We start from the raw sequence: 117338 nt of genomic DNA, 5'->3' as shown, positions 1-117338 counted from the left end.
GGTCTGTCGAGGAGACAGAGTCTACTTGCGTTGTGGCCGAAAGGTCGTGAGAATTATTTTATTATGTTTAATTTTTATTATTTTATTATTTCAATTCTACGTGACTTTACCGAAAGAACCAAGAAGATGAATCCCTGCAGTCACGAAAGCTTTAAATCGAAATTTACGTTTTAATTGTAAAGAATAGAGTCAATGGTGTGTCCTGCTAAAGTGAGCTATGAGGCAGTGCGCATCTCTCGTTTATAGCCCTGAGCCAGCTGTTGGAATTTCCACATTCCTAGGCCGGGGGCAAGGACAACCGCGGTTGGCCTTCCCACAAAGTGGTATGCATAAACCTTGCAAGTTTTCACAGCACAGCAATCCATAGATCTAAATTAATCTTACACTCAATGATGTGTTTGTGTTCAAGGATTAATGTTGTAAAATTCCTGCAAATAGTTTATATATTATATGCCAAGGTCACATTTAGGCTATAACGGCATCACAAAGACTGCACACACGAGGGATAGGAAAGAGAAACGATGCAAATAAGATGGTGGTCAAAGGGAAATTATTGTTGGGGAGACAACTGGGAAAAAATACATCAGTATGCTGTATGTTGAACTTCTTTCACACCGTACGTAGCCAATCGTGTTAATCGGAGGTGCGGGGGACGGACAACTAACTAAAGCACAAAAAGGGAAATTTATGTTTACCAAGGGCAATTTATTGACGAGTGTGTTCCAGGGCTGGGTCAGATATCACCCGCTAATTGTATTAGTCATGCCCAGGAATTAAAACTCAGGACTCACAGAGCAGTGCGCTAAACAATGTGCCATGACCCCATTCAGGCATGGAAGTGAGTAGTTTATTTAGACTGGCAGCATCGTTTTTTTTTACAAATACTGTACTGATTAAAATACCACCCTCTACCCAAAGATCACCCGTATAGCAGCCGGAACGGACTGTTGTGGCAAGTGATGTTAGCCAGCACCTATTCAGGCTGGCACGGCACAGGAGGGGGTAGGTGGCCAACACCACGCCCGGCCGCCTTTGTCTCCCCAGTGGCAATGTTTACACACCACACCAGGTACTGGTTTGAGGCCGAGCCAATCTAGGGGAGGCCCAGGACCGATTCAGATAATCGTCACCGGCGTTGGTCGTGAGCGGGAATCAAACTCAGGTCGCCGGATTCGTCGCGCAGCGTAGCGCTAACCACCACACGAACCGCTCCCCACTGCTACCACCACCACTCTCACCTCCACAATCCACCCAGAAAGAGGCGGCAGCATTTTACGACCGATCCCCTGTCAGAAATACCAAAGGGCAATGAAAAAAATGAACAACAGGCATCCCTGACGTTATGAAAGGTTTCCCAGTGTCACCGCCGGCATTCCATCCTGCAAAATCGCGAGCCACGGTGTGCGATCGGGCCGTGAAGCCCGCTTGCTCTATGTCCGTGGAGACGGAGCGTGTTCCTAGTAGGAGTGTGTTCTTAGGAACGTGTTCCTAGTAGGAGCGTGACAGCAACTCGTGAGGATCCATATGAATAAAAAGTGTGCCGTACTTGGCCCTTCCCCCCTCTCCAACCATTATATAAACGGAGTGGTAGCTCCTGCAATCTCTCATTTACTTGATACAGCTGTCGTGGCTGTGACGGTTCCACCTGAAGACGGAAGCTTGTGTTGCCTCCGAAACGTCGTGATTTTTATTTTATTTTACTTTTATTAATTTTAATGTTTTACCTACGTGACTTTACCGAAAAAACCTAAGAATATGAATAGGGGGGGGGGGATTCACCGTTGTGTGAAATTAAATGTGGCCGCTCATTGGTGTGTTTTTTGCCGTGCTCTTTTCTCAGCTGTGCCTTCAACACCCCCCCCCCCATTCGCAGAGATCGAGGAAGGTGAATCCACTTCAGACCGTTCAAAACAGCTGTGTGGCAAACAGAGCGTTCAATATGAGTCCGTCACTGGCTTTATTTCATCTGCAAGACCTTTTAAATCTGCTTCAATCAATTTGTTAAAGCTGGACTCTGCACACACACACACTTAAAACACATTTTAGTCGCTTAAAATAACGTGCGTTTCCCTGCTATCTTTTGGATTGGTTGTTGCGTCTTATGCTAGACATGAAAATATTCCTATTTTGTAACTCAAAATATTGTCTGTGCTGCAATTAGGGCACTCTTTATTATCTTTGCACTGCGCGGGTCAAGTTCAACCGGACCGCATCTGAGCTACGGATTCTACTGCGCATTTCAAACCGCAAAGATTTGTTTGTAGCAACGGTCACATGCCCCGTTCTATTTAAAAATTACAAAATTATCATTAAACAACCGCTCATTTATACTTGTTTTGTTCCAGCTGTATTCTTTCTTCATTTTGTAAACGACCCGTTGACCTAAGAAGGGCAGTAACTCCGACCGAGTGTGAGTGACACGTTTGCTGGGCAGATACGCCGAAGTTGGCTCGAATTTCAAGAAACAAATACAATCCTAACATGGTTTATATAGGAGTATTATTTAAAATATCACATGGATTAAAACATGTTCACTTGTTCAATTACATGAATGGTGTCATTCATTTACCGTACTTTTTCCGACGTTGAATCTAGTTGTTTAAAACTAACGCAGCCAACTCAAATTGAGTACCTGGTTGCGGCGTGTAAGCATCGCCACTGGGGAGACAAAGGCGGCTGAACGTGGTGCTAATCACCCCACCCCCTCGTGTGGCGTGCCGGCCTTCGTGGGTGCTCGCTAACAGCACTTGCCCCAATAGTCAGTTAAGGCTATACGGGGGATCTTTGTGTGTGTGTGGCATTGTTTTTGCGTGCGTGCACGCGTGCCCCGCGTGTGTGTGCAATTGTGTTGATGCATTGCACCCCTTCCGACAAGCGAGCCAGCACCAGAACTCAAGGTAATTGAAAATAAAAATGATGTTCTTTTTCTTCTATTTATCTTACTTTATTTTACGTTGTGTTTACTCTACAGTATATTTGTTTACAGTGTTACATGTAAATGTACAATATTTATTCTTATTTAAGAGTTTAGAAATGTTGAATCGAAACACATTTCAAAACACCGTATGGGCATTGTATTTACATACAGTGCATTGTAGTGTTCCGACTTACGTACCGTTCGACTTACGAACGGGTCAGAGGAACAACATTTGTTCGTTGGTCGAGGACCACCCGCAGATTACACACTACCTTTAAACATCATATACAAATATTTGTTATATCTTACAAATCACCCTTCCAGGATTGTATATTTACATGGAGAAGTTTCGTCCAATACGTACGGCACTTTCAAGTCCATCGAGTGAACAAAGCGCTCACGTGCACCGATATGCCGCTAACAAATAGTCAAAGACTGTCCCAGTAATCGCAACGAAGCAAGCAAACGGTAGCACAGTCATATCGAAGGTTAACGCCTGCATAGGTTGCTCTCAGCGTATACGCACTGGGCTTTGTCATCTATCCCGCAGCCATGGCAACGGAAGACGGATGATGAAGGGAACTGCAGAGGGTAGGAGGAGATTCCATGCGTGGGGAGGGAGAGTGGGAAGAGCCCTGCCGTGGCCTCGGGGTGGCGTGATGGCAATGGCTTCCAAGATGCCTTTATCCAGCAGTGGATGGATCATGGCTGATGATGATGATGATGATAATAACGATGACTATGTACTCAAAGAGTTATAAATACAGGAATTTTAATGCGTAAATTTAATTTCCCCCAAGACCTGTAACCACGGTGGCGAGATGTTAACTACCTCGCCTGGTATACAGGAGTTCGTGGGTTCGATCCCGACCCTGATGCCTGCTGTATACTTTGAGTTTGCGTGTTCTCCCCATGGCCGCGTGGATTTTTCTCCGGGTTTTCCCTCCGCATTTAGAGATATGCGTTGAGAGAATTTGGTTGCTATAAATGTCCACGTGATAAGCCACTTTGTTGAGCGATCGTGTGTGGCCAGGTCGTTTCTGAAAAAAGAGCTGTAAAGCTCAGTGGGCCTTTAATGTTACGCAAATAATTTGAGCCATTGCGGTCGAATGAAAGTGTTACTGAGTCGTGATTTTTTATTTAAAGCTTTCGTGACTGCAGGGATTCATATTCTTGGTTCTTTCGGTAAAGTCACGTAGAAGGGAAATAATAAAATAATAAAAATATAAAACAATAACATTCTCACACCTGATGATGGATTGCTTGTGTTGCAGTCGAAACGTCGTGAGAATTGTATTGTTTTATATTTTATTATTTTATTATTTCCCTTCTACGTGACTTTACCAAAAGAACCAAGAATAAGTCGTGATTGTTGTGGGATTTTTTTCCCCATAAGTGTCCTTACATTGGAACTTCAGGAAAATTCCTTACCGTGCATTTTTTGTTCAATGCAAGAGTAAACACATATACCTGAAGAAAACCCCGCGCTTGTGAGGAGACAACCGAGGTACCCGACGATGCTATAGAAGCATAAAAATGTCCTTACATATCAATGAAGCTACGTATTTAAAGCCTATTGCCAAATCACCCAGATTGGGCTCGGTCTTGGGGTGAAGCCTGGGCAGTGTTCGGTTGGGTGACCACAATGAAACACGATCTTGCTGTCGGCTGCGGGGTTACAATTTGAGCAGAAGATGACAGTGCATTCTCCAACGCGCACTGATCGGCGTGGTGAAGTATGGTCAAATACTCCCCACGATCCGCACGGCATTGAGAATGTATGCATGTTGAATTTCTTTCGCGCCGTACGTAGCCAACAGTTCTAATCGGAGGTTTTGGGGATGGACAACAAAATAAACACAAAGAGCGGTTCTAAGGAAGTGAGTTTTTAATCGAGATTAAAAAGTGCATAGCTTCAGTGGCTTCCTAATATTGGAAGAATTCTATCCAGCAGTGAAATAACACAAGTGCTCGACAGATGAATGTGGAACTATCACGAAATCAACACAGCTTTACATGTTGACATATCTGCACTGTATGCGTGACTCATTCACAAAACAAACCAAAAAAAATCCCAAATTTAGATGAGACTACCACCATGTTGTTTCAGCAATTTTGACACAAAATTTCGGCTGTCGGTTCACATTTCCTCACTCTGCTAATGCCTTCCGAACGCAGATCATGAACCCCACGAGTTTTCTCGTCACGCAAAAAATATTTGTGGCGACACTGCATTGGCGGTGGCGCACAAGCACAACAAAACCCCAAGACGTTCGTCAATACCAACGTAGCCTTAAAAGGAAAAAAATATTTTTCATCGGTGAACAAAATATTTTTCATGTGCTATTCCAGCACCTCCGATTAGCACGGTTGGCTACGTACGGCGCGAAAGAAGTTCAATATATTGTTTTCCTTTGAAGGCGACGGTGTTATTGTAGAACGTGCTGAGTTTTTTGTTCGTCGATTCTTTGCCAGCTGCATAATCTGCATGCGACGGCTTTGGCATGCCCGTCACACTGTACTCGCTTAACATATCATTTCACCAGAGGTTGTCAGGCTGACCTTTCGCGGTGGCTTGCGTGAGCATTTGTTGTCGTTGTGATTACCACGCTAAACAATTGTCGACACGTCGCGGCACAGCAGAAGGATGCTCTGTCAGGGTTTCCGAGACCAAATTGAACTCGAGCGAATTAGAGCCACGCAACTCACTGGCAGTTTAAATACTGTGAGTCACGTTTAACAAACAAAAAATACCCAATGCTTTTCTTTCAGTGTTTCATTTCAGCCCCGTGCTAGATGAAATGCATCGGACCAAATCACCTGAAACGCGACGCGACCTCAACAATTCTCTGAAGCCAAGAATGTATGCTGAACTTCTTTTGCACCGTACGTAGCGAACCGTGCTAATCAGAGGTGCGGGCGAAGGCGACAAGCGCAAATGTCTGGTTATTGTAGGTCGTTGCTGGTGTACGTGGTGGGCATGAAAGTGCTGTGAAGCAGAGTCCTTGAAACTGATTGGTCCACACCAGAGACAGATTTTCTTCTGGTGTGGACCAATTCGTTTCAAGGACAATGCATCAATTATCAGAGTATTGTTTTTTGTTTTCATATGACTGCATGTATTGTGGTTAATGTTAACATGATTCTTTGCAAAAGGTGTCAGTTTTATTGCCAGAAAAAAGGGGAAAAACCCTATTTGTATTAACATAAAGTGTGTCGTTTCAGATCCACATTCGTGCGATACAAACCATGTTGATATAAGTGCTCCATTGAATTATGAATAAGCCCGTATTGTAGTTGGCTTTTAATGTTTTGGTTTGTTATTATAGTGCCGTACAATCATCCTGAGCTGATATGCAGCCGCTGGGAATTGGACAAAAATCTGGTTCACTGCATATTTCTTGAGTCGCGAAAAGCAGAGGTCCCATTCCAATGCGATGAGGCCTGTCGCTTTGCACGCCCCTGCAGCGGGAGCTGCATCTAATTGCGAACGAGGCAAGAACGCACAGCAAGTGATAGAGACACAGTGGGGGCATTGTTGACTGGCGCGCTTGGGCAGGGCACGTCGCGAGGATGGATGACTGCGGTGGTCGTGACTAATGACGGGTGGGTCGGTGGGGTAGATACATTAAATGGGGCAACACGCACCAGCAAGATACTCACCGCGGCGACATTGACAGTGGGATCGTGTGTACAGACGAATTGTTGCTTTTGCAAGAACCCCTGGCGAACGGAAATGGCTTCCAAGATGCCTTCATCCAGCAGTGGATGGATCATGGCTGATGATGATGAGGATAATAACGATGACTAAGCAGTTATAAATACGGGAATTTGAATGCGTGAATTTTATTTTCCTCGAAACCTATAACCACGTTGGCGAGATGTTAACTCCTCTCGCCTGGTATACAGGAGATGGTGGGTTCGATCCCTGATCCTGATGCCTGCTGTATATTTGGAGTTTGCGTGTTTTTCTCACCATCGTCGGGTTGGATTTTTCTCCGGGTCCTTCGGGGTTTCCCTCCACATTTATAAAAATGCGTTTAGAGTAATTGGCCACTTTGTTACAATCTCATTTGTGGTCAGGTCGCTTCTGGAACAGAACCATATAGCTCAGTGGAGCTCAGTGGGCCCTGACCTGGTTAAAAAATCTAAAATAATAAATAATCAAATGCGGGATTTTCCATTCAATGTTGAATCACCGCTGTACGCCCGATGGATGATTTGCCGTGGTTCATGTAAATTGTAAGGCATGATTTCCCAAACTCCAGTCCTCGCGGAACCACCATCAACACGCTTCGTCTACTCCGCGTTCACCGATTTACGGGTCCCCCGGGTTTGTCCCTCTACATTTAGAGACCCGCGTTCGAGATGATTTGGCTGCAGCTTTAAATGCCCACGCCACAAGCCGCTTCGTTGAGCTATCATTTGTGGCCAGGTCGTTTCTGAAAGAAAAACAAGTATAACCCGTAAAAACAAAGTTTTTCATTATAAATCCTTTATATGCGTGGCGGCTAGAGTCCTCTCGTCCTCTGGCTTGAGATGGCTGCCACCTATGGGTCAGATGATTGCATGGCAGCATTAAGCAATTGGTAATTAAATATAATATTTTTGTCCTAAAAAGTGTAAAATTTTGGAAATTTTATTTCACGAACATTGATTGTCACGCAGAATGAGTCTGTGTGGAAAATGTCAGCTCGATTGGATCACGGGAAGTGGGTTAATAAACGACCGAAAGATTTGCACGGTCCTAAGCAAGCAAGTGAACTTAATATAAAGGATTTAAAAAGATACGTAGCCCAGTGGGCCTCGACTGTTAAAATTTAAAAAGTGTCGTTTTTAGTAGCTTAGTTTAGAGAGCACACGCTCAGATGGCCCAGAAGCCAAACGGAGTCAGAATCTGAATATGTATTTATACTGCAGAAATCCGATTAGCTGTAAAGCTCTTTTTCACAGATTTTCAGTCGGGGCGGGTAAGAACGTTACAACAACAAACAAATACAAACACACGACTGAAGGTGTTATAGGTAAAGGTTAATGCCTTTCCTGAATCGGTCAAGCTTCTCAGATCTCGAGGAAAATATACGATGGGAGGAAATTTCAAAGTTGACCCATCGTGTCGTGAGCTGCAGTGTGGCGCAGTGGTGGCGGTTGAACAACAGCGCGGATGAGACGCAACAGTCAAGACCGAGTCCCCCACGTACCCGGACACTGGAGGACAAATCAATGATTGAAGACCACGGTAACTACGGCCGCAGAGATGGAGTAGTGTTGCGACTCGAGTGAAGCAGTGAGTGAGTGCGTGTGCTTGATCAGTGAGTGCCGCCTGTTGAGCCACGCAAAGGACGAACGAAGAAGAGTGGTTACGCAGACGTCTCATCGGCCTGCATTAAGGAGATTGATCAACAAAACACAACAAGCCCCCACCACTTGCAGCACGCCGTTTGTACACTAGGCATCACGGTCAGGGGGGCGGGCTGGAGGGGGAGGGGCTGGAGGGGGAGGCTGGAGAGGGGGGGGGCTGGAGGGGAGGGGGCCGGAGGGGGGGGCTGGAGGGGCGGACTTGAGGGGGGTGGCTGGAGGGGAGGGGGCTGGAGGGGGGGGGGTAGCAGGGGGCTGAGTCCCCCCTCCTGAAGGCTCAGCAGCCCCCCAGTTCTACATACGTAGAGCCCAGACAGACTGTGATGGTGCAACATTGAACACCGGTGGTAGCTTTTTCTTCTTCAAACTTCATCAGTTCGGCAACCCCCCCCCCCATGACTCTAAATAAATACAACTAAGGGATGAGCATCACAGCCTTCTCGCGTATACACGTGGGGGGGGGGGAGGGGGGGAGAACCAGCGCAGAGTGCACGACAGACGCAAGCAGAACGTAGCGCTTGTTAAAAGTTTAACGCACACTGACTGTGCTGTGCCTCCCCTGAGTTTTAATGCCCCCCCTTCTCCACTATTAAACAAGGTCACGCTACAAGGTCACGCTACATCAGTGTCATTCATTGCAAGGCCCGCGGACCATCGCCATCGTGCTGTTGGCACATACCCCGATGGTTTCAAACGCGTGGTGGACCCTCGACACTGATGATGTACCCCCCCCCCCCCTCTGAAAGTGAGTGAAGACCACTGTACAGCATGATTGCCTGGCACACTGCACCTCTGTAGCACTTACCTTCATGTTGGCCCCTAACCCTTTTGTGTCCATCAGACAAAGGCAATGCAGTGGACGAAACAGCCTGGGTGAACACGGAGTCGACACGTGGCCGCGTCTCGCGACGCTGCACAGAGGCAGCGGGCATGTTGAGTTGGCCGAGGGGCAGGTCAAGACGTCCGCAAAAAGCTGAAATGGAAGGTCGTGAGGCTGGCCTTCCGTTAGGGGCAAGGGGTCGACAGCACGGGGGACACCGCGGGAAGGGAGCCGTGGGAACAGCAGAGAGAACAATGAGCCACATCCCGCCGGGTTGACTGGGGCCATCAACAGGATGTTGTGGCTGCTTGTGCGAAGAGTGCGTGGAGGGGAGTAGAGTTAGGTGAGAGGTAGGAGAGTGCGTGGAGGGGAATAGAGTGAGATGAGAGGTAGGAGAGTGCGTGGAGGGGAGTAGAGTGAGATGAGAGGGGAGAGGTAGGAGAGTGCATGGAGGGGAGTAGAGTGAGATGAGAGGGGAGAGGTAGGAGAGTGCGTGGAGGGGAGTGGAGTGAGATAAGAGGCAGGAGAGTGCGTGGAGGGGAGTAGAGTGAGGTGAGAGGGGAGAGGTAGGAGAGTGCGTGGAGTTGAGTAGAGTGAGATGAGAGGGGAGAGGTAGGAGAGTGCGTGGAGTGGAGTAGAGTGAGATGAGAGGGGAGAGTTGGGAGAGTGCGTGGAAGGGAGTAGATGGAGATGAGAGGGGAGAGGTAGGAGAGTGCGTGGAGTTGAGTAGAGGGAGATGAGAGGGGAGAGGTAGGAGAGTGCGTGGAGTGGAGTAGAGTGAGATGAGAAGGGAGAGGTGGGAGAGTGCGTGGAAGGGAGTAGATGGAGATGAGAGGGGAGAGGTAGGAGAGTGCGTGGAGTGGAGTAGAGTGAGATGAGAGGGGAGAGGTGGGAGAGTGCGTGGAAGGGAGTAGATGGAGATGAGAGGGGAGAGGCATGAGAGTGCCGGGAGGGGAGTAAAGAGATGACAGAGGTAGGGGAGTGTATGGAGGGGAGAAGAGTGAGATGAAAGGAGAGAGATAGGCACGGCTGGGTCCATGGATGATCTTGATTACGGCGAGTGCAATATTGACTGATCCAGGATCGGCTTGGGAGATAGAGGAGCCGTGTACGTATTGGGGACATGCGGTCTTATTTATGAGTGATTGAGCAGTCTGGAAAAATAAATGTGGATCCCCTGTAGATAATACATCTGGGGAGGCAGTGAATGAGAGCGCTGCCGTTGTTGAGTCAGGATGTAATGACGGCACGGATGAGGGTCTCTGCAACAGCTGGGGTCAGTAAATGGCAGATGTGGGAGATAATGCACTGATGGAGGTCACACAGACGGAGATGAGATGTACGGGAACAGAATGAGAGCTCCGGATCAATGACAACTCCGGGTTTTGACGGAAGCACTTTGGCAGGGTGACGTAAGGTCAAGAATAAAAAATCAATGGCAAGGGTTTCTCATTGCGCTCTTTTTATTAGATAATCTGCAACCCCTTTGTTTCCAAATAGCACAGCGAGCCAATTAGTTTCCATCATATGTAGCTATACAAGCCAATAAACATCCCCAATCACCTCCTATTCAAATACCCGCAGATGAGAAAGATACCGGTGCCTGCAGCCTCTGGAGACCATCGACACTTTGTTCGCCTCGGACCAAGTCACGCTGAGTATGCTCGATCTCATCGGCGCTTCAAAGCTAAGCAGGTCTCAGCCAGGCTAGTTACTTGAACGGGAGACTGCGTGGGGTGTGCGAGGTGGCTGCGATTGGCCAAACGATCCCATTGAGAGCCGGTACGAGGAGGCTGCAGAGGTGGAGGCCCTGCACCACCGACATGTCCATGTGGCAGGACCCGGGTTCACTCTCCTGAGCAGTGAATATCACTGTTGTGGTGCCCCCCGCCCACCCCCCCACAAAACCGCTCGAGTGGTCCCCAGCCCCTCATCTGAGAGGAACTGGGTAGAGATGGGGCCCGAATCTCAATGCAAAACACTCCTGAATAAAAAAAAATTCGTAAGACTTACTGAAACTTTTCTGGGTAAATAAATTCCATAACTATTTTTTTTATTTAAATTTGGTCATCAAACACATTGAGCGCGATAGAATAAACGATGGGTTCTTACTGTCATCGAGATCCTCTTTCAGAAAACACGCGGTTTGAGCAATGAGGGCCCACTGGGAAGATGCATGTTCCGAGTGCGGTCCACCTCCGTTGCATCGCAGCATCGTGAGGGATGGTCGTGCGACTGTGGGGAGGGGGGGCGGGGGGGAGTGATTGACCACTGCTGCTGCCGATGATGAAGTTCTACCTCGTTTCCACCTCTCCTCTTACCTGCACCCCCCCCCCTGCTCCGGTGACCGACATTTCATTTTGTTTTCCACATTAGTCATGAATTTTTTTTGTTTAAAAAAAATAAACAAATATGAAATGTGTGTGTTTTTGTGTGTGTGTGCTATGTACATGAGTGCAAGTTGATCCATACTAAAGGCCGCGGCTGTGTCAGGCACTCAATACGTTGAGGTGGAGTACCAGTTGGCTTAAACCTCATCTCTGGCTAAAATAATATCACGGACGATTAGGCTGTCAAGTGGCTTTGCAACTTGAGTCATTGTTTTTCTTTTACATTATCATTCTTTTAATTGCGTGCGTGCTTGATTCTTAGTGAAAGCTGGGTGGTTCCACAAAGGCCCACACAGATTTAGAGTCTAAGTAAATATTGTATTAGATTCATTACGCCCAGGCATTAGGGAGAGTTTCTGCTCTTGTAAATACAGGCCCGCAATAAACGATTTAGTCAATGAGGCGAGGGAAAATGTTGTCAGCGACCATCAATCGTAACATTGGAAGAGGTTTCTCACACAGATGTTTGTGGGGGCGATGCTTATCTCCTGTTCACAGCACTGAGCCGAGTGGTGGAAATTCCACATTCCCATGGATGAGTGTTTAAAAAACTTCTACCACAAAATGGTATCTATTTTATCGACCCTCGAGAGAGAGAGAAAGAGAGGATGAGCTGAGCCACCTAGAATGTAGCCGAGCGACGAGCCGGCTCCAACAATTGTCCAAGCTCACCGGTCCTCTACATAATCAGACGTTTTCAGCCAATGCACGACTGTTTATACACGCGGGAGGAAACCAGAGCACACGCAACAACAACAACAAAACCCACACGTGCGACGGGGCAACGCTCGATCCCACGCGTACGGAAGAGATGGAGCCCACAATTGCCGTGCCGCCTCCTCTTGGCAAGGCAGGGCGCGGCACCTTTGCGATGCTCACGGGAAGGGAGTTTCACAGCGTTTCGTGCGCAGTGATCCACCAGCTCTTGTTTCCACAGTGCCCGGTTAAGGGTCACGCGCATAGGCAGCACCGATTGACTCTACCGCTTGTGTGAAGCGTGGCTTATTTATGCTTTCTCAGCTCCGGGCTGGAATTTTTATGTTTAATATGCGCTGCGTGACGGGCTTGCGTCAACGCTCTGCACAAACAGTTCCTTTCAAGTGATGCGTGACACAAACACGGGCGGGTGGCTGGCTCCCTTCACGTTGGCTTCAGGACAACACCAGCATCGGTGTCGGCGAAGCTCTGTGGTGAGTTTGGTCGTGGTGTTGGTGAGCCGTGTGGTGAATTCAGCGTTGGTAAGCAGTGTGGTGAGTTTAGTGTCGGTGTTTGTGAGCGAACATTTGAATCGGCCGTGCTTCCCACTATTCACCACTGGCCTGCGTCGTTAAATGTCCAAACAAACCTATGACTGAAGGGTCATTGCCCAAAACGTCGAATTATAAGGCAGTGCATAGTGATTAATGTGTTATGGTTTTTTGTTCTTTTTATTTCCACGTGTGCACCACTGTCAACGCAGTGTCACCAAATCATTGTGGTATTGAATCGTTCCGTCCGGGATAAGCACTGGGAGTGGCCCATTGTTAGATTAACACAGCCAAAGTCACTGTGGTTGAGAAGGTAAGGCTTGGTTTTAACAACCAGATTACTACTAAACTATGTATTATTTTACCAGGTAAGGCCAACTGAGCCATATAAACCTCTTATTCAGAAGCGACCTGGCCAAATGATAGCTCAACGAAGTGGCTTATCACGTGGAAGTGTACAGCAGCCAAATATCTCAACGTGTGATGAAGACTCTAAACGTGGAGGGAAAAAAACCGGAGGACCCGGAGAAAGATCCACGTGACCACGGAAGGAGAGAGAGAGACACACGCAAACTCCAAACATGCATGCGCAGGGGTCGGCATTGAACCGACGAACCTCCTGCATACCAGGCGAAGTAGTTAACATCTGGCCAACGTGGCGCACAATCGTGGGCGTGCAATGCAGCTGCGAGTTAATTACGCCCGGGCTTGGTGACACGGGGCACTGCTGTGAGGTCGTTAATGCAGGTGGCGTGCGAATTGGCAAAAGATGGTGGGGGGTGAGGGGAGCCCTTCGTCGTTAGGAACGTCAACGTGTCCTGTGCGGGACAGAGTTGTGGGGCACAGTTCCAGCTGGAAAACAAGGCTGGTTACCTTTTGATTTAAAGCTTTCGTGACTGCAGGGATTCATCTTCTTGGTTCTTTCGGTAAAGTCACGTAGAAGGGAAATAATAAAATAATAAAAATAAAACATAATAAAATAATTCTCACGACGTTTCGGCCACAACGCAAGCAGCCGTCCTCAGGTGAAGAACAGCTCTGTCGGGAAGACAGCGTCTGAATGAAACGTCGTGAGAATTATTTTATTATGTTTAATTTTTATTATTTTATTACTTCCCTTCTACGTGACTTTACCGAAAGAACAAAGAAGAAGGCTGGTTACCGTTCACACAGCAATGTTCTTCACTCATCTTCAGAGTTGGGAGGGGATGGGGGAGGATCGATACGACATCATCAGTGTGAGAGCCGCCACACATTTGAAACCATCTTGGTTTGACAGCAGCATGACGACGATGCTGCTGATGGGGGGGGGGGTGGCGTTTTCACATTTTTTTGCGGGTTGTCGCGGGCCCGCACCACAATCCACCAGGGCCTCCCCGCCAATAGCCCGCGGGCCTTGCAACGGAGAACACTGATTTACACAGCTTTCTCGACGTGCTCTCGCACAGATAATATTGCATTTGGTAGTTGCATGTATGCCTTGGAGGGGGGGGTGGGTGGGAGGGTTACAGTGGTGGCCACCTTGCCCCGACTTGGGAAGGCGGCTCCCGGTTACGCAAGCAACCTCAGACCTAATTTCCACAATCACACAGAGCTCTCGTTTATCGCACGAGCGCGCTTTCATTGAGCCCCGTGGAGATCAATGAAGTGAATGCGCGACCCCAACGTGGGCGTATTTATGTACGTTGTCATGCAGTGCCACCTTGTGGCATTTCGCGAATGCCAAACAAATATTGAGGGGGCACCATGAGGCCTCAACAAAATGGGACCTTTCTTGCCAGTATATTAAAATCTAACAATAGGTTTTACCCTTTCTGGCAATAAAACAGCTGTGTCGAGATGTTAAAACGCCGTACAGAATCCTTATTCGAGGAATCCTGTCTGCATATATTATCAGGGCATGTTTTTTGTTTGCATGTTCACCACAGGTACGTATGGTGAATGCAGACAGGATTAAAAAAGAAACCGTCACAAATGACTTAATTGCAAGAAACCATCAGCAACATTGCCACCGACTGGCAGGCTGGTTTCGCATTCCCCTTGTGCCACACAGGGGCCGCTGCCACCAAGGTGTCCCCTAGGCTAAAAACAATTATAGCCGGGGATTTGTATCAGGATATGAGGTGCTTTGGGTCACTGCATTTAAGCACGTGCCCTCTAAATGATAATCCTTATACCTAACTTCCAGATTGCTTCTCTTGTAAATGTAGAATATACTACCTTTTTTACTTATTTCAGTGAGGGCTATTTCTATTTTCTGCATACTCTCTCTTATAGATACCCCACTGATTCTCATGACCCGATTTCTAATGAGGCTTTGACATTAAAGTGTTGCTCTCTCTGTAACTTCTCCCTAATAATTCTAGATTTGAAGCTTTCGTGACTGCAAGGATTCATACTCTTAGGTTTTTTTCGGTAAAGTCACGTAGGTAAAAAAATAATATGATAAAATAAGAATACATGAAAATAACTAAATTAAAATAAGAAATAAAATTAAAATAAAAAAATAATTTAGTTATTTTCATTTATTATTATTTTATCATTATTATTTTCTCCCTAATACCCTTGTGATATGTCTGAAGTAATCATTGCAGTGTACAAAAAGTGTTCTCGAGATTCTCCACGTTCATTTAGTGAATATATAATTTAAAGCATCACCCGCTATTCTTTTACTGTTCTATCATGTGGAATCATATCAGTTATCGATGCGAAATTGTTGCCTTTCTATGCACAATGCAGCCATCCCGGTCAGTGATGAATTGTGAACAGCATGGATGGCATTTCACTGTCTACTGCCCTTTGGTGAAACATTGGGCACTGGGTAATTATCATCACGTGGATGTTACATAAGCAGTTCAGTTTAAACAATCAACCAATGTTTTCAGTGTGAAACATGCAAACTATTAACGAGCCACTCAGCATGCATCATTTAGAATGTGCATGGAATTAAGTCCCACATCAAAAAACCATGTTGCTGCCAAATCGCCTACTAATTAGTTTTCATTAAAACATGTTTTTTTTTCGGTATGAAAACCAATTCGGTGAGCTGTTCGTGATAACCCTCTGGAGCGTGCGTGGCTTTCCTGAGAAGGGCATTAAAATCCTGCCCTACGGGAGCTTGGTCGGGACACATGACGACGAAAAGGGATGATGGCTGAAGGACAAGGTGGGTGACGATGTTGCATCCGACGGAAGACGGAGCGATCAGAATCAGAATGTGCATTTTCACTGGAGGAATCCGATGAGCTGTCAATCTCTTTTTTTTCCCTCTCACAGATATCCAGTAGGCGCGGGTCAAAGTGAGATGGGCCCATGCGCAGGAGCGCAGCGGATTGTTTTTGCAGCATCGCAGGTTGGCGGCGGCGTCGGTGGCGTCATCCAGCAGTGCGTAGATCGTGGCCAATTAAAATGATGAGGATGAATGCCATCTGGAACAAAAAAAACACGCCAATGCAATTACTTTGCGAGTAGTTTATTTTCTAACCCATTCGGCTATTTGCTGTTGTTGTTGTTGTCACAACCATTAAGGGTGGAGCGTGCGGGGGCGCGTGATGTGATTTTAAACAAATTCCCCTTCCCATTGTTTGAGTGGTACATCTCAGTTTTCTAGTTCGATCGGACGGCGCTCATCTCCCAGCGCCGTGGGTGTGTTTTTATTTTTAGTAGACACGCACAAGGCTGGAAGGAAGTCTTTGGAACGCGCGATTATTCCAGTCACGTACAGCCGTGGTTCGCAACTGGCGAAAGAAGAAAACTGGCCACTTTGCTCTCAATGCTCTTGTTGCCCGACAGGTTTGAGGCTCTGCGTCTACGCAGTGACGCCACTGAGACTGCACACTTGCCCACCCGACTGACTTGAGCGACGAAATAAATTGGCAGACAACGTCTCCTTTAAAACATCCATGATTTTTTGTCACATTGGAAAAAATATTTCTTACACAACTCATTCGCCGCGTTTCATTATCCGCGCATGGCTTCTCTGGAAGCGCATCAGTTAGTTATGCAGCATTGACTCAATCAATGCTGGTGAATTGCAGAGCTTAGAGGCAAGGGTCCTCTCTTTACGATACGGCTCCTCGTGGTAGGCTGCCGATGTTGCAACCCTTTTAGCGCAGCGCTATGCTGTATTCTTAAAGCAACAATTCCCGTAATTTGTTTCGCTCAACAAAGTTGTTCTATGCTGTATACAATGTGCTTCGAAACAATGTTAACACTTATTATAGCGCTATCGTTTTAATGGGAAAAGAACGGATAATAGACTGTAACATGATAACGAATGTAATGTTAATAGCTTCAAAAAGTCAAAGAGTCTTCACTTGTTCGCATACATTGTCAACACATTGCCTGGAATCTTCTCCAGGTGGTCTCCAGAGTCCGGAGGCACATTTGGTGTTGTATTGTTGCAAATTCTCAGAAGTGTTAACATTTTTTGAAGCACCCTGTATAGTTAAAGGAGGAACGAACGAGATCCACTCTGCGTCTGAACAGACAATTGAGTGGATAACCAATCTATAATTACACCTTTAAGCTGCTTCTGTGAATCCATACAAAAGAAAACAAGAAACGGCTTTGAAAATCAGTATGTGATTCAAAGTAGGACAAAAATCGCCAGGTTGCCACTTAATTCGGTAGGGCTGGCATCTGCATCGGAAGGGGTTTTGCTGGCAATTGTGTTCTGAGCAACCGTTATTTAAATAACAAAAACGAAATTTAGCTGCGGTGTTCTCTTGCATATGCCTATTAACCTTCAGACAAAGCTTTAAAAATCACCGTGATATTTCTTAACCAGCTGCAGGATCTGCTAGGAACAAATTTGAGATGCCACACCGCCTGAAAATACTCACAGCCGTGGCCTCGTTGCACGGCTCGATTCGGGAACAGCAATTGTCCGGCGGTGGATGAATAACGAGAACAGAGCCGCATGCAGCCGCCTGGGACTGCACAAGCGCCGTTTGTGGACACAGGGTGGGAGTTTTTGGGTGGCTTATTCTGTGGATTCACCCGACAAGAGCCCATGTGTTGTACTTCGCTGTTGTCAAATCTATCCAGATGTATGCACTCTATGTTGAACTTCTTTCGCATCGTATCTAGCCAACCTTGCTGGGAAGGACAACAAACTAAACACAAAAACCCCCAATTATTTTTAGCGACCCCTGTTTCTCCAACTACAAAGCCGATGCATTTCTTGGTGGAATCCGTATAACTGCTGGGAGCTGTGGTTTGAGGTGCGTTGGTCATGGGGAACGAATTGTAGTGTAGTGGTTAGCACGCTGCGCTACGAACCCGGCCACCCGAGTTCGATTCCCGCTCACGGCCACCACCAGTGACGATTATTTGAACCGGTCCTGGGCCTCCCCTAGGTCGACTCAGCCTCAAACGAGTAATTGTTGTGGTGCGAACATCGCCACTAGAGAGACAAAGGCGGCCGGGTGTGGTGAATCCAAGTCCCGGGCTGAAGACGGGTAGTACAGCTAGTTGTATTTATGACACACTGATCAGTCCATTTGTCACTTGACCCCATTCCACAGTCAATGATTCAATTCCTACATCGGCAGCGTCAGCTCTGCCGAGTCTCTACTCAGAAGGGCAAATCTAAAATAAGCTTTTAGGGGTTTTAATTTAGCAGTGGATTGGCAGTGGCTCATGAAAATAATATCGTTCACAAGAAACGACGAATTTCTCAGAATCAGAGCCCAAAAACAAATATTGAATTTTCAATAACAAGCAAAATAGAAGGCAAACTTCAAATGGCATTAATTTGAAATACACCTTTAAAGTGCAATTTGTTTTCCAGCATGCGTTAATTTATCGTCCAGTAAATGCCAGACCTGCTTCTAAAGCACTGCATGCAACGATGCACCGTGTGATGTGTAAACAAGTCGAGAACAAAGATGAGCAAATGTGCTTTGACAGGAGACACGTCCATAGCCGCGTCTTTGTTGCTCACCACATTCATTAGGAAGCGTTTCAATGCCAACTAAAGCTTCCGCATATTACATTGGTAATGCAGACTGAGCCACCATACGCCCCAAACGTGATGAAAATGCCGTTGCCATTTCCCTGGGATTTTTTGTTCTTATTGCTATTATTAATAAACGCACATTTATTTATTTAGTTTTCTTCTTCTTATGCATTTCTTCGCTTTCCAAAGAACAGGTGCACGATCACAGCAGCAACGGAATCAACGTGGAAGGGCAATCATCCACAAGCAGCTTTCGCTCTTCTCCGAGTGCAATTGGTAGCGTCGCGATTTCAAATTCCGTGCACGTCTTTGTTATTTCTTCACCCCCCCCCACCACTGCATTGCAGATTTTTTTTTGTAGCTACCGTAGGGTGGGGCTTTTGTATCACCACATGCTCCTCGTGAGCTCAGCAGTGGGAATTTTCCCTCCGCGATGGACAGTTACCCGGTTTGACCTGGCAGCGTCCACGCGTGTCTTTCCTCACGCATGCACAAGCGGACGAGCGTGTACAGCATGCGTATACAGTACACGTATACAGCATGCGTATACAGTACACGTATACAGCATGCGCAAGTGTCACGGTGGAGAGATTTTTTTAAACTACCTCGCCTGGTATGCAGGAGGTCTAGGACTCGATTCCAACCCTGACGCCTGCTGCTGCTGTACATTTGGAGTTTGCGTGTCTCTCTCTCTTGGTCGTGCGGATTTTTCTCCGGGTCCTTGGCTTCTCCCTACACATTTGGAACACGTGCGTTTAAGAGTATTTGGCTGCTAAAAAATGTCCACGCGATAAGCCACTTCGTTGAGCTGCCATTTGTGGCCAGGTCACTTCCTGTTTGCAGAACTAATCCTCCGTGGTCCAGTGTAATGCAAATAAAACGGCTGGTAAATAATTAACCTAATTTTAAGAGAATGTTTCCAGTGGCTCATCCTTTTGTTTGTGTTGGGTTCGATTCCCGCTCACGGCCAACACCGGTGACGATTATCTGAACCGGTCCTGGGCTTCCCCTAGGTCGACTCAGCCTCAAATTAGTACCCGGTGCGGTGTGTAAACATCGCCACTAGGGAGACAAAGGCGGTCGGAGTGGCGTTGGCCACCCAACCCCCCGTGTGCCGTGCCGGCCTTTATAGGTGCTGCTCGCTAACAGCACTTGCCCGTCCATAAATGACGTCACGCACCTAGGGGAGGGGTCAGACATTTGTGACGATATGTGACGAGGGGGGGGGGGTGAGAATTTTGACGTCACATCAAAATGCGCAACTTTAAATAAATATAGACAACACGTTCTACTTAAATTAAATATACCTTTTAATAAATGTTTTCTCCTACAACATCAGAGTGCAGCGCCACATTAAATACGCACCTACAATGACAATAGTTTAAAGCGATTTGAAGCATGTTTTATTTTGGGGGGGAGGGGGCAGAGCTTTGTGACGTCACATTTGAGGGGGGTCTAACTTTTTGTGACGCCGTGTGACGAGGGGGGGGGGGGGTCAAAAATCGTCCAAAATCACGTGACGTCATTTATGGACGACCCCTGGGGGGAAAGGGATACTAAGTAACCCTGCTCAATGGGTGCTTACTCTTTGCTCCTCTGCTTTCTCCTTGTCGACTGGAACTCCCTTCCCTTGTTCACATCTCTCATTCTGCCCCCCTTGCTCCTCTCAATGTTTTATTGACTGCCCCAATCCTATACCGTCTATTGTATTGAGGGACTGTGTTATCCTGGTGTGGTCTGGGACTGCTTTCAAGATGATTTTGCGGCCTTGCCAAAGCTGTTGTTCAGTGACTTGCTTAGATTTTCGAAATTTTCACTCCTATAGTTTTTTTTATTGTTTGTGATTTCAACTTGCTGACCCGCCTCTACTGGACATATGTGAAAAACTGCTTCATAGCTCATCGGATTCCTCCAGTCCAAATACATATTCTGATTTTGTATGTCGGGGTTTGGATGCAGAGGAGGACAGGGTTGTAACAAACGCCGAGTAGGAAAAAAACCAGCACCTGCTGCATGTCGAAGGAATCGCAGAAGAGGTAATAACATAAAGTGGATTTGGATGGCGGGTTCAAATTTCCACGTGACATTACACAACGACCCTTCAGCCGCAGCATCTCTTCGCTGAGCCAGCTTGCTTTAAAGCGATGCAATCTACGCCGATAGCATCGATTCAGAGGCCATTCGTCAATCCGTTGCTGAATGAAGGCCTCCTTACGCCGTGACGGATTTTGGGGGTCGATTGGCCATACTTCACCAGTGCTGGTCGGTGAAGGAGAGAGAGCCCCGGGGCTCTGCTCAGACATCACTTGCCAAACAATGCTAGAAATGGCCGGGAATCAAGCTCAGGTCGCGGGGTTCACAGGGCAATGCACTCACAAATCATCTCGGCTGCATTACAATGATTTAATTGGTGTAGATTTCATTTTTTGGGCACACAGATTTTGTTGATGGCTCACACACTTCATTATGTTAGATGTAATCAGTTGGCTCCTCCCCCCAGCACTTATCGTGGGGGGATAAAATATTTTGCTTACTCCACAGTCTGTCAAGTGTGTGGGGAGAAAAATCCACATGACCACCGGGAAAACACGCAAACTACACATATACAGCAGGCGTCAGGGTCGAGATCGAACCCACTAGCTCATGTATACCAAGCGAGGCAGTTAACATCTCGCCTATCGGAGATGCAGGGGAAGGAGAGCAAAGGACGACTTCAAACATCAAACTGCCTGCCACACACGTAACCCTGTTAACCGCTGAGCATGAGGTTGGACGGAGTTTTTAACCAAATGTAAATCCTTTCCGTTTGATGTCCTATCATCATAAAAATATGTACCGACAATTGTTTGCACTGACAATTGCCACATGGTACTTTAGACTACAAAACAAATAGAATATTTTATTAAACATTACTCAACTTCCTAAGCACACCACATGTAGTTTACCATTTACTTTTAGATTGTGTCAATATAGCACGTAGTATCAAATGAATAAACCGACCGGGAAAAAACTATTTCCTGTTGCTGTGATGTTTGCTTTTATTTTCTAACTGACCGATATCAATTGAGTCATGGGTATTTCATGTTCAACACAAAACGGCAAAGTAATTATTTTCCTAAACATCCCTGATGTTGCTCCAAGGATTATAAAATATATCCAAATACCTTAACAAAGCCGCAAGCAGGATTAACTTTTTAAACAAATTCAATAAGCACTTCACTTTAAAAAAACCATTTTAGACTCCCCGGCTTGCAATGGAGAAATTATGTGAGTGGAGCAAGTTTACGATGGAGCAAATTTAAAATCAATCGAGTTTTCCATCAAATCGAGCATGCACTGTTGACTTCATGGGAAATCTGCTCACCACCACACGCTTAAAACGACAAACCAGGTGCCCAGCCAAATCGAACCAATCATTTTCCGTGACTTTGTTCGGCAACATTTCATTGGCCAAGCGACACGCCAGTCGTGCTGACACACTGGCTTCGGGTTGCTGATGAGATGGCAAACATGTAATAATGCGAGTATCAAAATGATGAAACAAAAGAGTAGCTTTTTCTACCCTTTCTGGCAATAAAACAGGAGGTGTTAGATGTTCAAACACTAAATAGACGCCCTTTGCAAGGCATCAATTTGCATTAACACTATGAGAACTCCTTTACCAGTAGCAAAATATAGTAATAGGTTTTTACCCTTTAATCTGGTACAAAAACTGACACCTTTATACAAGGGATCATGTTTGCAATAACCACAACACAAGCAGTCAAAATGCAAACAAAAAGAAACAACTCTGATAATGATAATGATCTGCATTAACCACACGTACTTGTGGCAAAAAATCATGCAAACAAACATGCCCTGATAATATACGCGTGGTCTTTGAAACTGATTGGCCTACACCGGAAAAAGCCTTCTCCATGGCCTTGTCTCACCAGTGTCATGCCAGAGAACGCCAAAACTCCAACAGCACTAAGACGATTGAATTCACAGACGATCTGCAATTGTAGCTCAAGATAAAACGAGCGGCTGTGCAAGGATGTGTTCGCGATTTCAGGCCTCAAGAGGTTCCTACCAGTATTCATCCACATTAAGCATCGCCCTACAAGCAGTCCCTGTGAAAGGCTGGTGTCAACTTGAATGAGAACGTATGCTGCCCTCTCGTGGTTGTGTTGATGATCATTGCAATCCGTTGGCCAGGCTGCGTTGGCTCGGTGATGTCGCCCCCATAATCGAACCACAGAGCGCCTCAAGCAGCGCCATGCGAAATTTAGCCACAACATTGCCATTTTTAAATCCTTTATATTAAGTTCGCTTGCTTGCTTACGACCGTGCAAGTCTTTCGGTCGTTTTTTAACCCACTTCCCGTGATCCAATCGAGCTGACATTTTGCACACAGACTCGTTGTGCGTGACAATTTATTTTCGTGAAAAAAACTTTTCCAAAATTTTCCACTTTTTAAGAAAAAATAAAATTTCAGATGTAATTGAAAATACCAATGTGATAAAAATGAAACTCTTACTCAAGAAAAACAGAAATGAATAATAAAATAAAACCATAAAGGATTTATAGTGAAAAACTTTGTTTTTACGGGTTAATTTTTACGAGGTATAGATGTTTAGCCAAACATAACGTCGTGAGAATTTTATTGTTTTATATTTTTATTATGTTATTGTTTCCTTTCTTCGTGACATTACCGAAAGAACCAAGCATATAAATATACCTGCAGTAGTTTTTAACACTTTCGGAAAAAAATGCTGATGGTTCTGAGTCCATGTTTGTTGAGTTTTATAGTGTTTATATGGCTCTGCATAGCAGGATGAGTAATATAAAGTATATAACCTTGTTTTTAGCTTTTTTATCGTACCTTATGATTGTCAACTAAACCGTACGTACTGTGCTGAAATAAATGGTTATAGGTGGATTAATATTTAATTAATTTAGTTGCATTGCAAAGTGTGTGGCACAATTATGAGGTCAGTGGGATATCAATGCTAGCATGAACCACGTGACATTATTAATTGCATGAAAAAATATAGATTTACCAATTGTGCTGTTTAAATTCTTTTTTTACAATAAATAAGTAATACAAATCAATAGAACGTTTCTTCTCAGAAGTATTTAATTTAGCGACGATAATGGTAGCGGTCATGCCAGGCGGACAGCAATGAGTAGGTACATAGGCCGCGATTCAATTATTTTAATTTACAATTTTATTTACCAGTTTACTATTTTTGCACTTTTTATTTACTATTTCTATTTTTACTCTTTGGTTCTTTCCGTAAAGTCACATAGAAAGAATGGATGAGGTAATAATGGATGAGAAAACAAACCTAGTAAACTTAGAAACATAATGCAATACAACACAGAGAGTCGGCTAACACAACAGTCAACACCTTACCTGGTTGATTACGTTATTCCAAAGATTGCTACATTTGAGAGAGAAAGACAAAACACAGACACGGAGACACATAGACAGACACACAAGCAGAGAGAGACACACACATAGACAATTTACTATTTTATTTACCAGGCCCACTGAGCTGTATAGCTTATTTTCATATTCTTTGGGTCTTTCGCGAAAGTCACGTAGAACTAAGAAATTTAACAAAAAACTACTTTAAAAAAAAAATGTGTTCTCCGTGACTTTACCAAAAGACCCAAATAATAATAATACATTTATTTACAGCCCTTTGCCAATACATTTCTGCAATGGCAGAGCCAGGATTTTCAGGTAGGAGGGGCAACCCCTCCAGCAATGAAACATGATAGAGGAGTTGTTAGTAAGTAAGGACTTGTCCCTTGCTTTTTATTCGACGCGTGTGCGGCGATGGCGCAGCCATCGATCGAGGGTCGAATTCGAACCGCGTGTTGTGTGATCGGCATCGCGCTCGCTGAAGGTGAATGCCTTCAGGGAAGTCGTGGACTATATACGCAACTGCGTCACTTATAACTGCTTTGCCGTTACTTATTGCCAATTATGGGCTCAGACTATTGTCCTATCATCTCATAGAGTCCCTGGCACGGAGTAATATGCTACACAGTGGCAGTGGGAGTCGCAACATGCTGATTTATTACTAACTAGCTTTACTACCCGGCTTCGCCCGGGGCTTGGATTAACCACGCCCGGCCGCCTTTGTCTCCCCAGTGGCAATGTTCACACACCACACCAGTTACTCGTTTGAGGCTGAATCGACCTAGGGGAGGCCCAGGAGCGGTTCAAATAATCGTCACCAGTGGTGGCCGTGAGCGGGAATCGAACTCGGGTTGCCGGATTCGTAGCGCAGCGCGCTAACCACGACACGACAATGCGTTACGCTTCCACATATGCGAGTCACGTGGCAGATTTGACGTCACAGCTCACTTGCTGTGCAAAAAAATATATGCATTATTGAGCTCCCCCCCCAAAAAAAACACACAAAAGTGTATTTTATTTTTTATTTTTGCATGGTGTACAATCTGGAAAGTACCCACATGGCAAATTTCAAGTTTGTTGCATGTCGGGAAGTACGCCAAACATTTTGAACAGACACACATATTCACAACTTTGCCTTTAATATATACAGAGATAAACCCCAATGATCCGATCGAAATCCCTAATTTCGATCGGATCATTGGGGAGGCATGTGCCACCCACCCCACTGGCTCCGCCAGCGAATTTCTGGATAGATGCCTTTATCCTGACACCATATTTAGCAATAGGAGTGGTTTGACCATACTTCACCACACTGGTTATGGTTGGCGGTGAAGGGGGGAAGCCAGGAATGTCTCGTATTTCACGCTCCACTGATGACAGCCGTGGCCACGAATCGAACTTAGGTTGTCAGATTCAGAGCACATTGTGTACAGTAAACCATTTCACAAATATTTCCACCCAAAGCTTATGAAAATGCAAAACACGCAATGAATGATGAAATAATTATTTTAAACATATATAGCTAACCTGTGTTTTCTCTATAAATGCAAGAGGGGGACAATGTATTTGGAATAAATAAGGAATTGCATTGATAGTTGTGGAGAGGTGCTCAGAATCGCAACATTCTTTAGTAACATTGCCTTACAACAGAAAAAAATATATACACTTGGTTAACCATTTTATATGTTGTTTGTACAATTGTATTAATGAATTTGTTTCTGCTGTACACAGGGCTTGAATTTGGACTGATTTATCGTCTTGGTTCTTTCGGTAAAGTCACGTAGAAGGGAAATAATAAAATAATAAAAATTAAACATAATAAAATACAATTCTCACGACGTTTCGGCTACAACGCAAGCAGCCGTCCTCAGGTGAAGAACAGGTCTGTCGGAAAGACAGCGTCTGAATGACTGCTTGCGTTGTGGTCGAAACGTCGTGAGAATTGTATTTTATTATGTTTTATTTTTATTCTTTTATTATTTCCCTTCTACGTTACTTTACCAAAAGAACCAAGAAGATGAATCCCTGCAGTCACGAAAGCTTTAAATCGAAATTTGCACTGATTCTTTGACGGGTCGCTGGTAGACTGGATTGGGAACGAGCTGCAGTCATAGTGAGAGTCATACTGGATGCTGTGTGACGGGTGCGTAAATATTGTGTGGATTGCCGACCCATACCCAGCTGAAATGAAGTCCCGGTTGTATTGCTGCGTTCCTGGTGGGTTTATTTTTAGATTTCAGTTGTACGAAGTATTTGGTTAAGAATTATTTTTATCATTTTACCTTTCATCTATTTTTCTTACATTTTACGAGCGATATGGTCTGTTAGCATTATCTCTAGCATTATCAGTTTGTACTGCGTCAATAGCGTATTACTGAAGAAACAAAACAGCCCTTGATCGCTCGCCTTACCAGCAGAGCGGATGTAAATAGTCTGGGGTGAATAACCTGCCACTTTCGATCTTATCACATTGCTCACGCTAGGTTTTACTACACATTGGCCAGCACGTGGATGAATCACAAATGTATTAAGCAATTCAGTTCAGAATCATTGACTCACTTAGCTTCCGGTGTTATCTGGCGAGAGGAACACGTTGTCCTTATACCTGACATAGCATGCCATCGGCTGCAAAGCTATTTTTAAGCCGTAAAAAATGAAATGTGGTACACTAACGAGCATAAAGAAGAACAGTTTTAATCAGTGTCTACTACCTGCTATTGCGTGTGGTTTAAAATCGTGGTAATAAAAACATATACGGAACAAGAACAAACGCTTGAAAGTGTTTGTTGGATTTGAGAACATGCTCGGGCTTCATGATGTAATTAAAATTGTCAATAGCTTGGGCAGAATGATGGCAGATGGTCGAGAAGAGTGCAGAGTAGCAGCAAAGTGATGGAACTTGTTCAAGAGGATGCCCACAGAGGAGATGGAGCAATGAAATCAGGTGATTAAAATATACTGGTAGTAACCTCCTGGTTACACCAGCCCACAGGGGATTATTGTGTCCGTCCGTCGTGCAGGGAGGAGCTGGGTGGGGAGAGAGGGGCTGGGTGCGGAGGGTGAGGCTGGGTGGGATAAGGCTGGGTGGGGAGGGGCTGGGTGGGGAGGGGCTGGTCACCCCGTGGTGCCCTTATAAAACTCAACGTTTAACCTACTCACGCCGGCTTGTGCCCGCCCTCACAGTCGGGCATATTTGCGGAATACACCATGCCGCCGTTGACCCTGGCCATTGACCGAGCAACCCAACGTTCCTACCAGCTACCTCCGCAGGAATGTGTTATATAGTAAGATCATGCGTGATGGACACAGAATGGGAAGGCCGTTGTCCAGCAGTTGACTGGCATTGGCAGATGAGGACCAAATCACCTGATTGTGCCCGATCTCATCAGATCTCAAAAGCTAAGCAGGGGGTTCAACCTGTCGAGGTGTTTGGATTGGCGACCACCTTGCATACCAGGTGTTACAGGCCATGGGGCTACTTTTGTTTGGGCAGCAACATTCAGTGGTGCAGAAAGGTTCACTGTTGTACTTTAATTCGGTGTGTTCCCACATCTATGCTTCCGGTCTACATGAACCTGCATTGACCAGCGAGGTGAAGTATGGTCAAATAATCCCTGCACCCACCACGTCGAGAAGAGGCCTTCGTCCAGAAGTGGATTTACAATGTCCAGGACATAATGAGGGATCATGGACTATTGCCATGGTCTACATTTACCAAAAAGGTCGTTCTGCAATTACGTGTCATACAATGCCATTGGATGATGATTTTTTTATACTGACTGTCATTATTTATGATGACATAGTCATTATAACGCTGGCCAGCATTGTAAAATGTATAAACAAAATAAATCATCCAGCAGTAGATTGACTAAGCCACATCTACAACTGTGGCATTACCAACACTTTTGTAAGGGTAAAAACAAAGTTGATATCACATTGACAAACAACAAAATGACCTTTATATCTATGGCTCTATAAAAGTCTGGGTTAATATATTGCAAGGGGAAGTTGTGACATCCCCTCATTCGGGTGATGCACAGAGAGTGTGGCTTATAAAGGCAACTGGCTGCACTCTACAGACTGGAACGTGTCACCAGGACCTCGTAGCATACACAACCAGAGCGCACAAGGTAAGCTTTAATTTTCGATTTAAAGCTTTCGTGACTGCAGGAATTCATCTTCTTGGTTTTTTGGTAAAGTCACGTAGAAGGGAAGTAATAAAATAATAAAAATAAAACATAACAAAACAATTCTCACGACGTTTCGGCCACAACGCAAGCAGCCGTCTTCAGGTAAAGAATGAGAACCTGTCAAGCTGGGAGCTTATATATACGCTGAGTTGGGGGTGTAAGAAGAGCGCCTTAACAGAGCGCCTTGATATGCACATCCCTTTGTTAAGGCGCTCTTCTTACACCCCCAACTCAGCGTCTATATAAACTCCCAGCTTGACAGGTTCTCATTCTTTACCTGAAGACGGCTGCTTGCGTTGTGGCCGAAACGTCGTGAGAATTGTTTTATTATGTTTTATTTTAATTATTTTATTACTTCCCTTCTACGTGACTTTACCGAAAGAACCAAGAAGAAGGTAAGCTTTGTTAAAATTTTACCACTAATGGATTGTGTTTTGTCTTATGCTGTGTTGGCAGTGGTGCGCAAGCACAAATGTTGTATAAAAAAAAACTCTACATATTTAGTTATGAATAACACTGCTCGAAAAGAAAAAACGCACAATTTTTGGAAATGGCCCTTCTTAATATCATATCTTCCCTCAGCTTTGAATAGAGCCCTCTGCTATAAGGAATGGCCATTACCCAAAACGTCACATATGTTTCCTTTAAAGGCAGTGTCATTGATGACCTCTTACTGGTAAACATGATAGCGCAATTCGTATTGCTGTATTTGAATGACAATCCTGACACTTGATTGCATTATATTCTATCAGTGTTTTTCTCCGTGTATGATTGCCTCGTTTTCTATATAAATACCACCACCTTTGAGATGTGGCGCAGGAGATTGCACACTGCGGCGGTGAATCCACCGACCTGAGTTCAATTCCTCGCCATGCCTAACATCAGTGGCAAGTGATATCTGAACCAGACTTGTTCCCATCGTTCACCAACTTGCACTATTCAGTGCGGTGAAGAAGTATGGTAAAACAGTCTCCCACGACCAGTGGTGAATTTACGCAGTGCTGTAATTTTGTTTTAACTACCGTATTGTATATCATATGTAAACAAAAAACCAACACGGCTATGATGAGTGATAGAAGCACAAAACAATGTAATTTAACATGCACTCTTTATGAACGTAACAGTGTGCTTCTGTGTCTTTCCATCTTTTCCAGATACTGCAAAAAAAACCGTCAGTCACGTGTGATGAATGTAATCTAATTTATTCTTCTCACTTTGTCATCATAAAGACATTTCATTGATTAATATTCTGCTCTCACTGGTTAGCTCGTTACTCCCTCGCCCGTTGTTTCGATATCTCCGTCGCTTTTACCAAAGCGGCCGATGGTGTTTTACCCGAATAACACCACCTGCACAATCTAAAAGCTCGTCCGCACGGATGACTCAGACGGGCCCCTAGTTTACATTGTCGTCACACTCTACGACGGAGCAGATTTATTCCTCATTCTCATTCTTACCACGCACAGCTCCATCCAGTTCGCCAGCCTAAGAAATCCACCCTGAACTCAAGAAGCTTGTTAACCCCCCTAACATAACGAAACCTTCATTCGTCGCCGGGGTAAAGTTTGCGTAGCTACTCCCACCTCTTTCCAAGCCGTCTGTCTTGCCAGCGTGGAATAGCAGGCGCAAATACTCCCCTTTAACTCGCGGGAGCCTTTCATCCACCAGCCAGTGGTGTGAACCAACAAGCAAAATCGCACGGCTGTACCGTGAACTTTAATTCGTGGCCACAGTGACGGCACACACTATACCGCTACAAAACCCGTGCAAGCAAGCACAGCCGTATATAGCCATGGGTCTCGGCTTGGGGAAGGCGATTAAGTCCACGCTGGGCAAGGACTTTGACCTGGAAATCTTCCGCCTGGAGCCACCGGGGCAGCGGACGATGCCCCCTCAGCTCGCCTTCCTGCTGTCCCAACCTGCCGCACCGCGTGGCCTTCAGGTCCAGCACGGCTTCAGCAGCACGGACCTCTCCCCGTCCATGTCCCTCAAGGAGGGAGACGCGCTCACCGTGCATCGCAGGCAGACGCGCGACACGACCGACGCGGCGCGCGGACGCACCGCCTACCGTCGCGGCGTGCACACCTGGGAGATCACCTGGCCGACCGAGCAGAGGGGCACTCACGCCGCGGTCGGTGTTGCCACGTCGGACGCTCCCCTCGAGGCCACGGGCTACGTGGCCCTGGTCGGCCGGGGACGCGAGTCTTGGGGTTGGGACCTGGGGCGCTGCAAGGTGTACCACGACGCCGTCGACTGCCCGGGCCGGCCCTACCCGGCTCACCTGCTGCCCTGCGAGAGCTTCCACGTGCCCGAGCGTGTGGTGATGGTGTTGGACATGGAGGAGGGCACGCTGAGCTTCGTCGTGGACGGGGAGTACCTGGGAGTAGCGTTCTCCGGGCTACGCGGCAAGACGCTCTATCCGGCGGTGAGCGCCGTGTGGGGCAACTGCGAGATCAAGATGCGCTACATCAATGGGATTGAGCGTAAGTCCAAATGCATTTGAGTTAAGAAAAAAAAACTATTAAAATTGTGAAACAATTTTGTATTTATTTTACCAAGTAAAGACCACTGAGCTGTATGGCTCTTTTTAAGAAGTGACCTGGTCACAAATGACTGCCCAATGAAGTGGCTAATCACGTGGCAATGTATAGCAGCCAAATCCTCTAAGCGCGTATTTTCTAAATGTGGAGGAAAAAAACGGGAGGAATCGGTGAAAAATCCACGCGACCACACGGGGAGAACTTGCAAACTGAAAACACACAGGCGTCAGGGTCGGGGTCGAACCCACGCCCTCCTGCATACTAGGCGAGGTGGTTAACATTTCGCCACCATGGCACCGTTCCGTGTGAACTCTGTGTGTCCGCCCGTTTATCCGTAAGAGGGGGAAGGGCACGATAATTCCCGTGAAGTTTCACGTAAAGTTGTGTTGCTATTGAGGACTTTTCCTGTTGAGAACCAGTTAAATTGGTCAGAGGCTTGCTCCAAACTTGGAGACACAAACCAGAGAAAAATAGAACAATATTTTCCAATATGCAAACGCGTTTTGCTGTAAAGTATAAAAACTATGAATGTCCCTCATATTTCCTATTTTTTTTAAATTAAGTATAGCAATTTGTAATAATGTGCAGTATATGCAGTAACAGTGTAGACTGTACACGAGTATATAAAAGGCATATTTACATTTTGGGCTGCAGATAGCCGTGCGGCAAATGTATTGTTGTACTGTTCTATGATCTCACATTCACCAACCCGAACTGACAAGCGCAGTGAAGTACTGTTACATGAATTGCTACTGATATTAGCCATGAGCAGGAATCGAATTCGAGATGCTTGTTTCATAGCGTCGTAAGCAAGCCACTTCATCACCGTTCCCCATACACGACCATACAAACAACAACAACAACAACCACCATTCACCACTAAGTAGCAGTGATATCACCAGAGAAATGTTGGCAGGAAATGTGCAGTTCGATCTGCACAGATGGGTTCACAAACCCGCTTCCTGTACTGTCGTGTTGCGTGTTTAGTTTGTTGTCCTTCCCCAGCACAGTTGGCTACGTACGGTGCGAAAGAAGTTAAACATACCCACACAGCGTTTTTTATTTGTTTATTTTAAATATCGGTGTGACACGCTAACCTTCGCCTTCCGAAAGCGTTAGTGCACAGATGCGGTTGCGCAGCGCAATATAATTCGTGGACAGCATCGAACACGACGCGTGTACAGCAGTGTCTACGCTAACTCATTCGGCTTCTGCCTTACGTTGTTGTTATTGTTGTTGTTGTTTTTCTGCAGCTGGACCCTTGCCACTGGATGAGCTGTGCCGACGCTCGATAAGAAACTGTCTTGGAAATGACCGTCTGGAAGAGATCAATGCTCTCGCCCTACCGACTCTCATCAAGAGATACCTGCACTACAATTGAGTCACCTTGGCTCGCACCTTATCGTGCTCCTCTGCATATTTTGAGCAGAAAGTCACAAGTTTAGGGGATCGTCGCATTTCATGAAAGCCGCGGCACCGTACCAGACCGTACCTTCGTAGCATTACGTTTGTGCAGAAGTACACATCCATAAAGATTAGACTTTGGACAGAAGCCTTGGACAGCTTCATAATATTCGACAAAGTTAAGCAATATGCATTATCTTTAAGCATAAACTTTCCACGATATTGTCAAGGATAAGAAAAGTACCACATTGTGAAATGAAAAGCTGTAAATGTTATCGTGAAAAATGTGTTATTGTGCTGGTCACAAAACTCGACTTACATAGAGTGCTTGTATTTAGTATATAGTGTATTTTATATTTATACCTGAAGCAGAAAGGTCTTTGTATTAGATTGGCGCCTTGGACACAGATGCTAAATGTACTTAAAGCGTAAAGGTCGCACAACGCTTTTTTGCTAAAACGTGGTGGTATTACCCATTCGGGAACACTTTTCGCACGATGTGGAACGCACGCCGTTAGAACGTGGAACGCGCACCGATATAACGCAAAACGTGCTCGTTATGATGCGGAACGCGCCCATTATAACGTGGGACGCGCCCGTTATAACGCAGGCCGCACCTGTTATAATGCGGCACGTGGCCGTTATAACGTGGAACGTGCACCGATATAACGTGGAACACACCCGTTATTACGCAAAACGCACCACGTTATAACGCAGAACGCCCCCGTTAAGACACGGAACGCTCGCCTCAACGCAGAACACGCCACATCTTAATGCGGTTTAAAACTATTTTCTTGAGCTGCATTGGTGATCGGTACGATCGAGTACGCGGAGTGATACAGTAACCCTCACTTCTTTGTTGCACCATCTCACTGTGTGTGTGTGTACATCGTATCTCACCAAACGTTATCGTTACATTATTTGTGAGAGAAAATGTTTTGCTTAACGTGGCACTTGTCAAGAATGCATCTACCGGCTTTAAACGAGGGCTTACTCTAAGCCTTCACACTGGTCAAATCCTTTCATACAGTATCTCAAAATTGGCTTCATCTCTCCGATGCTCCCATCTGGTGACCCCATTCAGAGCCGGCCCAGCCACTAAGCGACCCTTGCAATTGCAAAGGGCCCCGTGGCCAGCAGAGGGCCCCCCTAGAGTCACTGCTAGCTAGTGGGTGAAAAAAATCATACATCAAAGGGGCCTCCAACCAAATTTTGCTTAGGGCCCCCAAAAGTTTAGGGCCGGTTCTGACCCCACTTAAACTTGACATCTGTTGGCCAATTTCTCTTCTTCCAGTGGCGAGTACATTACTGAAGAACATTGCAGAGAGGAATATTTTGACTCCTCTGATCTCCAGCAAGTATCTGACAACCAGTTTGAGTTTCACAAGTTTCACTTTACACATTTCTGCAGGGAGTACATCAGTGCGGGGTCAGGTAGCAGGTGCTGTCACCGCGGACCTCATTCTATTCTGCGAGGCACACTTCAAAAGTTTGTTTCAATTCGGCTTTCAGTCGGTACATTTCATGCATTAGCACTTGCCTGGGAAAAAAAATCCGTGTGGTCACGTCTGATCAATTTCTCACTGGGTATGGCTCAGTGATTGGTTCTCTGGCCATTATTGCTGTACTGTGCACAGCTGTTCGGGAATAATGTGTGCTGAAGACGTCACCATCTATGCGAGTATATCCATCAAGGCCGTAGCCATGGAGTCAACATTGGGGGGGACCAAATCTTCCAGGGGGTCTGGGGGTCCGAACCAAGAAAATATCTAAATTTCAAAACTAATTTCCTGCCTAAAATATTTGAAAATTCACTAACACATGGCATAGACTTTTTATTTATTTTTTACAATGTCTAATAGTGTATTGTATTACATTGCTCTGTTGTTACTGTTTTACCATTTCTTGTTGCATTGTATGTAATGTTTGAGATTAGGGATTAATAAAGTACAACCGTAACCACAATCATATAAACAGAAATCTATGCATTGATTTATATGAAGACAAGTCCAGATATTGTGGCCAAGGTTTAGCAAATTGTTGTTTTTATTTACATAGCATAACAATTATTATTACTTAAAAAAAAATTATAGCAATATATTGAGGGGGGGGGGCATTTTGAGCATATTTGAATATTGGGGGGGATGGTTATTTTGGGTTATATTATAATTACGGCCTTGATATCCATCTCATTTGAGCTGAATATAATGGGATCAAACGTGAAGCCGTCTGTTGTATTGGCTTTCTTTCAACAGACTGTAAACTTAAATTCTTTTTTATGACAATTGTCAAATACTGATGCGTAAACAAATTTGATTGGAACAGTCGAACTCATCATTCTTCATCAATTTTCTTTCCAACGCCCATCAATGAAACGTGATGGCAACGAACATGTTAACCCATTACGAAATAAGTCCGTGTATTCCATTTGTCTCCTATAACATGCCAATCGTCTGGGCACTGACGTCCCCGGTGCATTTCCCTCATTGGCAGTCATCTCAGCTGCTGTGATATGTAGGAGAGCTTCAACAAAATCAGATGTCAGTCAGCTGTGGCATCTGCGAAAACGAAGCCTCTGTAAGGTGTCCTGCCAAACTCTGACTTCTGCAATAAAGAAAAACAACGACTCTAGACTCTTGGTTTACCTGCATATTAAGCACTTGTCCCATGAACTCATGCTCACATATACATCTACTATATATTCATAATAAAGGTTATTTTGGGTTAGATCGCGTAAATATAAATGTGTCGTTAAACCGGCCACCACCTGACACACCAATTAGTAAGGTTTGTCATGTTAACGAAACGTGCCAATTAGTTACTGCTTCAGCATCCCGGTGTGCTTGAGAGTAAACGCACAACATTTATAATTCGAGTACGACGTTTCAGCAGGTTTAACGACACATTTCTATTTGCGCGATCTACCAAAAAAAAAACATTTATTATGGATAATATTGGTAGCGAAAGGCCTACGTGTTCAAATGTACTATGTATGTATAAACAGCTCCCAGTTGTGCTGCGTGAGAGATTTGACGTTTTCTCGAGCCGGTTACCCTGCTAGGTAGACTGAGCATGTGTTTGTGTATGGACGTGCTTAAGCCTGGAATGCACGGTTTGTTAGTGTGTCTTGCTCTTTCTCACAACAGCGCTCTTTAAAAAAATATATCTGTGAATGTCGACCTTACAAGGAAATGTAATTGCCTTTTCAGCTGCTGCGTGCCCTGATTAACTTGTATTACTCGGATGCGTTCATTTGGTTCTCTGCGTTTAAATGATTTCCTCTGTATCTTGAGATAGAATGTGAAAATTAGTAAGTTCGTTATCCGTGACAAATAAGGCCAGAGACGCTAAGCCACAAGCGACCAGTGAAGCAGGCGCTACAGACTAATATTTAGAGTAGCACAAACTAAACACTTTTGCCAATAACACAGCCCTACAGAGACGAACGATATATAATCAGGAGACATTTTGGGCAACGTCCCTTCATCATAGCAGAGGTTATTTGGTGATATTGGCAGTGGTGTGCAGTCTCTACCTCTCTACTACATCTCTCTATGTGCTGTTGTTGAAGGATGGCCTTCGTCCAAATACGTTGCCTACACACGTTTTATTTTCGTTTTAAAGGCAGTGTTATTGATGGACATGTTGAGTTTTCTGTTGTTGTTCAAAGCAGAGAGGTAATCTCAGGCAATTGCCCCTTTCAGTTGTTATATGTCCTTGTGCACCACTATTAACACAGTTTTGTATTGCATTGATAATAGTACAATGTTCATAAGATATATGTGGCAATTTTATACTGTACACGTGCTGTGCGTGTAATTTAACGTACTGCATGTAACATGTTTACAAGATGTAATGTACTGTATAAACCTTCGGATTTTGATGTAAAAAGTAGCCGTTTAATCTAAGTGCAGTGTGGCTTTTTATATGCTTAATAAAAGTTTGAAGTGTATCTTTTTCGTCCAGGTGAGAAGTCAGTAGACCACGAGCATCTCATTTGCAAGAGTTACCTGGGTCGCCAAAATGACAAATGCAAAACGAATAAGATAAAGTATCGAACTAAAATAAAGTACAGCAATAATTATAAGTGTTATGCATCATGCACGAAACAAAGAGACTGCCCACAATGTAGTCACACAGCCTATCACACCATCTTTAAGACATGGTGGCCACCCATCCAAGCAATCTTCAGACTCAAAACCTGTTTAGCTTCTGAGATCTGATGGTATTGGGTGGATTCGTCACACGGCGTCACAAAAAGTCAGACCCCCCCCCCCTCAAATATGACGTCACAAAGCTCTGCCCCCTCCCCCAAAAATAAAACATGCTTCACATCGCTTTAAACTATTGTCATTGTAGTGCGTATTTAATGCGGCGCTGCACTCTGATGTTGTAGGACAAAACATTTATAAAAAGTCTATTTAATTAAGTAGAACGTGTTGTCTATATTTATTTAAAGTTATTTCGGTAAAGTCACGTAGAAGGGAAATAATAAAATAATAATAATATAAAACAATAAAAATTCTCACGACGTTTCGACTGCAAACACAAGCAATCGAAACGTCGTGAGAAATTTTTTTATTTTATATTTGTATTATTTTATTATTTCCCTTCTACGTGACTTTACCGAAAAAAACAAGAATATGAATCCTTGCAGTCACGAAAGTTTGAAATAAAAATTTATTTAAAGTTGTGCATTTTGATTTGACGTCACATTTCTCACCCCCCCCCCCCCATCGTCGCACATCATCACAAATGTCTTACACCCCCCTAGGTGTGTGACGTCATTTATGGACGGCCCTTAAACCTCTTCAGGTAAACAACACAGAGCTTGCTACAACAACAAAACATTCTCTCTGATCTGGCACGACCAACGACAAGGGGCGTGACCTAAACGTATTGACCACGCCCACTTTTTTTTACCGCCTCCGCCAATCGGAGTGCGCGCCTGCCGACCACGTGGTGCCTCTGGACGGAAGGGGGCCCCTCGTGTCGGGAACGAGAAGGGGTGGCCTTGCTGCCAAAGCTGTCGTATATCGCGATTATCGCGGCATTTACCACGAACTTTGATTGCTATGATTGTGTAAACTCACGTAATGGATCTCCAGCCCCTGCCGTCCATCGTTCACTAAGAGGTACGTTCGTAGCGGCGTCGAATGCGGCGTTTTTTTGAGGAGGAATTTGCCACTTGCGTGGCCCGCGTCTTGGTTTCGAGGCCCTCTCTCTCTCTCTGCTCCCCGTTGTGGACGGGTCCCATTGTAATGTGGTGGTGGTGGTGATGTTCGTCTTGAACCACGTAAAACACGGCAATCGCTGTGGTACGACGACTGCCGTGTGTTGGTCTCTGTGTGTGTGTGAGGTCGACTCAGCCTCAAATGAGTACCTGGTGCGGTGTGTAAACATCGCCACTGGGGAGACAAAGGCGGCCGGGTGTGGTGCCGTGCTGGCCTTCATAGGTGCTACTCGCTAACCACTTGCACCAAAAGTCTTTGTGGGGGAGCGGTGGTGGAGCGGTTAGCGCGCTGTGCTACGAACCTGGCGACCCGGATTCGATTCTCGCTCACGGCCAACGCCGGTGACGATTATCTGAACTGGTCCTGTGCCTCCCCTAGGTCGACTCAGCCTCAAATGAGTACCTGGTGCGGTGTGTAAACATCGCCACTGGGGAGACAAAGGCGGCCGGGCGTGTTGTTGGCCACTCACCCCCTTTGGTGTACCGTGCCGGCCTTCATAGGTGCTCGCTAACAGCACTTGCCCCTACAGTCTGGTAAAGGGATGTAGTATTTTGTGTATTGGTGTGTGCGTGTTGGTGTGTGTGTCTGTGCCGAGTGCCTCTGCATTGGCTGTCTTCGTGTGTTTGTTCTCGGTGTGGGTAGTACATACAGTACTGTACGTGTATGTCAATGTGTCTGTATCTGTACGTATAGTGAGCGGTGGATGAGTGGTTAGCGCACCAATGAACAATTCTATGAACCAGTCCAGGGCCTCCCCTAGGTCGACTCATCCTCAAATGAGTACCTGATGCGGACTTCATAAATGCTCTGTAACAGCACTTGCCCCAACATTCTGTACGGCGATCGGGGTGTTTTTCATTTGTTTTGAATGTGTGTCCGGATATGGAACTTGAGCCCATGAATTGTTACAGGCAATTTCCAGAACGAGATCCCCCCATTCTGCACATAGCACAGCTGTTCATTGTCACACATTGGTCATTTGTTGTGCAGTCCTGCGAGGTCGTTGACTTTCACCTGCTTGTAAATAAAGTTTGTCTTGTTTTGAATGTTGTTCGACCAGCATATAAGGATATGGGCCGCTCGGCTCTGGTAAATACTGTTTTATAATATGCACTGGTTTACCATGGACTATATATAGACATTGGCGTCTAGTTCCTGAATATACTGCCATACGCCAGAGTAGAACGGCGATATGCTGTCAGTCAATACAAAACACTTGCACTATGAGAGGCAACGAATGAAGGCTTGGTAGGGCAGTGTGAGACATGAAAGGTTTACATTAAACACATGCGTGGAATATCAAGAATCAAAATCTTTATTTTTACTGGAGGAGGAATCCGATGAGCTATGAAGCTCTTTTTCACAGATGCCCAGTATGGGCGGGTCAGCAAGTTCAAATCACAAACAATAAAAAACAACTATAGGAGTGAAAAATTTCGAAAAAACTAAGCAAGTCACTAACAAAAGCTTTTGCAAGGCCGCAAAAGCAACTTGAAAGCAGTCCCAGACCACACCAGGATAACACAGTCCCTCAATACAATAGACGGTATAGGATTGGGGCAGTCAATAAAACATTGAGAGGAGCAAGCGGTGCAGAATGAGAGATGTGAACAAGGGAAGGGAGTTCCAGTCGACAAGGATAGCAGAGGAGCAAAGAGTAAAGCCATCCTTGAGCAGGGATACTTATCCCTTTCCCCCCACGTCTACTGAAAACTTGCTCTGTTGAACTAATTTTGGCCACTCTTTTGTACAGCGTCTAGAGATGCGGTTGCATTTAGATGTTGCATAAATTCAAATTGCATTTTTTAATCAACAGAAGACCTTGGTTATTGTCATTTGAAACCGGGGCCACGGGGAAGGAGAGTAGAGGAAAATTAGATGGGAGTAGGTAGACAGGCACAAAGCCATGATGGCCTTTAAATACTTTACTGTAAACGTTATGTTGTAAATAACAGCACTGGCCCTGGAAACCATTTTTAAGTCTTAAAATGCAATGGAGGCACTGAAGCAATTCACTGTGCATGAACCATTGCCTGGCAAACTAATCTGGATATAGGGGCTGTCCAGCCAGCCATATGTTAGAACAAGACTTGTTATTATCATCATTCCTGTAGGAGAGCTAACATTATCAGCACTTTATGCTGCTGCGGTTATTAGGTATTACTTGAAAGCTCATTAAAACTATGATAATATTTTGAGAGGGATGCTTTGTTAGGAGGTCAATCTCGCCGTTATGTTACGGAAGGAAAAGTCCCATTGCTCGTGGCCTAGGATAGCAGGACGGCTCTCACCACTGCTAATAGTATTTGTGATTGTATAGCCCTTTTGTCAATTCACGACTGGATGAGAGCCTATTCCTGGTGGGTCGTTGGGGCTTCTTTGACAACACTTCACCAGGCAGGTCAATGTGAGTTGTTGAAGGTAAGGAAGCATAGACTTTGGAGCTTTACAAGTACAGTACAACAATTGTTTTTTCTACACTGCTCTCTGCTGCCCACAAAATATCCCAGAACCATTACAAGGCATGTGTTATGCATGGTGGTTACCCATACAGACACTATCCAAGCTCAGCTCTGCTTAGCTCTTGCGATATAATGAGATTGGCTGCATTCTGGGCGATTTAGGAATAAACACAGATAAGTACACCGATGGAAACGGCTTTATTGTACCGTAGCAAAAAGCAGTATGCCACTTTTAAACAATTTCCAATGTGAAAATCATGCTCTCTCATTGCAACCCATTTCTTCTCTCCGTTAATATTTTCTTCCAATGTTTTTTGTCCCCCCCTTTCTCAGTTTAACCGACCGCAAGACCCTTCGACTATGTTCACACCGTCTGGCAAGCCAGCGCGGGGCCCCATTCTGATCCCGCGGATGAAGAGCAAGCACAGGATGTACTACGTCGCCCTCTTCTCGCTGCTGCTGCTCGGGCTCCTCTCCACGGGCATCCTGCAGTTCTGGCCACGGCGCGGCGGGGAGGCCGAGGGTCGCACCGCGGCCGAGCAGCGCGACATCAACGATGTTCCCGTCATTGGTCTCGGCGACTACAGCCCCATCCCGGAGCGCGGAGACCTCAGCTGCCGCATGCACACGTGTTTCGACGTCTACCGGTGAGCGTCGTGGGCCGCGGCGGGCACATTGATGTTATCGCAAAAAAAGAAATCTGTTTTGTTGTATGAACATCTTAACACCTGTTTTGTGGCCAGAAAGGGTAAAAAAACAACTTTTGTTTTCATCATTTTGATACTGAAACAAAAAGTCCCATAGATGTTATTGTTATTTGTCACCATGCTGCCGTGGTGTAACGCACTCTCAACATCATGCTGATGACTCTTACTTTATCGCACATGGATGTCGTCATATGGATGACTCGCATATGCAAATGAGCAATGTGGAGCTCGTTTACCTGCTCCACTTCCAGTGTCAGCCAGAGAGAAACACACATAATCCTTTCCCCCCCTTGCATTAGCATGCCATCTGCTTTTTGATACTGCCATGGTGTAATAGTTAAAAGTCAACTTCTTGTCCAGTGATACATCGGTTCGATTTGATCTCCCCACGGCATTTTTAACCGTGGGCAAGTTTCTTAAATCCCTCCGCCTCTCTCCATCCAGCAGTATTAATTGGTACACACCATGGTTGATGACTAGATCGTGTGTGGTTGAGTGAAGTAGTAGGTACATGCCACTGCTGTTACGCCAGCAGTGGTTCGAGTAGCTCTTCACCTTTATTTCATAACCATAAACAGTATTGCCAGCACTGCTGTTTTCATCGTCGTCAACATTATTATGGCACTGTTTAACATCTGCATTGCATGTGAATTGGACACTTGGCTTCTGACCTGATGGCGATGAGGTTGAATCGCTTCACACAGTTGTAAGGTTCATGCGACAGGCGGTGGCGACAGCGTCGCAGTGCTGGCTGCAGTCCCGTGTCGCCCCCACTCTTTATCTACTGTTACCACACCTCTTTCTTCACTATCCCCTGCTCTTTCTTATTATTTATTTTGTTTTATTATTTTCCTCATTATTACTTTGGGAGGTGGCAGAACCCTGCCTCCAACCCCGCCTGCCTCCGCCCGCACTGCACACACCCCGCGGCGCTGCGACAGCTGACAAATGCCGGCTGCGGTGTTACACAGCCCGGCTGACCTGCCGCCTCGCACAGCCGAGGGGCTGTGCGGGTGAACGATGCCGGCTGCTCCCACGCACGAGGCTGGAGGACGATGGCTGCACTGTTTTCTGCCAGCGACGTCCTCACAAGGCACCTCTCCCGCCTCTGTCAGTGAGTGGGAGCTCCACGTGTTCCATTCACGTCTCAACACCACCAGCGAGTGGGAACGTGACGCAGATTGTCCACCGCTCAACATAAGAGAGTGGGTTTGCCTGCTGCCCAGCACCACCAGCGAATGGGAGCTCGGCGAGGTTTATACACCCTGCTGCATCACCTGCGAGCTGGAGCACAGCGCGTGATCAGCTACTCCACTAGACCTCGTGTTCCTCTGGCCGCTCCATCGTACGCGCCGCGTGCGTGTCGCGTCCGCACCTGCCACGTGCGTGGGAGCGCGTGCTGACGGCGTGTGTCTTGGCCACCACCACCTGGACTTGCTGCTCCGGGCAACACAGCCGCTGATCGGAGTCCTTCCGAATCCTGGCCCCCCCCAACACCACCAACCGTACAGCGTGGGCTGATATAATAGAGCTTCGACATGTACCATTTCTTCATCACCTGCACCTGGAATCCGCGCTCCTGAGGGCGCTCTCTGGCCTCGGGCTTCTTCGCGGTCAACGTCAGAGACTGCATCGGCACCGTGGTTGCAGAGGCGGTTGGGGTCGCTGTTCACAGGTCAACCTTCAACCAGCTATTTCCTCTGATCTCTTGATGCCGCGCCTCTTCGGATCTTCACATCCACCTTTACCTATCCACCTCGGTCTACTCAACTCACGCTCCATTACCGACAAATCAGCCCGCATTCACGATACCAGCTCGGACCACCACATCGACCTTTTGCTTATTACCGAGACCTGGTGCAGGCCAGACTCCCCCACCAGCTATCTCTTTGGAAGTTGCGCCCCCGGGATACAAGGTTCTTCGCAAACCTCGCGCAACTAACCAGCGGGGTGGTAGCTGAGCTGTTGTCTACAACGCTGACTTTTAAAGAGCTCTCTACTGATGGCTTCCGCCACCTTTGAGGTCCAGTCCGTGTCCCTCACTACTAACACCGAGTGCTTTTCCATCATTTCCATCTATCGCCCTCCAGGCTTGTGCTTACTGGAAACTTTAACTGCCCCGTCAATACTCCAGTCCCCATTGATAGCCACCTCGAGTCAACCTTGGCCTGCCATCACCTGGTCATCACCAACTCAGGCCCCATCAAAGATTCCTCAACAAATTTTGAGAGTATGCTCGACCTGGTGGTTCAGGAACCTGACCTGGATTGTCGCATCTCTCCACTGCAAGTTTTCCAAACTGGTTACTCTGACCACCACCTCATCCTATTTTCCCTCCAAATTCCAAAGCCAATCACCATCATAACCACCCACCACTCCCGTAATTTCAAGAGTGTCAAGTTTTCCACTTTACAGCACCTCCTCGCAAATTCGCCTTCAATGTTATCCCCATCTTCCGATTGAACTGTCTGCGCTCTTCAGCTAGAAGCTGACCTGAGGGCGGCGCTGGACAAGTTGGCACCATCAAAACCACAAACCACTAGGCAGCCTTCCCACGACACTCGCTGGCTCTCAAGAGACGCCATCTTTCAAATGTTGCAATTGTCATCACCTTCATAATTGCATCATTATTTTCACTATGGGACTGCACGTCACAGTTCTGTACTTGCCATTTCTAGATATGGTCAGTTGCCGTGTGAGAAAAAAGTGTTGTGAGTAAACTCTGAAAAGAGGATTTAGGCAGGCTGGAGAGTGCATGGAATGCTCATGTAGTTTTGGACAAGGTCTTGATTTAACATCTTATGAGCAAATCGGAGCCTCTCACAGCTTGGTGACCCACTAACGCTCTACCTACCTACCGAGACATCTGTTTATATCTACACAAGAGGACAAATGTGTGCTCTTCCATTGGCAGTACCCATAATAAAGGATGCTTTGTGCATGAGACCTCATTCTTATTGTAAGGTTTTCGGTAAAGTTACGTAGGTAAAAAATTTAAATAAAAATTAATAAAAGTAAAATAAAAATAGAATAAAAATCACGACGTTTCGGAGGCAACACAAGCTTCCGTCTTCAGGTGGAACCGTCACAGCACGATAGCTGTATCAAGTAAGAGAAATTCCAAGAAAACAGTCCTTGTATATATACTGGTTGAGGGTGGGAGGAGCCAAGGCAGGCCCTGAATATTATTTGTGTGAGGTTCGGTGCGGCTGAAGCACGCTGTTAGGAATGAGCCTTTGTTGTGTAAACTCGGTGCGGCTGATGTAAAGGTGCGTGTAAAAGGGACTGAGCCTTTTGTGAGACCTCGGTGTTGTCTACGGTCTCCTTTTCAGTTCAGTCATCCTTTTAGCTCAACCACACTTGCATATGGAGGCAGCCAGGTAGCTCTTGCGTTAAAACACTAACCTGGGACACTGCCAAGGTTTTCATCCAGAGAGTGACATGCCATTCAACCGGATTCTTACGTTGTAAATTTATATCTTAGCTAGGTTGTCAAAGATTCTCTGCAAAATGTGGCATTAGCTTTGTGGTTTCTGGAAGAAAAAAATACAATTTAGGGTTGACTACCATGAGATGTAAATCTGTGTATCAGGGCGTCTAGAAGAGTACAACATTGCAATCCTGGCGTGTGGGTAAGAAGTCACCGGTGACGTCATCGCCTTGGCGTAAACGACTGTCATAGTTCACGCTGATGGTTTATTATCAAGTTTTGGTTGAACCTACGTGGCTGGTTTTTGGATTGGGTAATTCTCGAACAGTAGCTGAACTTGATACTCACATTTTATTTACAATGGATCATCTTCACGAGAGTTATCGTGGCCCTATTCTACAGACAGACGGATGGAGCGAATCCATTCTTTGGAAAGTGATAACAAAAAAAGTTAGGCATAGGTTTTCGAGCTCTTGCATAACACATGCAAATTATTGTATCCGGTTTGTCAGAGTTTGTTTCCAACTTGTAATCGCTATTATATATAGTGGGAGGTGTGTGTCTGCTTTTCCTTAATTATTTCCTTTCAAGACCCGACATGCAAACCTGAAAAACCTCCGCTGACTCATTTGGTTTGTAGGTGTGGAGGTCTCCGTGGCCGTATGCCAGACACCCCTGCCAAGGATTTGTCCAATGTATTGCTGGCGTGGTAAATATAGTTCATAATACATTTGATGTAGATTGTAAACTCGACAAGCATTGAATTACTTTCACTGGTGTGACCTGTTGTGCACAGTATTGAAAAGCCATTCCTGCTCATTTATGTAATTGAGATTGCCATCAGTTTATTGAACCGGCCTTGAGTTAATTCAAGTGAGTGCCCTCTATTACCGAAGCGACATCAACATCTCAATGAGCATTGCTTCTAATTAAAGATGCTCATCGATTAACATCACTTTTCAGGAAATAGAGAGTCGGTAAATGGATAGTGGGAAACGTGTGTGTGTGCACGTTGCATGAAGGCGGTCGGGCGTTGTGCTGGCCACCTACCCCCGTGTGTGACGTGCTGGCCTTCATAGGTGCTCGCTAACAGCACTTGCCCCAATAGTCTGTTAAGGCTATACGGGGGGGGGGGGGGTTCTTTTGTCTTTGTTGCATGAAGGCATAGACGAGAGTAGAGCAAGTCGAGTTGAAGGGCAAGGAGTCATTTTTGCATTCCCAGTGCTGTACTTTGTATGTCGAATTAGGCCCATTTATTGTGGTGAAGCAATTGCAGTACACTGTGCTATGAACCTGGCAACTAGGCGTTGGATTCAGGACCATTGCGGCTTAACACCAGTGGCGAGTTTTTGTCTGAACCAGTCTTGTGCTTCCCTGCTTCATTCACCTGCACGAAGCAGCAGTGCGAGTAGTTTGGTGAAAAACAAATCACTCGCGGCCTACACCGTGAGGAGGCCATCATCCAGAATGTGTGGGTATTGTAACTTAAAAGTAGGTCGTGTTTCCCTTTTTGGAAGCCAAAAGGCTTTTTGGCGTCCTCTGGTCTAACACCGTTTGAGACTAGGCTCCAAAGAAAGCTGTCTCTGGTGTGGACCAATCAGTTTCAAAGACGATGCATATATTATCAGTGTTTTATGTTTGCATTCTGACCACAAGTATTGTGGTTAATGCAGACATGATTCCTTGTTAAAGGTTTCATTTTGGTGTTTTAACATCTTAACACCTGTTTTGTTGCCATAAAAAAGGGGAAAACCTATGCTCACATTTAGTTATTGTAATTGCTGAGCAGATAAATATGGGATTTCAATGCCAGCCTGACCTTAGCTCAGTTGATTCATTTTATGTGTTTTTCAAATGTTGTATACTGTCCATTATAAGTTTTTGTCTTTTGAATAGAGTTGTTGAATCACAAGGTAAAGTAATCCTCCTATTCTCTCTTTTTCCATAGATAACCAGATAGCAGTAGCTATGAGTGTGGATAATAGGATTTGCTTCAGAATCTTTATTTATCCTGGAGGAATCCGATAAGCCAAAAAGCTCTTTCACAGATGTCCAGTCAGGGGCGGGTCAGCAAGTTACAACAACAACCAACTAACAGCGTCCCCAAATCCATGTTAGATCTGTGGTCGGCAACCAAAATGACAAATAGTGCCATTTTCTTCGATTTCGTTTAAAAAACGAAGTATTTCGAGCCGCAATGCATGTGAACACATGATGGTCGTTAATGAATAACGGCAAAACCATGTTTTATGTAATCCCTATTTTAAGAACAGCACATGCACAATGATTTTTAATGCCACATTGCAAATAATTGTTGGCCTTTTAAATGTTCAGCGTCTATCGAATATAATTAGGAGGGTTTCAATTTTTTACTTTTGCAACCATAGTGTTGCTACGAAGCAGTTATTAAAGAGCCGCATGCATCTCCGGAGCCGCAGGTTGCCGACCCCGGATTTAAACGGAAGGAGTTCGAGTCTAATGCCTTTTTTTGTCTCGCTTGCGGCCCTCACTTACGGGACGCTCGCTCATTCTCCTTTCGCTCGCCATTACAGGTGCGGACACAACGCCCGGAACAAGATCCGGGTGTACATCTACCCACTGGTGCGCTACGTGGACGAGCGGGATGCCACCGTGGCGCACGTGATCTCGCGCGAGTTCAACGACATGCTAGCGGCCGTGTCGGAGAGCGAGTTCTACACGGACGAGCCCAACCGCGCCTGCCTCCTGCTGCCATCGCTCGACTTCCTCAGCCAGGACCGCCTCAAGGTCAAGGAGATGGCGCAGGTGCTGGCCCAGCTACCCGGGTGAGTTGAACTTCTTTACCTCCCCACTCTACATCCGCGCCATGCTGAAGCAGCTTGGCACAGCTCAGGAGGTTTTATTTTTCTATCCCCCCCCCTACTGCGGAACTAGAACCGTGCTGCTGATAGTACACTCAATGAATGAGTCAACACACGTAGACCATGCGGTAACGCAGTGTTCGAGTTGTATGAACTTGCGTAACACGCTATGAACACGTCCTTAGCGCCACCTCTGGCCCTGCTTGTACGGGCCAGCGGAACGCGGTTTGATTTCTGGCGTGGCTCGGCAAATAGACAGTGGAAAAACTGAATCTGGCCGTGAGGGCTCTGCACTGACTTGGCCATTGGAATAGGCGGGTTTAGGTTGAACAGCGAGTAGGGACCAGTCGGTGTGCTCGATGCGAGGCTGGTTTAGTGCAGAGCCAGTGGTTCCATTCCCCAAAACATGCGTGGTGAATGATACATGGAATCATTAAAATTGTGCTCACTGCTCTTAGGTGGATGCTCTTAATGGTGCGGTATGATATGTAAATGTAGCGCCATGGAATAGTTCAACCTGAACCCATTGCCTTGTTGAACATTACCTCCAATTAAATTATATGATGCGAGCAAGGCTTGGAGGCCTCAGAGGTCAGAGCACTGAGGTTCCACCGCTGAGATTCTTGGTTTAAACCAAGGCAGCCACCTGTTATTAAACAGTGGAGTGAATTGACGGTTTCTGCCTAATTACCAATGACTGCTTCACATGGCCCATGATTTAAGAGAGAGCGTTCCGAATGGGTACTTCGCCTCGTGACATGATGCCGATGCCGCGGTAATGATAACTAGGGGCGTGAGTTCACTTCAGTAGTTAACGCGACCCAACTGTGTACAGTGCACAACGTGGTCCTCGCTTTTACGACACAATTCAATCCTGGGAACCCCATCTTAAATTGGACCCTGTTTTCCCATTCACAGTACAAACGGTGTAAACATTCCTTGCCGATGTGGGTTTCCTTTTATCAGCCATATTTAACAGGGTTTAATAGGTAAAAAAATCCACAAAAAACACTTTAGAATAACAAAAGCTCCACGCTCAAGTCACATTGGAAACCAGGCTGGCCGTTCAAATGTTTCATTTCAGAAGATACGTCGTAAATCTAATTTCTGTGTCGTAAATTTATGCATGCTGGCATTCTATAAGCGTTGTAAATGTGGAACGTCGTAAATCTGACTTTCGAAAGCTGGAGGCCGCCTGTACATCAATCACAATAATCGATTCTCTGCTCCCACATGCAGTGTGAGATTCAAATGCATATTCCTAGTACCTACTCATTGTCTATGCCTAACTACTGTGAACGTTATTATAAATCTCAACAGGCTCTCGTGGTTAAATCAAAGAAATTATCAAATTAACCTTATGGCGGTTCCCAGGGGTACCATAGTACCCCGGCTTTTGCACAATGTCCGTGATGCAGTCACTGTTAGTCTGTTGATGGTCGGCGATGCGGCAATCGACTCATCTCGACGAGCTGTACACGATGCACCACCACGGTGCGTACGTGCGTTCAGGGTTTAAGGGCAATCGTCCTCGCTGCGTTTCGACATCGCGGAGTGGCAACGATTTCGGATTTATTGGTACCCCAGTCACGGAGTTAAGTACACCCCTGGGAAAAATAGTGTCCCAGAAATAACATATTTTATTGCCTCGGCCATTTAGCATTATTTGGTACCCTGGGGTACCGCCATAAGGATCAAATAAATAATGATCCGGAATTTTTCGAGGAAAGATGACTTGTTTCGTATTTAGGCGAGATACACAAATAGAATGCGAGGCTAATTTCTTGTTATTTTATTTAGATGTTTTTTTTCTCCCTCTGGCTTAATAAAATCATTTGGGGTTTGTTCTGAAACGTGTAAATATTTCAATGGAATTCACAGTGAAACCAATCACTTTATAAAGTGCACATATGCTGCCCCCTACTGTTGTTAGCCTCTCGTGAAAAATGCGTGTGCTTTCGTACCCCGTGCTGGAATTTTAATATAATGTCGCAAATTCAGGGTTATAAACCAGTTTAGCCCACGATTCTTCTCTTTATTTTATTTTTTGTTATTTACCTTTTGTAATATTCCCCAATTGTATCTCGAGTGTGCTATGGACATCACGCCATGAGACCAAGCACCCATATGGATCTCCCGCAGAGCAGTGCAACCCTTGGTGTTGACAAATGGCCCATGAAAGTAGATACTTACAGAGCTACCGCTTGAGATCCCTTCAAGACAACTCTGACCCACACAGCAGAGGGCAGCACTCTCCGTGCCGGCAATGTTCTTTAAAAAACAAACGGTGATCCCAGTGGTTGGCGTGGTGGTTCTGGTGCTCTTGAATGGTAGTCCCAGCAGTCTTGAGTGATAGTTGCAGCAGTCTGCGTTATAGTTTTGGTGGTCAACTCCAATACCAGCCAACCGATTCGACCAGATATGCCACTCAAACTTATGACACAGAAATCCACACTCGGGCATTAGAATGACTGTTGTCGATTTTGTATTCCATGAATGGAAATGTGATTCCTAGGATAATAATCATGAGATCCCTCCAGCTCTAATGCCTAATCGGGATTATTTTTTTTTAAATGGTCAAAATAAAGTTCCCATTTTTTTCACAGACTTGGCTGTATATGTTATGGCCCTGCCTGGTTGCTCTTTTTGTTAATTTTCGTTTCCTTTTTTCAGATGGAATCGAGGGACAAATCATTTGCTGTTCAACATGCTGCCAGGCAGTGTTCCAGAGTACAACACAGCCTTGGATGTTCCCAGAGACAGGTAATTAATTATAAATGTGCTGCTGCTGCTTTGTTCAGAGACTCCAGCTATACTGACAAGCCAGCGTGGCTTCGCTCATGGTTCAGCAATGTTCACATCAATGAGCACAATTCTTACCCTGCCTTTCTGAGGGCAGCGCTTTGGGCTGTTTTAATTTACAAACAGCCGTGGACGAAATTCATCTCCTCCGATTAGCACGGATGGCCTCGTTCGGTGGGAAAGAAGTTATACAGACATACGACTAATACCCATAATTGCACCACATATCGCCATTGATTCTTTCAAACTGCTAGATCTTGTAGGCCTTGTAAAGTCGACTCCTGATCTCCAAGGTTTGCTCTTACAGGCTTCCTATCATCTGGCTTTAGGTCGACCTCTTGGTCACCAACTTTTGGGTGGCACTGAAATGCCTGTGTGTCACCTGCCCTCCTCCATCCAACACGTTGTGTCCCACCCATAGCAACTTCTTTTTTCTCGGCTATGTGATGGCAGTGAAGAGTCATATTTTGTTTTAATGCAATTTCCACGTTGTCACATCTATGCTCCCCTATTTCACCAAACAACACTGATCATCATGGTGAAGTATGGTTAAGTATCCCCCCATGACCCTCATCCAGCAGTGGATTGACAAAAGGGCCTTACATAATGTATTGTAAAAATTGACACCTGACCTCAAAAGGGTCTGCTCTGGCAGTGTGTACTGCCATCTGAATTTAGGTATTTTCCTTGGTCACCAATGTAATGGAACAAAGCAATGAATCTAAGAATTGTCACTGCTGCGAGTGCTTTATTTGTTGGCAAACTGATGTCTTAGCCGTACATTATTCAGCAGGGGGCAGTCACGCTCCTAGGTTTGCTCAGCTATAGTACATAATTCCTGTTCATTGTAAATCCGTGGGCCCACAGTTATTTCCAACAAATATAGAACCATAAGGCCGAGGTCACACTTTAATTATAACTCATTGACTTCACCTTTAACGTGCCCGTCACAAATTCAGTGACTTTTCATAAACACCGTGAAATATTGCGGCAGATTTTCGTTTTCGTCCAATTTTTTGCAAAAATGTCTTTGTCTCATTTACCAACAGGGGGTGGGGGGGGGGGTGGGTTGTTGTGTTTGGGAAGTTTTTCGCCAATATAGGAATCTGGAACCTTTATATGTGTTTGGTATTCGGATGTGTGAGTTACATGCAGCACAATGTTTACACGTGGCCACGCACTAAAAGACACGTGGCACTGAATAACGCGGTTACTGGCGTAGTGAAAAGGTTTATTTTAACTGTTGAAGTGTTCACATCTGTGGCAGTTTCTAGATGTTGTTGAATTTATACAAACCTACGCGGATGTGCTTTGCCGAACACGTGCTATGTTGTGTGGTAGGCAATGTGCCCTACAGGTGTTTGAAGGAGAATCACGTGACAGTCCTCCCATGATGCAAGTGCACTCACTACTAGAGTGACAGATTGCATTGGTATAGTAATGTGTATGTACTTGTCCTGCCATTTGAGAATCCACCGCTGGCTGAGGACCCCTCCCGACACTGTCCGGGTCATGGCGGGATATTTGGCAGTGTTTCACTATGCCGGACAGCGCGGGATGGAAGAATAGATCGAGGTGCATGGATATCCAGTACAGTGATGGAATTGCAGCACTGCCCTCTGTTGCCCGCCATGTATCCCCGCTGCTCATATTCTAACTCTGCATCTGTAGTAATGATACACTGCTAAGAGAAAACATTAATCTTCCCAAATCCTATCCGAAACGTAACCTTTACACTTACTTGGCATCCCACAGCACTTAGATGATTGGCTACTTTGTTTCCATTTTGAGATAATGATTTATCCAAAAAAAGACTCACCGAGTCTCAAGATTTTTTTTCAGGAGGGTCCTGCATTGGGATGTTTGACCAATACCATTTAATAGGTGTGTAGCATGCGAGAACTAACTCGGGTACCTGGAGAAAATGCACACACATGAGGGGATGACACTGCATTGCAATATCCTGCCCACACCTTGCAGCCCCATCCAGGCTCAACCCTCTTAGAGCTTCTAAGATCTCACAAGATCAATGCATTAATGGTGATTTGGTCTGTGGCAGCGATGGAGAAGCATGAAGAAACGCACGCTTAAAGATTTACATTGAGTGAGAGAAAGAGGAACGCGCGTATTAAAGGACATATGAAGGTTAGAGACATTTTTATTTTAAGAAAAGTAAGTGAGCTTGGGCTGGATGCCCCACTTAAAGGGATGTTGGCTGGTGGTCAAGACAAATGTTAGAATTGCAGTCAAAGGAGTGAATATGCCCGAGAGTACGTTTACTGTGGAGATTGAGCAATGAAATCAGTTCACGCATTGGTGCTAAATAGGTTGCTTCTTCGCAGGACTATGAGATATGACAGTGGCTTAGGGGAGGCCTTCATCCACCAGTGGATTTATCATGGCTGCTGATGAAGATGATGGCCTTAAGCAGATTATACGAGACTACATGAAGTGACTGTGCAGTACGACATAAGCATACATGTACATATATATTATTTTGGTTTCATTGAAAGTTATTGCAAATAAATGTATCACTGTCTCAGCAAATATAGTGCACGTGCGGCCAAAGGGAGAAAGAGGGGAAAAAAAAACCTCTATGCACATGTGGGGCGTGGGTGGAAGGTGCCGTGTGTTATGGCGCCATGTGTAGGTGGTGAAGTTGGATGATTACCCCCCGCCGTGGAATGATAAGTGTTTTTAACACAGAAACGAGTGCTGTGAACGTGGCCGCGATTTCGGCTATGTGAGTCGCGTGCGTTTAGTTTTGCTTGCTCTACCACCTACGCGATTAGGATTTTTTCGCCAAGGCAGACTATGATGTAGCACCCATGTACGTGTGCCATACTTGCCAACTCGACGGATTTAAGTGGTACATTGCAGATTATAAACCCTTATTTACGCGTACCAAATTTCAAAGCTATTCTTTTTTTTTTCTTTACCCAGAAAAGCCTCACAGAGTGGTAAAAAATTTTTGCAGGAAGATCCTGCCAAGTTTTTACATTCAAGGGCTATAATTACTAAGTTATATTCCAACTTAGTAGTTTTTTGTCATATTTCTTTTTCAAATTTGGCTCATTTGGACCGTGATGCCAGCACACAATGGCCTACTCTTGCGAATGACGTCATTGGATCTTAAACTCCACTTGAAAGCAGACGACACATGTTTGTACGATTACCGCACGGTATTATTCCGGGTAGCTACTGGAGTCGAACTGTGAACCTCTGTAACAATCGGTGACCTCGCCACCGCTACTTCAGGCCATATCACCGCTGAATCAGAATCTTTATTTATCCTGGAGGAATCCGATGAGCTATGAAGCTCTTCTTCACAGATCTCCCGTAGGGGCGGATCAGCAAGTCACAACAGCAAACAATAAAAAAACGATAGTGCAAAATAGAGAAAGGTAAGAAAGTCACGCGAAATAAATAAACAAGTGTGAATTACAAAAGTACATAACAATTTCAAATAAATATATTGCCTTGGAAAATCAGTGTGGCAAGATGGTTTAAAATCAGCAGCCTGCCGATTTAATTGGTAGCAATGGCAAGTGTGCCATACGTGTACCTCTCGTATCTATCCGCTGCCGAATAAGGGTCCTCATGCCGTGCCGGCAGGCGGGGTCATTCGACCATACTTCACCGCGCCGATCAATGTGGATTTGGTGAATGCGACGAGGACAGACGGGGGAAGCATAGAAATGCAGCACATCAATGGATTTTGCTGCACTACCCTCTACTGCTCACCTTGTAACCCACGGCCCTGTGACAAGCTGCATTTGCACGAAGTTCACACATACCAGCACTCTCTGGGGTTTGTTGAGCTTCCGAGATTTGATGAGATCGGGCACATTCTAGGTGAAGGCATGTACCACCCATTGCGCGTTAAATAGCTCACAGGGCACCTCGCAGGTGACAATTTTAGAAATGAATTCTGATGCTATTTGTCTTTATTGTCAGGGCATTGCTTTAGACTTTAAGTTGCACGTGTTTTTTTTTCCTGCAGTGTAAGTACATGGAGCTGCACAATGTACTGTAATGTGTTTTTTCTCAGCATTTTGTTTCTTTATTTTGGATCTTGTACCAATTTATTTTTCTTTCTTACAAATATATGTCGTCTTTTTATGTTTGTGTATTTCTCCTTCGGATTTTTTTTTCCAGTTCTCTCTTGGAAAGGGCGGATGTGTGGTTCTTTCGATGGATGGTTGATGATTAGGCATCTAACAATGCATTGATGCGTTGCTTCGCGGATTAAAATCGGTTATTTCACTCACGATACATGCGTTAATCTTGTCTGGGAGAATCGATCAAATATGATTTATGTCATCTGTAAATGATATGTGGTAATGTTAGAGTAAGGCTAATGGAATGAGTGAAACTGTACAAATGAGACAATAAAGAATGACAAAATCAAGAAAGTCTAACCGACAGAAAGAGAATGAATTACTCGGTTGATTTGTAAGTAACAATCCATTCAATCACCGAGTGAGTGGTTAGTTTACTTTCCTCATGATGAAGTTGATGATGATGATGCTTGTGATGGTGATGATACTAGATTTGAAGCTTTCGTGACTACAAGGATTCATACTCTTAGGTTTTTTCGGTAAAGTCACGTAGGTAAAATAATAATGAAAGAAAATAATAATAAATACGTTTTTTTGTTATTTTCAATTATTTTAATTTTATTAATATTTTACCTACGTGACTTTACCGAAAAAACCTAAGAGTATGGTGATGATAATTAACAAAACACATTTTATTAGGGCTGTGGATAAAGCAGATGATGGTAATCGTGGGAAATGTGGTTATTGTTGATTTCGATGGTTTAAGCTCATTAAGCGCATTCGTTCTGCATAGTACGTGACCAAAGCAACTCTTAATATTGCTGTTAAATTCAATGAACGTCTTGCGACACCAACACAGGTTGTCGCATGCATATTTGTCCTCAGTGCGTTTTGTTTGTTGCATTCAGGGCTATACTGGCTGGCGGTGGTTTCTCGACATGGACGTACAGGCATGGCTACGATGTCAGCATTCCCGTATTCAGTGCTTTCTCCACGGAGGTGAACCTTCACGTCAAACCCCCGGGGTAAGTGCGGATCATCGATTGCCAGATTTTTCTTTGCTTCTCCGCATGCCGAGCGGATGAAAGGCTTTTTTTGCCGGTTAAATATTTCATTCCCGCACTCTTTCGTGGCAGGCGTCACATTCAACGCACGAGGCAGGTGGGGTGAAGCGATGCACTGGAGCAGGTTTGTAGATGTTGCCGAGTTGTGAAGTTTCCGTGAAGTCACCAAATCTGCTATTTGTTCAAGTGGGGAAAAACCGTACATTGAGCAAACTGTGTGTGTGTCCCTGTCACTGCTTGAGCATTTCTCCAATATACTTTTTGATCTGTTGGGAAATTCATGCCATAACAATGTGATATTTTGTATTTTACAGTAACAAGCAGCTGTTTACATTTGGCCCTCCTTATTCTGAGATTTCTGTTTTCAGGGAATGGGAAAGCATTATTTTTGAGTGCACTGAAGGTGGCCAGAAAAGCCGCAATGCGTCCAGAGCCTTGTTAATGAATCATCACTTGCCACTTTGAAGTTGGAATGGAATGATGTCATGCCTTGACAATTTATAGCCCACGTTAAGACAGCTTGTGATGTGATATAGCTGCACTTTTTTTTCCCCGTCCGAGATTTTTCAAAGAAATGGTACCTATAAAGGATGACTGATTTTGGTTCATTCCTTTTTGGATGTATTTTTCTAAATATAAAGTGAGATGGATTTTCACAACGTTGCCAACATTCTCATCGTCTAATCGCGTGCAAATGGGGGGAAATGGGCCATCATGCAATCACATTTGTAAGCATAAGCAAAAGAGTACCGCTCGATTCCGCAATTAAAATCAATTCGTAGACTCTTGGTAAATCTCATTCTGTAATAATAAGTTATGTTTGATTCGTATATCTTGTATGTCATGGGTTCATTTGACAACTGCGGTCACTACTGGCTGCTGTATTCACAGTGATAAAAACAATTGAGCTAAAATCGAATTGCGAACCTGAATTGTGAAAGCTCATCCATGAGCAAGGCGGATGTATCATTGGCCTGTGCTAATTTAACATAACCCGATGCTATTTTTCTAATGTCAAGTGTGTAAGCAATATTTACCACAACCCTTGAAGCAAATTCCACTAATTTGTGTTCTCATTGTATTACGAACATTAGTAACTTTTTCCCATTCCGAGACGACTGCATGTTGCAGGGTGGTGGGTGTTCCGTTCACCGCTATACCTCGGGAATGCGCAAGCTGTTCAGCTTTAATTGTATTTATAGAGGAATAGTGCCATTGTTTTTAAGGACATTGTACTCACCGCAGAGAACTGTAGCCACACGGACCACACTCTTTGTTAGCTGGCGCCAAACTGTGCCACGCGCCCTCCAGCAGCGCGGCCTTGTGGGAGCCTCGGGTCCGAGAAAGTTGTTTTAATTTAATTTATCTTCCGGTTCTGTTCTGATGACGTAGCCCAGCAATTGCTTACTCATTCCACTGCTGGCATAAGATTCTCCACTAGATGGAGCTCAAAAGAGCCCCTCCAGAGGCTATTTGGTCTTCTCTTTCACACTGACCAGACATTTTGGAATAGTGAGGAGCACCACTCGCACTTTATCCCACCGCACCTGACCTTATGATGTACTCTTTGGTGTACCCATTTTTCCTGCTGGGTGGACAGAGGTGGAGGGATTGACAAAAAAAACTTGCCCATTGTTTCCTCTGCCACTCGGGGAGATCGGAGCAGCAACCTCTGGATTGCAAGTCTAGCGTGCTAATTGTTAGACTGCGACTGCATCCTCGCTGCCGTAATTGTAATTTTAGCAAACTTGAGTTCTGGGCAAAAAAAACAAAATCCCTCGGTTTGTTTTTTTTGTGCCTGCGGGTCACTGCATGACGGAGGGAGGCAGATAGGGAGGACAGAGCGTGGCAGGGGCAGCGGCGCTGGCGGCGGTCTACTCACTCACGTGCGCACGCACGCGCACGCACACACGGGCAATAATCGTTTCCATGCGGCACTCACCGCGGCTTGGCGCCCTGCCCAGCAGCTGCGAGCCAGAGGGCAGTAACGCCACGAAGCCTTGCAGGGGAGTGAAGAGATTTGGAGGAAGATTGCTGATAGTAAACCGCAGCGTTCTTATGGCTTAGAGGCAGCCCTTTACATTTTGTTTGCGCGGCACCAGACATATTGGTTGTTTTATTGTTTGGGGGTACGTCTGAGCTTGGCTTTTAATTTAATTTAAAATTGCGCCACGTGCCCTGCTTTGATGCAGCCTAGTCGGTGGGATTCTTGTAGCAAGGGCTTTAGTATTTAAACGTGCCAGTCTTTTCGGTGATGTAATTTGTGAAGTAGGGTAGAACCGGGCACAGCAGTTAGCGCTGTGAACCCACTGACCTGAGTTTGATTCCGGGCTGCAGCTGTAACATACGTGGTGAGTGTTGTTCAAACCGGAGCGAGTCCATCCCCCTTGACTCATCTGCATTTACCAGCACGGTGAAGTGTGGTTGGTCAAACACCGACATGGCGTGGAGGTACCATTATCCAGCAGTATATTGACAATGGGCTGTACATTTAATAAATAAATAAAAATATAAACCTAGTATTAATGGTTGGGCATTTTGTAAAAATTTGAGCACAATGCTTTCTTCCTTAATGTTTATCAAATCTTAGTGCAACGTGTAACTTAATCTTCATGTAGGCTGTCCAAAAATTTAGTGAGATCAAAGAGCATGCCAGAAAGGTTACTTTAATTACGTTATTGATGACTTCGCCTGTGGTGTCGTATTGCCTGGTTTGATGAGAGCACAGGTACGTGTGATAGGAAAGGTGCCATATATGCCTCAGTGAAATGGTGCTCAGTGAAAACGATCCCAACGTAAAGCTTTCGTGACTGCAGGGATTCATCTTCTTGGTTCTTTCGGTAAAGTCACGTAGAAGGGAAATAATAAAGTAATAAAAATAATAAAACAATACAATAATTATTTTTATTATTTCCCTTCTACGTGACTTTACCGAAAGAACCAAGAAGATGGATCCCAACGTAACCATGGATACTCAGGCCTTCCGTGGAAATTGTATGCTTGCGTATGGCAATATGTTCAAGAGCTAAATGCCAATGTCGAGGTCTGCTCGCCATGAGGTCACTTCAGCAGCGAGTTTGTGTGGTTTTTCTATTCCTCCGTTGAAGGAGCTCACTATAGTACAGTGGGTTACAATTTAGTCCACAGTTTGGGTTGCATGGGCACACTCGTACTGTGGCCTGTCCCCCATGGAAATTAAAATAATGAATCTCAATGTGTGCTGTCGTAGTCAAAGGACATTGAATTGATTTCATGTCATGGCTAAAAAACATTGGCAAAGCAAAGTTTATATTACCCCTGTAAGTTAGTTTTAGAATTTATTTATGCTTAGCAAATTTGCTTTCCTTGGGAACAAATATGTTATTTTAGATGGTTAAATTAAATAAATGCAGTGCGTTATACAAGAAACACATTTTTTTACAACGCATAAAGCAGAGCCCCTTATGATCATAAGATAGAACAAACGAATGCTGAACACATCGGCGAAGGCTCTCGTATCCAAAGCAAAGCGGAACCTATAAATCTGATTCTCGGTGTGTGTCTGCAGACGTTATGAGTTCAGTATGACTTCAGTAGCACTGTTAAGGAAAGCCTTTGTGTTTGTAAGCATGGCGAAAAAAAACATTCGTCACCCGGTGTGCCTTCGGCAGAATGACCCAGAAAGTTTTCCAGCACAAGAGCCTTGCCTTATGGAATGCCTTGACAGTGGTTCGGTAGGAGTAATGGCATAGAGTTCTGATGGATTAACAAGAAAGGAAAACGCCTATAATGGTTTTCCTTGTTAGGACGAGGATTATGCTAAGGAAATGTAGATTTGTTGTACTCGTGTATGTATGTGTATGTAGTCAATGTTTTTACGCCTGAATGCGATATACAAAACCATGCCTGCATTCATGCTCCCCTTAACTGCCTTTGTTATACTATGTGTTGGTGGTTTTGGAATATATCTTCCTGGAATGTGATTTCCAGTGTTATTGCCTGCCAGCACAGCTGAAAGCAATATCAAATGACTGCAGTTTTGGTATCTGTTTTACAGGCCGAATTTTAAGAGTATGCCATGAAGTCTGATGAATGTAACATTAAATGAACGGATTTTTGTTTATCTTCATACAAAACAATCACCATCTTTTTAACAAGGCTACTCATTTAAATCGTCGCCAGAAACGTGCAACATATGAGAAGTGCTCTTAAAGTATTTTACTGTATTATACAGGGTGTTTCAAAAAGATGGCCCAATTTCAAAGCAGTATATTTCACGATGCCAACATGTTACAATTACACGAAAGTTACAAACGGTTTAATGAGTTATCAAGTTTGACTAACCATATTATAAATGTTCTATGTTCCCTCCACCTTCTGTACGGACAACATCGAGACAATAGTTGAATTCGTCCCAAACGCCTCTCTTGTCACGTTTTCCTCTGAGGTGCGTGGTCGCCCTGTGCTCTTCCCCGCACATAAACAGCCTGTTTCCTCAAATTGTCGGTTCGGTACCAACGACGAATGCTCTTTGACATTGGAGTATCAATGCCAAAACGCCGTTGAAACGCACGCTGCACCGCAATTACGGTTTCAGTTTTGCTGAACTGCAGAACGCAAAACGCCTTGTGTTGCGGGGTTACCATCTTGCGAATGACTGAGGCTAGGGGCTGTGTGTGCGCTGGGAGAGGCATCGAGCGGTAATCATTGGAAACTCTATGCCCCGCCCTCTCTATGCCCCGCCCTCTCTATGCCCCGCCCTCTCTATGCCCCGCCCTCTCTATGCCCCGCCCTCTCTATGCCCCGCCCTTTCAAGTGGTCAGAGTTTCATTCATGGGCGGTTCGTGGTTGCAGAGATATAGCGATTTCACATCGGGTCCATCTTTTTTAAAACACCCTGTATAATCATAATTGAACTGCACACTTTCAATGTTGGCATCATATATCTTATATTGTCATGTGTTTTTAAACAAAAAATTGAGTGATCTTCAATAGCACAGAACAAGAAGCTCTCAACACGATCGCATCCGAGATGGTGGCGAACACCTGGGACACTCTGAAACCCCAAATTAGCTTTTTGCATTGCCAACGGCGTCGCGGGACACGTGAAGGTTTATTGTGCATCTGTGTCGTTTTATTGAACAAATGATTCGGTGATACTGCGTTGGCAGCGGGTGCACAAACACAAATAACACGAAGCGTGTTGTCACCCAAAGCTGCCCTAAAAAGGTACATTGTAGAATAGGTGATGTTTCAGGTCATGGCCTTTCCACACCACACGTCTTACACGTGTAAAAACAAAGCATTAGACATCACACTCCTACCTGCCGTGTACGCGTCATCCAAACCCCGCTCTCGCCTGGCGCGCGATAACGAAGCCGGTGTTGTATTACATTACATTTCTAAGTATACTAATTTTTAGTATACTAGATTTGTGTTTCTATTTAATTTATACCTGATGAATATTGCTTGTTTTGCAATCGAAACGTCGTATGCTAGTATTTAATTTATTTTATTATTTTATCTTTATACGTGATTTTACCAAAAGAACCCAAGAATAATTGGAGAGGTTCTTTATGCATGGGTGTCTCTCTCATTGGATCGTGTATTTGTTTCCCTAGCACGTTTGATTTCTCAGTAAAATTGGGACGCAAGCTCAAACAAATTTTCAAAATTACCCCACTCTCACCATAAATTCCTCTACCTCTCTTATAGGATTGAGGAATGTAAACAGTTTCAAGTCCCTTTGATCCATTTAACCCTTACATTTCTTAAGTGCTACTCTAATCCCAATGAAATTATAATTGGCCTCAGGAAATGCAGCACTGAGTGAGTTATGCATTGACCTCAGCAGTTCTACCCAGAATATGTTGCAGCAGCAACATTTTGCTACGTAAATTTCAATTATAATTATTTGTTAATGTTTGATTGTTGAAAGGGGCCTGTCTGCTACTCAGTAGGTGACTTCATATGCCAAATAAAAAAAAACTGTAAATCGGGAAACATTTTGCCAAGTTTAGTTTTTTGTCAGACCCCATAGTATGGCTTGAAGGCGACATAAGAAATTGGTGCCAGAAGATGCTCACGACTTGAGGATATTGGCACAGGACAGAGGAAAGAGGAAACAAATGATGAAGTGTGCACTGGATACTTACAGGCTATCTGCCCATGGATCGTGATGATGATAGTATAAAGTGCAGTTTCCAACTCGTATTCGCTTTATTACTCTGACTCTGGCAACTCTATTTACGTGATATGATGAATGTCCATTGCCAAGAAAAATGCCTGTTATGTATTTTTACTTGCAGAGCAACACACAGCATTATTGGCGAATGTGTTGTGTTGCTTGCTTTATGGACATCGTCAAACTGTCGTCTAATAATTATAATTCGTGAATAAGGGATGATTCATGTACAGACACGCTGTATAATGTTTCAGAAACTTGGACGCTGAGAGAGAAAAGGTGAACAAAACCTGAAACTTGTGCAAACAATCATGAGAGGCATGCACTTGGAATTCCACGGAGACACTGAGAGAGCAATACTTGGGTTGTGAAAGATACGAACGTTATACACGAATGTTATTAACTACACATATTTGGACCATCTTATTTGACAGGTACTATTCTACTTTACCGAGTGTTGACATCCCCAGCGTTTAACAGTACTGCCTTTTTTGTATTTGGATTGTCAGCCAACATCGGTTACAACAACAAGTGCACCTATTGTTCTCTTTTAGCCCCGCCCACCCCCACAACACGTTCCATTCATTGGCTACCACATTCAGATAAGCCCCTCCCCCCTCGTCCCCCTTTAACTTTTATTTAAGAGCTTGTCTCTTGGAATTTTGCCTCACTTGATACAGTAAATTTAGCTGTGACGGTCCCACCTGATGATGGAGACTTGTGTTGCCTCCGAAACGTCGTGATTTATAAAAAAATATATATTATTATTTCTATTATTTTTATTTATTTTCACCTACGTGACTTTACCGAAAAAACCTAAGAGTATGAATCCTTGCAGTCACGAAAGCTTCAAATCTAGAACGTTTTAGATTTGTTTTAAATATAAAACAATTGGGATTGGGCAGGACAGGTCAACAGAAGGGCCAATGGCTGATGCCCGAGAGAGCGTTTGTGGCAGAGATGGAGTGACGAAATCAGCTCGTGTGTGAGGGCACTACATGGATCCAGTGGCAGCTTCTGCAAAATCTCTCAGGGGGGGCAAATGTCTGGATGATTGATAAGGATAAGGTCCACCCATGCAATGGATAAATTAACAGCTTAAGCATGTAAAGGCAACTTCACTTCTTTAATATTAATGAAAAATAAAGTGACTCTTACAATACATCTTGTTTGTTTCTATACTCACTATTAAAACAAACCACTCAAGTTTATTTTATTAAAGATTCCACTAGGTGGCGACAAATTATATTGTTGGATGAAACGTGCTTACGTATGATGACGTAAGCACGTTAGGGCGAGCCCTCCCGGAAGCCATAGAAAATGCATTGCAGCGCCCCCGTTTGAAAAAAAACATCTTTGAATATAAGTCTATGGGACCACTCGGGGCGATTCTCAGCTGGAGGGAAATCGCCCAAAAAGTGGCGGTACTCCACAGAACGTAGCATGACGCTGATTGGACTATATCCAGAGGCACAGTGACGGCTAGCGTTACTCTGTGGTTGAATGACATTGGTGGTGCGTCGCCCAATGGCCCTAATGAAGAAACCGCCCCTGCATGGATCGTTACATCGCGGGACCGGGAGAGATTGTTACAGTTTGGGGAAGGCCTTGATCTGAAAGTGGATTGATCATTGGTGATGGTGATGATATATTTAAATGTTACCCATGGTGTGCGAGATTTGGCGTATCTTGTGTTGTAGTTTCAGTGGCCCCTTGGCGAGAAAGTGGTTGCATTTGATTTGTCTCTTCCGCTTAGATGGTGCAAGTGCATGACAATTGTCAGTGTCACTGACTTAAAACGGTGTGAAGTGAACATTTTTGTTTGCCATGGTGTCATATTTTGTTTGCGAAAATAACCGAGGAGTCTAATCTTCGCCGATATGAAGCAGATTTCAACTCCTGCATATATGTAAGAATGTGATTAAACAAGAACATGATTTCACATGAAGGTACTTATGCATGTCACAGTAAGTAAAGAGTTGATTGAGCTGTTGACTTAACAGTATCAAGGGAGAGATGAGATTTTTTTTTTAAACTTAGTGTGGCAGTAAAGAGGCTGGAATGGCATTCTGGAATTAAGTTAAATTACAAAAGACACTCACTACTTACGGAGCCAAGTCTGCCAAATGACTCGTGCAATACTTTGTAATCAACTCTGAAGTGTACACATTTCCTGATGTGTTGAAAACATTAAAATTAGGGTTTCCAGCCAGGTGTTGGGAGGGTTTGCACATCTGTGAGAGAGCCAGGGTCTTGGCATCAGGACCCACAAGCAAATAAAACGGCCTTGGCCACTGCGTTGCGGAGATTAAGGGATTCATATTCTTGGTTCTTTCGGTAAAGTCATGTAGAAGGGAAATAATAAAAATATCGGGTTTTTTTCTTATTATGTTTTTTTAAATTTCCCTTCTACGTGACTTTACCCAAAGAACCAAGAATATGAATCCATGCAGTCACGAAAGCTTTAAATCGAAAGATTAAGGGATTGTGTCCCCACTCACGGCCGCGTGGCTGTCGGTCCGCGTCAGTGCTCTCTAAATGAAGAAAATCCTCCGCTCTGCCGTGTCTTCATGTCGGACGGAGTTAAATATGTATCCTCCAAATGATGGAGAGACGGAAGCTGTTGTGCAGCAACCTGGACAGCACACGTAAACGTATTGTTAGGTTTTTTTTTCGGTAAAGTCACGTAGGTAAAAATGTAAAATTAATAAAAGTAAAATAAAAATAAAATAATATAAACGTACTTTTGTTGAGCACAATTAACTGTACCCTGAACCCTCAAGCAGGGGAGGGGGCACGGCTGATAGCAATCCGGTGTCGATCCACGGCGGTGGGACGCACTTGCGACGGCACACGATAGCGATCACTGCAATTGATTAAACTCAGCCACTCCCAACTGTGTGGTCTTCAGCGGTCATGCAAGGGGCCAACTCCGAAGCCTGTCACGTCTGCTCAATTTTAAGTCTCATCTGCTTCCCCTAAGCTGGCCTATTGGCACAATGTGTGAACTTGGTAGTGCACTCAATGGAGGGAAGGGGAGCGGGTGTTTGATTGTAAGTGCATTTGTGTGTTGAGTGGGTGTGCAGTGGTGAATTCACTGCACTATTGAAAGACACTGCGTCATCATGAAAAATATTTAATTAATTCAAAATGCAGTTACTTGTTCCAGTGTGGCAGTGTTTATAATGGCATTTAATTCATTTGTTTTGTAGTTTTTATGCTTGAATGATTTGCTGCATTACAACCAGTGGTTTTATATATATACAAAACCAGTGGTGACTCCTTTTATCAGTATCTTCCTTGTCTTGAGTTCGAATCCCAGCCAGCAGTCGGCATAGCTCATCATCAACTCAGACTACTCGCAAGGTGATTTCCGTTTCTCAAAGGCGGAGGGGTTCCACTGCTTTGGAAGTCAACTGTGTTTCGCCTTTGAGGAGTTTTCCCCTCGCCACGGACACGTGGAATTTCCACCATGGACTCGGTACAGCCAATGGAGATGAGAACCGCCTGACACTTAGATGGCATTCGAGATGAGCATTGTAGAGTAAGTCTGCCGTGCATTTTATTCATTTTGTGTTCATCTTCAATTGTTACCCTGGAAATGCATGTATTGAATCTCTTTTTACGTGACTTTGTTGTGCTGGTGTGAGCGCTGTGGTAACCTGTGATTCAGTCTTTCATCAAATCAAGTTTTAGTCTTCCATTGTTCATGGAACTGATACTCGCATGCTAGTGCGTGCCTTTTAATACATCCAGACTCGATTAATGCAACTCCCCCAACTCCTGTTCCCAAATAAACACAGTACTGTCTATTCATTATGTAAAATTACTCCAAGTTGCCACTCTCAGGATGATTACTGGCACATAGACAACTCATCGTACAATGCCGGTCCTGGGACTATTTGGTTGACTTCCAGCTCAATACTCGATGCAATTTAAAACTTTCCTCCTCGCTGTCAAAACAGTTCACAACTTTGTTCTGCATTACCTGCACTATGTGGTTACTCCCTTGTCGGCTTGCAGTACTCGAGGTTTAATGATGAGAATACATTGCCTTTGATGGCGTTTGTTATGGCCATTATAACTTCTTTCAGTTGATGTTTTTTTTACGTGGCTGTTCCCAATGACGATTGATGTTGTTTTAATTGCACTCTGCTGCACGTGTTTTTATTTGCTGTTTGTAAAATATCTTAGAATGAATCCTGCCTAATTATTTTTTTGGTGCATGTTTTTTTTTTACAATTATGTTTCAATTGAACTATCAACACCATGTCATGAGATAAAGACATTTCTGTCAGGAACTATGCAGCTAGCAGTGCATTACCCTGTGTCAGTAAACGGCTGTAGAAGATGATGGCACAGAACTGACTGTGAGGTCTGATTAACTGCAATATGGGCATGCCTAAAAATTCCTGGAAAGATTGTTCAATGCATTTAAATAAATGGGAATATTTTTTTCACGGGAGCTGAAACTTTTTCCAAATCAAGTAAAAAAAAGACAGGTTTAATGTTTTATTGCTAACTAGGTTGAGACCAGCAACTTACAAAACAATCTTGAGTGCATTATTTAATCATTGGTGGCTCAAACCCATATTTTAATCCAGGATCTCGGAGGTATTAACTTAGTGCTCCGTCTCCTGAGTCTTCCAACCACCGATTTTGTCTTTTATCTTACAACCGGTTACATTCATTACCTATTGAACTGCTTTTAGTTTATCCTCCACTACAGGTTGTATGTATGTTGAACTTATTTCGCACCATACGTAGCCAACCGTGCTAGTCGAAGATGCTGGGGAAGGACAGCAACAGGCTCTATAAAAGACAGAGACCCAGACCTTGAACCCAGGTTCTCAGTGGTGTTGGCTCTTATTATCGCAAGTTCAATAATGTTATCGTTTTAACCGCAGGTACCGTGCCTGGTTTGTGGTATCGGCGCAAGTTGGGCTCCACATGGAGCACCGTGCAGAGCTGGAGACAGTGGAGGCAGATAACGGAGAGCAGATGCTGCTGCTGGAGCGCTGTGCCACGCTGCCACAGGGCTCCACGCACGCTCGCACGCGCTGCCGCAAGGACAAGACATACAGCTACCCCGAGATCCTGCAGGTGTGCGTCCGCCTTGGTGGACTCCCGCCATGCTTGTTTTTAACCCTTTCCTATGCCCCTTCCCACAACGTTTTTCTTCCGATTCCTTTCCCATGTCGTGCACGTGATATCATTCTAACTCCCCCATTAGCGATCCTATGAATTATCACGAATCGACATGGTGGTTTGAGTCACAAACGGATGCTTTCTTGTCTTCTTCTTAGGTTTTTTCGGTAAAGTCACGTAGGTAAAACATCAAAATGAATGAAAATAAAATAAAATAAAATAAAAAATCACGACGTTTCGGAGGCAACACAAGTCTCCGTCATCAGGTGGGACCGTCACAGCCAGATTAGCTGCATCAAGTGAGGCAATGATTCAAGATGTAATCCCTTAAAAGCGAGTTGAGGGGGGGAGGAGAGGGAGGGGGGAGCTCATCAGACTATGGTAGCCAATGAATGGAACGTATCGGGAGGGAGGGGGGGCGAGGCCAAAAGGGTGGGCGACGGCGTGCAAGCGATTGTGCGCAAGCGGCTAATTACTGCACACGCCAACACAATGGAGCGATTATGCGCAAGCGGCCAACTGCCGCACACGCCAACACAATGGGCAGAGAGGGGGAGGGAAGCTCTAATACACATGATAGACAAAAGAACGAAAATGCCCATGTTAATACCAATGCTGGCTGAACAATGAAGAGAGTACTGTTAAAAAATAACTGGGGATGTTAACACTCGGTAAAGTAAAGTAAAATAGTGCCTGTCAGATAAGATGGTCCAAAAAATTGTAATTAAGTCTTTTTTGCGTGGTTGATAACATCTTTCCAATGATTACTAAGTTTGTACCCATCATCACGGTTGAAATTATGTCTGTGTTTGTATATTTGTATGGCTTCGTGTACAAACCTTTGATGGTAGCCGGGAGGTTTGCAGAGAACCTTGGTCTCGGAAAAGACAATTTCATGAGAGCCCACCGAGTTGTAGCAATGATCGGCAACGGCAGAAGAATCAGTTCTGCCGTGTTTCAGATCTGACTTGTGCTCGCGGACACGATCAGAAACATGACGTTTCGTTTCTTTGCTTTCTTGTCTTGTTTTTACAGTCATGGATGTTTTTTTGTAAATGTAAGAAAAGCACATTGATTGAATGTAAAAAAGAATAGTATACAGATTTTTTTTGTCAATCCACTGCTGGATGATGACCTTCCATGCCATGTTAGAGAAAGGGCTTGTTTGACCTTACTTCACATCGGTCACTATGGGTGGGTCAATGCAAGGAGCATAGACATGGGTGCATAGAAGAGTATATCAATGGATGTTGCAGTGCTGCCCACGACATAGTTCCACGGCAGCCTAGAGTGCCTATTAGTCATGGTGGTCGTCAATCCAAGTGTAATGACAGGGTGCCACCTGGCGGCCTGGTGGGGTAATCGCGGGTATGGGCAAGTTATAAAGTGACTAACTAGAAGGGGGGCGTGTCTGGGGTGAAGGTGAAAGGCGGAGTCAGTCGGGAAGCTCTGGGAACCTCCTCGAAGGTTCTGGAAGGGGGCGTGGCCGGAGGCGGGGCTTGGCCACGCCAGGCAGTATATAAGATGGACGGAACCAGAGGTTCGGGGCTGTTGCGGGTCCTGGCTGCGTCGCTGCTCGCCGCCATTTCTCTTCGTCGTCTGGCCCCGTGGCCGATACTCTGCACGGCTCTCATTGTCGTCGTCGCTACGCTAGTCATACAGTTGTGTAGTTAGACGCCGACGATGGAGTTGTGTAGACGGGTCGGCTACGTGTAGCCATGTAGATACGTTCTGTATACCGCCCAGTGTTGTGCCCAGTGTGAGAATAAATAAGAAGCTCTCTACACGACGTGTCTCGGAAGTCGCTCACTACACGAGCACTATGCTCACTCAAGCCTGCTTGTACTACATGTTCTGGCACATTCCAGGCGATTTGGTCATAAGCAGGCCTGTACGGATTGCCGCTAATATCACGTGCCCCTGTATGAGCCTAAATGAGGATTTTTTTTACCCATCTTCCACTGGAAAATCTGTGCAGAGCATCACAGTACACAGGTGGTTTTCCAATGGCTTCATTCCATGTCGAGCCGGAACCAAACCATAATTATTTATATAGTTGCCACCGATACGTTTCTGGGTAAGGTACAGATTAACTCCAGCTCTGTGCCGGACACCCGGAAACTTAAACTTCATATTTCAATATTACCTACGTTCGGGGGGCCTCCCCGGCTCCCTTCTTCCCGCAAGGGGGGAGGGGTCGAGAGGAACCTTGCCCACCTTGACCCCTCCACTGCTATTTCCTTCAGAGTTACGTTTCTGAGTTGGCAGTCAAGAGAGTTGTTGTTTCGTACGGTGCGAAAGAAGTTCAACACGCGTGCATCTCCAACTGGCGCAGCTTCCGTGATTTACGCAGCAGAAAGGGGTTGGGGACCCCCCCTCCCACCCACCTTTGCTGTGGTGTCCACCATGTCGCCTTGGTTCCTCGCAGAAGGCCTCCAGGGTGGGCATGTCAGTGCCTGCGCTGAAGGTCGGAACTGTGGCTCAAATGGACCATGAAACAGGACTTGAATAATCTTGTCACTTAGGAAATGGCGGTAGAGGGGTCGCATGGGCCAGTATGTATGCATGTATATTTAACTTTTTTTGCACCGTACATAGCCAACCGTGCTAATTGGAGGTGGGGGGGGGGAAGAAAAACAAACAAAACCAAAATCTAGTTATGCTGGCCTCTCAAGATACCTGAATCCTGCTCGACACAAAGCATGTTCGGTTACTGGCCAAATCCTGTATATGTAGTGTTATTACATTTCCTGTGCAAACACGCTATCACCGCGCCATCTGTATGCATCGCTCCGCAGCACGGCTCAACTTCTGCAGCGGACAAACAACATAGCGCCTTCCACACCATGCCGGGCTGACCTAGCATGACCCTGGCGTGGCTCGGTTTGTACAGTGGAAAAGACGTGTTGTTTTTGTCCTACAGGAGGCTACGTTCTGCGTGGTGCTGCGCAGGGCTCGGCTGGGCCAGTCGGCGCTTAGCGACGCCATGCAGGCCGGCTGCATTCCCGTGATCTTCGCCGACTCCTATGTGCTGCCCTTCTCTGATGTGCTCGACTGGAAGAGGTGAGACGCGTATCGACCGAGGGCGCAGCGCCAATCTTCCCAATGGGCAGAGGAAGTGTTGTGTTTGTGTGCTGTGTAATAACCCAGCGCAACGTCCCATGAAACTTGTTTTCTGAGTTTCATTTCTGGCCACGGCTTTCATCAATGTTGAGTAATAACAGGACCGATATTGTGCCACTCCTAGGTCGGCTCTGCTTTTTTATGTCGTGCCTGATGTGGGGTGTAAATACTAGCTAGCACTGGGGAGGCGAAGGCCGTCGGTATGGTGCTGTCCACACCCACTCCATGCCGTCCTGAATAGGTGCCTGTTAACAGCACCTTTCTTAACAACCTGTGCGGGCTACAGGGAGTGTCTTTGTTGTGCTTGTGTTGTGCCTTTCCATCTGTGACGGATAGTTGAATGTTCTCATTTGAGCAACTGGGCACTGGATAAAAGTACAGGATATGTGGTCCTTCCCTTGTTACTGACGCATTGGCCAACCCATTGTTTCCACTTGTCACAATCTTGTGTCATTAGTTAGAGGACAGCAGATAGGCAAAGTTTAAATAAATGCTTCAAAGCAAAACTGATGTCGTTTTAGGGTGCCTCTCATTTGTATGGCCTCCTGTCTGCAAAATTTGCAGTTCACCATCTTGTTTTCTGCTCATGTCGGTGGCTAGGAGATGTTAACTACCTTGCCTGGTATACAGGAGGTCCCGGGTTCGATCCCGAACATGACAGCTGTATATTTGAAGTTTGCATGTTCTCCCTGTGGTCGTGTGGATTTTTCTCCGAGTCCTGCCGTTTATCCCTCTACATTTAGAAACATGCGTTAAGAGTATTTGTCTGCTATAAATTTCCACGTGATGAGCCTCTTCGTTGTGCTATCATTTGCGGCCAGGGCACTTTTGAAAAAGAGCTATACAGCTCAGTTGGCCTGACTTGGTAGAATAAAAATAGTTTTATTTTCATTTTTTAGTTTATTACACTGTCTTTGCTCCATTGCTTTGTTGTAGTGTTATCCGAGAGTGCAATTCTAAATGCAATTCTAGCCCAGTGTTCCGATTCTGAGACTTTTAGAGAGACGTACATTTTAAAAGCTGGGTTAGAGTGAAATGTATTAATGAATACAATTTTGCACGTCTGCCACATGTGGTGCATAGACAGGGCCTCGCTAGTTGGTCTGCTAAGTGACAACACGCCGTATTGCGATGGCACCCGCTTATTGTCAAGAGTTGGGAACACCAAATGAGCGGTTATTCTGCCTGCGTCAAGGCGGTTTGCTGTGCATAGAAAAGTGCCGCATGTCCAATTGAAAGCAGCAGTACTATGGCGCTTCCTTTTGACCACCCTCGATGCTTGCAGTGTTTTTGCGTTTCCCCCCCCCCCCCCACTTTCAGCGTTACTTTGTTGTATGTGCACTGCTTGGAGAATAAAAGCATTTGCATTCATGCCCCTAAAAGCGAAACACATTGCTGGATATATCTACGTGCGTACATGCTTCATCCAGGCAGTGCTAGTGGTTTGATGTAGAGTTAAAATGTGGTCAAAGTAAAGGTGCACCCCCTGCAACTATCTGGTAGGAGGGCCTCCGTTTAAAGGGAACGCAAGAGAGTCTTGCAAGAGACTCCTTTTGTCCTGCTACTCCACAGTGGCCAAATGTCTTGGAATGGGTGAAGGTACCAACTAAATATCGAGTGCATTTCTAGATGCAATTCTAGCCCAGTGTTCCGATTCTGAGACTTTTAGAGAGATGTACATTTTAAAAGCTGAGTTAGAGTGAAATTTATAAATGAATACATCCATGCCCCTAAAAGCGAAACAAATTGCTGGATATATCTACGTGCATACATTCTTCATCCAGGCAGTGCTAGTGGTTTGATGTAGAGTTAAAATGTGGTGAAATTAAAGGTGCACCCCCTGCAACTATCTAGTAGGAGGGCCTCCGTTTAAAGGGAGCGCAAGAGACTAGTTTTGTCCTGCTACTCCACAGTGGCCAGATGTCTTGGAATGGGTGAAGGTACCAACTGAATATTGAGAGTAACTTATCAATAAACGTGCCTGGGTGGTGAGCAACAATGCAGACTAATATTTGCAGATTTGAATATTGGAATTATAAGCCAGCATCTTCATTGGTGAAGCTGAAATATACTAAGTTTTCAGAAGGCTTCCATTTGAACAAATGTCCTTATTTGGTAAAAAGGTAAAAAGCAAAGCTCCTTTGTAGGTTATTCAGTTAAAATGTGACATTTATGTGTAAATAAAAAAAGTTTATTCTTCGCCATTTTACAGTGCCAACGATGGACAGTCAAGGCTGCGAAGGCTTTATACAGATACATAAAGCAAACCCCACTATTCTGAATCCAACCATTTGAAAGCCTCACCATAGCAGGAGGGTTTTTGTTACCATACTCTTACCACACTGGTAATTGTGGCTTGGTGAACGTTGGGGGTGGATAGGGGGGCAGGACAGAAACGGTTTGTATACCACTTGCCCCTGATGTTAGCCATGGCCAGGAGTCAAACTTGGGTCGCCGGGTTTATAGCGCATCACACGTACCACTGTATTACTTACGTAGCAAATATATTTCACAATACAGTAAAACCTTGTATTGCGAGCATAATTCGTTCTGGAAACGTGTTTGTAATCCAAAGCACTCGTATATCAAAGCACTCGTATATCAAAGCACTCGTGTATCAGCTGTGATCACGTGACGCTCGGCAGACAAAGCGTGTACACGTACTACTCGTATTGCAAGACCTCGCTCGTTTATCAAATTAATATTTATTTTAAAAATTTGCTCGTCTTGCAAAACACTCGCAGACCAAGTTACTCGCAATCCAAGGTTTTGCTGTACCTTATTTTCAGATTTAAGGGTGCTTACGGGTACTTCACATTCAAAATGCGAGCAGTGAGAAGCACACTTGGTTGGTACTGGCATCAAGGCAGTAGGGGGCAGTGGCTGGGTAATTTTTAAGCACCCTTCTTCAACATGTTTCAGTCGTTCTTTTGAGAAAGCATGCCTTTCTAGCAATTTGAAGTCCACGAATTACTGCAAATATATTGACACGCAATTTTATACCTTTTTGACGCGACAATGAATTCGTATTGCGTTGAAATTTGAAGTAAAGAACCCCCAATCACTTAATTGTGATGCTTATTTTCGTAAGATCTTTTGTTGACAATGCGCGCTCGTCTTCCGTGACCAACGACGGGACTGAACTCGCCACGGCAATGTGTTGCTGTCATTTTGGTCGTCAGAATTTTTTTTATTTAAGACTGCAGGAGGAATCCGATGAGCTATGAAGCTTTTTTTAACATATCCAATATGGGCGGGTCAGCAAGTTACAACAACAAACTACATTCATAATAAGAGTTTTTGGGTTAGACAACGTTTATTATGAATAATATTGGTCGCGAAAGCCTCTTACGTGTTAAACTAACAAACAATACAATTACATTATGACAGGAGTGCAACATAGAGAAAGAGGTAAGCAAGTGACTCAATCTTCTTGGTTCTTTCGGTAAAGTCACGTAGAAGGGAAATAATAAAATAATAAAAATAAACATAATAAAATACAATTCTCACGACGTTTCGGCCATAACGCAAGCAGCGTCCTCTGTCTTGCGTTGTGGCCGAAACGTCGTGAGAATTGTATTTTATTACGTTTTTTATTATTTTTTTTATTATTTCCCTTCTATGTGACTTTCCCGAAAGAACCAAGAAGATGAATCCCTGCAGTCACGAAAGCTTTAAATCAAAATTTAAGTGACTCAATATAAATAAATAATATATAAATTGTGTAAGTCCGATTCATCAAGTTTGGGCAAGGCAGCAACAACACCATTAAAATAGTCTCAGACTACATCAAGGTAACACCACACAGCTCTCTCAATAAAACGGCGCATTAACATTGAACTATCGCTACACAGGTAAGGATCAAAGTTACGAATCACACCACAACGTTGTGTTATTGTACATGCATGTATTGCTTTAAATTTTCCATAAGAGGTTTTTGGGTTGGGTTGCGTGAATATAGATGTCGTTAAACCCTCAACACAGCCAATTAGTAATATTTTCCAATTCGTTACTAATACGGCCGAACTAGTAACGAATTGCCACGTTTTGCTTACGTGACAAACCTTACTAATTGGCTTTGTCTGGTGGTGTTGGCGAGGTTTAATGACACGTTTATATTCACGCGATCTAACCCAAAACCCTCTATTATGGATAATGTCGGTCGCGAAAGCCTACGTGTTAAACTTGATTTTCATTTGTCCGTTTTCAGAGCATCGGTGGTGCTACCTGAGGAGAAAATCCCTGAAATGTACAACATCCTGAAGACCATTCCCCACAAGCAGATTGTGGACATGCAAAGACAAGTGAGAGAGTGCATTTGTGGCAGTTCCTCTGGAACAATTCTCATGCAGCTGACCAAGTGTGTCATTGAGATTGTGCATTTGAGTGATAATGTTCGTACCGCTATTTTCAAAACCCACATGTTTTAAATGTTAAAATAACCTAACGATTGCTAAAGTAAATTCATCAACCAGAATGTGTGTTAATGCTTAGTTTCATACTTTTGGAGCGGTAAGACTTTAAAAAGGAAGACATTTGTCACAAATAAATCTTGCAAAGCTAAATACTTTCACCTGCGATTAGCGCGGTTGGCTACGTATGTTTCGAAAGAAGTTCAGCACTCATTCAAACAAAGCAGGACATGAAATAATACTCCACAAAGTTACTCTGAGACTAAGAGTGGAAACATTTGCCGTCTGCAAAAAGGCCTCTTTTTCTATTGGTTTCTTCTCCGAGCCAATGCCTGCAAAGCTTCTTGTGAACCCATTTAAATATTCAAGAAATAATTGATTGACCCCTTTCAGCCCTGACATTAATCACGGTTTGTGTTCACGTCACCCTGCCTTTAAGAAAGAAGCCATCACTTTTTCTGCGTAACGGGTCCGGCGGCGGGTAAATGCGTTGTCCTAAGCCCGCGGTCTATATATAACGAGAGAGGTCAAGCAGTTAGGAAAACCCTTTTAAGTGGGGCATGTTTCGGCAGCTCGTGGCCCCGCTTTATGACTGACGCCGTGGCCACGGGTCAGGGCCCTGTGTCATAAGGGCCCAGACGAAGCAACCTTCCACAAAGCGGCCATTGGAGCCCTCGGCAAATCGCTCATTCTCCCATTCGTGGTAACCGACGCATGCTGAAGCTAACAAAAAAAAGAAGAGATTCAGGAGCAGGGAGTGGCCAGGTGGCTTGTTAAGCCCGGCTGCCGTGTCACGGACAGCGCGCTTTGAGTGTGCGCGGACGGCGTGTGCGCTGGGGGGGGGGATTGTCGGGGTTCCATTTCAGTGTTCACTCTGTGAGGGCGCTTTGCAGTCTTGAGGCTGGCACTGTTCACACCAGTTGTCATCACGCCTGGTTATGTTTAAACTAATCAGCACGTTTACACTCGCGCGCCACTCATGCCAGATGCAACGGGGGCGGCGAGGGAGGTTCAGTTGCACTCATGAGCATCAAGACGAAGCGGCTTTCATCTGATTGGCTTGTCAGTTTCCTGTGAATAATTAATCAGATAAATCGCATGTGGTTCATGTGATGCAACAATGAAAACAGAATAACGATATTAATGGCAGACAAGTGTAGTTTTGAACAGGAGCAGGCTTCTTGAATAAACTGGAGAAATCTGTCAACTGCACGCACAGGATTTGGTGGCCATTGCAGTGAACATTTTAGTTTTTCCCATTTTGAAAAAAACATTTTTTTGATTTTTATGAAAAATTCATTGAAAAAGTGCTGATTCTCACCTGGTATATAGGAGGGTGGATCACTCAAAGAGTTAACCAGACTGGTAAGGACTTTATCAAGATGACACCATCCTCTGAAACACCCATATGGTTGGAGAGCGAGCGCAAACAATAAAATGGACCTCTGTCATAACGTGTTAAGGGCCCGTTTTATGTTCCAACAAAAGGGAAAAAAATTTGAAAAATGTTCTGCAGACTGCTGTTGGCCTGGCGATCAGGCAGGGGGTGTGTGCTTTGAGTCTGTTCGGCCGTTGCTGACTGATAAGTTGGGCCCATGCAGACCATCGCAGCAAGGCAGGGCTTTTGTACAACCCATATCATCCATCAAACCCCCGGACATTGTCTCTGAGATCAAAGGGGGCCAGCCTCTTCTCCAGGGATCTGTGCGGCAGGGTCTGGCCTGCTCAGCTTGACGTGGTTTTTAGGCTCCAGAGGCCGTGCAGGACTCTTCTCCCCTCCCTCTCTCAATCTCACCCTCCCACTTACTCACTCTCACTTGCCCTCTCACTCTAAATCACCCGCTCATTCTTGCTCTCATGCGTATATCCTCGTGTCTATTATGCTCTTCCTTTTTTCTCTTCCCGTCACCGTCAGGCTGCCTTGTCTCTCACTCTCGTCGTCGCACGCTCTTCCTCAAGCTCTTATCCACCCTCTCCCATACACCTTCTCCCTCCCTGTCTGTCTCTCGTTCACTCCCTCTCAATTACACTCTCCGCCCCCCCGACTGCCTCTGTGGCTCCCTGTTTTCCTCCCCCATCCCCTCTCTCTCTCTTTCCCCATTCCTTTGCCTCATTCTCCCTGCTTCTTATCACCCTCTCTCCGTTTCTCTCACTCTCTCCGTCTCTTCATGTGACTTTCCCTCGCTTCCCGTCTCCCCCTTCGTTTTTCCATTCTCGGTCTCTCTCTCCCGCTCTCTCAGTCCCCATTTCTTACCTTCCTTGTCTCCCTCACTCCCTTCCTAATCCGCGTTTCTCTCCCATCTCCCCGTTTCTCTCTCCCCGTCATTAACCCTCTCCGTCTCTCTTGGGCCCCGTAGCCTCTCCCCTTGCCAGCCGCGCGCTTTTATTGGAGAGGCTGTCGCGTTGGCAGCGCCACTCGCCGCTGTGCCGTGGGGTTGGGCGGCGGCGGTGGAGGAGGCAACATCTGTACAGCAGAAGCTGATCTCTGACTCAGCACCGAAACGAATGCGTAAATACCCATCCATGAGCAGCTGGGACCCATATCTGACAACTTCGTGAGGGATTATTCAACCCCCACGAAAGAAAACACATATATATTATTTTTACGATATTTATTGAGGTGTATTAAAATCTGGCTTGATAGCAAAGTTTACGAAATGGTAACGGTAACTTTGTTCCATTTAACTTCAATAGACTTTAAGCTTAATCAACTTTATTTGGTATGCTAATCAACCATGTTTGGTATATGCAGTGAAATTGGTAAGAAAAACATGTTTTTGTTGCATGTAGGCATGTAAGGAGAATTAACCGAAACTATGAAATCCCGTCAAGGGAACTGAGAGCAGACATTGCTGAATTGACCATGGGAGGAAGTAATAACTTGTGTTTGCATGGACATGTGGTGTTAAATCTGTGCGTTGTGGTTGGGACCTGCTCATGATTCATTATTGGATCATTAAGCATGAATCACAAACCTTTGTTGGGGTCATTAAGAATGGCACCAAGCCATTGCAAAATATTCATTTCATGTCTGGCTATTGAATGCATATTGCATCGCATCAGACCAAATCATGAGAATTGGAGTGATAGCATACCTTCAGAAACATCGGTACATGTACAGCCCTCTTGTAAATCTACTGCTGGATGAGGGCCTCCCTGCACCGTGCGGATGGTGGTTCTTTAACCGTACTTCAGCACGCTGGTCAGTGCAAGTTGGTAAAAGTTTGGTACAGCAAAGGATTGTGTTTCACTGACCTCTGCTGCTCACGACGTAGCCACACAGCAGCAGCCGAAAACACCTGTGATGCTTGGTGGCTGCAATCTAAGCAATTTCCAGGTTCCAAAATCCCACTTAGCTTTTGAGATCTGATAAGATGGCATCTATTCCGGGTTATTTTGTCAAGAGGCAACAGAAACAAAGAATGTATAATAATTAGCTGTGCGCCATGCATCACTTAATCAAGTTTGGTCAATTATTAAGCATTGATTGAATCTTGTAAGTCTATTCGTTTTTATCCATCTAACATAATTTGTTCATGTGACCCCCTCCAGCAACTAGGGGCTGCTATATTCACCACAAAAATAAACAATCTTGAATGAACACCCTTAATTGTGACAATTAATTCAATGCAATCTATTGAATTGTCACAATTAAGGGTGAAAGACCCAACACAGAAGATCCATGGGTTTGATCTTCCTCTAAGCTCATGGTCGACACTAAACCGCGTCCACGCAAACCATGGCATATGTGGATACCTGATGCACAAATGGAAAATTAAAACTTCTCCAGTGTGCGACTGGTCATCCAGATCAGACCGTACAACATATAACGGCGCAATGCCCGATCCACAAATACGAAGGAGATGTCACCACAGCGATACACTCCTGACACGGTTGTCTGGCTTGACCACCTGAATGTGAAATTGTAGTTGTTCCTTTGCATCGACATCAGCCATTTGAAAGAAGAGGAAGAATGGATTGCAGGGGCTTAAAATATTACGCCTCTGATAATCATAAATTACAGTGTACATTTTACACATTAGAAAATACATTGTTTAGGAGCAGACATTTTTTTATCCATACAGGTTTTTAGGGTTAGATCGCGTACATATGTAAATGTGTCGTTAAACCCACCACCACCCGACACAGCCAACTAGTAAGGGTTGTCACGTAAACAGAACGTGCCAATTCGTCACTAGTACAGCACGCCGGTGTGTTGGAGAGCCAAGCCACAACATTTACAATCTGAGTACAACGTTTCGCCAGTAATTACAACTAGCTTTATCAGGCGACAGCCAGATTAGTGGAGAAGTCCTCCACCTGTTTTGTTCCTTAAATAGAGGCGTAGATGTGATGACAACACTAATTAATTCCACGTGATGTAAAATACGTAAATATTAAAGCTATAGGTTATGAGAGTTGTATTGTATTTCAGTTTATCTCCTTAGACTACTAATGCCCCTTTTGTTGTTGCATCTGAATCCAACTACTCCGGCTCATGTGATGCTGCAATGTTTTTTTATCAAACAGGTGAAATTCTACTGGGAGATGTACTTCAGCTCAGTCAAGGTCATCGTCCTGAGCACCCTGCAGATCATCAACGACCGGGTTTACCCTTACGCAGCCCGCTCCTATGAGGAGTGGAATGATCCGCCCGAGATGGTAAGTCACGACGCGTGGATTGCCGACCCCGGGCAAACGCCAAGCGCCATCATGATCGACTGTTATTTATGTTTTCGTGTCCTCGATTGGCACTGTGTTGTATTTATTGTGGATGTTTCTCGCCGCCTCATCTGCAAACTTAACAATCCCCGATGATTCTGCGCAGCGTATTGAGATGCCGTCACATTTTGGATGCTTATATTAATCCAATTTGTGTTGTAGTCAAACTTAAATCAAATCTGGTCTGCCACTTTCGGCACCAAGTGCAAATTTGGCAGAAATTCCCACTTTGGACTTATTTCGGTGTTATTTTAAAGGACGATTAATGCTAAGGTGCTATGGATGCGTGCAATGGCGGAGCCACGATTTTCAGGTGGGGGGGGGCAACCCTTCCAGCAATGAAAAATGATAGAGGAGTTGTTAGTAAGTAAGGACTTGTCCCTTGCTTTTTATTTGACGCGTGTGCGTCGATGGCGCAGCCATCGATCGAGGGTCGAATTCGAACCGCGTTGTGTGATCGGCATCGCGCTCGCTGAAGGTGAATGCCTTCGGGGAAGTCGTGTCCTGTATACGCAACTGCTCGCAATTCTGTGAGTCACTTATAACTGCTTTGCCGTTACTTATTGCCAATTATGGACTCAAACTATTGTCCTATTATCTCATAGAGTCCCTGGCACGTAATAATATGCTACACAGTGGCAGTGGCGGTCGCAAAATGCCTATTTATTACTAATAAACTCCAATGATCCGATCGAAATTAGGGATTTCGATCGGATCATTTGGGGGGCACGTGCCACCCCACCCCCCCACTGGCTCCACCAGTGGATGCGTGAATTGTTGCACCACTGACAATAATATTTAAACTTGAAACTATGGTACTTGCAATTCATGATTTATGACCGAAGGATATATAAATACGCGAACACACACTGAACTTTAACTTGAATGCACGAGCCACACTCGGTCATTGGCTCTACTTGGACCTCCAATTGTATGAGATTAGCTCTTGTCACTCCCAGCAGAGATTACTTCATGAATGCCAGATCCCCTTATTAGAGTTTCATTTCTGCCAAGGGTCCAATTTGTGTTCATATGAAATGAAATATTATTGAAATAGTTTTTGGTGGCAGTAACGCCACTGACTGCAGTGTATAGACTCACTTGAAGAGTGACCTTCGCTTTTGACAACATTAGAGCGGCCTCAAAAATGACTGAATCGTTACGTTACTGTGCTGGTGAGATTTAGTTCCTCGTATGAGCATTCGCGACCTGAGTTCGATTCCTGGCATGGGTTTGACCGGCTTCCTCGCCCTTCACCAGCCTGCAATGACCAAAGTGGTGAAGTATGGTCAGACAAACTCCCACGATCAACATGGTGCAGGGAGGCCTTCATTCCAGCAGTTGATTGATAAAGAGCCCCACATTATCACTATTATTATGAGCATGAGCAGACCACGTTTGAATGCCACATACCTTAGTCTGTGGTCTCTGTGCCTGTGTTTCCCCTTCCCAGCTAAGGGGCTATATTTAAACAATGTATGGATCACATGCGTATTCAAGCAGTCTCCGATGCCCTGTAGTCATAAATCAACTCTGGAAACGTAGTTGAGGGCAGGGCTGTAATGAGGTGTGTTTGACTTTACAATCCCGTGGCCATATGCATGTGTCTAAACAAGCGATAACTATGTGCTGTGGTTCTCTGTGGTTCATACACATCTGGATTAATAACTTCCGTCTGTCGCTAGCTTGGCACACGTGATGTTGACATGAAAACTTTCATGACATCGCAGTGGCAGATATATTATACAATGCACGATGGCAGATATTATTACACATTCATTTGTGTTTTTGTTTCACGTTTATATTTTCTACTTAAACAGGAATGTGGGTTTGTGTACACACTGCACATCTTAGGTATACATACATGCACACGGAAATATATGCGTTGACACACAGAGCCATACTTGGCAACCGCTGGCATTCCTAGGTTTTAATCTGTGTACCTTTGGCTCGCAGCCAAACCAAGGCACCTGTATGATGCTTGCGCTGTGATGTTCATTCCCGATATAGCCAGTATCAAAAGTTGGATTTTGCGAAGCATATACAATTTTTCTAAAGGCCTTTCGTGGCAATGTGCTTATGAACTTTCTACTTACGCACGGAGATTGAATGCTCGAATCCTAAAAGTACAAAGAAACAACACGTACTCTCACCTCTGCATGCCTGTGCCAGAGACCATTGTTTTGAATTTCCAAGTCCAATACCCCCAACCCAGTTATCCCAGTCCTCAGCAGGACCTCTTTGCTCATTTCCATCGGGCCACGGCTTATTTTTGAATTTGTAAACTGATCTTTCCTGCCCATTATTCACTGCTTTGCGCTTTATACCTCTCTGAAAGCCCTTAGGATAACAGTGTTCTCCCCAAACATGAATTGCGTTCATCACTTCATAGACTCGTGGAGCATTTTGTTGCCTTGGGTTCTCTCGCTGCTAATCAAAACCACATTGACGCCGACCGTTATTTATGGACGGGAGCCCACTTGCTCAAAATACAAAAAAATACCGAGAGAGTGAGTGAGCTGAGTTTGTGGGGGGGGGGGGGTGCATGCGTGCGCGCACAAAGAAGAGTTGGGTAGTTAGGATCGCTGGGGTTGGAGCTGACGTCTTCTGCTATGACTTGGGGAGGATGTCATGCCTGTGGCTTGAAAGTGGAACAGAAGAGATGAGCCGTTTTTTTAAAATTTCTGTTTTTTATGGAGATCTTTCACACTTGCAAAACATCAATACTGCACTTGGTCGGGTTAGGACAGGGCTTCTAACTGTCTGGCATATGTTTTATTCAAATGTAATCTAGAAGTTTCCCCTCCGCCCCCATAAATGTGACCACATACACTTGGGCGAAAGGAAGTGCATTAGTTGGATGTGCTTGCGTTGGGAATTTTTTTAAATCTAGAATAAAATTTGTATAGGCCGTATAACGAACTGCTAAATATTAAAATGCAAGCATGATTTCCCAAGCGGGTGCAAGTAAGCAATACGGCTGTTGATTAATGTGTACAAGGTTATTTAATTTGGAAACATTTTCTTACGTCATCGCGTAATATTGGGTGTGCAAAAATATTCCGGTTTATAAGCTGCCGTAAAAACAACCACTCTTTCAAGTTTCCTTGGTTAATTTTTCATTATTATAAAAAATACGCATTAGTTCTGTGTGTATATGCCTGATATTGAAATGAATTATGGCATTTCTAAATACACTCGGATATCCGTAATTGTTAAGCGTAGCCTGCTATGCTATTTAAGTTTCAGTGTTGCGATTTTCTTGAATGCTCTTCCGCGCCAAGCCATGTAAGCGGCGTCGCATCTGGTGCTCGTACAATGCGTGTAGTGAGTACAACTTGCAAGCATTTCGTTTCAACGAGCGTGATGACCACTATGCATGGCGGAAGAATGTTGCAGAGATAAGAAGTATGTTCTCTTACGTGGCCAATGCGCGATTTCAAGACGAGTTGTGTTTTTTATTTCACTGCGTTGTGTCCAAATGAGGGGGGAAAAAATCCGTCTTAGAACATATTTCCGTCTTGATTATTATATACACGTTTATGAATGTTGTTTGCCCCATCTCCTCCGCTTCGTAATTTGAACGTTGCACATCTCTATTGTGTGTCGTCGTGAGTCCGACTCGTATATGTTTTTGCGCTTTGGTAAGTAAATAAATAAATAAACGGATCAAAGTGTCGCATTATAGCTCCGCAGCGCGGTCATAAATATTTGTGCCTTGGCGCTTTGCAGATCACGGCGACAAAAGTTCCACGGGAGGCCAAATGGTTTTAATCAAAGGCCAGTTTGCCGGGCAATGAAGCACAAGGTCACCTGGTTAGCTTAAAGCACGCTTGAACCGGAAGTGTCTCCATGGTGATTTAGCACCCATTGATCTTTCCCCATTTGCTCCCCCGGCGAGCACCAAAGAATGTTTTATTTTGATAGATCGTCTCTCAAGGGGAGAGAAACTGCTGTAATCACACGCGCAATTACGTGTGCTATTGTGTGCATTGTATATATATACACACACACGTGCATGCAGGGGTGGAGCAGTGGCGCAGTAGTTAGCGTGCACTGCACCGTGAACCAGACGAACCGAGTTCAATTTCCGGCCTTGGCTTATGTCAATGGCGAACCGTATCTGAACCCCTTCATCAACTTGAATTGACCAGCATGGTGAAGTATGGCCAAATGACCCCCATGACCAACACAGTATGTCAAGGCCTTCATCCTGCAGTTGATTGACAGAGGACCACATTAGAAAAAACATGATAATCAAAGATGAAGTTGCAAGTACTATCCTCCCCTGCTTCAGCAACCTTCATTGACCTGCGTAGTGAAGTATTCTCAAACAATCCTTGTGACCACCGAGGTGTGAGAGGGAGGCATTTGTCCAGCTGTGGATTGACAAAGGGTTGCAAAGAATGATATTATATCAGCACACGCACGCTCATACGGTACATGTACATTACATGCGATTCATGAGAAGGTTGTCTCTCTATTTCTTGAAAACGTGTTAATAGTGAGCTCACTCACACTCGGCTCCACTGAAATACTTATTCTGCATGGGTTTTTTTAAAATGTAAGCTTATTTTAAAGCCACACACAGAATAATACATATTTTAAAAAATATATATGTTTTTACTTGTGCAAACATCTATACACCTAACTTGCCATTTGTATTTTATTTCTCTAAGCCGATTTAATTAATTATTCACCAGCGGAACTCACCTCTTTTAGAATGTAACAACATTCACAGCGGTACGTTCGATTGGTGCAGCTCACGTTTGCTGTTAAAACTGCATGCGGGGCTAGCCGCGACATTCCCTGCTACTCGCCGCTCCATCGCAAGCAAAGTGGTCGCATGAAATAGATGTATCCAGCGCAAATAAACTACTAAACTAAGCAATGTTATTTTTTTTCACCAGGTAAGGCACGCTGAACCATGTAACCCTTTTTCAGAAGCCACAAATGATAGGTGAACGAAGTGGCTTGTCACGTGGAAATTTGTAGCAGCCAAATACTTTGAATGTATGAAATGGCGAATGTTCACGCTGTCCCTTGTGAGTTGCAGTTGCTGTAATACACAGCAGCGAGCAGATAAATATGAGACTTCAATGTCAGCGTGACCTTAGATGAATGCTCATTTAATTAATTTTGTGTGTTTCTCAAATTTTGTTTACCGTCCATTACAAGTTTCTGTCTTTTTGATAGAGAGTCGTTGAATCACAAAATATAGTCACCCTATTATCATGTCTTTTTACAGAGATAACCAGATATCCCTGCACCTCCGATTAGCGCGGTTGGCTGCGTACGGTACGAAATAAGTTCAATATAGGTGCATATAGCAGAAGTTAAGAGTGTGGATAATATTTTTTTCTTCAGAATCAGAGTATCTATTTATCCTGTAGAATCCAATGAGCTATGAAATTCTAAACTTTTACTAAACAACTTTTATTCTACCAATTAGGGCCCACTGAGCTATATAGCTTTTTTTCAGAAACAACCTGGCCACAAATGATAGCTTAAAGAAGTGGCTTTTCACGTGGACATTTACAGCAGCAGCAGCAGCCAAAAACTCTGAGCGTACGAAGTGGCAAAGGTCGCTGTAATGCACGGCAAAGGTCGCTGTAATGCACAGCAGCGAGCACGATCGCTCTGTAGGGGAAAGATTCGGCATGTACACACGTGTACACGTGTGCGACGCACGCGGCAGGGATGTGCGCCGCTACACATCCGGCGTGGCGGCACGCTCTTTAGCGCTACGAAGCTATAGAGCGCTACGTTTGCGATTACAGCTTGGGTTTTTTTTTATCGCGTCAAACTGACCTCCATCGCAAGACGCTGTGCACAAACGGTATTTATTTCTAGAGGGAGGCAGTCGGGCATAGGCAGAGGAAAAAAAGTTAAGTCTTGAGACTGGTTTTGGACAGGGAGCCAACAGCATGGAAGAAATGGGAGTTTTAAGGCTTTGGGGGCAACAGAGGAAAATGAATGATCTTCTGAGAAAGTTAGTGATCTTCCTCCAAGAGAAGACTGACTGGGGACTTGGGAAGAAATCCTTTGTTGTTGGTGCGGAGAGTGGGTAGAGATGAGTATAGACTGTTACAAGAGGGGAGACTGAAATGGAGTGTGGAGGGAAGTGAGATAAGAGTGGAGGAGAGGTAGGCAGGGGAAAGTTTATTTCAAATCTTGAAGAAGGTGAGTTAGATTGTTCAAATAGATCCGGGATCAGATTCGGAGCCATTGGAGGGATTGGAGTATTTGTTGAGCTATCATTCGTGGCCAGGTCTCTTAAAAATAAGTTAATATCTTCGTGGGCTTGATCTGGTAAGATAAAGAACCAAAAAAGAACCAAAGAGTAATTCCTGCAGTCACGAAAGCTTCAAATCAAGTAAGATCAAGATAGTTTAGTTTTATTTGTATATTTCAAAGTGACTTGTTTTACCTTTCCTATACTTTGTGCTGCTATCGCTTTTTGTATTGTTTATTGTTGTAACGTGCTGACCCGCCCCTACTGGACATGTGGGTGAAGAAGAGCTTCATAGCTCATCGGATTCCTCCAGTCTGAATAAATCGTCTGATGATTCTGACTCGTTTTGTTCGCAGAGGTGGAGCGGTGTGAACAACCCGCTCTTCCTGCCACTCATCCCGCCACGGAGCCAGGGCTTCACGGCGGTAGTGCTCACGTACGACCGCGTCGAGAGCCTCTTCCGCGTCATCACCGAGATCGCCAAGACGCCCAGCCTCTCCAAGGTGCTCGTCGTCTGGAACAACCAGAACAAGAGCCCGCCCGCAGGTACAACGCGGCGGGTTCCCGCAGTGCCTGGTGTCGGTGTGACGACGACGGTAGGAAGTGCTCCGCCAAGGCCAATGTGGAGTTTTTTCAAGGATAATGCAACACCGAAATATCAAGGTTGTATGGCCGAGGCTGTCCAACATGAGTTTAAAATGTTGTTGATCAGATGGGATTCTCGTAATGTCTAAACCCAGTGACCCGAGTTTGATCCCATTCACGGCTAACATCAGTTGACGATGATAGCGCAAATGATTCTGGGCCTCCCTTGGCAGTATCAAAACATAAGAATAGGTTTTACCCTCTCTGGCAATGAAACAGGTGTTAAGATGTTAAAACACCAAACTGAAACCTTATTGCCAGAAAGGTTAAAACCTATTCTTATATTCGATTCTGTGCCCACTGTTCACCAACCCGCACTGGCCAGCATGGTGAAGTATGGTAAAAAATTAACCCTCATGGCCACACGATGTGGGGGAGGCCCTTATCCAGCAGTGGAATGAGCAAGGACTGTAAGCATATTTTTGTCCTGCAATTCCTATGGCCTGACATGTTTTAGTACAAGGTTGCAATGATGTTACTCAAGCGAATGATGGACCACTTGACCGTGATTGTAGCGCTTGTTCTGTTATTAAGTTTTAAACTCAACTTTTAAGAGCACGGGGAACACATTCTATATGCCTGTCAACAACACGCGCATAGAGCTGGCATGAGTAAACAACACATTTGGGGAGACGGTAATTTGGCATGAACACTACCTTGATAGGAAAACTTATAATGGCATATTGCCCTTCTTCATATTGCATAACGAAGGGCCAGTAAGACGGGCCAGTTGCATACCTGCCAACCCCTTATCAGTGCCTATCTTATTATAGAGCAATTCAGACCATATTGGTCACCCCCGTGCCACTTATAAATCTCAACGTTCATCCTACAAAGTCCCATGACAAGGGAGAAACACAAGCAAATAGACGAAAGTTTTTGCCCGTATTGGAACGGCTGTACGCCGTATGAACCTGAAAACTAAATTTTCCTGTACAAGAATACGGGTAAACCATATGGGTTGACAGCTATGCAGTTGGGAAAAGTAACAAATTAAGTCGTTTAATCGACGCAAAATTCTAATCCACCAATATTTTTGTGGTCGATTACTCGGGGGGTGGGGGGGGGGCCTTTGAAAATAGTGGCAGCCCATACAAGCTACAAGCTATGGCCAACGTGATATGGCTCATGATGCCGATGATGTCAAGCCCCCTCCTCCCCCACCCATTACCTCCTGCCCAGTGTCACAAGTGGGAACATTGGTCCTTTTTTTTGTATCCCATCTATATTCGTGTTATCCGGTTTGTGGCGTAATATAAATCGGTAGAGCCATCGGACACTTAAATAATTGTATATCCCGGCTGCAGAAGTGGGGTTGAATCTTCAGTTTAGTGACCTGGAATGCTGATGGCGATGCACATCTGAAGTCTCGTGACTTGGATTCTAGCTTGGTGGATCACCCTGGGATGGTGTTGTCATGTTTAGGAGGACCCCACCTGCAGAGCAATGAATTGGTGCCTGTTGGAGGCAGTAGAGTTAGAATTCAACTTGTCTTTGTGGCGTTTTAATGTTACCCCCTTGTGTGGCTTCATGGCATAAATTCTGCTTTTCCACCCGAAAAAAAATCCTAAGGAATGAGCCAAATATTTCAACCAAGATCCTCCTGAATTGTTTTATTTGAGTCCCACTGAGGCCTTGCTGGATAAACTGCGATGTTATATCATAAGATATCAAATGTGAGTTAATATCAGCTGTTAGTCTGCCAAAACATGTTCATAAAACAATATAAGTATTTTCAACAGAGCCTTTGGTAATGACACTTGTCTTGAAGTAATTGTACTAATTTACTGTTATGTTTGCCAGCACAGCCATAACTGTTTTAGTTCAACACACATTGTCTGTTTATAACAAAGAAACATGGAGGAAAGTATCTTCAACTGCACATTACAGTTTAAAAGGAGTGACACTTGGGAAGACTGAATGTTTCTTATCTGAGACGATCCGTTGGAAAGCGAGTAATAAGCCTAACGGTACAAACAAATACAGTTATCTATCCATAACGGGTCCACATACAGCTACATCTGCTTTTTGTGTGTGCGTTTTTCACAAAGTTAGCAGCAAAGCCCAGTTCATAATCACATGATTCCATCGGGCTCTAAGCATAGACGCACACTCACGCGGACGTCTGCGGGCGCGATTCGGGAGTAACCGGGGGAAAAAAGATCGCAAAGAATGGCAGAAAAGAGCAGGGTTAATGGCAGCCTCCATCCCTGCTGACCTTTGACCTCGCGTCGGGGAGGAAGTTTTCCTTTAGAAGGCGGAGGGTAGGGGGAGGGAGGGCAGCAGTGATTTAGGTAAGGGTGCGGAGTTCCATCGACATGCATGAAATAGTGCCTGTCTTACTGATTTAATTTGCGATGACGGCAACAGGGTAGGCTCAACGGTAGAACGCTTAACGGTAACAGTGCCCAGCTTCGGCATTTCTTTGAACCTTGGTCTAGGTGCATTAGTAACGTGCCGTTGCTCAGATGGGATTTCATTTGGTGTCCTGTCAATTCGCATTTACAAGAGGCTCTAAGGACATTGTTTTTTAATGTGACGTTTTGCTACCTTTTTGAAAGAGTATAGCTTGTTTGTATAGGTTTGAAATAATTAACTGTTACTCGAACAACACGATAAACTATTGAACGGGGAGAATGATGTACACGAGTGATAATGTTGGTGATGACAAAAGTTTTGATGTTGGCGAAAGTGGTGGCGATAGTGCCAAAAGTAGTGATGGTATTTGTGGTGACACGGACAGTCGTCATGGTGATGGTATTAGTGGTGATGCTGACAGTCGTCATGCTTGGTGTTGATTATGGTGCTAGTGCTGATAGTCGTGGTGGTGCTGATCCTGTGCGTATGCATGCATGTTGAACTTCTTTTGCACCATACGTAGCCAATCTGGCTGATCGGAGGTGCAGGGGAAGGACAACAAACTAAACACAAAAAGCAGTTCTGAAGAACTGACAGTCGTCACGGTTTTGCTGGTGGTGGTTCCGTGTGACTCACCGCCGATGTCTGCCTTCCCGTGTTGGCCCTGCGCACCTCCGCAGAACCCTTGTGGCCTCGCATCACGGTGCCTCTCAAGGTGGTGCAGACAACGGAAAACAAGCTGAGCAACCGCTTCTTTCCCTACGAGGAGATCGAGACGGAGGCCGTGCTCGCCATCGACGACGACATCATCATGCTCACGCCCGACGAGTTGCAGTTTGGATATGAAGTACGTACGTGTGAATGTGTGTGTGCGTGTCGAACGTCTTTCGCACCGTACGTAAAGTCAACCGTGCCAATCGAAGGTGCGGATGTAAGCAAGATGCGTTTAATTCCACATTGTAAACGAGAACTAAACTATTTTATCTTACCAGGTAAGGTCCACTGAGCTATGTAGCTTTTTTCAGAAGCGACTTGGTGACAAATGATAGCTCAATGAAGTGGCTTATCACGTGGACATGTATAGCAGCCAAATGCTCTAAACACATTTTTACATGTGGAGGAAAAATCTAGAGGACCCGGAGAGCATGCAAACTCCAAATATACAGCAGGCGTCAGGTTCGGGATCAAACCCACGATCTCCTGTAAACCAGGCGAGGTAGTTAACATTTCACCACTGTTGTGCCCCATTGTACCGACCGCAGTGCCTTCAAACCTAACATTAGGCATATTACTCAGTGCTTGTAACTTCTGCCTTGATAACAATAGAAGTATCAGAATCTGAATCTTTATTTAGACTGGAGGAATCCGATGAGCTCGGAAGCTTTTTTTCACAGATGTCCAGTGGGGGCGGATCAGAAAGCTACGGCAAGAAACAACGCAACAAAAAACTATAAAAGAGCAAGATAGAGAAAAGGCAGGCAAGTCACGAAAAATATAAGGAAACAAAGCACACAAATATACATTTCTGCCTGTTTGGCAATACCAATTGCAAATTTGGGGTAGGCAGCATAACAACAACAATCCCAGACCACACACCAAGACAATACAGTCTCGCGATTACATTGCACGTTACATTTCAATAAGCGATACATTGGTAAGGTTCATAGCTATAAATCACGTTGGTAATTGTGGCCGTATATGACAAAAAATTAACCCGTAAAAATAAAGTTTTTCACTTTAAATCCTTTATATGCGTGGCATCGGTTTTATTTTATTATTCATTTCTGTTTTTCTTGAGTAAGAGTTTCATTTTGATCACATTGGTATTTTAAATTAAATATGAAATTTTTTGTTTTCCTCAAAAGTGGAAAATTTTGGAAAAAAATTTTCACGAAAATAAATTTTCACGCACAACGAGTCTGTGTGCAAAATGTCAGCTCAATTGGATCACGGGAAGTGGGTTAAAAAACGACCGAAAGATTTGCACGGTCGTAAGCGCGCAAGCAAGCAAGCAAGTGAACTTAATATAAAGGATTTAATAATCTTCTGCTTAAGGATATATTTTTGATAGAAGACGTCATGGTTAAGGGAGGAAACAAGGTTGTTCCAAAACGTTGATGCCGTAATAATGATAATAATGCTGATGATGGAATATTAATAATAGAGTAGCATGAATATTAGCCCTTCGTCAATCTACTGCTGGATGAAGGCCTCCGGACAAAGTTTGGGTCACGGAGGTTGTTTGATCATACTTCTCTGTACCGTGGTCATATCACTCATCGCTGATGCTCGCTGTAGTTGGGAATTGAACCCAGGCTGATTCATAACGCTCTTTGCAAACCACTGCCGTAATACTCGGCCTCAATAATACTTTTAGAGATCTTGATTTGAAAAATGGCACTAAAATGTCTAATGTATATAGATTATAGTGACTAAGTGACTGATATACATTCCAATCATGTTCTAGAATGGCTGGAAAGCTGAAATATGATACAAATGTAATCGAATATAATGATAAAGGCCAAAAAAACATTATTTTACATTTTGAGCCCAAAACAAGAAAGGTCTGGAGGTTGATTTATTTCACTCGTAGACCAGGATCAGGGTAAGACTCGACATTGTTTTCAGTGTTATGCTAAATACTTACAAATATATGTCATCAGTGAACCAATTAATTTTGTCACCCATTGAGGAGCAAGTAGCAACATATAACACTATTGAAGGTACAATAGATAATACACGCATTTCTTGAATTGAAGAAAGGTTATAAAATCTTCTTGGTTCTTTCGGTAAAGTCACATAGAAGGGAAATAATAAAAATAAAACATAATAAAATAATTCTCACGACGTTTCGGCCACAATGCAAGCATCCATCCTCAGGTGTTCTTCTTGAATGACACTTGTCTTTCCGACAGACCTGTTCTTCACCTAAGGACGGCTGCTTGCGTTGTAGCCGAAACGTCGTTAGAATTATTTTATAATGTTTTATTTTTATTATTTTATTAATTCCCTTCTACGTGACTTTACCGAAAGAACCAAGAAGATGAATCCCTGCAGTCAAGAAAGCTTTAAATCGAAAGAAAGGTTATAAAACTTTGGTGGGGTGGTGGGATGGGGAAGATAACGGGAGGGAATTCCAAAGTCTGCCAGTGCTAGAGGAGGAGGAGGAGAAGCAGGAAGAGACGCGTAGAGTGATTCGCAGTGTGGTGGACGACTGATGTGGATGGGACGTGCAACGTTCACTCTCTTAGCTCCCGAGTCATCGTCATCGGTGGAGAAATCAACGAGTGAAATTCACGTGAACAGTAACCATGGTAGTATATTGAAAGAAGGGTGATGTTCATAATAATACGAAGCGATAGGTGTACTGTAATTCTATGCATTTTAATGGAGCTCTATAAGCAAAGCATCAAAAAGGACTCTCGCATTTCAAGCTGCGATTCACAACATTGTCGTGAATGCAAGAAACTTGAATTCCTTCATCGTTTTTAGTTGTTTAGTTTTTCAGCCTAGTCCTTTCACCCAGTATCACACTGAATATATCAAATGTTCATCTATAGTGTGAGAGATCATTCGACATGTAAGCATGCCAACGTTTTAACAACTAAACTAAACAAGATGCTATTTGCCTCTCGGAAAATGTCAAGATGTTTGGTACATCGTTTGTGGTTATGTGTGTTTCTGTTGGCCAGTGGTTGTAGCTTACAGCGGCTATTTTTCTCGTAAATTTGACCTTAAAAAAAAAAAATCTACTCTGGAATGTGAAATGTCACAGTGAGAAACTCGCATCCGACTTCTTTTTTCGGTGCGTGTTTTTGTTTGTTAATTCTGAGCTATGCGTGATGTAAGCCATGATTTTAAATAGCAGTGTGAGGTCACAGATTTAAAATTGAGTCTGCAAATGTTTTCCTTGTTTTATTCTTAGAATACGTGTATCTGCGTACGCATGCTGGTCAAACGTTTGACACACTACGCATTGAATATGGCTGTGACGACGCGGAGATTCATAACTTTTTAGCTTCGTGATAGGTGCACCGAATCGTGCGCATGAGAATTGCCGTCCCGATTTGTTCAAGTTCAACGTGAAGGCTCCATGTGACCCTTCCAGCCACTAGAGGCCGCTACCTTCAGCACAGTTAAATCGAGACCATGCATTTCAATAATCCTTGAAATCATTGGTAGTGGGGTGGGCATAGAGAGCAACATTCTAACACACCTTATATGGAACATCCAGAACTGTCCGTGTGATTTGGAAAATTACTAATACCCAACGTAGAGCTTTAATTGGACTGATGCGTTCATAAATGCCTCTGCAAAACAAGTCGATTGTTAGATTGGCACACCTACTTTTCAAATTTCATTCCCAACCACCTTTGATGCCGATTTGCGTACCCATGTGGCTAGTTAAATGGAAATAGAAAAAAAAAATATCTCGCTCCGTGGCAAAGTTAAAAAGATCTATATACGTGAGATTTTTGGTATCGTTAGCAGGAGCGGTGCGTGTACCCTCGAGTGTGTTTGAAGAATGTGCGCCGGTTCACAGGAAAGAGAGGGTTGAGCATCGTCTGGAGAGTTCATAAATAAGAAGTTTTCTCACGAAGGCCTTCGACTCAAATCCTTTGAAAATATGGGCGCAAAAATGTTTCAGTAAGCCCGCAAGCAAAGTGTCCTGGCAAGGCGAAGCCCACTGCATGGAAAGAGTTCCCTGTGTTTTCCCACTGTAGTTTGACTTTGGGGGAGCGGCGGCGGTGGGGGGGGGGGGCAGGGTGGGGGGGGGGTGGTGGCTTTGCCAGTTCTGCGCCGCTTTGCTTTACCCCGAGTTTTCTCTCCCCCGCCCCGCAGCCCCGCACTCTTCAAAGCAAGAAGGCTCGCGAAAAAGTACTGCCTTCCGAAAAAAAAAAAAACCCCCTCCAAAAAAAGAAAAGTTTTTCCAGCCTAATTGAAATCATAACATGTTTGGAGACAGAGATGGATGCTGCGTGCGGAGCTGTCATAGAGGGACGGCTGTGAATGCCGCTGAGAGGGGAGACGTCGTCGCGAGGGTTGGGGTTGAGCATTCTTCCCCTCACGTGTTTCCAATGGAGGCTGGACGGCGCCAACGCCACCGCCCGCCAGAGAAACGGCGCCTGCCAGGAGGAAGCCATGTTGGCCGCCGAGAGAGGGGTGGGGGGGGGCGGCAGCGTGATGGAGGCTGGCGGAAACTGGGGGTGTGTGGCGGTGGTGGTCGTGGTGGGGGGGGGAAGCAGGGGGGGGGGGGGGAGATGGGGCAGCGGGTGTCCGGTTAATGGGGCGCATTGCGCTTGTGTCGTGCTCAATTACCGAAGGATGGGGTGGGGGGGAGGGGGCTGCGCGTTGGCCCCCGAAGTGCTTCTCGTTAAGCAGGCCGCCGCCGCACGCTGCTCGCCATCGTCCTGGCGGCGTCTTCCTCTTTTAAGTCTTTGTCAGCTCGCCTCGGACGCGTTTCAGATTGGTTTGGCCCCGATGCATCCTGGTTAACCGAATCCCTCCAGGGCAAGGAGGTGGGCGGGGAGCGGTGGGGGGTGGCGCGCGGAATTATGTCTCTTTGCGAGCCCCCCGGTGTTGCCATCGCGTTGCGCGAGTCTCTCGTGGAGGTTTCTGGCGATAGGAATAAAAAGATTGATATCGCCGGCCAAAAGCTCTGCGGTGGCATACTAGCGATACTAGGGGAGGTGGATCCTGGGGATTGGACTGTCTCGATTACAGAACCCCACGTTTAATATAGAAAAGTTTGTTTGTTCAGGTGTTTGCTTGTGACGCCACTGTGACAGCTGCTAGCGCCCGGCGTGATGAGTGTCAAGCGAAAAATATCCTGCCCGTGGGTCAACAGCACATTGACCACGTGCAGCCTCCGACTATCGTCGTCCGCAGTGCTCCAAAGAGCGCACGGGGGGCGGGTTCTTGTGTCCCATCGCCCCCCTCGCAGGGAAGAAAAACACGCCGAAACCCTTTCATTTATCTCAACTTGATTTCTTTCGAGCCAGCTTCACTGTCACAGACCCGCCTACAGTTGAACGAAGCGACATTTAGATGGACGCCGGGTTTGTCTCGCAAACCGTGTGGTTATAGTTTAACGTTGCAAATTCACATTGTGACAAACGAATTATTTTCGGATGCCGCGTTGGCCGTGGTACACAAGCACCAATAGCAAAAAAAAAGAACTCGATATATTCGTCAATAACAATGCCTTAAAAGGCAGCGTATAATAGCCAACATTTGGCGCAATCGCATTTCTTCATTGCCCTCACAGTCTATTAAAACGTAGTGATTTAACGCGGCATTGCTGCGTGTTCAAAGCTGTCGTTGTTGGCCAAGGGCACTAACACTGAAACCTACGAATCCCAAAATGTGCCTTGGTCTGGGTCTGTGAGGCTGGGAAACTCGCGGTAATCCCAAAGAACAACTAAAAGAGGCATCAGTCAGGTTCTCTCTGTCCTACTGCCTCACTCGGTACATGTATTGTATATTCTTGGTTTTTTCGGTAAAGTCACGTAGAAGGGAAATAATAAAATAATATAAATATAAAACAATAAAAATTCTCACGACGTTTCGACTGCAACACAAGCAATCATCATCAGGTGTGAAATCCACAGCTGTGGATTTCACATTAATATATTTTTTATTATTTCCCTTCTACGTGACTTTACCGAAAGAACCAAGAATATGAATCCCTGCAGTCACGAAAGCTTTAAATAAAAATGTATTGTATATTCACATAACAACGGGTATAAAAACGCAAGTGATATTATGAATTTGTTGGAGCATAGCTTAATCACAGGCCGGCGTTGAAGCTCAGCGAGTAACATTGTTCACGGTAGCAACGAGCGGGAAGCAAAAGCGCTGTCAAGGAATGTGATGCAGGTTGCAGGGAGCAAAGACTCAAGATTAGACACTTGCGTGCCATTTCCACTACTCTTGGCTGTTTATTTTGCTACTCCGCATCGCTCTTCTCTGTTATTGATAGTTGTGAACCACCGTGCTCATCGCTCGCGAGCTTCAGTTCGGCAAAAGGACGCCGGCTGCTTTCCCATCAAAACAATGGACGGGAGAAATGGATTAAGCCGCCGGAGCATCCAGTCGTAGGCAGTCCGGGATACTCCACGAAGGTTGTTTTTCGCCAGTTGTTCTAGGGACGAAGTGAATGCCCATACATGGGTCAACATATCCATTGGTTCCACCTAAACTAGCAAAATTTGTCGTACCACACATCAGTTGATGCTAAACATTGACCACGCCAGGGCTGTAGGCATTGTTTGTGTGCTTAGACGACTTGAAAGACGATAGGTGATTGAGCACGCTAGAATTAGAAACGGTGCTTTTGCCAGGTCGAATATATATTGACCTCTGGTACTCGATTAGAGCAGTCGAGCTACTTGCTTGTGGTGACAGATGAAGATTGTTTGTGGCCCGTTTCAAAAGCGGTAGGTCTCATGTGACTGTGGGTGCCGTGTGAAAGTGAAGCTTAGCCTTGCGGCGGGGCCTTTGGTTCGTCCACCGCTGTTCTGTGACCGCGGTGCTCATTGCGTTGTTGTTCTGGAGACCAGGAGATCTGTGACCGATGTTCGGTCGTCGCGTTGACGGCATTCATCATGATTTCTCACTTAACAGAGTGGGCCGCGTGAAGGCTGCCATCTTCCACTTATGGTCCACCCTAAACCACGTCCGTACAGACTGTGGCAGATGCGGATGCCTGGTGCACAAAAAGAACGTTAAAACCCTTCAGCGTGCGACTGCGTCCATCCAGAACAGGCCGTACAACGTGTCATGATGCAATGCCCCGATCCACAAATACGGAGGAGACATCACAGTGATACACGTCGCTGCTCCTGATGCGGTTATCTGGCTTGACCCAAATTGGTGTGAAATTATAGTTGATGATCTGCATCGACATCAGCTCTACGAAAGAAGAAGTGCTCAGTGGTGCACAGCCACAAACCGTGATGCCACGCGGACGTTGCCGTTGTGAAACCGCTGGTTTCAATTAATGTCGGTGCCGTTAAGCTTTGCAGGTGTCATCGTCACATTGAGGCTTCAGGCCGGTTTTTGACGGCAGTGGCATGGAGCTGGTGAGTGGTTTGCAGCTGTGCGCTTGGAGGCCAAGTTTATATCTGGATGAGTGCGTAAAGAATGAATTTGTCATTATGATGAATTGTGGTGACTTTGGTCCAGCGTGGCTGGCAGCTGTGCAGCTCCTCTCTGGTCTGGCGTCGACGTCGACAGCCCACAATATTGCTCATGCGTTCCATTGCGATGCAAACTGGTGTGCACCCGTGCACGCACAAAGACAAAGGTCCCCGTTATAGCCTTTTTACAGGCCGTTAGCGAGCATCCATGAAAGTTGGCCACGGCACACGGAAGGGGTGGAGTGTAGCCAGCACCACGCCTTTGTCTCCCCACTACTGATTTTTACACCCCAAACCAGATTTATTTAAGACTGAGCCAACATAGGAGTGGCCCAGGGCCAGTTCAACGCTTCGTCGATGATATTAACCATGAGAAGGAATCGAACTCGTTTGCGGGGTTCTTAGAACAGCGCGCTTCACCACTCCACCCCTGCTGCCCCCCCCACCCACACGCACACACATGCACCCACACGCACCCACCCACCCACACGCACCCTCACGCACCCTATCTGCAGGGGCGTGAAACAAATGCCCGCGTTCGTACCGCCCGCAGATCTGGACGCAGATCTAGACGCCCCAAGTTTTATTCCTGGTGACCCGTGCCCAGATTTTCCTGTGTCTCTCCCTGCGCGTCTCGCGGTTGTATTCTGTTCTCTCCCAGCTGACATGTCGCCGATAATATATTTGGCCATCTCCACCGGCCTGCATATGTTATGATAAGGGTCAAATTGAACTACTTTTGGCACTGGCTTATAGCGCATTTGAGTTATTCTTAATGAATGGACATGTTGCTCTAACATTAAATCTTGTGGACGGTGAAGGGTCAACCCTGCAATTGTTTGATCACACCATTGTTGGCAGATGGGTCTTGACCTGCGGGATGAGCCCCTCTCGAGAGGGTATTTTACAGCTTTCTCTTCCACACTGACCAAACCTTGTGGAAGCAGTGGGAGTAGTACCCAAGCATTATTCCATTGCATGTAACCGGCCAATCTACTTCCTGTGGTGTACTCAATTATACTGCTGGGTAAGGGGGCGGAGGATTTAAGAAACGTCAACAGTTGAACCGGGAGATCCAACTGCAGACTTCTGGATCACAAGTGCTAACCAAAAGCACCCTGCCAGTATCTCTATTGTGGACGGTGATACACTTGATAAATGTTATCGAGGCATCAAACTATGGACACTTTCCCAAAAACAGTGCCGCTCAATTCAACCCTTCACCCAGAGCCAATAACCCACGTGTCCTCCTTTGTTGCCTCCCATTCGTTATTTTCCAATACATATTTGGTTTTCTCTTAGCTGCAAAAGTTTACTGTGGTTTAACATCGGGACACATCCAGTAGGTTTTGAAGCAAAATTGGTCAATGTATTTTCTTTACAATCGTACAATTTAAAGAATAGTTTTATAGCGTCGAGAGGGGAGGAATGCCAACTCAGCTAAGAGTTGCGAGGCGTATGAACAAAAAAAAAGTGAATAATTTTGGAAGAGCTCATCGGACGCCTGCGGTTTGGACTGCCGCGCCTCGTGCAAGGGTCCAGGACATTATTTTTATATCATTTGCCAATATTCTGACACGCCGCTCAAAAATGATCCTTTTTGGCCACATCACAACCCAGCTTTTGTCCCAAAAATACCAACTTCAAACATCAGTGTGAGCATAATAAGGTTTCTTTTGAGTTCTCACCAAGTAACGATTCCATAGGAGTTGGTTTAATCAACTCTTGTTTATTAGGTTATGCCTGGCTTATTTTTGTATGCGCTTCTTACCGCAGTGTTGTAGAACACATAAACCCTCATTGTGAGTCCCCGGAAAAAAAACAGCACAGAATGGCACCAAATATTTTGACGTTTAATGGCACTCGGTCTAATTAGACGCATCGCGAAATGAATCGGATACTGTGTACACACACGTCCTTTAAAATGAAGAGTGAATTGGAGCATACAGTAAACGTTATTAGTATTTGCTTGTGTTAACAAACCACATAAGTGTAGGCCACAGGCTTTGGGATATGCATGTATACGAAATTCCTGTCGCTGCAAAGTTCCGTCTTGAGTTTCATGGTGAGGCCACAGCACATGTTCTACTTGAGCGGTATAAGAGAGATTCTTTCTCTCCAACGTGGAACAAATGTGCGGATGGATGCCCAACATTCTGATAAAGATATACAGTACAACGTCGCGTGTTTGACTTTCACAAAGCTGCCCTGACCAATTAATCACCCACACCCTACTGGTTGTCGTCTGTGAAACGAGAGCTTTATAGGTAAATGGATTCCTCCAGTAGAAATCTGAGTATTTGTGCACGGTGCAATTATCATTTTCTACAGATGTTTACAAGTAGACTTTTTCACACACAAAGTAATGTCCTCTTAATCTCACGTACATTCGCTTACGTTCAAGAACGGTCAGGCCTTTTCCCATATTTAACGCGGTTTGTGGGTTATTTTTTTGTCCATTAACCTTTTTGTAATTTCATATAAATGTTCACATATTTGAGCTGTTGAAATATCCGCCTGTACCTCAGTCCCCCAGCAAGTCAGATATGTGAGTTTGCAACTGTACTTTATACGTTCCTTTATAAATTAAAACCTTGTAGATAATAGTAACGACACTGAACATTTGTATTTTGGCTGAAGGGAGTTGGTGTTAATCCTACTTGAGGCTGCCGTGTGGTTTTATTAACGCTGATACTCGCAGCGCACATTAATATCCGCAGCCAGAAATTCGCCGGGATACTGCACAGGCCTTGCGGCTGCCTCGCTTACGGACGTTACAAAATAGACAGGAATGCGGCAGCCTAAGAATCTGAAACCGTTACACGGTTGTACACAACGTATACAGTGCAACGTCACTCGCTGAGAACCGAGTTGTAGGTTGATGTCTGGAAGGTGTGAATATCACAGAACAAAGTCTGTTGCACCATTTACAAATAACACACATGCAGACAATGTCTCATTGCATGTGTCCGTCTCTCCACATACCAATTTTTTTTTAAAGTATATCTCACAAAACCCATCGGCCGCATGGCTTTCTGGGAGGGCATCATTTCAGCAGCATTTTTTTTCAAGACAAACTCGGTCAGATTGCTGGAATTAATGCTGGCCAACTGCCGATCTTACAGGCAAGGGACCTGCTCTTTATGTCACAACTTCTACTTGAAATGGACAAATAGGCTATTGGATCAAAATAAAGTGCCAACTTCTTTAGACTTCAGAAATGTTTTACAGTTTTGCATGTAAGTGATTGCCATGCGAGATTAAGAATGTTAGTGTCATGTGAAAAGGTTTGATTTGTGAACATCTTTAGAAAATGACTGACAGTTGCATTATGCGCAAAAGATTGAAAACTAATCTTTGTAGGTTTGCATATCAAGCTGATGATCACTGTCATTATATTAGGTTTTCGGTAATTGTCTTTTTGTGATGCTAGTTTTTCATGCTATGTTGATATCAATCGTTACATGCGATATTGTGCACTTGGGGAGCTGCATTCTGAATTGAAGCACCTCATTAATAATAGATTGGAGCAGTGGTGCAATGGTTAGCACAATACGCTATGAATCCCTACGCTATGAATCCCGCTAACCTGAGTTTGATTCCCAGCCGTAGCAAACATCACTGCCGAGTGATATAATCACCAGCCCTGCGCAACCCCCCACCCCGCCCCCCCCCACCCCATTATTTCCAGATCCGCAGTGACCAGCATTGTGAAATATGGTCAGACAACCTCCATAAACCACCCAAATTGGCGAAGCCCTTCATCCCACAGTGGATAGAAAAATGTCGGTAAACTATTTTTTTTGCTTTTTTTTCGATTTAAAGCTTTCGTGACTGCAGGGATTCATCTTCTTGGTTCTTTCGGTAAAGTCACGTAGAAGGGAAGTAATAAAATAATAAAAATAAAACATAATAAAACAATTCTCACGACGTTTCGGCTACAACGCAAGCAGCCGTCTTCAGGTGAAGAATGAGACACTGCCAAGCTAGGAGCTTATATATAAGCTGAGTTGGAGGTGGAAGAAGAAGAGAGCCTTAACAAAAGAATGTGCATATCAAGAAGAATTTAGCATATTCATTCATTTTAGCATATTCATTTCCCATGAATATGCTAAATTCCTCTTGATATGCACATTCTTTTGTTAAGGCTCTCTTCTTCTTCCACCTCCAACTCAGCTTATATATAAGCTCCTAGCTTGGCAGTGTCTCATTCTTCACCTGAAGACGGCTGCTTGCGTTGTAGCCGAAACGTCGTGAGAATTGTTTTATTATGTTTTATTTTTATTATTTTATTACTTCCCTTCTACGTGACTCTACCGAAAGAACCAAGAAGATATTTTGTTTTGTATTGAAATAAATAAAAAAATTGTGATCATCTTATATAAATAAAGTCAACTTTATTGGAAAAGAACCCACGTGTGGACTCCTAGTGTGGACAAGATGCATGGAACATCCCTTTACTAAGTGGAGCAGCCCACAGTTAATACCCAGCACCTGTGCCTGACCCAGAGGCCGCTGTTTTCGACAGAGTTGATCGTCATCATTATTATTATTATTTCCTGTACAGTGCACTTGTTCCCAATCAAAATAAATTGTTTTACGTGTGTTGAACATTACACGCTTCCAATTACCAATATTGCAAAGCCGGTGATGGCAAAAATTCAGTTTATAATGATGGATACCCGTTCACAAGTTTAAGGTGTATTTTGTTTAACTGGGCGAGAACTCTAGAGACCAGGATAGAGAGTCCCATTTGCAAGATTGACCCTGGGGCATTTGCCAGTAGGGGGGCAATGATTGTTAGATGTATATTCATAATCAATTTTTTTGGGTTAGATCGCAAAATTATAAATGTGTCGTAATCCACCGCCCGACACAGCCAGTAAGGTTTGTGACGTAAAGAAAATGCACCAATTGGTTATTAAATCAGCCCACCGGTGTGTTGGAGAGTAAATCCACAACATTTATAATTGTAAAGTTGTAACTAATTGGCCCGTTTTTGTTTATGTGAGAAACCTTACTGGCTGTGTCGGGTGGTGAATATTGGTCGCGAAAGCCTACGTTTTAAACAGATATACATATATATAGCCCGTATTAAGTTATTTTCAGGTAATGTTTTTTAATTCGGTAAATTTTAACCCTTGACATTGGGTACACGATGGAAAATGACGTCAGGGGATCTTAAAAAAATGTTTTTGTTATATTTCAATAAAAGACCGGTACAGAGCACAGACCACGACTCAGGGAGGGGCCTACAAATAAACTCCTTGGACGTAAGTCCTGAACTCTATTCTCCTGGGTTTAGATGAAGAAGGGGATTGAGCTCACCGCCCCACCCAAATGCGGACCGTGAGCAGGGTGCGTTGTTCTTTTGTGTGGGGAGGGGAAGAGAAGGGAAGAAGATCTTAAGGAAGAAGATCGAGGGAGCGGGGAGAAGGAGGAGGGAGGGAGGGGTGGTCGTGAAGGAATTGGGGGGATCTATTATTTTTACATCGACTATGTAACAGACGGTGCACTTTATTGGGTTATTACGCTTGGGAGTGAACATCAGATTCTCGGTGTTGATTTCGAATTGACTTGCACTCGTTGACCTTTGACCAAAGCAACCTAAATGCGCCCGATCTCGTCTGACCCCTGGGAAATAAGCGCGCTGGGGGAGCCCTCGTCAGCTACCAGAAGAAGACCCGAAAACAGATCGCAGAGCTGTTCCAGTAAAATCATGATCGTTGCGTATTTCATTGCATCCACTAAGTTGACCCACCACCGCTGCTCCTTCTATCCCCTTTTGTTCCTCTTCCCTTATCTCCCCCCCCCCCCCGGCATGTAAAAATGTCCACTCCTGCTTGTAGTCCTCGTTGTGTTTAGTTGTCCTTCCCCCGCACCTCCGATTAGCACGGTTGGCTACGCGCGGTTTGAAAGAAGTTCAGTGCACGTACGTACGGACATACGTACGTGAGCGGAGTACGGAGTCAAGTTTTCTTCCCTCCCCGAAACCCAGGAGAACTGAATTTGTGCTTTTGTCCGTGGAGTTTCCGGGCCTCCCACCCCCTAGTTACAGTTTGTGGTTTGTTGCCGAGCTCTTATAAAAAGTAAAAACAACACAACGCACAAACCAGTTCGTTGTCCCCTTGTACGCTGCGGGAGTCATTGACTGAGCCATCCTTGCCGTCCGTTGCGCGCATTCCACCAGGTGTGGAGGGAGTTCCCAGACCGCCTCGTGGGCTACCCTGGCCGCCTGCACCTCTGGGACCACGAGGCCGCCAAGTGGAAGTACGAGTCCGAGTGGACGAACGAGGTGTCCATGGTGCTCACCGGAGCTGCCTTCTACCACAAGGTAGTGAGGAGGATTTCTTTGTTTGCCGCACTGCTCTGTGTTGTCCCCCCCTCACCCACCCCCACCACGAAATTCTGCGCACCTCTTTAACGCCCGTCATGCATGGTGGTCGTTAATTACAAGGAACACCCAGGCTCAAATCCCGCTTAGCTTCCAGGATTTCACAAGATTGGAGCAGCATTCCGAGTGATTTGGTCACGCTCGTGGGTCATAGATGATTTAATAACAGGATTGAATAATCCTCCTTGAAATCCCTCGCTCGTTCTTAAGTCTCATTTTCAGGTACGTCCTGATTTGGATGTTTGAGAATCGAATCTATTCACTGTGAACAATGAACCTCGTGTGTGTGTGTGTTTTGTTGTTGCAGTATTTCAACTACCTATACACCTACAAAATGCCTGGCGATATCAAAGGCTGGGTCGATAACCACATGAACTGTGAGGACATTGCCATGAACTTCCTGGTGTCGAACGTCACTGGGAAACCTCCCATCAAGGTCAGGCCACATGTGGTGGGGGGTTCATTGTTAACAATGCTGAGCACCTGCGCGCGCACTTTAAGTCCCAGCCTCGTGTCCCATAAACCAGCCCGATGTGGAAATCCCCAACGTGCCCTTGACCGCTTGGCTTCACGGTTCACTGGAATTGCCTTTACGATTATTCTTCCCCAGGTCATTGTATAGATTTTGTATTATTTCTTGGTTCCTTATTTGCTCCAACCGAGCGTTTTAATTGTAGTCCTCTGTCTTGCGTTGTGGCCGAAACGTCATGAGAATTGTATTTTATTATGTTTTATTTTTATTATTTTATCATTTCCTTTCTACGTGACTTTACCGAAAGAACCAAGAAGATGAATCCCTGGTAGTCACGAAAGCTTTAAATCGAAATGTAGTCCAATAGTTCGTAACGCATTGTTGCGCAGATTTTAAAGTAACATCACGCAGCTCTGGAAACATGTAACGAAAAACGAAATATGTATAGTGTCAAACGAGGTGGGGTGGTGGCGCAGTGGTTATCGCACTACGCTTTCAACACACCGACCGAAGTTCAATTGACGAGCAATACCAGAACCGGTCCTGAGCACCCACTCCCCCAACCCGCACTGACCAACGTGCTGAACTATCCATAATACAGGCTTTTTGAGTTAGATCGTGTAAATATATAAATGTGTCGTTAAACCCGCCAACACCTGACACAGCCAATTTAGTAAGGTTTCTCACGTAAACAGAACGTGCCAATTCGTTACGAGTACCGCGATCTAACACAAAAAAACCCGTATTATTGATGGCATTGGTCGCGAAAAGCCTACGTGTTAAACTGTGGTGAAGTATGGTCACCCCAACTCCCCGCGACCAACTTGGCGTGGGGAGTCCGTCACCCGCACCTCCGATTAGCGCGGTTGGCTCCGTACGGTGCGAAATAATTTCTAAATGCATACGTAGTGAATTGAGAAAGGACTGGAAAAGTGTCCTGATTATAAATGCCAAAACTGCAATCGAAAAATAAAGCTTGAAGTGCAGTAGGAGGTTGTCTAAACTGCCTCGAGGCAAATTGATACAGACTTCTGCAGTCCAAGCACCTTGTGTCATTTCCATTATTCCCATATTGAAAAGGCATCAACTGTGCGGTGGTGCCTGACATGCGATATTTTGCTCTGGCCGCACCCAGCATTTCATGTATATATATATTTTCCAGAAACGAGAGTTGCGTATGAGTAATGCAGCAACGTGTTTCTTAAAAATCCATTGATATATTTTCTGGAAAGATATTCCATTCCATGTAGCGTACACTTAATTTTGTCTCAGTGAATTGCTGCACGGACGTTATTAGTTGTATTTAACCCTCCTTTATTTGAAGCAAAGCTACATTTACTATATAGCTTTCTTGCCAGTGCACTCGATTGGTTTTCTGATGGTGCGACTAATTATAGCGACTCGAAGGCCAGGTTGTTTGGCATATGTGAGGGGCGTGTGTTCTGAATCGGAAGTTTTTAGCAATGAGCCATGCTTTGTGTGTTACTGTCTATAAAGGCAGTCTGTGTGTTTTTGTGTGTGATACCCAACTTCTTAGCAATGAGTCGGTGTCTGTAAGGGGCTCCGCAAAAAATAGCTTTCTGACCTTCTGCATAGGTCATTTCGGTTGTTGCTGTGCAAGCGTTTCAATGTGTTTTCGGGTTGTACCCCGTGTTGTTCCTTGTGATGAACCAAAGAAGCTCCCAGCTCGTGGTGCGAAACGTCGGACGTCACGCCAAACAACACGCGGCACAATCCGATGACACATCGCAGAGATGTACATGCGGGTGTCTGACCCCTGGGTGTCGGGGTCAAAGCGTTCTCTCCTCTCTCTACGTCCACGTTCAGTTTCTTCCGGACACATCATCGCTTCTCGCTATCTTGCATTGAACTCGCACAGAAATTCTGCAAACATCCCAAGCAGGCTCTTATTGATAGCGATTCTGTATTAGCAAGCTAGAAAAACCTGTAAGGTGAATACGCACTCAGTTAGCAGTGAGATTCCTACACAGCGCTGTCAGAACTGCAGGTAGAGAGGCGTTCTGCACCCTGCCGAGGGGCATTTCTCCCACAATTTCCAGAGGACCGCAGGCGCGTCAGCGGATGGGAAGGTGGACCCATCATTGTCTGCACTCCCAATTCACCGCAAAACAAGCGTCCAGTTCGTTTTTACTGCGACAAGTACACACCTTTGTGAATAAAACAGCGGCGTGCGAGTGTGAAATAAATGAAAAGGCGTAGCCCCTGCAATTGCTCGCTTCTCTGCCTTTGCCCGCTGAAGGGACCTCCACTCGAGGATGTATAAAGTCCCCCCTCTAAAGGTATTTGGCCTACTCTTTCACGCTGGCCAAACATCCCGGAAGAGGCGGGGGGGGGGTAACCCACACTTCATCCCACCGCACGCGACCTGCCGGTCGAGCGACTGCGGTGAACACGTATAGAGGTGGAGAGATTTTAGAAACCTGCCCCCCCTTTGTTTCAACTGCCGTGCTGGGGGGATTGAACCGGCGACCTCTGTAATGAAAGTTCACCATGGCAGCATTCTCTCTCATGAAGTGTGTACAGACTAAAATATCAATATCAACAGCTTTTCTAGGGAGAGAAAAAATTGTTTCGGATGAATAAAAAGGGATAGTTGGGTAGGGGGGAGAAATCGTGCAGTCGCAGACCACATGAAAGTAGCTCTTGTCCAATAAAGTTTAATAAAAGCACTGGAGTGGGAATGTTTAAGACTTTTTTTTTTAAGCCTGCTGCGCTGGGCGCCCGCGGGAGCGTTGGCCTGGAAGCAGAATGTGCACACGCAGTGGGAAAATCCAGAGTACAGTGAGACTGCTCATGGATAAGAACTTTACAGTGCCCCAAAAAATGTTAAAAGGGAAGAAGAAAAAGGAGACAAAAAACGTGAAATGAGAGAAAGGAGGGGGGGGGGAAATTATGCTGGCACATTTTTGCAAATCGTTTCATCAGAGTAGTTGTAGATTTTGCGTTTTCTGTAATTGTTTGCGATTGTACAGGCGGTGTAATAGTGCGAACAACAAATTCGATACATTTCTTCGAAATTGTAAATGTTGGTTTTCTAAGTGGATGTGTTTCTGGGTTGCGACCACACGTTGTTCGGCGTGATGTCTGACGTTTTGCTCCACGTGCTTGGAGCTGTTTCAGGAACTTCAGTAAACAGCAGCTCCGATTAGCATGGTTGTCGACGTACTGTGCGAAAGAAGTTCTACATACGTACATACAGGAGCACAACCTCCAAAAAAACTATGCAAGAGGATTCCTTTGTTGATGTCATCAAATATTGTATTTGTTGAACTTCATGAGCAATTTCTCTTCTCGTTTACTAAAAACTTCGACAACCTTAAATCTTGACTTAAAGCTTTCTTGACTGCAGGAATTCATATTTTGGTCTTTCGGTAAAGTCACGAAGATAGGTTCAAAGAAAATAACAAAATAACAAAAAAATCTAAAAACTCCAACGCGTTTCGATCGACACGAGCGGTGTTGCGATCGAAACATCGTAGTTTTTTTGTTATTTTTAAAATTTTCTTTGAACCAATCTATGTGACTTTACCGAAAGACTCAAAGAATATTCGACAACCTTATTTGATTATCCCTTGAAGATGGAGGGGGGGGGGGTTAAATCGGTCCAATAATTGTTTTAATCTGATTTAATTTACTTCAGACAGCGGCTTGTTAACAAGTTAATGCACGTGAAGAGGTTGATATAGTAATTAATTCCTTGTATTATGATGTATTTCCCAGCGAAGTTTGATTGCTGCAACAAAGGATATTTTTATAGCCTGGCAGAGCAATGTTTATTTGTCTACATATTCAATTTCAACAGCATTCAGTTGTCATTTCAGTAATTGCATTATTAAATTCCTAGATCATCAACATGTGACTTAACTTAATTCCACGTTATCTGAATATTCAATGGAATGATTCGTAACCCCCTGCTATTGTATTCATTGCTTGAATAACGTGTGACCTTGCAATCCACGAATAGCAAGTAAGTAGTGTAAACATAGCACAGACCATGTAACATGCTTCGAGTAACTGTGTGTGCCTTGCTTGTTAAAAATGATTATTGCCTTGAGTGGCTTTTGTCTGTCTGAGATTGGGACCTGCTTGGTGGTTTTGCGTTGCTGGCCAATGGACAAGGCCAGCCAGTGAGACTTTTAAAGCCAAATTATTTATTGCCGCGTCTGTTGTGGGGGATTTAGTCTGCAGTAGCTATGATGCCTTTGAAGGCCCTCGTGCAAATGATTGGAATTCTTTTCTGGCCTGTTCTGGGTCTCGTCTGCGTACTGTTTGGCTGTGCTTCAGGATAGCCTGCTTCTTCTCCTTTTTTTTCTTTTCCGTAGCGCATGCTGGCTCGGCAGCATTTCGCGGTTTATTTAGGTTGTCAGAAGGTGGGAGAATTTCACGTCCGTTATTTTACTTGGTTCCGAGATCACAGTCCAATGTTGTTTGCGGCCGTTTGATTGTATTTTTTACAAAACACAAGGGAAAGGGCAATATTTACATTTTTTTTTTAGTTTCTACATTTGTTGGACCGTGTACAGGCACGTGCAAGAAAGCCTAACGCCGCTTTCTTTGCCGTGCGTTCGATGGCGAAAAATCCGTGCATTCCAGGAAAAAATTAACTTCCGTGCCCTTGTCGGTTGAATAAAAGCAGCAGGTGCGGTTGGCAGAAAAGCATCGGGAATGCTTGCGGAATACTGTTCAAGCAACTAGTTTGTTCGACGAGATCTCGTGTGGACACTTTCCCAACGATGCGGCGCACATGGTTGATTGTGGATCGTTCAAAGGGTTAGTCTCAGGCCACTTAGAGATGTCTCTCTCGTCAGCTGTGCCGGTTCAAGAGTGCTAAAGAATTCGGTGGACAAGGGGTGACTTTTGAATGCAATGTTAAAATCGCAACAGCAGCATGATACGGTATTCAATTGTCCTGAAGCTTTCTTGATACTAAGCACACTTTTAGTGCCTCATTAGGGTGTTTGATCCAACATTCTTAAGTGTTTCAATGAAAATAAGTTTTATTTATAGTCACTTTGGTTGAAAATAGGCCTGATGCGTTTTCCATATGCTTATTCTGCTAGAGAGTTTATCTGGTTTGTGGCCTTTCAGGTCTAGAGGAATTATATTTTACAGGAGGGGAAAAAAGGAACCTCTTGGGGGAGGGAGAAAGGAAAAAAGTGGAAAATGCGTATAGGATTTTTTGCAGGATGTGTGGTGTTAAAAAAAAAGGAAGCTTATTGTAAAAACATGGTGCTGGGGTACTTGCTGGGGTGGCCTTGCATGTGTGTGTGTTCGTTCACACGCTCACCCTTGAGTCAGGGCTTTTGCTCTTCTGGACTCTTGTCCCGCCTGCTCCGGGCGCAAGCTGCAGTGGGAACGCCGCTAAAGAAGTGGCTGTGCGATATTGGCAGTTCTGGAGCGACGAACCAAGAGGGCACGCGCACCGCCCCTTGTTGATGTGTTAATCAGGCGCGGGCCCGTCTTGGGCTCGGGGGGGGATGTGTGATCCCTCTGTACGTGTCGTTGTCCGGTGCGTTTTAGAGTTGCGGCGCGCTGAAAACCTCCTCGGTGGTTGTCCCTCTGTCCGCGGGGAAGATGGTTTTTGTCGGAGGGGGCAAGAGCATTCTCTCCGCGCCGTTTTGATCGGCGCTCCTTGTGCGGATGTCAAAGCGGTGCAGTGTTGAGTGTGATGAATGGCAGAATGTTACTCCCCTGTCCACCCAGTTGGATTCGATGAATTGTGACAATTCAGGGCCGTAGTACCGCATGGTAAACATGCCCCACTGTGTTGTGTGTTGTGCGGTGTCCGGAGACGTGGTTGCGTATGAATGCCAGAGGACTCCAAAATGGTATTGTACGATTCTGTTTTAAGAATTTTTGAAACATTGCCACGAATGTCATTGCATACGTCATATGTGAGCGGAAAAACCATTGATACTTACACATTATTTAATTCCCATATCGTGAGCTTAAGACTCAAAGCAATTAAACATTCATCTTTCATTTATTTGCAACGATCTGCCATAATCGTTCCTCTATTTGAATGCCTCAATTGACGAAAAACGCCCTTGTTTGCAAGACAGCGAGGCCTTGATAATTGAATTTAGAAGAGCACTTGTGTGGTCTTAATTCTGAAGACCTTCCTATGCCGTGAATTACTCGTGACACGAAGTTCTCAACACATCTGCATATTTGAGTGCATACAAAACAACATTGCACGATGCATGCTTATCTGGACGATTGCGCGATGCGTGCAGTTGTAAACATAGCGCCACGAGCCTCAGGATACCCTGCTCCGTCATTGTCAACAAAGTTGTAATTCTTGTGCTGCTGCTGTTCTGTCCGTAGCCTCACACGCGCTCGCCGTTCCGCTCCGCTCTCTCCGCAGGTGACCCCGCGGAAGAAGTTCAAGTGCCCAGAGTGCACGGCGATTGATGGGCTGTCCCTGGACCAGACCCATATGGTGGAGCGGTGAGGCCCAACGCTCGCCCTCACGCACACAAATCCCCCATATAACCTTAACGGACTGTTAGGGCAAGTGCTGTTAGTGAACTCCTATGAAGGCCAACACGGCACACACGGGGGAGTGGGTGACCAGCACCACGCTCAGCCGCCTTTGTCTCCCCAGTTGGGGATGTTTACACACTGCACCAGCACTCATTTGTGGCCGAGTCAACCTATGGGAGGCCCAGGACCAGTTCAGATCACGGTTCAGATAATCGTCACTGTCGTTGGAAGCCGCGAGCGGGAACTGAACTCGGGTTGCCGGGTTCGTAGCGCAGCGCGCCAACCACCACACCACCGCTCCCCACGCACAACATAGACGCACGCACACGTGTACACGCACGTGCCACCACTCTCACCCCACGAGCCAGTGGGGCGAGCAGCTGATCGCTGACGGAGCGAGGCAGCTTCGCGAGCCGACAGGGCCTGTGCGCCGTGACGTATGGGGCACTTACCGGCAATCCTTCACCGGGGGAAGGGGTGTGGGCGGGGTGGTGCTCGCGCCCTTTGCAACATGTGGGCTCCGGAGTAGCGACGGGGTCAAACCGATATTTGCGCTAGCGTTTAATCACGAGTCGGGTGAAGGGGGCTGGGGGGGGTTTGGGCCGCTTTCATGTTGCGACTGTTGGCTGGGCGTAGAGAGCCTCAAACTATCATTTAAGAGTGAGCTTTTGATTTATGGGGGCACGAGGAATCCTTAGCATCTCAATTTATTTTTAAAAGGAAACTGGATGTGGTCATACTCACATCAATCTGTTTTCACATCCCTTTGGGATGCTGTGCATGCTTATGGGCAATTATGTAAAAATAACTTTAGAAAACATAGTTTAGTTTGTCAAAAAAAAAATTCGTAATTTTTGGACGCCACCCAAACTTTCTCGGGGCTTTTTTTAATAGGCCGTATTTTATTTTTCGTTTCGAGAAATAAATAAATATAGCCACACTCTTGTTAAGTTAAAACAATAGAATTTTTGCACAAAATATCAGCCGACTGTAATCTATAGCACTTGGTGCCAGAGAGCTTTAAAAAAAATGTTCATTTCTAAGGCTAAAGTATGTTAAGTGCCAAATAAGAGAAATGAAAACATATTAATAAAAGAAAATCCAAGCTCACAGCAGTTTCTTTAAGAAAGTGGTGTGCAATGGTTATATTGAAAAACAATTACATTTAAAACTCACGCTTTGCAGTGGGTTCTTATAATAAAGCTTTGCCACATCTTCAACATTTACTTTTCCTTTTAACGCTGAATTGTCTTTCAGGTTATTCGTGACACTGATTCTGTGTTACAAATAACCCGAAAGACAGAACCCTCCCGTAAACATAAATTCCGCATAAGAAGGTACTCATTAAAAAAAAACAACCCCCTTGTAAGCGAGTTTTATGGAACTTAATGAAAGCCACCCTTTATGACACTGTTGAATAAAATAAACAGAGCATCCCGGTAAACGACTCGTGATTAGCCCAGCAGGGCTGCTCCTGCGAATGATGCAAGATGGAGTAGATTAATCCATTGTGTTCTAGTGCATTCTGGGTAAAAAATATGCATAAATAAACAGAACTATGTTCTGGATACATATTCTTGGTTCTTTCAGTAAAGTCACGTAGAAGGGAAATTATAAAATAATACGTGACTTTACAGAAAGAATCAAGAATATGAATCCCTGCAGTCACGAAAGCTTTAAATCAATTTATGTTCTGGATGTTTGCACATACATAAAATAAACTGTTCCTGTTGGAGTTCCAGACCAATATTACAGAGTTTACTTACCATACAAACTGCCCGGTAATATGGGCCTGGAAGGCCAAAATGGGCGACAGACTTAAAATGCATTTCCATGTACATGTCGATACCGTTGTCCGTTTTTACCCAACATGGAGTGGGTGAAGCCCTCCGTGCGCACGCGCCGGGTTCATGGCACAACCGTGGCGTTGTCTCACGTGGACTCCGCACCCCCCCCCCCCCCCACCGTAGGTCGGAGTGCATCAACAAGTTTGCGTCGGTGTTCGAGACTATGCCCCTCAAGACCGTCGAACACCGAGCAGATCCAGTCCTCTACAAAGACGACTTCCCTGAAAAACTCAAAAGCTTCCCCAACATCGGAAGCCTATAATGTGACCATTGCACGCGCACGTGGCTTTGTAAAGTTCCACTGGATTTTTACTCTCCGTCGGTTTATGTATATTTTTCACAAACTCAGTCTCATTCCCCCCTCCCCCTTTATAAATGTTGTAGTTTCACATTTCATACCCATTACAACGTTCCTTAAATTAAAATAAAATGAATCTTGTCCACTTTAAGTAAAATGAAGTTGCAGAACATATGCATACTAATTGTATCGAGGATGGACGTTACAAGTAATGTAAGCGCCTGTTCATGTTATTACTGCGGCCAAAAGCACAATTGAAAGTAGAGCGCACAGCTCATTTAGTCCGAGCTTACTTTTTAAATAAATTAATACAAATCGCAGCAGCCACACAAGTAATGGACACGCGGGTGTAATATATGTGAAACACATGCAAATGTGTCCCTACACTCATTTAGCTTTCTCGTGCACATTCGTTTGGGCTATTTTACAAACACGTTTAAATGGTACGGGGTTTAAATAATAATAAAATGGTGGCATCAAAATTTGTTAATGTGAAGGTGAAGTTACGTGTCAGATTTTTTATTAACGCTATATGGAAACGTGTCCATTGATGTTAACCTCCACAGGCAGAGTCGAATCGAACCAAACACCAGGTTTGAGCGTTATTGTTCATAACCAAAAACTGAAATGTTTTTTTGGTGCTCCGGAATAAATAAAAAATATCCCCAAAAATGTTTTGCAGTTGCCATTTTAACCGGTTCAATAAATGGATATATTGTGCTTTGCAGCAACTTTGCTATTTGAAGAAAATCTATGATTTTTTCACAGTCGGTTTTACAAAGGTGAGATATAACGTTACCTGCAGGCTACAGCGATCATTAAACGCTATACAATGCTGAAGGATTTGTTTTATGGTTTGTGTCTATTATACATATACTTAGAATTTGCGAAAATACAAACACGCTGAAACAAAGCAGTAAACTGTGCAGAATGATCAAATTTGCTGCTATCCCTAATTTAAGGATTGTGTTGTAGAAACAACAGTTAATACTCCGCAAAACTCCCTTTTGCTATAAAATGTGAAGAATATTGATAATTTAATCTGGGAAAAAATACCTTTGTCAATTCAATTGTACTTCCAAATTTCGCCGATTACATGAATTTCAATACTCTGATTGCACCTTCGATGAATGCCCGGTACGATGTGCAGATCGCCACTGTCGAAGGCAAAGATAACCGCCGAGTGTGATGGGTGCCGGCCACACCACCCCTCGTGTGCAGCTCTGCCTCTAAATAGCAACGTCGCTCGCAGCACTTGGGCCGCCCATCTGCTAAGGGGGGGGGGGGGGGGGTGGGGGACGAGTGTGCACGTGGCAGTGTTTATCTGCATCATTCATATACGGACAGTCCTTCGGTGGGCATCCTCTAGACCCGTGCATATGAAGAGTTAAATGCTACACCACTCGTGCACTCTCGCACAGATAATCCTCATATCCACACACTCTTACACTCAGTCACACAAGACAGATACCCCCCCTCCCTCCTCATGTAGCCGAAACAGACTTTGGGGGCAAGTGCTGTTTCCGAGCACCTTTGAAGACCGGCACAGCGCACGCTCACTACCACGGACTCACACTCACCTACAAAGACAAAGGTAGCACATCGAACATCTAATTGTCTGTTGCCGCAAGTGCCGTCAGCGAGCACACGTCTAGATTGGCACGGAACACGAGGGGGTGTATATCCAGCACCTCACCAGACCGCTTTCGTCTCCCCCCGACGCCCGTGTGTTTACACATCGCACCGGGTATGCACTTAAAGGTTGAATAGAGCTTGTGGAGGGGCCCAGAAATCCTTCAGATCAACGTCACTGCGATCGGTCCTGGATGAAAGCCGCCCCAAGCCACTGCCACGCCTGCGGGTCTCAGCGCAACAATCCACCCAGCACGTGAACAGCTTTCATCGCTCCCATCATCTTTGATGGACATGCCCACAGATGCATTCCATCCTTTGACCGATATTCATGGTGCCCATCCATAATCCCTTCTGGCGACATGTCTTACCCAAGCCACTTCAGGGAAAGGGTAAGAGTCCTCCATCGCCTTCGTGTCTGCGCGTCTGAATCCGTCTGTCGATTTGCATCACGTTTTTTTAAATACCGACACGATGTTTATGTGTTTCTGCCCCACTGCTTATCGTGATTGCGTTAAGTCCGTACTGTTTCATTCAATGCATAGGGGATAAGCAATTAAACGCAACCAAGCATCGGACCCGCATGTCTGCATCTCCGTTTGCACCTCGATATTTCGGTTGGGAGCCGCTCACCGTTTCTTGCAGAGGGGAGACCGTGTTTTAATTGTAGCCTGCCATGGGGGGGGGGGGGGGGGGACTACACAGTAGGTCCTTTGTATTGCAAATATACAATTTTGAACCGTCGTCTTGGTTCTTTCGGTAATCACGTAGAAGGGAAGTAATAAAATAATAAAAATGAAACATAAAATACAATTCTCACGACGTTTCGGCCACAACGCAAGCAGCCGTCATCTGTCTTGCGTTGTTGCGGCCGAAACGTCGTGAGAATTGTATTTTATTATGTTTATTTTTATTATTTTATTATTTCCTTTCTACGTGACTTTACCGAAAGAATCAAGAAGATGAATCTCTGCAGTTACGAAAGCTTTCAATCGAAATTTAATTTTGAACCGGTTTAAAGGTTTGGTAAATGGTTCAACTAAACCACCACGGTGGCGAGATATTAACTACCTCGCCTGGTATACACGAGGTCGTGGATTCGATCACACCCCAGCGTCTGTATGCCCAGATCGTGCATCTTCTCCCTTGAGTCGCGTGGATCTCTCCGGGTCCTCCCCCCTCCACATTTGGCTGCAAAAACAAATATCCCACGGGATAGGCCACTTCGTTGAGCGATCATTTGTGACCAAGTCGCGTCTGATAAAGAGTTACATAGCTCGGCAAGGCCTTACCTGGTAAACATGGGATGCAACCCAAAACCGCAACCGAAGACCAATCGGTTGGACTTCCTGCCCACCAGGCTCACCGTTTGCTGGGAGTAAAATTGCCCCCCCCCCCAAAAGAAACGAGGGGGGGGGCAATGATGAATGAACGTGCGTTGTGCTTAAAGTCAGTAATGCTACCTGGACTTTTTCAAAGAGACTGGGTGGGGGTGGTTGTTAGTTCGTCAACTTTCAAGTTTACAAATTGTGAACGGTACAAGAGAAAAAAAAGAAAAGAGTACCTAACGGTGGCTCGCTCAGCAGATTTTTACCGTGCGGTTAACAGGCAACCTGCAACAGCTATGACGACTGTTGTCTTAACTGGCATCTTCCTTTGAAGTTTTTTGCAAACTGGTGAGCGCGCTGGAAGGCGCGTCCTTCTGGGGACACGCTTTTAGAGAGTTTCGGTCTGTAACCGCAGCATCGCTGTGGCTTTAGATGGTGGGGCATCCGTTTCACGCGACACCCCAAATGACCGTGCGCGGAATATCAAAGACCACGGCCGATATACTCCAGATTTAGTGGAGTTCACTTACAATGTAACCTTTATACAAGTTCTACATTGTTAAATAGTAAAACAGGCCATGTTACTTCTACGGAGTGCACACATCACAAGCAATTATAGCAACCCAAAAATTGCTCTCGCAATAGCACAAACACAGCCAGTTACAACACAACCCGATGACCACGCGGCTTCACAGATATCCGCCACGAACGCTGGTGGGAGAAATCTACCGACCAACCCCCGAAAGATCACCCGGCTCTGGAAGGGACCAAACAAACAAAGTTGCAAGCACCACCTCAGGAGGATCACCTCGATTCCTCCTCCCCGCACAGGTCCCAAATGTCGACACCACCCCGCAGTCCTCACGATTACACTGGTAGGAACCTCTTGGTTACACCAGCCCACAGGGGATTATGGTGTCCGTCCGTCGTGCGTCAAAAAATTGGGAGGGGTGGGGCTGGATGGAGGGGCTGGGTGGGGAGGGGCTGGTCATCCCCTGGTGGCCCTTATAAAACTCAACGTTTAACCTACTCACGCCGCCTTGTGCCCGCCCACAGTCGGGCATATTTGCGGAACACACCACGCCGCCGTTGACCCTGGCCATTGACTGAGCAACCCAACGTTCCTACCAGCTCCCTCCGCAGGAATGTGTTTAGGCATGGCCCCGTGAGCCATGCGACACGAAGTCCCCTTCACGGCAGCAGCGGGGGGTGGTGGTTCCCCGGGTTGTCCCAGCCCTGGCTCCAAAGACGATGGTTGAGGAGGCCACCCACTGGTGACAGAACCAGCAGTCTACTGCAGAACCCCAGGTCGACCGCGCCCACCGGCCAGCCAGTGGTCATCACCCCCCCAGGCTGGACTCCGAGGCGGCGGTTGCGGTGCCGACCCACCACCAACACGGCTAGGCTCCTGGGCCGTAGAGGGTTTTTTTTCCCCCGTGGTACTGCAGTCTCGCGTCTACCAGCATAGCGGCCACCTCGAGCAGGACGAGACGCTGAATGGAATCTCCACCCCCCCCCCCCCACAATCTCCGCGGTGGGCCCTTTTATTGAGTCGCACCCTTGGTTTTCTTTCCCCCCCACCCCCCCCCCCCCACAAATTAATTAGCACGGCGTGCTCATGAGTCCAATCCCTCGTGCGTCCGAGCTGATCTAATCCCACACACACCTGCAGCCACTTTTGCACAAAGCCACCGCTGCGCGTCCCTCGCTCCTCAATCAAGAGACACCATGCCCCCAGGACGATCACTCTGACTGCCACACGCGCCAAGTGTGTTAAATGTTCCTGCGCCTGTTAAGAATGTCGCCTGCACCCCACCAACCCCCCGCCCAACATCGTTTACTCGGTTAACCTTGCACGCGTCTACTACGTAAGTAATACCGTTTCTCTTGATGTTTGCAAAAACACGTTGACAAAAGACGCATTGTAATTGGACTGTTGAGATGCAAATGCTCATTTGTCTTGCGCCAGGGTGGACCCCTTGCTTTGTTGGCAGCAAAAATTGTTTTATTATATCAAAGATCCCCCGTATAGCATTAACAGACTGTAGGGGGCAAGAGCTGATAGCGAGCACCTATGAAGGCCGGAACGGTACACGAACGAGGGGTGGGTGGCCAGCACCACGCCCGACCGCCTTTGTCTCCCCAGTGGCGATGTTTACACACCGCACCAGGTACTCACTTAAGGCTGAGTCGACCTAGGGGAGGCCCAGGACCGGTTCAGATAATCGTCACTGGTGTTAGCCGTGAGCGGGAATCGAACCCGGGTCGCCAGGCTCGTAGCGCAGCGCGCTAACCGCTACACTACCGCTCCCCACACACACAACAGACACATCGCGCAAACGGTACATTGCTGTATATAAAACGTAGCACGTCATTTGATCGTTTGCTGAACGTTTCGGTACGATCTGGTGTAAGCGTGTTGTGCATTCATTATCAAGCCTACGGGAACTCAGATCCGTTACATTATTTTTATCGGGCACGATGGGCTTGAAACTAATGAAAATGGGCCATTGAAAAATTCTAAAATGTTGCTGTTGATTGATGTATTTTAGCCAGTTACTTTTAAATGTGCTTATACTTTAACACGTAGGCTTTCGCGACCAATATAATCCATAATACAGGTTTTTTGGGTTAGATCGTGTAACATATATATAGATGTGTCGTTAAACCCGCCACCACCCGACACAGCCAATTAGTAAGGTTTGTCACGTAAACAGAACATGCCATTTCATTACTCGTACTGCACAGATTGTAAATGTTGTGGCTTGGCTCTCCAACACACAACCGGTGTGCTGAACTAATAATGAATTGGCACGTTCTGTTTACATGACAAACCTTACTTATTGGCTGTGTCGAGTGGTGGCGGATTTAACGACACATTTATATATTTACGCGGTGTAATCCCCAAAAAAAACCTGTATTATGGGTGCTTTTAAGTGTTTGGCTGAGCCTGGCCTCTGCAATGCACAGAGGTGTTTAACTGCCAAGGCAACTTCTGCCCCCCCTCCCTCCCTCCCTTATAACATACCAGATGTTACCATGCTGTATTTAAATGTCGAATGAATACATTAT

At 45.1% G+C, this 117338-nt stretch overlaps 2 protein-coding genes across 2 annotated transcripts; both read left to right on the top strand.

Moving 5' to 3' along the window:
- The first annotated feature begins 30002 nt into the window (after window positions 1-30002).
- LOC144936501 (SPRY domain-containing SOCS box protein 4-like) lies at window positions 30003-32476 on the top strand. Its single transcript, XM_078863621.1, has 2 exons — window positions 30003-30780; window positions 32091-32476. The coding sequence occupies exons 1-2, from the start codon at window positions 30090-30092 to the stop codon at window positions 32216-32218; spliced, it is 819 nt and encodes a 272-aa protein (XP_078719747.1). The 5' UTR covers window positions 30003-30089; the 3' UTR covers window positions 32219-32476.
- Window positions 32477-37197: 4721 nt separating this feature from the next.
- EXT2 (exostosin glycosyltransferase 2) lies at window positions 37198-112161 on the top strand. The gene is made up of 15 exons (XM_078863620.1): window positions 37198-37376; window positions 40271-40584; window positions 46627-46878; window positions 49588-49677; window positions 54686-54802; window positions 65912-66107; window positions 69076-69215; window positions 73486-73579; window positions 78218-78349; window positions 85001-85190; window positions 88328-88494; window positions 101979-102122; window positions 102490-102618; window positions 109043-109125; window positions 111132-112161. Exons 2-15 carry the CDS (start codon window positions 40298-40300, stop codon window positions 111268-111270), a joined length of 2160 nt encoding a protein of 719 aa, XP_078719746.1. The 5' UTR covers window positions 37198-37376; window positions 40271-40297; the 3' UTR covers window positions 111271-112161.
- The last annotated feature ends 5177 nt before the right edge of the window (window positions 112162-117338 follow it).

Source organism: Lampetra fluviatilis, chromosome 16 (assembly GCF_964198595.1).
Source record: "Lampetra fluviatilis chromosome 16, kcLamFluv1.1, whole genome shotgun sequence".
Lineage (NCBI taxonomy): Eukaryota > Metazoa > Chordata > Hyperoartia > Petromyzontiformes > Petromyzontidae > Lampetra > Lampetra fluviatilis.
This window is presented reverse-complemented; position numbering and strand designations above follow the sequence as displayed.

Bases quoted from the DNA above. Each gene is read 5' to 3' on its own strand.
- LOC144936501 (XM_078863621.1), top strand. From the start codon at position 30,090: ATGGGTCTCGGCTTGGGGAAGGCGATTAAGTCCACGCTGGGCAAGGAC. The intron at 30,781-32,090 runs GTAAGTCCAAAT...GTTTTTCTGCAG, and splicing joins CTACATCAATGGGATTGAGC to CTGGACCCTTGCCACTGGAT.
- EXT2 (XM_078863620.1), top strand. From the start codon at position 40,298: ATGTTCACACCGTCTGGCAAGCCAGCGCGGGGCCCCATTCTGATCCCG. The intron at 40,585-46,626 runs GTGAGCGTCGTG...TCGCCATTACAG, and splicing joins ACGTGTTTCGACGTCTACCG to GTGCGGACACAACGCCCGGA. The intron at 102,123-102,489 runs GTAGTGAGGAGG...TTGTTGTTGCAG, and splicing joins GAGCTGCCTTCTACCACAAG to TATTTCAACTACCTATACAC.